At 46.0% G+C, this 125,835-nt stretch overlaps 5 protein-coding genes across 6 annotated transcripts; 4 read left to right on the top strand and 1 right to left on the bottom strand.

The window, feature by feature from the left end:
* Window positions 1-27,985: 27,985 nt before the first annotated feature.
* Window positions 27,986-28,987, top strand: LOC120844204. The gene has a single exon (XM_040215853.3). The coding sequence runs from the start codon at window positions 27,986-27,988 to the stop codon at window positions 28,985-28,987; it is 1,002 nt and encodes a 333-aa protein (XP_040071787.3).
* Window positions 28,988-31,388: 2,401 nt separating this feature from the next.
* Window positions 31,389-32,390, top strand: LOC115328704. The gene has a single exon (XM_040215856.2). It carries the CDS (start codon window positions 31,530-31,532, stop codon window positions 32,388-32,390), a length of 861 nt encoding a protein of 286 aa, XP_040071790.1. The 5' UTR covers window positions 31,389-31,529.
* A 3,018-nt stretch (window positions 32,391-35,408) lies between these two features.
* On the top strand, window positions 35,409-36,641 carry LOC120844203. Its single transcript, XM_040215851.1, has 2 exons — window positions 35,409-35,498; window positions 35,571-36,641. The coding sequence occupies exons 1-2, from the start codon at window positions 35,409-35,411 to the stop codon at window positions 36,639-36,641; spliced, it is 1,161 nt and encodes a 386-aa protein (XP_040071785.1).
* Window positions 36,642-53,509: 16,868 nt separating this feature from the next.
* On the bottom strand, window positions 53,510-80,359 carry LOC8031956 (tyrosine-protein kinase SRK3). Its single transcript, XM_029989058.4, is given in 12 exon segments — window positions 53,510-56,744; window positions 57,399-57,530; window positions 59,944-60,357; window positions 61,144-61,308; window positions 63,218-63,367; window positions 64,789-64,892; window positions 66,186-66,284; window positions 67,094-67,187; window positions 69,414-69,570; window positions 69,572-69,736; window positions 76,498-76,698; window positions 80,171-80,359. Coding segments are annotated over 10 exon segments (1,656 nt in total). The 5' UTR covers window positions 69,698-69,736; window positions 76,498-76,698; window positions 80,171-80,359; the 3' UTR covers window positions 53,510-56,529.
* Window positions 80,360-81,017: 658 nt separating this feature from the next.
* LOC8031957 (histone deacetylase 1) lies at window positions 81,018-124,095 on the top strand. Of its 2 annotated transcripts, XM_029989057.4 has the most exons (13): window positions 81,018-81,108; window positions 86,801-86,913; window positions 87,411-87,528; window positions 89,625-89,699; window positions 104,532-104,670; window positions 106,440-106,581; window positions 107,566-107,658; window positions 108,511-108,760; window positions 110,271-110,379; window positions 110,728-110,786; window positions 112,604-112,963; window positions 120,989-121,054; window positions 123,202-124,095. In XM_029989057.4, the coding sequence occupies exons 1-12, from the start codon at window positions 81,060-81,062 to the stop codon at window positions 121,042-121,044; spliced, it is 1,563 nt and encodes a 520-aa protein (XP_029844917.2). In that variant the 5' UTR covers window positions 81,018-81,059; the 3' UTR covers window positions 121,045-121,054; window positions 123,202-124,095. The 2 variants fall into 2 exon arrangements, with proteins under 2 accessions (XP_029844917.2, XP_040071784.1); XM_040215850.1 differs by lacking the exons at window positions 120,989-121,054; window positions 123,202-124,095 and having other exon boundaries at window positions 112,604-113,151.
* The last annotated feature ends 1,740 nt before the right edge of the window (window positions 124,096-125,835 follow it).

Raw genomic sequence — 125,835 nt, 5'->3', positions numbered from 1 at the left:
TCTCTGGCATATCGGGCCTTAACCCTGTTTTGTTGTGGAGAATGTTTGCTGTAAAGAAAACAATGGTCTAAAATCGAGAGTTCGCAAATGTTTGCTTCTTTTCACTTGTTTTCATCGTGCAGTTTTTCATGATCTTGCACACGCGGCAAACAAACACATGCGATATTGTCCGTATATATGTGTATACCTGCAAAAATATACAAAATAAATCACGGATCTTATCTTGAACAAAGTGTGATTGCTTCAAACGTGTTCAACTAAGTGTCCAAAGACCTCGAAAGCTATTGTGTCGAGGTTGTAGACTTGAGTTTTTGTTTCCTTGTTGTCTTTCAGCAACCGCACGACGATTCCGTCATGCTTTCCCAAGTCGAAATTTTTGCAAGTGGTACAATTTGCTAGTGGTTTATTGAACTCGTACCACTAGCAAGTGGTACCACTTGATAGTGCTACCACTTCCCAGTGGTACCTGTTCAATAAACCACTTGGAAGTGGCACCACTCGTGGTACCACTTGCTAGTGGTACCACTTGCTAGTGGTACCACTTGCTAGTGGTACCACTTGCTAGTGATACCACTTGCTAGTGATACCACTTGCTAGTGGTACCACTTGATAGTGATACCACTTGCTAGCGGTACCACTTGCTAGCGGTACCACTTGCTAGCGGTACCACTTTCTGGTGGTACCGCTTGGTAGTGGTACTACTTACAAAGAGTAGCATTCTCATATAGATACACAAAAACAAAGCCAGATGTTAGTCTTTCTTATTTTTATTTTTCAGTTGAGAGTGGTAGTAAGAAGTACCTGGGTTGAAGATTAAAAATCCTCAAAACCCAGGCGCCTCAGAGCTTTTCGGGTGTCCTGGACCTGTTGCGACAGGACTGTCGTCATGTTAGTGATGACTTGCTGAACAGGCTCCTTGTTCTGGTGCCCCCAATGTTGAACTGTTTCTGCAGACAACAGAAAAATACTAATCTAATAACAGCTCTTGAGGATACAGTCATATCATTGAACAGATTGAACTCAACTAAAGTGGCGAAGCGGGCGAGTTGGTTCATGACAAAATGTAAAAGCGCTAACAAAGACCAGGACGAAAAAGGAAGGCGAACAGTACGAGCGCTTACTCTCAACTGAACATTTATTTAAAAACAGCTAAAGCAAACAACCTCCGATAAAAATACACTGAATCACTCAGTAGCGTCACTCCCCATCACCACGCGTCAATAAAATCACTCTTTTTTTGGTGCAGAAAATTGACGGCTGACTGACGCAGCCTTCAGTGCCCTATTTCTTTAGAGCATGCGCCTCAAGCCCTTCCCTAGCAGCTTTTTCACAGGCCCTCCCCACGATCGTGGTATTTTGAAAGTTGGGCTGGCACAGACAGTCTCTGCAATGAAGAGGCAAGTGTCCTCCAGGTGTTGAGCGTGAAGCCATGCTCGCGCATCCTCTCATTTACGCACCGTCCCGTCTGGCCGATGTACACCCTACCGCATGTCAGCGGTATTCTGTACACCACGCCCACGTTACAATCTACAAATCTTTTGGCATGATTGATGGTGCATAAGCGCGCGTCGTTCTTTTTTCTTGAATCCGCGGGCATAATTGGGCCGACTTACATGGCGCCGAAAATACAAGCGGCCCATCAAATCTTTTTGCCACCTTTTTTAAGTTATGTGAAATTTTGTGCAAGTAGGGAACGACCTAAAATCTCGTTCTTTTTTGTTTTTATTTTTTTATTTTGACATTTGCCCTTTATCTTTTTTAGCAGCGTCTCTGCAACTCCAAGGAGAAGTGAAGTTGGATAACCGGCATCTCTAAGTCGATTAACCTGCAGGCTGAAGCTGCCACGCACAACATGGTAGCATGACTTCTGAAGCGCCGCCTGGAGACAAGACGAAGCAATACCCCTTTTTTACTAATTTGAAATGTGCCGAATCGTAGGCGATGATTCCCTTTTTGGAGCGCGGGTGGTAACTCCAATACACGTGGTTTCCCGTGAACTGCAGTCTCAAGTCTAGAAACTGGAGAAACTGGACGTCCGGGAGTTCGTGAGTAAACTTTAAGCCATTTGAGTTGTCATTAAACACTTTTAACACGCTCTCAACAACCTGGCGCGTAAAAAAATTGTCAGTATGTTACCATATGCACCAGATAGTCGCCCACATACCGAACAACCTTACGCACTGGTTTCCCTTCCAAGCCAATCTGAACAGATCGGTCGAACTTGGCTAAGAAAATGTCCCGAAGGACAGGGCGACGCAAGATCCTATACAAATACCTTCTTTTTGCACATATTAAGCGCCCTCGAAAAGAATGAGGGTGGGCTGCAGGTAAAACTTCCCTGTCACCCCTGTCTTTTGTGACATTTTCTTAGCCAAGTTCGACCGATCTGTTCAAACATTGACGCAATGTCCCATTTAACGACCATAAAACGTCGAGTATACGTCTAAACTGAACGGGATGCCAATGGAGAACGTCATATTAACGATATCGTAAAATTTCGATCGCACGTCTGTGATAACGTTATGTCAATGTTGAAATAACGTCCTATTTAACGACCATAAAACGTCGAGCATACATCGAGACTGAACGGGATGTTCAGTCTCGATGTATGCTCGATGTATGCTCTCGTCCTGGGTCACCGTGGAACAATGGAGTCAACCGGATCTGGCTTCGGTGCTCGAAGGTATGTTCGCGAAACATGTACAGGATGTCGCAAAAAAAAAAATTACAGGGTTTTCTTTTTACCGCTAAAATAAACTAGGCATCGCCGAACGCTCATTCTTCGCCCAAAGGTAGCGCTAGAGGTCACCACCAGATGCCAAAGTTTCAGCACGATCCGATACCTTATTCAAAAGTTGTGATTTCTGAAACTTTCAATGAGAAAATGGAGCCCATTTTTGCCCGTTTTCGGTTTCTGGCGATCATAGAGCCCCATGTATTCGAAAACTCCGTCGGCCGCCATTTTCCCATCGGAATTTTCAGGAAATCACTTATAACTTTTGAATAAGGTATCGGATCGGGCTGAAACTTCGGCATCTGGTTCTGACCTCTAGCGTTACCTTGGGGCGGAGAATGAGCCTTCAGTGATGCCTAGTTCATTTTTGAGGTAAAAAAATTCCTGCAACCAACGAGACAAACGGCGAGATAAAAAGAAAGTTTTGGTTGGCGTTTTTGAGGAGCCGCTCGGTGTGAAAGTAAGCACAGTTGAAAGAATCACAGACTTGGAAAGAGACGCGAAAATAAGATTCGTCCAGTCATCCTGAAGCTTTTTGACTACAACGAAAAAATAGAGATATTCAAAAATTGTAAAAAATTGATTTCTCTGAAGCTACATTACGAAAACGAAAACTTTTGTGGGAGAGTGCAAAAATAGAAAAAGACGGGGGCTCGAGGGTAAGGCTTGTGCACGACAAGATTCTGGTTAATGACGCAACATTTGTCTGGGACGACGAGAGTGCATGCAGAGTTAGACTTGACAAGGAAAAGGTAAACGAAAATGAAATCGTATGACAATGCGAACAAAGAACTAGGGACTTTGATCAATATGAATGCACGCAGTCTTGTAAAAAAAGGTAGCTCAATTTGAACATCTTATCTACCACAATCCTGATGTAGTTATCGTTACGGAAACTTGGTTGCGGCCGAAGATAGAAGATTCTGAGATAATTCCTCCTGCTTACAAAATTATCCGTAAAGACAGCGATGCACGTGGGGGCGGTGTTGCGATTGTTATTAAAGAGGGAATAGAGTTTGTAGCCATGGCTGATAACCCTGTTAATGAAAGTGTTTGGTGTAGAATGCAATTGTGTTGTGCATCTTGTGTGATAGGAGCAGTTTATAGACCCCCTAACGCCCCTTTGTCCTTTTTAGAGTCAATTCAAGATTACCCGTGTAATACTATCACTGCAAACACGCGTGCCATTGTAGCAGAAGATTTTAACATGCCTGGTATACAATGGGAAAAGCTAGAAATAGGAACAACTGATGTTAGGCATTGCGAGACACTATTAGATATTGCATTTAGTCATGACCTCACGCAAATTGTGACTGAAGTAACCAGGATCGGACCATCGACACAATCAATATTAGATCTCGTATTCATTGACAACAAAATCACCCAGTACGATGTTTCCGTACTTGATGGAATTTCCGATCACAAACTCGTTTTGCTTTGTATAAAGCAGGGCTTGCCACCAAAGCGTGAAAAAAGACAAACTATTCTTGTCAGAGAGTTTCATAAGGCTCATGGTGTAAGCATTTTAGACCATTTGGAATTGCCTTTGTACTTGTTTGATGGAGCAACTGACGTTGACATACTCTGGAATAAATTTAAATTCATAATTAACTTTCGCCTAGAAAACTTTGTTCCACAGCGGGTCAAAACAGTAAAAAAGCGAAACCCCTGGGTAAACCGCGAAATAATCAAGCTAAAACGAAAAATAAAACGTAGAAGAAAGAACAAAACAAAAAATAAAACGGAGATTTCTCGACTTTCGTTGACCCTTAGGGAAAAACTGGCCGCCGCTACGGAAGCTTATTATTCAAAGACACTTACCCAATTAATGGACTCCCCCCAGCGGTTTTGGCGCTATCTTGCTCCATCACACGAGAGGAGTAAGTATGTAGTCATTGATGAACAAATAATTACCGACACACAGAGGTCGCTCAAAAGTATAGCGATTATTTGCACTCTGTGTTTGTTCCTCCGGATCTTCTTTTTCTTACCCCAGCATGGTGAGCGTTGATGAGCTACCAGCCAGATATTATTCTGTCGGGACAGGGAATTTTTTTCCTCCTTCTTAGTATCGACACAAAAAAGTCAGCCGGTCCCGATGGCATCCCAAATGAATTCCTGAAGCGCTACACAGAGTGGATGTCAAAATATATGCTGATTATTTTTAACGCGTCACTTCAACAGCACAGTTTACCTGTGGTGCCTATCTACAAATCGGGAAACAAACACAGTGTTGAAAATTATAGGCCCGTTTCAATTACTTGCGGGTATTGTAAGATGCTAGAGCACATACTATCAAAAAGCTTGTCCACCTTCTTTGAGAATTCCAATATATTTAATCCTAACCAACATGGTTTTAGGCGACAGCTGTCTACAGTAACTAAGCTTGTTCAATCCATCCATGACTTTGCAAAAATTCTAAATGAAAGAGGACAGGTTGATGCAGTATGCTTGGACCTATCGAAAGCATTTGACCGCGTCCCACACGCAGAGCTTCTTAGAAAGCTACTCCAACTAGGTGTTAATCTAAACGTTATCAAATGGATTAAATCCTACCTGAAAAATAGAACACAGTTTGTATAAGTGAATGGCGCAAAATCAGGGACTCTAAGTGTAACATCTGGCGTTCCTGAAGGATCTGTGCTGAATCCCATTTTGTTTTTGAGCTACGTAAATGGCATAGCAGATAAGCTCGATCCTTCCCTTACTGTCCGCCTGTTTGCGGACGATTGTTTAATTTATTCAAGAATCTCAAGTCAAGAGGACCAGGTCAAACTAAACTTAGCATTAAAAGTTATCAATGATTGGTGCACGAAGTGGAAAATGAAGATAAACTACAAAAAACAGCGTATGCAAGGCCAACAAACACGCCTAAAAACATTTTGTTGTTCGATTATGAATTTGATGGCACGCCCTTGGCGCGCGTCAGTACCTACAAGTACCTGGCGGTTACTATAACTGAAAACCTGAACTGGAGTATGCACGTAAATAATATATGTTGCTCTGCTGAAAGAAGACTGTGGTCACTACGACGTAAACTAAAGGGCGCCTCATGGGAAGCTAAATTAGCAGCATATTTAACCCTAGTGCGCCCCGTACTAGAATATGCAAGCGTAGTATGGGGGACCCGTTCAGAAGCTACAAAATATACAGGACTGAAAGAATTCAGAGAAGGGCAGCCAGGTTTATATTGTCAAAATACAGGACGACGGACTCAGTCACTGATATGCTAAAACAGCTAAACCTACAGCGTCTCGAACAACGCTAAAAAATAGCTAGACTGAAATGCATTTATTCAATGCACCGGAACTTATTCAACTTTGACGTCCAACGGTACATAAAACCAAGATCATCTCGCTCAGTTCGAAGCACCCATCCGGATCAGATAACTTCAATAATGGCACGTATAGATGTATTCAAATATTCATTTTTTCCTCGAACCATAGAAGATTGGATCTCTCTTCCTCATGAAATAGTGAACCCGGACTCATTGAATAGTTTTCAAAATAACGTACTCGCTTATCTTGCGTCCCCCAGTGGTAGTTGGTCATAATATACCGACTCTTATTATTTTGTTACATATTACGCCTGTGTGTTTTTGTATACGGGCGTGTGCAGTGGCCAGGACATCGGCCACATATGATATTCTTTTGTACCACCCTGTATCGGCCTTCGGGCTAAAAGTATAAATAAATAAATAAAGAGGTGCGACATTGCCGCACCGGCGTGCGGTCGTGTATCACTACTGCTTGGAGCACGTTAAAGACCCCCGACTAGCGGTTGTACTGCTCTGACAAAATTGCTTATCTACAGCGAGTGACTCGTCGCAACTTTGAAATGGCTGATTAACTACACGCTGTATAAATATCCACACAACCCCAATTAATAACTACGGCATTGCGCAGCAGGTAATGTAACGTTATTGCCTAAGTTTGTAGAGTGATATCTTGAATGTTTGGTTGACAACAACGTAACCTCTTGTGTTTTTGTTAATTCGGTCGATAAACATTTTTGAGTGCCGATTAGTCAATCGCCTTTTGAGATATTGGACGTCTGTGCCTTCCCCACCCGCTAACGGGTGGGGAAAGCAATGGCGCCACTTTCCCAGGATCTAGTGACTTTAGTCATAGCTACTGCCTTTCCTGGTTGGTTCGCGGAGCGATTCGGTGCCGTGGCTGGTAAATGGTCCTGTTTATTAGGCGCATTTTCAACTTGTATCAAACTACAATGTATTATCAGTTTAGATCAACAGTGCGAATTATCTGACCTTTCGCCATGAGCCCAGGTGAAAGTATGAAGTGGTATTTCAAGTGGTACCACTTGCAAGTCAAGTGGTGCCACCTTCAAGCCAAGTGGCGCCACTTGCAAGCCAAGTGGTACCACTTGGGCCTCAAGTACGTGGTACCTCTTGGGTTACAAATAGTGCCACATGAGCTTCAAGTGGTACCACTTGGGTTGCAAATGGCACCAGTTTGGAAAATCACATATATCACTAATAAAATAAGTGAAAGCTGTTGCTCCAAGTTCAACCTACAAAAAGTTTCAAGTGTCTTAAAGGGTCACTGACAGGGTGCTTATACTCGCCGAGGTTTTTCGTTGTACATGACATATGAGAGCCCCACTTCCCAGAACAGAATTGGCGGCTCAAAATTCAGTCTCTTTCCGCCCGAAAACCACAGATCGAGAACTGGCCGGTTTGAGTCGCGCTCACTCTCTTCTCCGTGGTCACGGGCCGTTTTCTAAGGTTTAGACACAACCACCAAATTTAATCAAAGTCGCAGGTCATCGAAGGCGCACACACAATATTAAAAATAGAAAAGAAATACGATACCTATTTTTTGTGGCTTATAAAACGCTGCAAATGCGCTGTTTTGGGAAGAAAAAAGTATCACCGGCACGTGACTTTTGCCACCTTTCTCCTCCTTTATATTTCTTCTTCCTCTCCAGCCCAGTTTCGATTTTAATTTCAAACTGTTGCGTTTTTGTTTGTTTGTTTTTTTTCTTCTTTTTTTTTTTTACTGTTTAGAGTACCGTCCGACGGCGCTCTTGCAGAGCGTTCAAGTGCCATCCGACGGTACTCCACTCACACGTTCAAGTGCCGTCCGAAAGTCTCGTATAAAACGCATTGTCAAAACATGATTTTCGAAGCGGTAGGGTAGCTTTGGAGGAAAAAGAAGCGACCATAAGTGGACGTTCTATTCTGACTGCCTGCTGCGGAGAAGGCGGGGATTTTTCAAGTAAGATGAGCTCAAAGGAGGGTAGTATGACGGTCATTGGTGACCGGGTTAATGTTCAGGAAGACGAAAACTCCAAGGTGTACAAGGACTACAGGATCATTTTGCCTCGACTACCCGACAGGTATGCTGGTTTCCAACTAACTCTTTTTGCACGCGAATATCGCCGGAAGACCGTACAAGTCAACAGACTTCAAAGAAGCTCTTTTTTCGATAACTGAGCGTGAAGATCTGATCGCACTGGGCCCGTACCCGATGAGCCATGTAAGGATGGCAGCCTTCGCCAACGGAGCAGCCAAGGGCAAAATCAAAGCGTTTGAAGAGCTCGTAATCAAGCAAAAAAGATGTGTCGTGATCGATCCCACCAAGGACGAGATCAAACTTGAACTTCTACGGTTACCACCCCAGCTACCAGACAGCGAAGTTAAGAAGGTCCTAGAGCCGCCTGGAATGGTAAAGGAAATCATAAGAGGCAAGTGAATATTCCCAGATTTCGAGGAAACAGCCACCTCGACCAGGGTTGTGACACTTGTCCTCAAGGACCACCTCTTTGTTGACAGTACCCCACATGTTCAACATCTATAAAGTGAATACTCTGGTGGTCATTTCCGGTCAACCTCCCGTCTGCCTACGCTGCAAAGCAGTAGGCCACATCCGTAGGCACTGCTCTACCCCACGTTGCACTCAGTGCTGGCGGTTCGGCCATTCCATTGAGGAATGTGTTGTGACCTACGCCTCAAAGCTTCAGGGTAATGCTTCACCTAGCGTTGATGTAAGCGAACATATCATGGACGTTGAGGAAATGTTCCCCAAAAATCAGGAACAACCAGAAGATTCCCAGGATCCTAAGGGCTCTGTCGACCAAACAAATATGAAGTCTCCAGAACATCAGGAGAGTGGACGGACGCCCAGTCTGGTCAGTGCAGAAATACAAGGTTCCCAAGGGAACACTACCTGCAAACGTTAGGGAACTAAGAAAGTCACCCGCCCAGACAACTTCACCTGCAACGGCTGATGATAAAGAAGAGAGGCTGCGCAAGAAAGCAAAGGTGGACAGAACTCAAACCTACACCACAGCGGAACCCTACTTGTTTAAACACGACGACGCTGTGAGAGACGAACAGCAGCGAAGTCCCGACCTCCAAGAATAGAATAGAATAGAATAGAATAGAAAAGTTTTATTTTCCAATACACACATTTTCAAAAAGTACAATGACGAGCCGGTGTAAGCCTCAGGGGCTTGTGTACCTGGCTCGGCGCAGTAGGTGACAAATTCAGTATGTGTAACATCAGTATAATATGCTCATCCAGCATCGAAGTACTTATTCAAGGAAAAAAACATTTTAAGCAGGGACCAAGAAAAATGAGCGAAAGACGGCATCACACTGCAGAACAATACGCACGGTCCTGAAAAAAAAACAATCAAAGTGAAAAGAGGAAACCACCGTCTAGCACTCGTTCACTGGTCTAAATTCCACAGTGCTTTTTTTAAGTTTTTGTCTTGATGTGGCGACAAACAGGGACTCTGGCGTGCTGTTGAATACATGGGGCACATAATAAATACGCGTACATTCCCCATATTTAGTTCGAATTCGCGGCATGTTAAATCGAAGTGATTGTCTCATTGGTCGGCCTGGAGTGTACGGAGTTATAAAATTTGAGTTCCAAAAGTGAAGAAGGTTCCAACGAGGAAGGTCAAAGTTCAAGGATAGACAGAAAACAAGCCTAGCCCGATCCGGCTCTCACAATTGTGATATAGTCGCATTACAAGAGATCAAAGTGTCAGGAGACACGGCTTTGCTTTCAGCAAACACGACCTGGGCGAACTTGTGCGATATATACCACTGCCCAGCAAGAGACTATTCTACTGGATGCGCCCTGTTGTTTAAAAAACGTTTGCAGTACCGCATGTGCAGTTTACTTGAAAGAATGGCCGCAGGTAGGTTCCTTGCGGCTAATGTCCTTATACAAGACAACCCCTGGCGCATAGTCGTTGTTTACGCGTACAACAACACCATATATAAAGGGAAAGTCTGTTCAACCAAGTGAGAATAGATGCAGACACCAGACTGGACGTTATTGTCCTTGGTGATTTCAATTGTGTATTGCATTTGCATGCAAATGACAAAATTCCGAGCAAGAAATTCGCTGATTCCAGTGTAGACATCCTTCGTGCCTTTATCCATGATTGTGACCTGGTCGATGCATCTACTACAACGAACGCTCTTCTATACACGCATTTTCAAGGATCGTCTCATGCTCGCTTGGACCGTATATACGTTTCTGGCTCATCTGGTAGTATGCTTTGTGACTATAACGTGATCCCTGCATTCTTTTCAGACCATTATATGGTCACTGTTAGTGTAGGGCCTAGTCGTGAGAAAACGAGAAAAAAAGCCACAGTCATGGGAAAGCTGGAAAATGAACGAAAACCTGCTCGAAAACGTTGACTTTAAGACTGTAGTAGAACGTTTAATCGATGACCTTGGACAGCTTAAAACTGCGTGGTGCCAGAAGTGGGAACTGTTTAAGATAAAAATACGAGAACTTGCGATCGAGGCATCTTAAGTAAAGAGGTATTACGGAAACATAGAAGAGAAACGCCTAAACAAAGACCTCTTACACCTCTACAATCTCGAAAGCCAACAACCGGGGGTGTATAAGAAATAAATAAAAAATATAAATACACAAATAGAAGAACACGACAAGAGACGTTATGAGGGAGCTGCTGTGAGGACATGCACCCTACAACTAATTGAGGGAGCATAGCCGACAAAAACACATCTTTACGCTGAACGTAAATACGTGAAGAAAACGTTGGTGCCACTAATACGAAAAAACGGCTAAGAATTGACAGCCGACAACGGTATTGAACAGGCATTTGTGTCACTACACTGACATCTTTGCATCGAGTACCAATGCCCCCCCTCCCCCCGACTGCGTGAAATAATAACAAGATTGCCATAATTACAAAAAGAAACGATGGAAAAATTGAACGCCTCTTTTGATGTACTCGAAATTACACATAATATCACCGAAATGAAAAGCCATAAAGCTCCCGGACCGAATGGTCTACTTGAAAGTTTTTACAAGAAATGGAAAGAAAAACTAGCCCCTATTTTTTGTCACGTGTTCAAAGACCCTCATACAGAGGGTACACTGCCACCGTCGTTTCGTAAGGCTCACACAATACTCATTCCGAAATCAAAAGACCCTGAGAAGATACAACAGGTTGAAGGCTATAGACCGTTTAGCCTACTCAACAGCGATTACAAAATACTCGCTCGAATGATAGCGGCTAGACTCCAGACCGTGATAAGTCAAATCGTTGGAGATCACCAAACCTGTTCCATCAAAGGCAGAAATATACAGACCAATCTCCAAATCGTTCGATCAATATTGAATATTTGCCAACCTACGCATGAATCAGCTGCTGTATTACAACTCGATCTTGCGAAAGCTTTCGATAGGGTGGACCATCCTTTCCTATTTGCCCTTTTGAAGCACGTAAACACCGGCGATTTCTTTGAAGACGGCATCAAGTATGTTACAAGAACATATCAACAAAGCTACTCATCAACGGATCTCTTTCTACATCCATCAAGGTTCAACGATCGGTACGCCAAGGCTGCCCAATGTCACCGCTACTATTCAATATTTACCAAAAACCTCTTTGCAGGGACATCATCAATGATACTAACGTACAAGGTTTTCGTCTTCATGCATGGGAAGTAAAGCTCTCGGCGTATGCAGACGATTTGGTCCTCATTTGCAAGCCAAGCATCGCTACAGCGATGTCACGTGTTGCAGACTACTGCTCTGTGTCCGGTGCCTCCGTGAATAAAAAGAAGAGCAGTGGATCTTAGTGCGGGACTTGGGGAGCAACTCCAACCATGTACGAGGACATCCAATGGTCAACGAACAAATTGCAACCCTTAGGCGTTCCACTGAGCGCTATGGACAATCCCAGGTCCATGTGGGATTCTGTCAGAACTGATGTTAAGTCAGCTGCTCGCATTGGATGCTAAGGTACAGTGTACCCCAAACTTAACGCCGCCACTGGGTTCCCAAACATTGAGCTCCTGTCAGCTGCTTACAGTTAAATTTGTCACCAAAACGTTCGGGATGCCTTCGCAGGATAGGACAGAAATCGAAACCCCAAACATTCCTCGGATAGTTCAATCGGCCGCCGCAGGGACTGTCAGGAGCGGCAAATGCCGTGGCGGCGCTAAGTTTTAGGTGCACTGTACTTTTCGATATTTTGGAAAGCCACTGTCTGTAATATTCTCCTTTTGTCTATACTTACATATCTCCTCCAGGTCATGCATTGTTCCAAAGTAACCGTTAATAAATTCAACAGAATTTTTGCGACATTTATTTTGAATTCGTCGTATGAGCCAATGAGGAGGTCTAATCTTTTTCGACGAACTGAAGATCGCGGCCTCGGCCTTGGCAATATCTTTGTGAGGCAACTAATTGCGAGATGAAAATCTTTTAGAACCTTACAGCACCCGTTTCTAGAAAGGTGCAAAGCGTTTCTCTTGGCGTGGTACACAGGGTCCACTGTAGCCCAAAAGTTTTCGAGCGATACAACCTCTGTAACCAAAATCTCTCATCAACTCTTTGTTTCTCGAACAACTGTGTCGCTTAAGAGCGTTTGCGGCTCCTCAAAATTGCAAGCAGGATGTTCTGAAACGAGTTAAACGTTGTTAACACAGAGGTTCGGGCGAGTTAGTTGCTCATGATGTACACATCGCGACACTGTTAGCGCGAACACGACATCGGCGCCTTTCCGCATTTTATTAGGAAAGAGTATCAGTGAGCACACAATTTTTCCCTTTATATTCAAGCCCTAAATGAGCTCTTTCTAAAACAATAATATCTTCGATGACAACCTTCCGGTTCTACGAGAAAAACACAGAAAACTGGCGATGGCTTGTTCGCGCTAACAGTGTCGCGCTCTGTACAGGGTGTCACAAAAGAAAATTTACACGGTCTTTTTTACCGCAAACATAAACTAGGCATCGCCGGACGCTCATTCTCCGCCCAAAGGTAGCGCTAGAGGTCACAAACAGATGCCAAAGTTTCAGCCCGATCTGATAACTTAACCAAAAGTTATAAGCGATTTTCTGAAAATTTCAATGGGAAAATGGCGGCCGACGGAGTTTTCAAACACATGGGGCTCTATGGCACCAGAAACCGAAAACAGGCAAAAATGGGCTCCATTTTCCCATTGAACTTTTCAGAAAATCACTTATAACTTTTGATTAAGTTATCGGATCGGGCTGAAACTTTGGCATCTGGTTGTGACCTCTAGCTCTACCTTTGGGCGGAGAATGAGCGCTCGGCGATGCCTAGTTTATTTTTGCGGTAAAAAAGACCGTGTAAATTTTCTTTTGTGACACCCTGTACAGGGGGAACAGCGCACCCGGATAACAGTCATTTAAGTCAACATACAACCAAGAGAAAAAGACACTCAGCGCTGACTGACAACTCTTTGTATACTTACACTTTCTCTTTTTCTATTTGGGCTATGTGCAAGGGCCAGGGAGAATAACTGGTATTTTTTCTTTTCTTTCGATATGATGCTTAATAGTGAACTAAATTGAAATTAATGTAAGGCTAGGTAGTCTCATTCTTTTTGTGACAAGGTTAAAGATGGAGTGCTAACACATATGCCGTTATGTTTCGCAATGTTCTCTGCCTCGATAATTTCTCTTGTGAGCTGTTTGTGGTGCTTGCCAAGCACGCCGCAGTTACTCAACAGCACTGAGCAGCCACAGTCTCGACAGTGAATGCCTCGATGACCGGAGCTTTTGTTGGTGAATGTGTTGTTATGCTCGCGAAGGCGATCGTTCAGAGACCTTCTAGTCTGACCTATGTACAGCTTTCCAAAAGAGAGGGTTTGTACGCAGCTGCGTACAAACCCGACAAATCTCTTCAGCAGAAGGGCCAGGCGAGAAATCGCCTCCCTCACAGAGAGAACGACCGACCATCTGTGGAGACTCACTTTGTGGCATCTCCGTAAGAACAGACCAAGGGAAGAACAGGCGTTGAATAACCCCGTATGCACAATAGGAGACATCCACATACCAAACGCAGTACAGCAAGTTCTCAGTCTGGGCCCTAAGTTTGCGGTGGAACCTAAGAAGACGGCACCGGAGTTACTTTCCGCTGTGAGGGAAGTCTCGAGACGAGCTCCGGAGACCGAAATGGATCGCTGCACCTCTGAAGGTGTAGACATGCTTATGCGGTACAAACCACCATCTACTCCTCTGCCCATCAAGAGAGTAGAAACGTACCTGAAAGAGAATTCAGTATATCTTCTGCCCGCTGACAAAGAAGGAGGTTTTGTCCTCATGCATACGGACACGTTTGGAGAAAAAGCATTAACAGCAGTCTAATCCGTTTTCAGCAAGCACTCTGAGATCTCCCTGGAAAAAGTTAAAAGGGAAGCAAAACAATTTTGTCACTTGAACGATTTAAAACAACTCTGCTTCTACTCATGTCGTATTACACCTGAGACTGCGGTGGAAGAAATCGGAAGAACTTTCAGTAGAAGGAACAGACAAAGAGAACGTCTCAATTGAGACGTTCTCTGTGTCTGTTCCTTCTACTGAAAGTTCTTCCGATTTCTTCCACCGCAGTCTCAGGTGTAATACGACATGATTAGCTACCACCAGATCGCCTGCACTCTCACCGTCTTTTCTGCTTCTACATCGATCGCAGTAAAAATCTGAGTCTAGAATTATTTTTCAGCGCCAAAACTCACAAAGCGGATTGCCCCCTCCGGGTTATCGTTTCTGAAAGGGGAACACGGCAAAAGTCTGTTGCCTTATTTCTGCAAACACGGCTAAACCTACTTAACATTGATGATCCATACCTGATCCGCAGCTCCTCTGAAGTTTTCAACTTTTTAGAAGAGCATCGTGACCAAGACCTAAAGGTGTTCTCCATCGACATTAAGGATCTGTACTATTCCTTGCCCCACGACCGCCTCCTAAGGTACATAGAGGACAGCATAGACACCTTCGGTGCTATTGGCTTTCAAAATGCGTCGGGCTTATCCCAAAGCAAGTTTTTGACCTTGATTAACATCTACCTCAGGTCGACCTTTGCTACCTGGGATTGCCAACCATACCTACAGAAGAGAGGTGTCTGCATCGGATCCTGCATTGCCCCTGTCCTTAGCGATCTCTATCTAGCGTACAACGACAGGAAGCTAAAAGAATCATTAGACACCTCCAAAGTTATAAGAGTGTTCCGGTACGTCGACGATTATTTAATTGTTCTAGCTTCCGACGATCGCAACTTCACCAGCATGGTTGCTGACGTCCTCGACAGTTTTAAATTGTGCATGAGTCCTTTAGAAATCACCCATGAACTTCCAAATGAGCGCTCTTTACGATTCCTGGATCTCAGACTCTTCATGTTACCCTACCATTTATGCTGGTCGTATGAGCCCAGGGGGAAAAAACCGCTCTTACCATTCAACTCGGCCCATTCAAAACTTGTTAAAAGAAGCATCGTGCGGTTATGCCTCAAAAACTCACTCATAAAATCCTGCTCGCATTCCATTCCAGCGAGCTTTGACGGGCAAGTCTCAAGACTAAAGCGTGCAGGATACCCAAACTCGTTATTAACATCGGTGGCCGAAAAGCTCATCAACGAAAGCAGGCAAGACCTATGCACTCAACAAAAGCAAAGAGACAAAACAAAGAAGCCCATCATTGTGCCATATATTCATAACTTTTCTCACGGACTGAAGAAAATAGCTAACCGAGTAAACTTGGAAGTCATCTTCTCAGCTCCTAAAAAACTTCACAGCTTATGTAAGAAGGTAAATACTCCACCAATAACAACAGTTGGCTGCAAAAAGAAGCACAAGAACACCTTTGTCCCTTGTACAGAGAAGGTAGTGTACTCCTTTCCCCTCTCTTGTGGAAAGCTGTACATAGGTCAGACCGGAAGGTGTCTGAACGATCGCCTTCGCGAGCATAACAACACATTCACCAACAAAATTTCCGGCTATCTAGGCATTCACTGTCGAGACTGTGCATGCTCAGTGCTGTTGAGTAACTGCGGCGTCCTTGGCAAGCACCACAACTAGCTCACAAGAGAAATTTTCGAGGCAGAGAACATTGCGGAACATAACGGCACATGTGTTAGTACTCCGTCTTTAACCTTGTCACAAAAAGAATTAGACTACTAGCCTTACATTAATGTCAATTTAGTTCACTATTTAGCATCATATCGAAAGAAAAGAAAAAATACCAGTTAATCTTCCTGGCCCTTGCATATAGCCCAAATAGAAGAAGAGAAAGTGTAAATATACAGACTTGTCAGTCAGCGCTGAGTAAGTGTCTCTTTCTTTTGTGTGTATGTTGACTTGAATGACTGTTCTCCGGGTGCGCTGTTCCCCCTGTACATCATGAGTTAAACGTATGCCAATACCACAGTGCAAGACGTTCTTTTTCCGCTACCACTCTCGAACGATACCTGTGAAGGAATGGTGTGAATCCCGTGGGTTTGACGTATTTTGGAGCACGGACTGTAGGCTGTGCAAGACAACTGAGACATTCACTCATGCTTTTGTGCTTTGTGTTGATGCTGTATTTTTCTGGGACGTTTTTAAGAGGATACTGAAAAATGACTTTGAAGTTGAAGAGTGCATTCTTCGTTACTTGCATTTTGGAAGCAAACTGGATTCAGTTCTAGAGACACTCGTCGTGTTAGGTTTATATAGCCTATGGAAAACTCGAAAAGTGGATACGGACGGTGGTGTGGCCAAACCTTCTTGGGTAAACTTAAAAAAAACATAGCCATGTTCGTAGGCCAAAGCATGCTCGAAATTTATGAAGGATGTGATGAATGGAAAGAAGTTGTACAAAGCCTCAGTCGATCACGTAACATCATTTAGGGTTATATTCAAAACATCTAGCTTATATAATAACAAAAATCTTTTTATGATAAAAAGAAATTAAGTTTTAGTTGAGGGGGACTGGAATTGGTTTCAATGAAAAATAACTACTTTGGAAAAATTGCGCCCCAACATCTTGAGTGTAGAGTGTGCTACATGTGTAACCGGTTTTTTGTACAATTTATGTCTATATTGTAGAATAGTGTCAATAGTGAATATAATCATGTAAATAAACCTTTTGCCCAGAAAAATATCGCAGCGTAGTTTAGTGGTAAGATGTCTGCATCATACGCAAGCGGTCCCGGGTTCGATCTACAATGCGGACTTACTTTTTTTTTTCTTTTTTTTTTATTTCATTTCCTTTTTTCATTTCTTTTGTATCACATTTCTTTTACGATTAACACTAAAAAAAAGAATGTTGTCGACGAGACTTTGCTGAACAAAATGGTATGGGACTTCCTTTCCGGAGGTGCATGGGGGATGGCGGGGCTTCGGTTGCCGGCTGGACGCCGCGAAGCGGCGTGTAGCATGGGGCCAAGTGGATTAATAGTTATGTAATTAGCAGCCGCATACTGTCGCCACGAAGGGGCGTGAACGCAGGCGAGGGGTGGTTAACGAGTTTCCCAGTGATACACGCGTCGTTCGACTCTCTTACGGACGGCACTTGTAGGCGCGAGGGGAGCGCTGTCGAACGGCACTGTAGACACAGCTTTATTAAAAACATACGTGACGCTGTAGCGAAACATTGATTGGGTTGTCTTCTGACACCATAATGAATCGCATGGCAAGAATTAAAAAAAAAAACTTTTGGGGGGTGTCAGTGTACCTTTAATCATGTTGCTTTTAGTTACAAAAAGCCAAGATCAGAGACAATGAATGTAAAAAAATTTCCACAAAAATTGATACATCCAGTATTCTAGTACACTGTAGTGCAGCGCTGAGCAAGATTTCAGACGCCACTAATTTCCCAGAAGTTGCACGCGGCACGTGCCTCGAGCATTTCTACAACAATGAATGGCGCCACTAGAGTGGGCGCCACTTTTCCCAGGATAAAGGGGCTTTATGCTCTCCGAGCCTGACGCAAGTGAAGCCACCGGAAGTCTGATGCTTGTCCCGGAAGTTGGGCGTGTGCTGGGCTTTGTAGTGCATTCAGCCGATATTTTGGTCCATGCTTTTTTTTTTTTTTTTTTGTCTTTTATTGGATTTTATGGTCCCGTTCTGAATTAAATCCCGAGAATAAGGCATTTGAACATGGGACATACACACACTTGATGAACTCGAATCTCAAAATTTCGACATCGAGTGGCTTCCCGGGAGACTTCTCGGGTTCGCATGCACTGTTACTCCGCAACAAGCAGGCTTTCCTGGGATGACAAGAAAAAATCCAGCACCCTAGGCGCTGTTTGATCTAGACCTCAGAAGAGTTGAAAAGCCTGTCAAGCGCTCACTTCCGAAACAAGCCGCTTACTTCCGGTGGCTTCATACCTGTCTGCTCAATGCGCCATCCAGCCCACTATAATGGAGATCAGTGGTATTCCCTGGCTGTCGCAGTGGAAGATAACACAAAAAGGGTAAGCATCCTGAACAGGCAAATAAAGCAAAATCTTTCAAGAAAAGCCGGCGAAATCGAATGCACAATGCAGGTGGGGAGTTGCCCTGACCGGGTTTCCACAGCTCAAGGTGGGTGGCAGAAATTTCTAGCTGATAGGGGTCTCTCGAGTCGTAAAATGGCGGCGACCAGAGCTTTTTTTTTCTTTTTGCAAAGGTCTATTCATAGTTATATTATTTTTGGTGTATCCTAACCTTTACATATACGAGCTTTCCAGATGAAATTTGGAAACCCCAGCTGGAATCATTGCAAGTCCAACTGGATCCATTGCTTATCTAGCTGGAACGATTGCTACTCCAACTGAATCCATTACTTGTCCAGCTGGAATTTTTTACTCCTCCTAGAAATATTGTTCAGCTGGAAACATTCCGATTACAATTGGAGCAAACTGATTCCAACTTAAACATATTGGTTCCAGCTGGAACCAGCTGGTACCATGCAGTTGGAACCATAAGGGCGTTTTCAGATAAGATCGAACAACCATGTCCGGTAACCATTTTTGATTCTGATGAATAAAAATATATATTGCTGGCTTTATGCCCAGAAGAATAAAACCAATCCTTGTTTTCGAAAAAAAAAATTGTCTTTAAGAGAAAAAAAAAGTAAGCACCCTCTCAGTCATGTGCGCGTTTTGCGTATCGCGCGATGTTGTCATCTCGGGCGGCTTTCCCCAAAAAAACTGTTCTGGCCAGGGTGTCAAATAGATAGGTGGTGAAACGAGAGCCAAATGAGCGACCAAATTGTGTCCCCCTCGGTTTTCTCTTTTTCTGTGGCGCCATCTATGTGGAGCACCGCGAACTCTCACTCCAGGTGGGCGAACGCTGGCGACCGGTTAAACTGACGGAGAAGGTTCCTCATGGATTTCCAATGGAGGACTCTCGTGCTCTCAGTTTATTTTGCGCACTCTCCCATAGAGTTCCATGCAAATTCGATTCCAATTTTTTTCTTCTCGCCGCAGCGCCATCTGCCGCAAATCGGGGATACCCGCAAGCCACCCGCAAGCAGACGAGTACACAATCCGGTCACGGCGCTGCGGTAGGTTTCTATGGGCCGTTTCCCCACCTGTCTATCTTACACCCTGGTTCTGGCCATGAGTCTAGAAATATTCAATGACAAATTAGACATAGGGAGGATTGGCAAAAGGCATTATTCACCGAGTATTAGGGTAGTTAGTTTGAGAAAAAAAATCGCAAACACGGCACATCGCCTAGTAACGCTCTGGATTGGAGTATTTTTCTCCACATGTATAAAAGCTAAGGTCTACAAAACAAAACAGTGTGTTGTCCTGTATATAGTTTACCTTTGCGTGAAATATTGTTGTCCTGGTTAGTGGGAGAAATTTACAATAACTGCTCACACAGGGGCATTTAAAGAGCAACTCCGGTCCATACTTTTGATTTTGGGATTATGACTGTTTTTAGTGCAGTCAGCGTCCCTGAATTGCAAGGTGTAATTTTTTCTCGTTATTGTGCGTAGTTTTAAAGATATCGAGGCCTCAAATTTTTGTTTGGGGCGCGGCCAACAAAACCGAAACTAGCCGCTCGAGGCCCCGGCAACACTGGGAATCAGCCGCTATGGGAACGTGACGTCAGGATCGTTCTCGTTCAACGAGTACGCAGGCCGAGAGGCACTTTCCTCTGTTGCGCTAGCCGTCTAAAGGTAGGAGGTAAGTTGATTTTGTTTTAATTCTGTATACGTGTTAGTTATCCAGCATATATAGCAGGGGTGGCCAAACCGCGGCTCGCGAGCCGCATGCGGCTCTTTGCTGGTTCAAGTGCGGCTCGCGGATCCCTCGTAAGGGGACCCCCTCCCCCCCCTTCGCCCCTTTCCGCGTTTCCCCAGGAACAAAAAAGAAAGGATTTCAGAATAAAGCACACTGCAGCTTACAGTTTGGCAGCCTTCTACCCCCGTACGTACAGTCGTAAAGCCTTGTGCCCCCATACGTACTGTCAGACTCTAAACATAAGTTAAGTTTGCCCCCCCCCCCCCCCCCCCCCCGCGGCTCTTAGAAGCTCCGTGGTTTTGTTTGCGGCTCTTAGGCCAGGCCAGCCTGGCCACCCCTGATATATAGCAAGAGTTAGTGCGTATATCCAAAAACTAGCGACTGGAAAATCCGTGAACTCGTACGGTGCCGTACACGGCGGCCGCCGCCGTGCGTGCGCTATGCCGTACTCGTCGCTTGTATACCCACAAGCTAGCAACTCGAAAACAAGTGAATTCGTTCGGTGCCGTACTCGGCGGCTGTCGCCGTGTGTGCGGTCTTCCGTGCTCGTCGCTAGGCCTAAATTGTCATCGGGGCTCCTTGGATGGAGCGGCGTTGCTCTACGCTGCGGGTCAGTCCCAGACACGAAGCTTTGAGGCTCTCCGGCGCGGGCTACGGCGCCCGAACACACGTGTGCTATGCTGTACAAGTCTGTTTTTTCGTTCTTTTTTTCCTCGGGCGCGTAAAAGCCGAAGCCCACAGTCCACTCGTCGAACAGCGTTCACCCACACCTTCTTCAATTTCCGGTCCGTTGGAAACTTGTGAAAAAGCACCTCCGGGTTGCGCAGCGGGTTGTTTGAGCTGCCCACAGCGCTACAAGTTGCACTTGCAATCTTTCGAGGAACAGCTGGGCAGTCTTGGGCGGTGTGCCCAAGACTGCCCAGAGTTGCTTGCTAAAACAAGTCTTGGAGTCCTCACAAGCAAATAAAAAAAAGGCTAAGCTACACGGGCTACAGATAAAAGCAACGGCTAAACACGCCAATCACAACCCGAAGTAGCGGTGGTAGCGGCTAAAGAAGCGCACTCCGCGCAACGCCCGGACCGGAGGAAAAAAAGAGAACGATACTGACGTCACGGCCCAATGTTGCTTTAGCGATCGGCAACCCGCTGTCCGCCCGCTAAGGAGCAGCGGCTCGCGGAGGGTCGCATTTTTATCATCGGCGTTAGTTAAGAATGCGGCATCCCACGGATGTAATTTTTTGGCTGGGGTGGTATTTTGTGTCACTACAGCGATACCAGTAATTTATTACATTTTGAGTTTTGGCCAGAGTTGCCCTTTAACTAAAATGCATTATTTTGAAAATTACTTAAAAAAAGGCCATCTTTAATTTTCTTTAAAGTCTCTTAAATTAACGTTTATAATATGTACTGACAGAGTCTGCAAAAACATGATACAATATTTGTGTGGCTCTTAAGTTATAAAGCGAGAAACATGGCCAAATTGACGCTAACGCGGTTGCCATAAATGGGGCGTGAACATACCCGTTCTTCACAATTTCAATATTATTATAAAGCGTAAAAATGCGATGGGGTGGTCAGCAAAAGACAAATTGACAGCACTAAGGTGGACGGTAATTTTGAAGGGAAGCTTCCTAATACATTTTGTACAACCGACCCGAAAATGCCCAAGGGCCGGAGCGATCGAGGTGCACCACTCTGTAACATGCTTCGCGGTGCCTGTTTCAACAGCTGGGGTATAGCGTCTCCGTCTACGCAACGTAAAGGAAGCAACCGGAACGACTTTGCAAACAGGTCAGCCTACAACCCTGGGGCGCGGCAGAACCTGAACTTGCTCCGCCCGTAAATAGGGATGCCGCGAACTTTTTTTAAACCAAAGGTTCGATGACCGAATCCAGCGGTTCGAAAGATTTCGTATTTTCGAAATTTCCATATCGAAAAATTCGACGGAAGTCGAATTTTCGAACTTGTCAATCTAAGGTGTTCCACGCTTTTCGAAATATCGAACTTATTACGCTGCAAAATTCGATGCTTGTCGAACTTTCGAACTTGATAAACTGAAAAGATCGATGATTTTCGAACTTTCGAACTTCTTGCACTAAAACGTTCGAAGCTTTTTAAACTTTCGACCTTCCTACGCTAAAAAATTCGATAATTTTCGAACTTTTGAACTTATTAATCAAAAGAATTCGAAAATTAAATTATCGAACTTTCGATTCCTGAAAAGTCAAAAGTTCGACGAACTTCGACTTTTTAGGGTAAAAGTTCGAGGTTCGTCGACCTTCGAAAGACCGGCGGGCGGTTTCATTTGGATTCAAGCAGTAAAGTACATTCCTAATTTTTTTTTTTTTTTTCATTTTTTTTTTAATGCGGTGCCGCATTTTTTGCGAAAGACCAATGCCGTTTATTTCAATAAATAAATTCCCGAAGGAGCGAGGAAGGGCGACGGGTTTTTGGAAATTGTCGTTTGTGCCATATCTGAAGCGCGCTATAGCCGAAGCTGTTTATGGTAGAGATGTTAAACTTTTCAAGAATGATCTATGTATAGCCTACATAAGTGTCGTTTTAAGATCTGATTATTGTTGTTCAAGACGAGTGTCGAAGAAAGTCCAAACATGTATCTACGCGCAATTTTATACGCTAAACTTGGTAATTTTTTTCGTCTAACTTGTTTGAGGTATCGCAATAAAATTAACACCAGAGACGGTACATATCATTACCATCTGCAGAATACAAAATAATGTATTTATTGTTGCTTTTTCACGTTTATGGAATAAATCAACTCACGGGGGAAATTTCATAAAAAGAAACATTTTTAATTTTGTTTTTATTTCACGTTCCTGGGACGTGTTTCTTTTAGCCTGTACTCATTTTGGTAGGAGAAACTTGTTTCGTAGTTCTGGGCCTCTGAATATGCGAAAATACTACACTTCCTGCGGGTTCTTCATAGTTCTTTTTTCTCCAGCTTTTCATTTTTTCATTTATTGTTATGTTTATTTCTTTATTATTTTTTTACCAATGGTACAGTTATTTAGGTCGAAATTACATACCTTTGAACTTCCGAACCGCCAAGCAAGTGACGAGTAGTGCCTTCTGACAACGAGTTTCTAATAATGACCATCTACGCGATCTTTTATGCAGTGAAGACCGACAGTAGCTATACATATGCATAAATAATTTCAGATTAAAATAAGCTCGACCATGTCCCCTCTCCCCGTATTGCTTTCTTTAATGCTCCGAAATATGTGAGGGGGGGAAGGGACTGCAGGCCCCCCCCCCCCCCCCCCTCCCCCCGTTTTTCCTCTTCCGACGCCACTGGTAAGGTAGAACGCTCCTCGACCTCAAATTCTAACGGCTTCTGTGCTTTTTGCTCGGCGCTTCTTCCGTCCCGGAAAATAAACCTCGAAAGCAATTACAAACTAAAAAATTGTCAAGGTGCAGGTGAGCTGGTGTATGTCGATCATGATGCAAAATCCTGAGACTGGGAATGAAATTCGAAAGAAATGGTGTAAGAAGAAATAAAAAAAAAGGGGGACAGGACAACGTCTCAATTTCAGCTGGGTTGAGTTTGAGACGTTGTCCTGAGCCGAGTTTTCAGCTGAGCTGAGTTTGAGATGTTGTCCTGTCCCCTTTTTTCTGTCGTCTTACACTTTTTCTTTCAAATTTCATTCCCAGAGCTGAGTTTGAGACGTTGTCCTGTCCCCTTTTTTCTTTCTTCTTACACTATTTCTTTCGAATTTCATTCCCAGTCTCAGGATTTTGCATCATGTACAAACTAAACTTACTATATGCCAGCGTCACTCGGGCGGCGTTTCATCGGATTACTACCGGCGTGCAAGGGGGTAGAGAGGCAGTTTGCCATGGGTCGCTTCAAGATTTTTCTGAGCTTCAACCACCTGCCTGCCCCTGACCGTTTCAAACTGGATGAGTAGGGTTAAACAGTGCGTTCGTGTGATCACTACTGCGTGATGCAGGTTAAACCCCCCCCCCGGGCTGGCAGTCACAATTACTGATCTATGGTCACACGTCACTCTGCACTGGCAAATATTCCAGCACATCCGAGACACTCGTCGTCTCATTTAATTGCCTGACCAACTTCGCGCAGTCTAAATATCACACCCGAACTTTTCTAAACCTGATTTCGTGAAAACCAGCGAGGCGTGAAAACGTTATTTGAAGCTGAAACTGTGGCGGAACATGAAAACCGGACTTCAAACTTTGAAAACTTTGACTTTTTCGAATTCAGCCCTAAAAGAGAATCGAAACCTTCGACCTTTTCGAACTTTGTGTGGAAAGAAATCGAAATCTTCGATTTTATCGAACTTTATGTCGATAAAAATCCGAAACGTTCGAATTTTTCGAATTTCAGATTTAAAGAAATTCGAAGCATTCGAATCTCTCGAATTTAAATTTTCGAATTACTCGAGCCTCAAGTAAAACAATATTCGAAACTATCAAACCCGAACTTTTAGAAACCGTGAAAGCTTCGAACTTTTTGAAATCGAAACTCGACGGTTTTTGAAAGTTGCGAATTTTTTTATTTCGAACCCCTGCATGGTAGAAAATATCACAATCTTTCGATTTCGAACACTCATTCGGTTAAAAATATCGAAACCTTCCGAAATCGACCTAGGGTGGTTCGCGGCATCTTTACCCGTGAGCGTCGATAGATCCGCCGCCGTGCAGGGCCGCACAACGCGTAAAAAATAAAAGATACTTAAAAAAAATGAAAAAAGAAATGAAAGACGTCGACAACACCCTGTAACGCCGAATTAGAGCGCAGCTCTTGAGGAGGAGGATGGAAGCGTACTGAGGGATAGGTGACTCCTTGAGGTCACGTGACCTCAGAGTGGGGGGGAGGGGCGTGTGACGTCAGGGGGGTCACGTGACCTCAGGGGAGTCACGTGACTTCAGGCGGCCACGTGACCTCGGGGGGGGGGTCACGTGACCCCCTGCATTTCATTTCATCGTCCCTGCATGGTGAACATGCAGGGGTGATGAAACCGTGCACTTGCGGCCCGGTGACATGGTGAGAGGCCAGCTCGCCGTCCTTCTCCTCCCTTCTTCCTTCTCATCCCTCCTCCGTCTCTCTCCTCCCTCCTCTTCCCCTCCCCTCCCCGTCCTCCTTCCCTCCCCTACCCTCCTCCTCCTTCTTCTCCCCACGCGTTGCACCATGGGACATTTCCCATAATGCACCGCGCGGTTACGCCGACGGCGTCGCCAACGGCGACGCCGCTCAAGCCGGATACGGGCGCCTAAGACCTGCGCTTTGAAAAATTGCGATTGAATGAGATTGTCTGTAACTTAATTTATAAGACAACGGTTTGTAGAATCGCGAAATCCAATTTGGGTATGCTCGTGTGACCTACGTAAGTGATGGTGCAGCAAGCCACTTTAAGAACAAGTACCAACTACACGAGCTGCAGAGCCACAAATACACGTTAGCGAGGTGTATTTTCTCCGCAACTTGGCATGGCAGGAGTGCGTGTGATTGAATCGGGGGTCGTGTCAAGCACCGAACAAAGTTGTACAGCCTCCAACGGCCCACCAAGTCGGTGGTAAGTCGGCGTCAGAGATGGTTGCCCCACTGAACACTAAACTGCCGAACGTGAAACTAATCCACCTCCCGAAAGCTGACATCAAAGCGTCCAGGGACACGAAAGCAAAGAACTGGGACTCTGTTTCCGTTGTGCGTGGAATTCAGTCCTGTCACTTGTGGCAGTGTACGCGGTCCGACACTTCGCAACAACAGCTGTTTTAGCAAGAACAGTAGCCGCAGAAAAGATATATCTTTAAAAGTAAAGTCTCCTAATGGCCGCGAAAAGCAGATCGAGGTCGCGAGCTTGCGGTGCCACTGAGAAGAAACGAACAGTGATCGCTACAGCTAAAACGGGGAAAAAAATGTTCCTCCTCGGAGTGCCAGGAGAATGTTGTGACCGACTCAGGTCAGCGTCCAGCAGAAAGAATTCGCGCGATAAGCTGTGAATGTGCGCACAGGATCTTGATTCATAACCTGTGTTCTTTTTATCACTATTTAAACCTGGTCGTCACCAGCCCAGACTCCCCACGAAAGGTAGGCTCCGAAATTCACTGATCTGAGAAATTTGTAATTGTTGACTTGTGCTTCAAACTCACCTGTAATCTTTTGTGTGAATTCTTATTTTTCACGAACTCCTGTCACAGTGCTTTCTCTTCATATACTTCCTACATTTTTCGACCCCTTGCTTGATCTTGTTTGAAATCGGCAACATCCTGTCTTTCTCTACTCCCGTTACGGCAATTCTGTATATTTAAAACCCTGTAAAATAAAACAATAAAAAAATATTGCTAAGCATTTTTAAAGGGCCTGATAGGACAGATTATGAGCCTTGATATGTGAAAAGTAGGAGAAAAATTACGATAACCCTCATTTTAAACTGATTTTCCAATTATTGCAAAATCGGTAACCTGTCTACATTTAAGTGTATTTCTTTAAAACGGTTATCGTTTTCAATTTGAATGACAATTTATGCAAACATAAAACAGACGCGTCCAAATAATTTTAAAAAATTTTAATTTCCAGTCTTTTAAGATCTGGATCCATAAAGCTCTGAACTGCTTCGTAATCGATAATGCATGTTTACCTCCTTTTATTTTATGTAGAGTCTCTGCAAAACACATATTAAACTTAAAGGGGCACTGACAGGGTATTTATGCTCGCCGAGGTTGTTAGTTGTACGTGACATATGAGGGCTCAACTACCCAGAACAGAATTTGCGGCTCGAAATTCGGTTTCTTTCCGCCCGAAAGCCGCCGATCAAGAATTGGCCGGTTCGAGTCTCGCTCACTCTCTTTTTCGCGGTCACGGGCCGTTTTCTAAGGTATCGATGCGACCACCAAATTTAATCAAAGTCGTGGGTCACTGAAGGCACACACTCAATATTAAAAATAGAAAAAAAATATGAAACCCATTTTTTGTGGCTCCTAAAAAGCTGTAAATACGTTGATTAAAAAAAAAAAGTTCCACAGACAACCGGAAGCATTCTGTGCGTTCGTCGTTTCGCGTATCGTGGGACTCGCGGGGACGGCGATGGCAGCGACGACGGGCGTGGAACCTCTATTTCAGAACTGTCGTTCGCGGTACCGGCGAATTCTGTCTACCGTTAAAAGAGAAATTGGGGACTGATCAAAAGAATTGGTATTCATCCCGTACGACACGCCCGGCCACCAAGACGTCGCCGAGCCGTCGCTCCCTTCTCGTGGCTGAAGACAACGCTCGCGCAAACGTCAAGCACGACGTGTCTACTTCGAGTTCAATATGCACGCGTACGATTTCTTTACTAGGTGCGAATGTCCCCAAAGCGTGGTGCTTCCCGACTTCGACCCGGGAGTGCTTTTGCTAGAGAAAAATTGACAGCAAACTTTCAAACTTACAGTTTACCGGCTGAATTATTACTAAAAAAAAAAAAAGATCCACCAGAAACGAGATGCCCCAGTAGCTCAGGGAGAAAGAAGAAGACGCCGTTCCGAACGGACGCGCTTTATGTTCTCCAAGGAAAATACACCGGCCACTGGCCGGGGAAATGCTGAGGCTTCGGCCAGTTCTTCGGAAACCATGACAACTGAATACCGGACCGTCTTACCTCGTCTACCCACAGGTAATTTGAGCCTAAACTCTGTTTTCCTGCATGGAGATCTTGCCGCGAGACCCTACCGCGCACCTGACTTCCGTGATGCCTTACGAGGAGTGGTTGAGGCTCAAGATATCATCGGAATCGGCCAATTCCAAATGAGCCACGTATGGATGGTAACTTGTACTAACGCTTTGGCGAAAGCTAAGCTCGTCAACAAGGCCGAGCTCTGTGTGAAGGGACACAGATGCATAGTCATCGACCCAGACACCAGAGACGTTAAACTCAAGTTGTTGTGGCTGCCGGTCCACATGGAGAACAAGCGAATCGAAGAGGCGCTAGCGCCCTACGGTACGGTTCGTTCAATCGTTCGCGAGAAGTGGAGTTGCCCAGGGATGGAGCAAATGGAGACTTTAAACAAGGAGGTAACGTTAACACTCCGTGAAGGGATGAACAGCACCCAAATCCCGCACCAACTCACGGTTTTCGGCTGCCGAAGCCTCGTGATCGTTCCTGGTCGCCCTCCGCTGTGCCTCCGATGCAACCGAATCGGGCACATACGTCGAGAGTGCAGAACTCCTCGGTGCGGCGAATGCCGCCGCTATGGACACTCTACAGACGAATGTGTATCGACATACGCCGACAAGCTCCGACAGGTGAGAACCCCTCTTGATGACGTTGTTCAAGATCACCTAATGGACATCAGTGAGATGGTTGACGCTACAGGAGAAGTCATCGATTCCATAGCACCAAGGATAGAACGGGAAACTGCTTCCCAAGAAGCACAAACGACCAATCCCGTCTCGCATGATGTCTCATCTGTGCCAATCAAAGAAGACTCTACGATAACAACTACAGCAACCATGCGAAACTGGTCGGAAGACGAGTACCCCCTCTTGGAGGTAACAGAGGAGCCGTCCTGCAGCCAACAGCCACTGCCTCGCCGGGAGCGTCCCACCACATCCAATGGAGCATCCGTCAAGAGACCCGCTCCTAAGGCTGAGTCGTCCCAGCCCTCTGGAATGGGTTCCAAGAAGGAGAGCAAGAATGGCGAGGGAGGAGAGGCAAAGCGCAAGCCAGCAGCGCTCCGAGAAGACCCTTACAGCCTGGCTCCACAGCCGGACAACGAGATGAAAGACAATGATGTTTTACCTACATAACAACTAGTAGCCCATGGCACGCCCCCCACTCAGCTTTGCTACCCTCAACGTCAGAGGACTGTGTTCACGTGCGCGACAGTCCCAAGTATATAGGCTCCTCTTAAAAGAACAGAGAGACTTTGTTGCCATTCAGGAAACAAAGATATCGTCTGATGAGGACACCGCTCGAGCACTGGACCCTTTCCTCTTGACATACGAGGTATGTGTCAGTCATGCTGATGGCTTGTCGGGAGGGTGCTTTTTGTTTCTGAAAAAAAGCCTGGGTTATTCTTCATTGTCACATGTCGTTGGCGACAAAGGAAGGTTTATATGCTGTGATTTTCTGTTACGGGGCATTTTTTTTTGTTTACTGTGTATTTACGCTTATAACGGCGAGCGAGAGAGACGTTTTTTCTTTGAAAATCTTGCCCCATTTCTTGATACAGACAAGCAGATTGTTTTGTTCGGAGACTTTAACTGTGTGTGTAACGTTAGCGACAGATCAGTTCCTTCTACAAGGCGTGATAGCAGTGCCGAAATTTTGAACAGTCTCACATCCGATTACTACCTTTTTGACGTTAGGGCTTCGCAAAACGTTTCTAATCGATTTACCCATCTTCATGCAACATGCAATGCGAGACTGGATCGCATTTATGTATCAAGTCCCCTTTTTGCACAAGTGAGTGCCTACGACGTAAAGCCAGTTTCCTTTTCGGATCATTGCCTTGTAAGGGCGTGCATCGGTAGAGACGTACAACGTAAATCACCACCAAATTGGGCTTTATGGAAATTTAATTCGAGACTATTAGAAGACAAAGAGTTTAGCAAGCGAGTTCGAGAAAATTTTAATAAGGCGAGTACGAACCACCTATTCGACATTTTTGCCCAGTGGGACACGTTTAAACAAGAAATTAAGAACGAAGCAATTGAATGCTCGTGCATAACATCATTCCATGCAAAAAAAGACAAAAATCTTCTTTTACGCAACCTACAGACCCTCCACGAGCTAGAGCGTGAGACGCCTGGTTTGTTTCATGAAGAAATACTACGAGTGAAGTGTCAGATACAAAGTCACGAACAAAAACGGTTCCATGGAGCACTAGTACGGTCTCGTTGTAGACGATTTCTATCCTCAGAGACACCCACTCGACGAGCACTTGACGATGAGACTCGAAATAGACAGTCAAAAAGAATACAACTTCTGAATTGTAACGGGGCATTATCATCTAACGAACTCGACATCATGAATGCTTTTGAAACACACTACCAAAGCCTCTTCGGGCAAACACAATCGATAAATAGAGAAAAAACTAAATATCTAGTCTCCTTGATGCCCCAGGTTAGCCAGCTTAAGAGCGATCTCCTTGGTAGACCAATCACATTGGAAGAAGTACAATGCGCGATAGATGAATTACCAAATTCAAAAACACCAGGGCCCGATGGACTCCCAGCAGAGTTTTATAAAGAATACAAGGACCTCCTAAGCCCGTTTTTACTTAAAGTATTTCTGGAAGCGTATGAGCAGGAAACACTACCACCTTCTTTTTATAAGAGCCATACAGTTTTAATCCCAAAAAGTAAAGAGGCAGATAAACTCCTAAATTTTGAAGGGTACCGCCCTATTACACTCTGCAATGTGGACTACAAAATCTTTGCAAAAATTCTGACAAAACGACTTCAATACATCACATCCAGCGTTGTTGGCAATCACCAGACTTGTGGAATTAAGGGCAGAACGATACAGACAAACATACATGTAGCTCGTACAATAATAGAGAGCTGTTGTGCTCATGCAGATCAAGTGGCTATGGTTCAAGTGGATTTAGCAAAAGCTTTTGATCGCGTCTCCCATATTTTTCTATTCGACATACTCCGCCACGTAAACTTAGGACCAACACTTTTTAAAGGAATAAATATATGCTACCGCAGTTGTACCACTAGGCTTATAGTTAATGGCTCTTTGTCGGGACCAATTCGTCTAGAGTCATCTGTCAAACAGGGATGCCCCTTGTCCCCCCTTTTGTTTGCACTATACTTAAAGCCCCTATGTCTAAGCGTACTAAATAGCCCAAATGTAGAAGGATACCGTTTCTACTCCACAGAGGTAAAAGTGTTGGCCTATGCGGATGACATTGCGTTCTTCTGTAAGGACAAACGAAGCGTAGACAATGTGTTCGCTTTAGCTCAAAACTTCTGTTCCACGACTGGGGCGCTCATCAACAAGGCAAAGTGTACTGGCTTCTGGTGCGGGCAATGGGCCACAACACCTTCAAAGTACGCTGGCATTTCATGGAACTGCATTGCCCCTCAGTACTTAGGAGCTCCCCTTAATTGCGTTAGGAACAATGGACATTATTGGACAGAAAGGGTTAAAAAGATGAAAACTCAAGCGGCAATAATGAAAGTAAATCAGTGGTCTATCTTTGGACGGGCGAAAGCCTGTAATATCTTCTTAGCAGCAAAACTTTGGTACGCACTTCAGGTGATTTGCTGTACTAGAGGCCACATTCAGAAGTTTCACAGAGTGTTTGCAACTTTTGTATGGGGTTCCACTTGGGAGCCCATGAGACGAGATAACCTGTTTCGTTCCGTTGAGCAAGGCGGTCTCGGGCTTTTACACGTCTTTTTAAAACAAATTATATCACGCTTCTTGTTCTTCCGAACTGTGTCTCATGACTTCCTTCGAACTTACATGCAGGCAGCGCTTTCAAGTGCGTTGCCGTATTTAGTAGTAACAACAGTGCCTGCGAGCACATCTCGTCCATTGGGATACCTCGGAGAGGTTGTGAGCTCAATAGAGTTCCTTAAAGCACGTTTTTCCTTGGAATACTTATTTAAAGTGTCGCGGAAAGCTTTATATGTTGATCTCATCGATGCATTATTTCCTATACCCCTGTACCAAAGTATGTTCAGTAATGGCCCGGGACAAGACGTCCTGAAACGTGTGTGTAAGCTACATGTCTCACCGACAGCGAAGTCATTCTTTTATAAGCTCCACACTTCAACGTTGCCGGTAAAGCCTTGGCTGCGCGAAAAAGGTATATTTGTTCCTTGGTCAGTGAACTGCCGTTTGTGCAACCAGCCTGAAACAATAGAACATTGCTTTATTTTTTGCACCGACGCCTATTTGTTTTGGGATGTCCTACAAAGGACATTGAAGAAAGACCTGAATATCTGTGCATATACGATACGTTTTTTGCCTTTAAACCAAAATGATACTTTTCCTTATGACCTGTTCACATTGATGGGTCTGCATAGCCTTTGGAAAACAAGGATGATTGATAGAAATGCTGATCCTCCACGGTCTACAAAGTCCAATTTCATAGAAACTGTATCACATGTACGTAATGTGTACGACCACCTCAAGAAACGCCCAGAATGGTATACCCTTCTTGACAAATGTGTTCATCTTCCCGACTTTTAGAGATGTGACCCCATTCGAAATATGTTAGTATAGCCCCCTTTCTTCGTATTTCCATGTGACCATTATCAGTCAGTTTGAATGTAAATAAGGGATATCTCTGTTAGAATGTGTCTTGATTGTTTTTACTGTCCTTTTTTCATGTAATAATAAAAAAAAAAAAAAAAAAAAGCCCCAGTAGCTTAGTGGGAAAGACGTCCGCTCCACACGCCGTAGGACCGGGTTCGATCCCCCGTGATTTTTTTTTTTTTTTTTTTTTTTTTTTTTGCAAGCAATTTTTGATGTTCACATATCTTTTTCTTTTTTTTTTTTTTACAATCATCACTGAAGAAACAAACAAAAAATAACAAACAAATGTTGTGGACGATACTTCGCTGAATTAAACGGTATGGGATTTCCGTTTTGACACCTGCGAACTCAATGTAATCACTTTCCACAAAATGCAAGGAGCATATAAATCAGGTAGCGTCCGCTTTCCGAGGTGCCCGTAAATGTTCTACAGGAATTGCAGCCAGCCATTGGTCCCGATTCCGTTGATCTTTCGACAATGCCACTTTTTTTCGGATGCAGGACATGTGAGCCAGCTCTTCACGCAACATCTTGGGTTTATTCTTTTCGGAGCCGATCATGGAAATTCACCACGGGCACTCACTACTCATCTCTAACTCCTCAATGTACAAAACAACTCATCTTCGAGTACATAACAACGAGCGGAACAAACATAACTGCAAAAGAATCGCACGGTAAGCAGTTCCCGCACGCCGCATCACACGCCGCATCGCACGCCGCATGTCGTGTCGTCTGCTACCGGAGAGGAGAAAAAAAAACGCACGGTCGGGTGTAGCCACGTGACTTCCGCCAGTCACTCTCTTCTCTCCACTTCTCCGACCTCCGTCGGGTTTCGGTTTCGGTTTCGAGCAGTTGCGTCTTTTGGCTTTATTAAAGAAATACGCTACTCTATTGCAAAATATTAATTGGGTAGTCCTCCGACACCATAATAAAGCGCCTGGCAAAAAATAAAAAAAAATTTTTGGGGGGTGTCAGTGTCCCTTTAAGATGACAACAGTTTTTCTTCAATAAATACCCAAAAGGACGGTTCCACGCGTCGCAAAAACGTGCCCGTATACCGATAGTGACTTTGTGATTTCTTTTTCCTCAAGAAAATTTTGTTTCCGCAAGAAATGTTTGAATATATGTATTTTTGCGCTTATACAACAAATAAAACATATTTTGGTAAAAAAAATGAAAGCCGTTTACAACTCCCTGTAACACCGAATTAGAGCGCAGCTCTTGAGGAGGAGGAGGGAAGGGTACTGAGGGTCACCTCTTCTCGGGGGGAGGGGGGGGGGGATCACGTGACCTGGGGTGTGGTCACGTGACCTCGGCGGGGGTGGGGGGGGTCACGTGATTTTGCGGGTCACGTGACTTCGGGGGGGGGGGTCACGTGACCTGGGGTGTCACGTGACCCCCCAAAGAAATTTCCCGCGAAATCTAGCGGAAAAATTACCCGCTAAATTTAGCGGGGAAAATTTTCTGCTAGATTTAGCGGGAAAAATTTCCCGCTAGATCTAGCGGGGAAATATTTTCGCTAGATTTAGCGGGGAAATTCTTCCGCTAGATTCAGCGGGGAAATTTTTCCGCTAGATTTAGTGGGAAAATTTTTCCGCTAGATTTAGCGGGGAAATTTTCCGCTAAATTTAACGGGGAAAATTTTCCACTAAATCTAGCGGCGAAAATTTACGCTAAATTTAGCGGGGAAATTTTTCCGCTAGATTTAGCCGGGAAATTTTTCCGCTAGATTTAGCGGGGAAATTTTTCCGCTAGATTTAGCGGAAAATTTTTCCGCCATATTTAGCGGGGAAATTTTTCTGCTAGATTTAGCGGGGAAATTTTTCCGCTAGATTCAGCGGGGAAATTTACCTATAATGCACCGCTCGGTTACGCCGACGCCGCTCAAGCCGGAAAAGGGCGCCTAAGAGCTGCGTTCTAAAATGTCGACCGGACATGGTCGTTTGATCATATCTAAAAACGCCCAATACAAACAATCTCAGGCAACCGGATTTTTTTTTTTTAAGTGTCTTTAATTTTTTATGCGTTGTGCGGCCCTCCATGGCGGCGGATCTATTAACGCTCACAGGCGGCGCAGGTTCAGGTTCTGCCGCACCCTACTTTGTTACCGCCAAGGTTGTAGACTGATCTGTTTGCAAAGTTTGCAAAGTCGCTCCGGTTGCTTCCTTCACGTCACGTAGACGGAGGCGCTATACGCCGGCTGTTGAAATTTGAAACAGGCACTCCGTTTCACCTTATGTTGTACCGCAACGAAGGCTAGAAGCGCGAGCTCACAGCCAGTTGCGGATACAGGAATTTCCTGAGGGGGGGTGGGGGGGGGGGGGGGGAGGGTCAGGACATCCGGGCCCCCCTCTAAATCCGCCCGTGCTCACAGCGTAGGCAGCTGCCCCTACTACACGAGAGCTTGTGCCGCCGAGGAGCTCGCGCTTGTAGCCTTTCCTGCGGTACATCATAAGGTGAAACAATTTTTTTATGGAGGGGCACATTGCAATATTGGTGAAGCCTAGTCATAAAACGTTTAAACGATGTTGTGGCCAACGTGACCGTAGATCTCTCCCGCGTGTCACGTGTGAGATGGATGGTTAATTCTAGAAAGATTCCTTGCAGGCTTGCGCGCGCTCTGTCCTTTAGGTTTTATTAGATCGAAAGCTAGACTGTCGTGTATTCTATACCCGTTTTCACCTTAAGAAAAAAGTGGGTGTGTCCCTCTCGTCGCATGCTTATTGGTCGCATGCCGTCGCACATATTATTCCGTTCTGCGAAGTAGTTCCGACAAAAGTTTGCTCTCTGGAATGCTAGCGTTATTTAAGCTTAGATAAATGTGTTATTCTCATTAGGATAAATAATACACCTCCTTAGTATACGCGTGTATTCACGTAATTCAACGCCTCACAAGATCTGAGGATCGATGTTCGTAGCCAGCCGGCCAGCCGCTGTTGCTCGCCTTCCAAAATGGCGACTCCAACAGCTCTGGCTGATCGGTGTGTGATGTCAGCACTCCTTCCTGAAGACGTTTCCCCTCGGGTGTACTACAAACGTCACGCAAGTGGAAATGTCCTGTCGAGCTAGACAAGGCAGTGTGTTTTGAACGTTTATTCTTGGATACGGCGGCAGTACCAAGAAAAAAATGTGGTGGAAGTCATCAACCTGACTGCCTCCGCAACGGGGATCAGCGTTAGCTCGGTCTACGAGATCAAGCGTGGCTTCAAACGTGCCAACGGAGCTGTGAAATCTCCTTCAAAGAAGCGCCCGAAATTCGCCGAGAAAAGGAAGAGGATTTCAAATCACGACGCGTGCACTTTGACGGCCGTGAGAAGCTGCCTGCACAATTTCTTCTGTCGGGGGGAGATCCTAACGTTGAAGAAAATCGCCGCTCGTTTCCAAGAAGACGAAGTGCTGCCGTCCTGTTCCGGGTCTACCCTGTATCGCCTGCTGAAGGACATGGGTTTCGAGAAACAGAAACGGAATCGCAACTCCTTCCTGATTGAGAGAGAGGACATCGCCGAGTGGAGGCGGCGGTATTTGAGGGAAATCAGAAAGCACAGAGCCCAGAACCGCAAGATCTACTTCCAGGACGAGACTTGGGTGAACGCCGGCCTTACGGTTGACAAGGTGTGGACTGACAGCACCATAAAGTCAGCAAGGCAAGCCTTCATGTCTGGACTGACGACCGGGCTAAAGGTTTCTTCTGGAAAAGGTGAAAGAGTGATTGTCACCCACGCAGGTAGTGACACTGGCTTCGTGTCCGGCTGCCTGGACGTGTTCCGTGGGAAGAAGGGGGACTACCACGATGAAATGGACTCGAACAGGTTCGAAGCATGGTTTCTTCATCTGCTGGACCACATCAAGTCTAACAGCGTAATTGTTATAGACAACGCGCCATACCACAGCAGAAAGGCTGAAGCTGTTCCCACAACTGCAACAAAGAAGGGTGAGATCCAGCAGTGGCTCTCTTCCGGGAACCTAGACTGGACTGCCACAATGAAGAAAGAAGACCTTCTGAGCATTGTGGCAACGGTTAAGGATATCGCTACACAAAGTACAAAGTTGACGTCATGGCTACGGACGCCGGACACAGTGTTGAGGCTCCCACCGTACCACTGCGAACTAAATCCCATAGAGTTGATATGGGCACGAGTCAAGCGGGAGGTCGCCTCCAAGAACATCACATTCAAGCAACAATGACGCCGAGCGGCTCTTGAGGGAAGCAGTGGACAACGTAACAGCTGTCCATTGGCATGACTGTGTAGAGCATGTGAAAAAAATGGAGGCGAAGTTTCGAGAATGTGATGTCCCAGAGTCGAACCTCGAGCCAGTCATCTAACCCCTCGATGCAAGCGACATGGAGGACGAGAGTGGAGACGACGACGAAACTGACGACGAGGATGAGGCTGAAGAGATCTCCGGTGTTCAGCCTTTATAATGGAATTGACCGTGAACTAATGTCCCCCTAGGACATGTTCTCATCTGAAAGTGGCTAGAACTTTGGACTCTGTTTGCCATACCCCAGAAACAGAGCGGCCCTTTAAGGACCATTCACATACTGCAAAATCGGATTCCCGACTTCATACACGCTTAAAGGTGTACTCCGCCGATTTTTGAGCTACCTCAACTAACTATATTTTCTGACTCCCAGGCCTTTACCCTTTCTGGAATGCTATTTAATATCGTGAAATTCATAATAGTTATTGCGAAATCGGCAAATGAAAATGATGCAAAAACAGACATTCAAATATACCCGCCCTTTTCAGGGCCGTGACGTCAGTGGAAGTTCAGCTTGCCAGTCGGGCGAGTAGTCTAAAAAATAGAATATGCCAATTATTTGTTCCGTGCTGGAGCGCGGGGACTGGAGCGAGCTTCCAAGGCATTCATTTGACACCATGAAACTGCTTCAAATCAGTTGGGAACAAATTCTACAGTCCAAAGAGTGAACCCCTGCACTTCCAATGACGTCACTTTTTCATTGTTGCCAGTAGAGACTTTCAGTTTGAAAAACACGGTGAGGACCAAAATTGTAAATTCAATAACTTCGTCAAAAAAATTATTTTGACCTAATATTTGGGATACTATTTTGGCGATGTTGTTTGGCGAGTTTAGCAAAATTTAAAGCAAATCGGGGACCATGAAGAAATCGGCGGAGTACACCTTTAACCTCCAGTGTCATGTTGTTGTCGTGATTCTACCTTTCATTGCGTAATAGCCTTGTTCATGGCTTCTCGAGGTCTTTGAAATCAGCTGTATGTATCCCACTGTGTACAAAAATTCACACTACAAAACAAAAATTGCAGTTGTACTGCACTCGCTAATTTGCCCATTACAGCAGAGGTGTCAGGCGCCATTTTGCCCTTTTGCATTCTAAACACATATGCATACAATTACACTTTAAGGGTCGTTTTCATTCAAGAAGACGTAGTGCTGGCGGCATGCCGAAAGTCGACCATTGTTCTGAAATGAGCTTAACATTTTACTTGCTCACCTCATGCATATTCAGTGTCGCTTACACCTCATTTTGAGGTCTAAACATCATGTTCAGCCCAGTCTTTCATTGAGATAGCTCCTTTATTGCAGTGATCAGTTCCCCAGGCGGTTTGTGGGAAAGTAAGCTCACAAACTGCCATCCACATGCCTTGGGGTCGCTCTGGCAATAAACGTATCTCTCATCCACCGTGCTGTTTCAGATTATAATCGGGATTCTTATCGCCATCCTCACACAGGGCCACCCTGGCAACAAGCAGAAGCTTTGATGGGATCCTGGAAGAACGTATCTCACATCAACCACGCTGTTTCTGCTTATAATCAGGATTTGTACCACCATCCCCACACCACGGAACTTAAAGGGCAACTCCGCTTCATTTTCGATGCTGAAAAAACAACGCAGTTCTCTTTAGTATCACCTAGAAAGACTACACGTCAAGTTTTACGACGTAATTAAACCTAAAAGTTTGTTAAACTGGTAAACAAAGTTTGAGATGCCTCAAGTCTCCGAAATCTGCTAATTCTAGCGGCCGATGTGCGGCGCAGAGAACAGCGCAGTCAATACCGCGTGTTGGCGCAGCCAACACTGCGCCGTACGTCATAGTAAGGTACTCAAGGCAGTCGACTATGACAAGCGGGTCTACTTTGCAACTAAACCCGGGGCCCAGCTGAAAGAAACGATGGCTCGGGCGGAAAGGGATCACAGAATATGGCAAGCAGGAACAGGAATGGTTGTCATCCATGCAGGGAGTATGGATATGCGGGGAGAAGTGACAGCACAGAGTGCCATAAATGAACTGGAAGAACAACTGAAGAGGTGGGTTCAGATGTCACCGGAACATCAGTATGTGGTATGTGCAGTTCCAGTAGAAAGTAATGTAGGCCCAACAAAAGAAAAAAGCATACAAATGAACACGCTCACGAAAGAAATGACACAGCGGTTGGGCCCTAGAGTGGAGTTTGTGGATGTCAACATACCTGCTGGTGAGGACCAGGGAGACACTCACAATGGTGAGGGAGCAGAAGAGATGGGACGAAGCCTAGGCATCAAGATTGAGGCTTTTTTAGGCTCAATGCCAGTCAACAAGGGTATGGCATCACAAACAAGGACGCAGGGAAGAAACATCAGGAAACAAGGATGGCACCACAGGTTGCAGAAGATCGAGGAACAGCTCCAACGGATGCACCAGCAACAGGGGAGACAATATTGAGAGGGCACAGGGGAAAAGCGAAGGGCATGGCAGTGAGAGGAGAAAAGCTACAAGAGGCACACAGACAAAACCCAAGACGAACCATGCGGGAAAAAAGAAAACACAACGACTCGGAGAATACGTCCCCCATATTACAAGAGGAAAAAAAGTTAGCTTGTGAGGAGTTGACAGATGCGGACAGCTGGATGGACGGGGCGGGGGTGGAAAATCCACAACCAAAGGAAACGGTAGAGATAAGGATGCAGCCAAAAAAGGCAAGAAAGAGAACACGCAGGGGACAGAGGAGAACGCGACAAACTCTGGCTTTCCTGAACATGCAAGGAGGGAGAAAAGCAGCGAAATGGGAGGAGCTGTACGCTTCAATGGAAGAGGAGAGTCTTGTGGGGGTGGGACTGGTGGAAACCCACCTGAGGAATTCGGAAGTACCACCAGCACATGAGAAATTCACTTGGCAGGGCCAGAACAGAAGAGGTGGGGAGCGAAAAGGGGGAGGTGTGGGCTTTCTGGGGACGGCTAAAGGCGAATGGGAAAGGCAAAGGGAAAGCTGTGTGGAGCACCTGTGGATGACAGGGAAGATAGGGAAGAAGAAGGTGGCAATCGGAATAGTGTACCTCTGGACTGGAAACAAATCCGAGGAAGCAAACAAGGCACAACTGGCCTGTCTACAGAAGGACGTGGAAGAACTGAACTTACCCATCATCATACTTGGAGACTTCAACGCGCATATAGAGGAACTGGATGAGAGGACAGATAAGATGGGTCGGGAACTCCTATGCTGGATGGAAAAAATGGGACTAGTGATGGTGAACGGGACAGAAAAAAGTAAAGGGAAGATCACATGGGCAGTTCGAGAACGTTCCTCATGCATAGACTACTGTCTCATGTCTCCAACTTTATATGAAAACCTAAGAGAGATGACAATAGACGAGACTGGCGGAGCGAGTCTTGGAAGTGATCACCGCCGACTGACATTGGAGTTTGGGGCAACCAAATTAAGACAGTCACCGATGCCAAGGACACCCAAGGGGCTAACCAGTAGGGAAATGGAGAGAGTGGTGGAGGAGCTGGAAAAGGAGGCGGAGGATGAACCCATACGACAGTACACAGACGTGGTGAGTTGGATGTGCAAGTGGATTACAAAGGTCAAGGGAATAAGGAGTGGACACCGAAAACGGAGACAAAAGAGAAAGAGATGGTGGGACACAGAAGTGGAAGAGGCAAGAAACCGGAGGAGAGCAGCATCCAGGAAGCACGGTGAAGCAGTCAAAATGAGGGCACAGAGAGAGGATATTCTCAAAGCATGGGAAGAATACCAGGAAAAAAAGATTGAGTTCTCGACTATGGTGCAAAGAAAGATGAAGAAGGTGGACAGACAACTGCTTGAGGAATTGCGAAGCAGTGGCAGAGATGCCCCAAGAAAGTTCTGGCAACATGTCAGGGGCGAAGAGAGATGGGCAGAGCCTAACCCGACAACAATAAGGGATGCCACAAGCGGAGTAGTCCTGACTGGACAGGAATGTATCCGGCACATCGCTCTGGCAATGACGGAGAGCTTCGAACAACCAGATGCAGTAAGACAGAGTGACCCCCTGAGGGACAGCACGAGAAGTACCCAACAGCGCCGAGCTATATCCCAGGGCGAGTTGAACAGGGCCATGCAACGCATGGATGGTCATACGGCAACGGGTCTAGATGACATTCCAGCAGGCCTTCTGAAGAAAATGGGAGGAAAGTCCAGGGAACGGCTCCAAGAGGGTCTCTCCTGTGTGATGGAAACAGGTGACATACCGGAGGACTGGAAAAGATCCCGGATCAGGATGCTATACAAGGGGAAAGGAGACAAGCTCATCCTGAAAAACCACCGTCCGATAACAGTGACCTCGGTGCTCTACCGGATTTTCATGCATGTACTGAAGGAGCGCCTACAGAGCTGGGCTGAGCATGAGGGCATACTCGGGGAACTCCAAAACGGATTTCGCAAGGGAAGGAGGCTGGAGGACAACCTGTTCATAATCACTCAGGCTATGGAGATCGCCAACCACGAGCAGAGGCCCCTATACCTCGGTTTCTTGGACATCTCCAAGGCTTATGACTCTGTGAACCATTCGCTGCTCTGGAGGGTATTGGAGGAGTTGGGAATACCGGTGGAATGGAGGGACCTGCTCCAACAGATATACAGAGACAACAGCGTAGTGGTTCAGTGGGGGGCAGAGTTCACCGAGCCCATAAAGGCCACAAAAGGACTAAGACAGGGGTGCCCGCTTTCACCACTTCTGTTTATGTTGTACATTGCAGGACTGGAGAGAGCACTGGAGGACAGTCGCTTGGGTTTCAGGATGTGCTACGGTGAAGAGGGGAGGCAAGTGGATCAGAGGATCCCTGCCTTGATTTATGCAGATGACGTGGTACTTATGGCGGGGTCCTTGGAGGAACTTCAGGAATTACTGGACATCTGTGGAAGAGAGGGAACCACCCTGGGGCTAACGTTCAACCCCAGCAAGTCTGGAGTCCTTGGGGCGGGGGTGGAGCAACAGGAAACAGAGGATGCCTCTACGCAGCTGTCGCAGAGAGTGAACATCCAGGGCCAAGAGATAGAGTGGAGGACCGAATATAAGTACCTGGGAGTGACGCTGCAGTCGGGACAAAAGTACCTCGAACAACATGAGGCCGAGCTGCGGACCACGGCGAACAAACGCAAGGGCTACCTGGGATGCAGGGGAATGTGGAGCTTCAGCCGATACGAGACGGTGCGGGCACTCTGGAAAATGGTGGCGGTGCCGGGTTTGACCTTTGCCAATGCCGTACTGTGCCTGTCGGCACGTACACGAGAACATCTGGAAGTGAGGCAGCGAGAGGTGGGTCGCCTGGCGCTGGGAACACACCGAAACACCACCAGTGAGTACGTCCAGGGCGACATGGGTTGGTCCTGCTTTGAGGCCCGTGAGGCCAGCAGCAAACTGATTTTCGAGCGGCGGCTTTGCACTTTGCCGGAACAACGATGGGCTCGCCAGGTGTTCAAGTACATCCACCTTCGAAGCATCAACACCCGGTGGGTAAGGAGAGTGAACAAGCTCACGGAGCGATATGACGTGCCACGGGTGCTGCTGTGCGAGGTCGAATCTCCGGGGACGGCGAAACAGGTGCGGGAACGCGTGAAGGAGACAGAAACGACCAGATGGGTCGCCGCGGTAGGCGCGCGGCCGTCCCTCGCCGTGTACGGTGCGGAAAAGAAGAGCATTGTGGGCGTGGATTTCGTCGACAACTCGAGGGGCAGTGGGCTGCTGTGCGAGGCGCGAAGTGGAGTGTTGAGGACACGCCACCTGAGGTCCAAGTACACGCCGGGGATGGACGGTACATGCCAGCTATGTGGTCAGCAGGAGGAGGCAGCTGAACATATCATAATGGAGTGCCGAGAGCTGAGACCGCTGATGCCACCAGATCAGGTGGATTATGCGGTTGCACTGGGTCTGAAAAGGTTGGACTTGGGACCGACACCATCGACAGGGCAGGGGCAGACGACGCAGACGACGTGCATCAATGAAGTGGGAAGTCGAGACCATGGTGGCCAGCGCAGTCAGCGGGGGGATGTCGGCGGCCTCGGGGTGGTTGAAATCGCAAAGCGAAGACTGGAGGACTTGTGTGGGAAAACTGTGAGGAGGGCGGGGCAATGGCAATCAAATTTAGGTTGTTTTTTTTTTTTTCTTTTTGGCTAGATCCAGTTTTGTTAAAACTGTGATCGCCCGATACAAAGGGTTAAGCCACCATATCTATATCCATATCCATGTCTGGGACCGCTTTTTTTCTTGTTTTTTACTTTATTGAGGCGCAGCCTACAGGCGGCGCCAGCAGCGTGCATACCGATGTCCACGTGATCCAAAACGCGCATGCGCTGATGACCGTCTGAGCGAGCGCTCCGCGTCGTCGTCGGGAAGACCGAAGCTGCTGCATCTCGGAGCAACGTTTTGTGCTGCGATGCCTGGCATATTACGAGTGGTTTACTTAACTTCAACTACTAATGGTTCCAAAACATAACTTTAAAACAACTTGCCTTTTTCTGCGTCAAAACACTCTGCTGCCGCGGTAGCGCACACGTCGTTGGATAGCAGAGACCGTGGAGCAGACGACACGGCGCGACGACGCTTGCTCCGCCGATCCGTCCGTCCGCGCGGTCGGCGAGGTCGTGCGGTGACGTTCGTACCACGTGGGTTGTCCCAGACTATGACGACGCGGGACCAATGTTGCCAGGCGCAAGCGCAGTTTCGGTTTCGGTTCGTGATCAGGAGTAAAGAAGGATTACGAGAATTATATTTCCTTTTTTGAGAAACAAACGACGTCGAGCCGTTTATTAGTATACCTTGATGTATAATCACCAAAAAACCCGAAATTCCTGGAATTGAGCGGAGTTGTCCTTTAAAGGGACACTGACACCCCAAAGGTCGTATTTATTTTTATTGTCTAAAACGATGCAAGTTGCAGTCATAGACACGCAAAAAAAAAAATAACCGCATTGCAAAAAAAAAAAATTTTCCCGCGCGCGCGCGCGCCTTTTTATTTTTGGCGTTTGATTTTCCCGCCTCTCGCCTCCTCGCTTCTTTTGATCGGTGACGTCAAGAACCATGAAATTTAGAAGCTTTGTAGGCGACATCTCTATAACATTTAATTACGGCAATCCTAAAACATGTTTTTTAACGCAATGGACTTCTTCCAAAACCGACGCGCCCCATCGCGGCGAAATACCACGCAGTGCACTCTGGGAACTAGTTGGCCACTCAGTTTCGGTTTCGACTGAGCAGATTCATCTCATGCTATCACGCCGCGAACGAATGCGCTGCTTGCGTTTTCGATTATCTGACTTTTTTACGAATGTGCAATACGCTCATTCTCGAGCGATACAAAACGAAGGCCGGGGCACTTTCCTTGGTTCCCGAAACACCGGATATTATGAGTGCGTATGCAAACGTAGTAAGACGTGGCTTAGTCACCTCACCTTTTTGTTCAATTTCAATAATCCAGTCTGGTACCAGTGAACTACAAGTGAAATTCGGTCACCCGGAGCACCTGGAGCATTACACGTATTTTGTTTGCCAAACATCCGCTTCTTGTTACTTCATTGGGCGAAAAGCAAGCCGCATCCTCACAGGAGTATCAAAGTTGAGCCCAGCGTTGACGCATGAACGTTTAAGGAAACGCAATAAATTCGACCGCACTACTGTACCAAAGTTACTGTGATGTCTACCTCGTGTCATCATATATCTCCCACTCAAATTTTATGCTGATAGAAGATTAAGTTTTCGCAAACGCTGAGATCGGCTAGCTACGACGGAGGCCCTAACAAGCCCCCTACTCCTCGCTAAGCCTTTTTGGACGAGCTTTTACTGACGCCCAAGATCTGTGCCTTAACGGTGTGTCTGAAATTATCTCGGCATACTCAGGCAGGAAGAAAGCAAACGCATAACAAATATTATGGCCATTAGCAACCGTCAAATGCACTTTGAATAATTTCGTTCGCTTGGCGCATGCCGCATAGGAGTTCATGCCCGTCCGGCGTACTTCTGGCGAATGGTGCAACATTTTTCACACAAGTGCTCGACTTTTGCTTTCTTAAAACGGTTTGTATGAGCGAATGTCCCTATACGATTGCAGGATAAGTCTACGCGCATACGCGATGTTGAATATTAGTAAAATGCAAGTGGGTGGGGACTTCGCTTCGTGCAGTGCTGCGGGTCAGTACAGGTAAGAGATAAGAAGTGTGTTGTAATTGGCATTTCAATGGCGCCTCCGAGTTTTACCTCGCGTACTCGGGCGTATTAAGAAAACAGTAATTGCAAAAAGTAATATTTCGTCTATGGACGCACGAAACAAACAAAGCTCCTGATTAACAACACTAATGTAAAGGCGCGATCTCGATGTATGAATACTTATTGGTTGCTACACCTTGTTGATTCGTAAATAAGCAAGATCCCCAAGCTTCGCAGCGTCGACATTACCAGCACTGGCTCGTCCACATACCTCGAAACGCTAACAGAAATGCTCAAGTACAAAAATACAACAAACATGTGTTAAGACAAGCTATACGTCTCGGGCTTGTGCTAAAGCTTCGAGGTCTGGCCATTTAGGTTAGTTTAGAGACCACAAATGACGCTCTCGGGACCAGAAAACAATCTCTTGTCGACGTGTCGATCGAAACCGAAACCATGCCACCCTCCTCCCTGGCCAACTAGTTCCCAGAGTGCAACGCGCGCCGTGTTGCATGCAGAGCTTTATGGAAGTAGTCTATTGCGAACGCACTGCGGCCCTTCTTTTTGAAATACCAAAAATCGGGAGTTCGTTGTGGTGCCGTCTCCTGGATGTATCCTCCAACGGAAAACAGGCGACACCGCTCAAAACCGGTCCGCCGCAACGCGGGCGCTCGCTCCTTTCCTCCTCGCTTTGGGTCGCCATGGCAACAGCAGGGAGTGGTGAAAGAAAGTGGACTCTCAGGAATCCGCAATTTTTGACGTCAAGGCACCGGCGCCGATCGCGCGGGAACTTCGAATTCGGCATTTGGAAATTGTTTTTTTACTTCACGAATACTGAATTCCCAAATTTCAAATTTTGAGGGTAATGTCCCGGCATCGTTTTCAATCGTTTCGGATAATAAAAAAAAATATGATTTTGATGTGTCAGTGCCCCTTTAAGAAAACGGAATTAAAGAATAAAAATTGAAATTCATCGCGACACAGAAGGAAACCGATTGCCCACTCAATACATACACATTAACGTCAACGCAATAACGTAAACGAATGTATATTAGGACAGAATAAACTATGCAAACATAGGTTCGTGGCTGGTAGCAGGTCTGATCAATCCCAGTTTATCAAGTTTGCGGCGATGTCGATGATGTCAGCTGATCTTTTTGATTTAGCGCTCCATGGTTGCCGTTAAAAACTGTAAATGCGCTAAAACTGGCCCATACTGATTTTTTTTTCTCATAGTGTTTTCAGAAAGCCGACGGTATAAACAATGTTAGATATACAAAGATATGTTTATTGAAGACAGTTTAAAGAAGCGATGCAAAATTGTGCAGAGCATAAGCATGTTTATCAGAAACAAACACTATTTAACGAGGTATGTTCTAGCTTTTTGCCACTAGAGGATGCTGCAGTGCTAAATTCGTTTTGATTTCGGTCTCTAATTGTGGATCCCACCACCTCCCGACGGAGAGTGGTTAAGTCTACGCGATATCGCGGCATTTCATTGGTGGAAACCCAGAACACTCCGCCACCAGCCGGGCTTGTTTTACTTCGGTTCTTAAGGTGAAAACGAGTATAGTACCCCATAGCTAGACGAAGGCTAGCTACGGTCACGTGATGTGGTCACGTTGGCCTGGTACCTGGTAAGTGAGGAGAATAAGGAGGAAAATGAGAAAGAGGCGAGGCGTCAAGGGAGCATGGCTTGTGGAGGCTACGCGGCTAGCGTCATGCCCTCTCCTACCCTTCTATCCTCCTTGACCGCGAACCTCGATCGCTCCTGCCCATGGGCATTTTTAGGTCGGTTGTACGAAAATGTATCAGGAATTTTCCCTTCAAAACTACCGTCCACCTCTGTGCTGTCAATTTGTCTATTCCTGAACATCCCGTAGCATTTTTACGCTTTATAATAATATTGAAATTCTGAAGAACGGATATGTGCACGCCCCATTTATGGCAACCGCGTTAGCGTCAACTTGGCCATGTTTCTCGCTTTATAATTTAGAAGCCACACAAATATTGCATCATGTTTTCGCAGACTGTTAGTATATATTATAAATGCTAATTTCAGAGTTTAAAGAATATTAAAGATTGCCTTTTTTTAAAATGATTTTCAAAGTAATGCATTTTAGTTAAATGCCCCCGTGTGAGAAATTCTTGTAAATTTCTCTCGCTAACCGGGACAACAATATTTTACGCAAAGATTAACTATATGCAGGGCAACACACTGGCAAAGTTTGAAGACCTTAACTTTTATAGATGTGGAGAAAAATATTCTTTAAAGGGATTCTGAACTAAAGAATTTAGTTCCCATAATAAGTGGCGCACGTTCTTTCCACGAGCCAGCAGCCGTCGGTGTGCGCGAGCACACGCAACGAAAATGACGTCAAAGACCTCCATTCGTGCTTAAAGGGGCCCTGCAATCAGATTTAAGCGTCTACCTTTTTTGCTGTTTCCACGTTTCTGGGGGTTGGGGCAAGCCAGCGGGCACGGAGAGAGTAACTAAATATCAGTGCGTCATATTTTAACCGGACGACGCGGAAACCTCCTACACCGACGAGGGCGACCCGCGGTACCGAAAGCGCGCAAAATGTGACGTCTTTGGTCCTGGGCTTGCCACTGGTCAAAGCCGCTAAGAGCTTTTTTTTAGTCGAGATACAAAATATAAGTGTCGCGAACCGTTTGAATTATGTATGAAAGTAATTTTTGTTCACTACTTTAGATCAGAAAAGAAACAAATGCAGTTTAGAAAGTACGGAAACGAGAAATGACCCGTCGACATACCCGCCACCAAGCGGCGGAAAAAAACGGCGCATACTAGAAAAGGCTAGTGGGAGGAGGCTACGACAAACGAGGAGCGCAGAAAGGTCCCGGATGTACGCGGCGGCGCTGTAGTCGTATACCGGCTCAAGAATCCGACCGGTTCCGAGCGTTCCGAAGGCCTTCGGCGCGGGCCCTGCTGGCGATTTGGCCATTTGGCGGCGCGTCAGCGCGAAGTGGCTCCCGTTCTGAACTGATCTTTACCCCGTGTTTGCAGTAGTTTGTGGCCAATGAAATGTTATGCCGAATTACTGTTTAGTCGCGCTGCAAATGAAATGCGAGCTGCCCTGGCCGCCCGCTTCATACAGCCTATCCAACACGTGCTTTAGTGGCGCCCTCTCGAGCCGTCGACACGGAGTGCGGCGGCCGTGTGCGCCGATGTGCTCACTACTCCTCCTCTAGTTCAAGGCCACGCAAGGCAGGACCTAAGACGTCATGGAGTAGGTTATTTTTTGCTTGTTTTTGTAATTCTAATTTGCCTATAACTTTTAAAATAAAGCGAAATTTGAGAAAAGAAAAGTTGGATTAGGTTACTACGTTCAGTACGCTCATGTTCAGTGCAAATTAAAAACCAGTCAAAAAGTCATTGCAGGGCCCCTTTAAAGGGACACTGACACCCCCCAAAAATTTTTTTAATTTTTTGCCAGGCGCTTCATTATGGTGTCGGAGGACTACCCAATTAATATTTTGCAAAAGAGTAGCGTATTTTTTTAATAAAACCAAAAGACGCAACTCCTCGAAACCGAAACCGAAACCCGACGGAGGTCGGAGAAGTGGAGAGAAGAGAGTGAGTGGCGGAAGTCACGTGGCTACACCCAACCGTGCGTTATTTTTTTTTTTTTTCTCCTCTCCGGTAGCAGACGACAGGACATGCGGCGTGCGATGCGGCGTGCGGGAACGCTCGCCGTGCGATTTTTTTGCAGTTATGTTTGTTCCGCTCGTTGTTCTGTACTCCAAGATGAGTTTTTTTGTACATTGAGGAGTTGGAGATGAGTAGTTAGTGCCCGTGGTGAATTTCCATGATTGGCTCCGAAAAGAATACACCCAAGATGTTGCGTGAACAGCTGGCTCACATTTCCTGCATCCGAAAAAAAGTTGCATTGTGCGACAGAGTTTCCGAAAGATCAACGGGATCGGGACCAACGGCTGGCTGCAATTCCTGTAGAACATATACGGGCACCTCGGAAAGCGGACGTTACCTGATTTATATGCTCCTTGCATTTTGTGGAAAGTGATTACATTGAGCTCGCAGGTGTCAAAACGGAAATCCCATACCATTTAATTCAGCGAAGTATCGTCCACAACATTAGTTTGTTATTTTTTGTTTGTTTCTTCAGTGATGATTGTAAAAATATATATATATATATGTAAACATCGGAAAATGTTTGAACAAAATAAAAAGTTGCACGGGGGATCGAACCCGGTCCTACCGCGTGTGAACAGGACGTCTTTCCGACTGAGCTACTGGGGCATCGCTTTTCCGGTGGATCTCTTTCCTTAGTAATAATTCGGCCGGTAAACTGTAAGTTGGAAAGTTTGCTGTCGATTTTTCTCTCGCAAAAGCACTCCCGGGTCGAAGTTGGGAAGCACCACGCTTTGGGGACATTCGCACCCAGTAAAGAAATCGTACGCGTGCATATTGAACTCGAAGTAGACACGTCGTGCTTGACGTTTGCGGGAGCGATGTCTTCAGCCACGAGAAGGGAGCGACGGCTCGGCGACGTCTTCGTGCAAATCGGCTTGGTGGCCGGGTGTGTCGTACGGGATGAATACCAATTCTTTTGATCAGTCCCAAATTTCTCTTTTAACGGTAGACAGAATTCGCCGGTACCGCGAACGACAGTTCTGAAATAGAGGTCCCACGCCCGTCGTCCGCTGCCATCGCCGTCCCCGCGAGTCCCGCGATACGCGAAACGACGAACGCACAGAATGCTTCCGGTTGTCTGTGGAACTTTTTTTTTCAATCAACGTATTTACAGCTTTTTAGAAGCCACAAAAAATGGGTTTCATATTTTTTTCTATTTTTAATATTGAGTGTGTGCCTTCAGTGACCCACGACTTCGATTAAATTTGGTGGTCGCATCGATACCTTAGAAAATGGCCCGTGACCGCGAAAAAGAGAGTGAGCGAGACTTGAACCGGCCAGTTCTTGATCGGCGGTTTTCGGGCGGAAAGAAACCGAATTTCGAGCCGCAAATTCTGTTCTGGGTAGTTGAGCTCTCATATGTCACGTACAACTAAAAACCTCAGCGAGCATAAATACCCTGTCAGTGTCCCTTTAAGAGGACAGCGAAATACATGAGCGTCGGCCCAAAGGAGAATAAAGACAGGCTTTTCATCTCTACAAGTGAAAGCTACGTGCTTGTTAGACCAATTAATCGCTTACCTTTTACACCAGACACCACAATGTAGATGAAAAAGTTGTCTTTATTCTCCTTTGGCCCGAAGTCCATACATTTCATTGTCATCTTAACCGCGAATGGAGGCTTTTGACGTCATTTTTGTTGCGTGTGCTCGCGCACACCGTCGGCTGCTGGCCCGTGGAAAGAACGTGCGCCACTATTATGGACACTAAATTGACCCTTTCCGGAATTCAGTGCCATCTGGTGACTCAAATGGCAGTTTACCTTTTACTATATTAATGGCGGCGATGAACCTGTTGTCTGCAGTATTTAATGGGGCATTGTCACTTAAAGGTCAACGGTAAACGAGAATGTGCACTTCACTAAGATTATTTTTCAGTCTCTTATAGTGTCGATGGCAAAACAAACGCAGCCAGTCGAAACGAAGCGCCAACCCACATAGGCGCCTTGATAGAGTCCTATACATCAAGGGGCTTTGAAGCCGAGTGAGTGCTACTAACAGATTGACTGGGACTGAGTTAGAAATGAACGCTTACGCAGCTCTTGCGTCCAATTCCTGCTTCACGTCGCGCTAACATCAAGAATTTATAGGCCTCGAATCATCTGCTTAGGAGCATCTTCAACTTTTTCCTTCATCAGTAAACAGAAGGCCGCCATTAGTGTAGGACATATGGCGTTTTCAGATGATGATGATAGTGATCAAAGTGGTCAGACTGAATTCCGGAAAGGGTCTATTCCTTGGTTCAGTATCCCTTTAACCCAGAGCGTTATTGCGCAATGTGCCGTGTTTGCGATTTTTTCCTAAAAATAACTACCCAACGTTACTAAAACACTCAGTTGGGAAACTCGCCGTCGATACCTGGGCCGCTGGCGTCCACCGAGACCGAGCTAAATGCGACAACAGCGCCACTCTTTTTCGTTTGTCTGTACTATGGTCACCTCGAGCTTTTTGAAAGCCTGTTTTTTGCGTAAAAACAAACGGAAAATACTCTTTTTGTATGAAATTTATTGGAGTTTAGTACCAAATGATGGGCGCGTGATGTTATTATCATCTTTAGTTTGCAAGGTTTTGCGGAACAATTAATATTGTTTTTATAAAACCATGCCTCAGCGGGCCTTTCAGGTAGCGCGTCCCGACCTAGGTGCATTTTAACTTCAGCAGTTCAACGCGGCGCGTCCGCCGGGGAGACGGGGGTTCACCCCTGTCAAAGCCAAAATAGTAGTCACGTGCAGTTCCTCGAGTGGCCGCTGGGGGAGAAATGGTGGCGTTGTGTTCGTCATTTGTTCGGTGCTCGGAGACAGATTGGGGCCATATCTTTTAGGGCTGTCTCTATGGGAGTTTCCCAACTGAGTGTTTTAGTAACGTTGTAACTACCCTAAAGCTCGGTGATTAATACTTTTTTTTTTCAATCTTTCCTACGCCTAATCTGTCAGTGGATATTTCTAGACCCGTAGCCAGAACAGTTCATCATCGCGCAATACGCAAACCGCGCTCGTGACTGAGAGGGTGCTTCCAAACGTTTTTCGCAGACAATTTTTTTTTTTCGAAAACAAGGATTGGTTTTGTTTTTTTGGGCATAAAGCCAGCAAAATATATTTTTTTCGTCGAAATTAAAATGGTCACCGGACATGGTTGTTCGATCTTATCTGAAGACTGAAAACGCCCATAAGTTGAATTTTTGCCTGGGACTTGTTCGCATTTAAAGGGCAACTCCGCTTCATTTTTGATATTTAGAAAACTATGTAGCCCTCTTCAGTATCATATAGGAAGACCCCATGTCAAATATTACGATCTAATTCCGTTTATATATTTAATAAACCGGCCAGCAAACCTTCAAGCGAGCTAATGTGGCGATGCAGGCGAGTTGGTTTCAAGCGAGCCAAGTCGCCGAAATCTGCCAACTCTAGCGTGCGGCGCGAGGCGCACGCTAGAGTTGGCAGATTGTTTGTAGTGGCTCAACGTTGCCCGCTCCAACTCCGTCGCATTAGGGAGTTGTAGTAGATCGTTTTCCTCCTCCGCTACGGTATCCCCGAAGAAAACGCCGCAGCTGCGCCTGCGCGCCGTCAGCCTTCTCTGCATAGTTCAAGGTCTTGTCGCGGATTACGGAGCGCTATCCGGGTGCTTAGCGGGCTGCGGAAACGGTCTACTACAATTCCCTAATGCGACGGAGTTGGAGCGGCCAACGTTGAGCCACTACGTCAGAGGCATGATACGTCATTCTCACGTTTTTGCTTGTTTTTACTTCTCAGAGCGAAATTGAACGATGACGTCATGAGTTTCTCCTCCCGGTGTTGGCTGACCGGGCGCTCTCGTGATCACCGTAACACGCACGGATGCGCTAGTTTGCGCTGCCCTGCGCGCTTATCGGTCTGTTTCTCCGCTCCCCTTTTCCTCTTTCGTCTCCTCCCCTTCCCCCTCTCCCCCGGGCCATCACCGTCGACGCCATGCGAAGCGAAATGCCCGCATCCAATAAAAAAAAGGAAGACCTGCCCGCGTCGCGTGTCCCGCTTCTCGCTCCCTCCCAAACGTCACAGGACCACGTGATTCGACGTGAAGTGCCATGACTGACGACCAGAGACCAATGTTGCCTGACGCCACCGAAGTTTCGGTATCTGCCAACGTTACTAAAACACTCAGTTGGGAAACTCCCATAGAGACAGCCCTAAAAATATGGCCCCAATCTGTCTCCGAGCACCGAGCTAATGACGAACACAACGCCACCATTTCTCCCGCAGCGGCCACTCGAGAAACTGCACGTGACTTCTATTTTTGGCTTTGACAGGGGTGACCCCCGTCTCCCTGGCGGACGCGCCGCGTTGAACTACTGAAGTTAAAATGCACCTAGGGCGGGACGCGCTACCTGAAAGGCCCGCTGAGGCATGGTTTTATAAAAACAATATTAATTGTTCCGCAAAACCTTGCGAACTAAAGATGATAAAAACATCACGCGCCCATCATTTGGTACTAAACTCCAATAAATTTCATACAAAAAGAGTCTTTTCCGTTTGCTTTTACGCAAAAACAGGCTTTCAAAAAGCTCAAGGTGATTACAGTACAGACAAACGAAAAAGAGTGGCGCTGTTGTCGCATTTAGCTCGGTCTCGGTGGACGCCAGCGGCCCAGGTTTCGACGGCGAGTTTCCCAACTGAGTGTTTTAGTAACGTTGGTATCTGCTAGGATTACACAAATAATATTCCACATTTCGAGAATCCGAAGACGTAGAGTTGTTTAGTAGTTCTTTGTGAAGTGGAATCACATGGAAGCCTAAATTTTTCGGAATTGAGCGGAGTTGCCCTTTATGTCACTTCCTAACCAGGCAGGGGGCTGCCAAGCCTTTACCTTCAATGCAAATTTCTTGCCGATAGCAAAAACACCAAATCCGTGTGCTTCAAATACCTTTTCAGACACATCTAGCACATGCACCGACGCCCGTCAAAAAACGACACTAAAAATCATTAGAAAATTTTTCTTTATTGTACACCAGCTTCCGCTACTTGTAAAAACTGGAATGTGATTACAGCAGCAGAAGGAAACTTCTGTACCACCGTAAAGAGAAAGTACAGCCTTGCAACATTCGTCCCCCCAACCTTGTGCATCGAGGAAGTCAGAACGAACACGCTTGGTCAAAGGATAAGTATTTGGGATCACTGCTATTGCTATCTTTTTAATGGTAAGCAAAAAAAAAAAAAAAAGGATCATGGAGAGCAAACTAAGGTTACCGAGAACATTTATCTTATCTTACACACGGCCAAAAATTATATACACGGATTCGTTGCAACGCAGGAAAATAAATATAGCACGGGTATACACTAAGCGGGCAATACAATCACACTGATTACTTCTCTGCGTACATATCTAAAAGGCTGTCTCTTTAAAAGGCTGCATTTTGAACAATTCAATGCAAGCAAACTTGCAACTAAATGCACTTAAAGCAACGCATGCCACATTAATGTTACGATTCTAGCCACTAAGCAAAATAATTTCATCATAATCATGTTATGAACCTTGGAAATGCATTTAAATACCTAGTTTAACCGATCCAATAAAGTTCAATGTAGAATATGAAGAGTATTGGTTATCTAATCACAGTTCGCGACGGCGGTTCACAAGGTACCCCCCCGTGTGGCGAGACCAAAACGGAAATGTTGCCTGACACCAGCGATGATATGAGTTGTAGAGTCCAGATGTAAACTTGCGTAGCTATAAATATGAGCCCCCAGAGGGGGCAAAACTGAAATAGCAAGGCTAATTAATGTAGGCACACCAAGAGTGGAAAAGGGCTGCGTTACACACACGTTTACCAAGTACAATAAGAATTAAACATTCTTTTCTTTTCTTGATACAGATTCACAAACAGCGAGACTTTGAGCCACTAGAAAGTCGAAACTACTAGGTAACCTACGGCGGCAGTGCCGGTTGCCACGTACAAAAAACACGTATGAAAATAGACGGATGGATAATGAACCGTCATCACAGCACCTCCGGTGCAAACAGGTCATGGTATCACCTGGCGACACCGAACGAGACGGTGCAACGCGGCAGCGGTCAAGACCCCGATTCGCACCAACAAACCCGAAACGGCTCGTTTAAACTCCCACATGTGTCAGTTTAAAATGTTATATTATAATTAGAATGATGTAGAGACATCCTCACGACCCATGCGGGTGGTGAAAAGTCGTGTACAGATACTATCGCGAGTCGCGTTTTGAAGATCTTGATTTCGGCGCATCATCTATGACCTGAATGCATCTAGGAAATGTAGAATGCAGCTAGTTGGAGTTGCCGATCCCAGATGGAGTCTTCCGCTACACTTAACGCAGGTGGTGCCATCTGCGTGCAGCACCTCTAAGTCGCCATTCCCTGTACCACAGCTGTACGCTCCAAATTTCCGCTCGCAACTTTCACAAACGAGACTATTTACGCACGATGACAAAACCGGTAGAGCATGCCTTGTGGCAGTCGCAGACCAAAACACCGCTGTCACCTTTCTTTGGAGATTGCCGTAACAGAGCGACTTTCCGAACGGGACGTGCAACAGCATATTGCTTAAACCTTCAACGTGGCCAACTGGCTATTGAGCAGTCAGTTAGCAACAGTAATCGGCACGGGGCAGTATTTCGTTGAGCCTCATCAGTAAGTTGTGTTTTCTATTCGGGTATACACTTGGCTTCTAGTATAAATAATACTCGGTTACATATCTGAGCATGTGTGACTCAATTTCTATTGCAGGATTCGTATGTTAGTACTTTCATGGTCCTACTGATATGTTAGTTTGAAGGGTACGCAAGGTAGCCACGAAGCACAGCTACTGCAGTAGTTCCGGGCTGCATAACTCCTCGATATGAATGATTTACATTTTTTCGCACGATGGTAGATGTATAACTTTGGGATATGATATCGTAAGTGGCACAACCTTCCGTGTATCTAAGAACAAACACAGACAAAAGGTGGGGGGAATGTAGAAAATTCTCAAAAAACTGTAAAAGTTTCCGAACAACAATGAAGCCCCAAAATACTGCTCTTTGAAATGCCACTTTTCAGCATATACCATGGTAAACGAGCCCTCGGGAAAATCGAAACCCAAAAACGCAGCTGGGTAAATACACTCAGTTGCTTCCTGGGCTACGTTATACTTTGTGACCATTTTTTTTCCCACACCATTTCTAGAAGGCCGTACTGCCAAAACGTTAAAACCGCCCAATTGCAAAATCATAACCACCATGGTCCAGCGTAATGAAACAATGTCGCAGCACCATGTTGCCTCTCAGGCACGTAGCCATGGGGCCCGGGCCCCCTCCCCCGAAATCTTCCAATTTACTGGGGCCTCCTCTCCTCCTCACCCTCATACAGCATTTTGTCATGGGTGGCCCCAACCCTGCCCCCCCCCCCCCCCCCCCACAGCCCCCGAATCAGAATCCTGGCTACGTGCCCATCTCCTCGGCCTAGAGGCAAAATTCCATGCACCACAAATGTGTTCAACAAGCCCCTTAGAAGTTCTACTTTTTCTCCTACTTCCCTGAAATGCAATCAACTTGACAGCCATCACTGAAAAAAAAATGGTAACCCCCCTTCCCCTGAAAAAAGGAAAATAACAAACACCATGCACGAAATGAAAAAGCAGAGAGCTTAATTTTTTCGTGGAAGCTCAAAATGTGCGTCCGCCTTGCCTGTTCTCCTCGACGGCTGTAGCGTTCCTTCCCAGAAAAACCGGACCACGCACCAGTCTTAAATGTGGTCCAAGGACCAAGAGGGACATACGTGACCAAACGTGACGCACAGAAAAAAAGGGTCCAAATCACCCGAACCACCCCCAAGGTCACAAGGCCATCCCAAGATCACCTCAAGGTCGCCCCAAACCACCTTTGGCGCCGCAGAAACGAGCCGACCGGCTCCACCAGAGTTCCGCCGCCGCAGCCACTAACATGCCGGTCGTTAACCGAGTGGAAAATTGGAAGACTGTTCCTTTTGTCCTCTTCAGAAGTCTTCGGCGTCCCGGTAGCTGGGTTCGGTGGATACGAAATAGTCGTCGAAGAACCCGAAGAGGAACTCGAACGTGGGCCTCTTCTCCGGGTCGGCGTCCCAGCAGTTGAGCATGATCCCGTACACCGAGTCCGGGCACTCGCAGTTGGTCGGCTTGGGCATCCGATAGCCCCGGTCCACATACTCTATCACCTGCCGGTTCGGCATCGCTGGAAGACAAAGAAAGTGTTAGCGAGTGACTCGTCAATTCCCAAGTTGAACCGTCTTCAGAGCAACACCCGGTCAACGATAAAACCTTTCCAGTGGTGCTCTACGAAACAGCAAAGAGTGTCCTAAGCAAAGGCATACCTCGTGCGATTCGTCCCTATCGAGAGGAGCGGAAAAGATGCTGCCCTTACATTTTCCGTGAAATGAAAATAAATCGTGTTAGACCTGCCATTTTCGGTTTTGGCACGCACAGAGCATGTTTTCTTAAGACTGTAGCCACATTGAATTCTGACATGGATGAGTTGTGCGACGAGAGATAAAGAGCCAGCAGTGGGAGCAATTCTAGCCCTTACTGCCAAACCAAGTGATTTGGTATCTTCCCCCAAACCCAGCTACGCCAGAATTCAACATGGCGACTATCGTGCAAAAACAATATATAAATTACGGCAGAACTTCTCTATAGTAACGCAAGTTTTTTAGGAAAACTCTCCGCCACATTGGTACCTCCCTTGCATCAGTCCCTGAGATGCCCGTACAAGCATCCCTAACACATTTTTTGTTTTGTTTTGTTTTCTGGCTTCAGCCACAGAACACCAACATCGGAAAAACAAAATAAAAGCCGTGGCCAGGGGGCCCACTTGAGAGGGCAGACAGACCTGGGTAGGGGATCTGCCCGTGGGTGATGAGTTCGTAAAGCAAGATGCCGTAGGACCACACGTCGGACTTGATGGAGAACTTGCCGTACAGGGCTGCCTCGGGGGCCGTCCACTTGATGGGGAACTTGGCACCTGCGACACCGCACACACAAACGCACGTTGGGCAGTGGCCACAACAAGCAGTGGTGGCAGAGCAGACAGACCCTGCTATGGAACCAATGTTTTCTACATCAGGGGTTCTAAAACATCTCGATCTCGAGGAACGCCCACTTCTATCAATAGAGAGCCAAGGAACCCTTCCTGGTCTACACGTCGATGCAGCAAAAACAGTGCAGACGCCTATAGACCTCGTAAACAGTAATGCACATACTAGGAAACGTTTCACACATAGCATACTTGTGCTTTAATAGATGGCTCGGGTCTTCTACGATACTGCTCAAAATGGAAGAAAGGTTTACCGTAAAATATTGGAGGAGCGCCCACTCCACTTACACTGAAAATTGAGTTGATCTAGACATGGGTGCTTGTCCGGTCAAATCGCGCACTTAACGTATGATTTGCAGAATTCCCAAGTTTGGGAAATGTTAATAGTGGGCTCTTGAACAAAGTGGGCGCTTTTGGGGTATTTTACGGCACTCAGGGGTAAAGATAGCCTAGGAAACTTGAGTGCTGGAGGAAGGCCCAGGGTACCCTAGAAAACTCCTGGGTTCCTAAGAACTCAGTTTTTGAAAACCCATGTCCTGGATAACAAGGTTGTAGTGCTGGGTTTTCTATGCCATCTACTAGATGCCAGCACAGCGCGCGGATTAGACACGATTGCTGCGTCGGCGTTCGGCCGGTCCTCGCATCCAGTCGCTGAGAATGCGAGCCCCAGCCGAACGCTGTAAAAGAAAAAAAGAAGTAGCAAACCGACAGATGACAAACGAAGAGGAAACAAACCAGCAGACAGAAAAAGGCAACAAACCGGCAGACGATGCACGAAGAGACAGCACACTATGGTCGGCGACATGTTAATAATGAAGTGGAAGCTCCTCCCACCTCTTTCCACTTTAGCAGAGAGAACGCTGGTGAGGAGGCGACCTCCTCTCCAGCGTCCGCTCTGCTGATGTCGAAAGAGATGGGGTAGACCTTCCCCTGAACTCGTAACCTGTCACCGACTACAGTAGACTCTCATTAATACAAACTCCACAAACTCCAGGAAGCCAAAGACTTGGTATGAAATATCAGAAATTCATCTAAATATGACGAGAGGCAGAGTAGCCATTTGCTATAGGAATAGCTACACATAACCAAGCAGATTTTCTACACTTTCCTCTACACAGGCCTATTTATGAGCAGGCACAAATATAACATATTGCTGAAGTTCGAAGCGAATAGTGGTTTGGGCAGAATATTTTCTAATCAAATATCAAATAGTTTCTCCAAGCCTTTTCCCACCGTTGTGCCATGCTTAAAAGAAAATTCAGCTGGGGCTGCGATTGGTCAGCGCTGCGCCGCTGACCAATCGCAGCAGACGGCACTGTCCCGGTCCCTTGGCCCCCCCTTGGACCTGCCGCGTAGCATGGGGCCCCTCAACTCGTGAAGGTTGTCTCCAACCTTCCACTTGTCCACTTCTAAGCTCAGTTAGTTTTACTATTTGCTCTTTCTCGCACGACTTGAAATGTGGTGGCGTAAGTGTGCAAACAGCACCCAACCACTTCCAGTTCAGAACTAGACAACAAGCTTCACAGTATTTACAAAATCAAATAAACATGCTATCTTCTGGAAATGGCCACTAATAGCACTGTCAGACTTAATTCACTCTTAGGATAAAAGAATGATGAGTAAACAAATTAGAAAATATATGTGAACTGGAAGTGTGTCAAGACTACCCACCGAGTTTGTTGCATAAACAAAAAAGGGTGAATAACTATACGACCCGTGGCCTCAGAAAGTCCAATGCCTATGTCGAGTTGGCATGTAAATTACAGATTTTACACAAAATTAGACCGAAAGAGACGCCCAGCTATCCTAATCGAGGAAATTTGTAAATCTGCTTGCTATATGCAAATCCTTGTCTTAAATTGCGAATTTAACCTCCTCAAAAAAAATGTATAAAACAAGCATGAATAATGAAAGCAGATTGTAAGGACAGTTCTGCTTGCATAATCGGGGTGGGTTAGTTCTATCGAGCACACTTCTCGTGGAGCACCCGCATACTGCGGAAAAGCAAAGACCACAAGCTTTATGGGTATTGCTTTCCTGCAGTAGACAGGTGCTCGGTGAGAAGCACACTCAACGAGGTCAACGCTCCGCTATGAACAAATAGTATAAATTAAGCAAAAACGCTGTTTGCTTTAAGCAGCTTCTAAATGCATTGAAAAAAATACCAGGACAACCAAAATTTTTTTAATTAGTTCAAATTAACCAAAAGTACTAAATATCTGAGTTCGAATTATTGGGAGTCCACTGCACAGCAGACGATGGACAAAGAGGAAACAAACCGGAAAACAACCAAACGAGAGACAACAAACACGAGCGGGAAACAGACCAAGGCAGCACCCACCTTGCCTTGCGGTGTACTCGGAGTCTTCGATGATCCTTGCGAGTCCAAAGTCTGCCACCTTGACGACATTGTTCTCGCCGACCAGGATGTTGCGGGCAGCCAGGTCCCGGTGTATGAGCTGCTTGCTCTCCAGGTAGGCCATGCCGCTGGCAATCTGGGCGGCCATGTCGATGAGGGCGGGCAGCTTGAGGGCCCGGCCGTCCTTGTTGCGCAGGTGCTCCAGCAGCGAGCCGTGGGCCATGTACTCCGTCACAATGTAGATGGGCTCCTCCTTGGAGCAGACGGCATACAGGGACACCAACTTCTCGTGCCGGAATTTCTTCATAATGGCCGCCTCCTGGAGGAAGGCCCCAGGGTCCATCGTGCCGGGCTTCAGCGTCTTGATGGCCACCTCCGTGCTGCCCTTCCACAATCCTGAGACGAGAAAAAAACAAAAAACAATTAAGCGAGAATTTAGCCATTTGGGTAAGTCTACCGAGACAAAAAAAAACAAAGGACCCATTGGTAGCCTCCACTGCGCAGTCTCTCGAGCTACACGTGCAATGCAACAAGTTTAGTCCTACGAACGTATCACCTACAATTTCAGGTCAAATAAGGAAGGCAGTGAATCTAGTCATTTGTGCAGAACTGTCAGAAAGCAGAAGAAAGCAACAACTCTTTAGTACCGTTCATTGGCTAACTTCTAAGCAACGACTCTTTAGTACCGTTCATTGGCTAATTTCTTGCGCTAAACATGCGTCACACCACATTTCAGTCCTACGAACACGTTGTGTGCAGTCGCTATTTCTAATGGCGGCTGTGCCTTCTGAGACATTCGGCCGCCAGCATTCCTCGGGCACTCGCAACCGGATCACCTAAAATAATATTGCTGCAACCCGTAGACCTCATATCATACCCTCAACTTCGACGAAGTCAGAAGTGTGGAGGGACATACCCCCAGTAATGACCAAAACCAAGAGACACCATTGAACGAAAGGGAGAACAGATTTGGCGCCAAAAGCTTTCGGTCATCGTTGGTGCGTGTCCCTCCACACTTCTGGTTTCACCTCTGGCGGCATCTAATCACCTCCAGAAGCTTCCTACCTCCATGCCGTAAAGTTTACGACTCGAAAACCACACATTCGGAGTTGGGACTGTCCCGCCCAGACAAAAACGGCAAGGGAGCCAGTTGCGACGGAGAGAAGGCGCAAACATACTCACCGTACCAGACCTCGCCAAAGTTCCCACTGCCCAGCTTGCGTATGAGCTGCACAGAGCTGCGGGGTATCTCCCACTCGTCCCGTGTCTCTGGCGACAGGTCCCAGACGACCGGCTTGGGCTTGGGGCAGGCAATGGTCAGCTTGTGGCACAAGCCATTTGCACCTTCTGCACACAGGGCCGTAGACAGAGACAGAGTGTTACGGGCCTACGTTAAGATGCGACTGGTTTTGGACTAAACGAACAGGTAAAAAAATTACCCAAATTGATTAGCTCCTGCAGCAAGACCTCCTAGCAACCCAAGGGTCTAACAGAGAGCACAGGGGTGCCCTGTGGGTGAAGCACCAAGGTTCTGGAATACGCTCGCTCTACTTTCCCCCATCATGCCAAAAATTAAGAAAATATATATGGATATATATATTTTTTTTTTTTTAATTAAGGAAATTAGATTTGATTTAAATCAGATGAATTTGATTTAAATTACTGTAGCTAGAAAATAGTGATTTTTTTATCACTACAGGGTGTCACAAAAATAATTTACACGGTCTTTTTTACCGCAAAAATAAACTAGGCATCGCCGAACACTCATTCTCCGCCCAAAGGTAGAGCTAGAGGTCACAACCAGATGCCAAAGTTTCAGCCCGATCCGATAACTTAATCAAAAGTTATAAATGATTTTCTGAAAATTTGAATTGGAAAATGGCGGCCGACGGAGTTTTCGAATGCATGGGGCTCTATGGCACCAGAAACCGAAAACAGGCAAAATTGGGCTCCATTTTCCCATTGAAATTTTCAGAAAATCACTTTTAACTTTTGATTAAATCGGATCGGGCTGAAACTTTGGCACCTGGTTGTGACCTCTAGCTCTACCTTTGGGTAGAGAATGAGCTTTCGGCGATGCCTAGTTTATTTTTGCGATAAAAAAGACCATGTAAATTTTCATTTGTGACAGCCTGTACATGTATTTCTAAACATGGCAGATTAATTGATCAATTCATCCAATCACTAATACCAATGTGCAAGAAAGAATTAGTGTAAAGTTAAAATAGATTTTTTTTTTGTATGTAAACCAGTCAAACTAGCACAAAAACCGCTCAAATGTTTTTTTAGTTAAAAAATAGCTTTATTTGCTTTCCTTTCAAGTTCTATTGTATAAGACCTTATTTTTCTAGTTATTGTTTCTCTCATGTTTTGATTTGCTTGCATGCAATAGGACGTTACGTATAACTGACGACCAAAGCGGAAGGTAGAAAGAAAGCTCGATGCTCAGATTTGCTCGGAAGAGAACTACTTTCTGCCCATGTTGAGCCCGATACAAATCCATTTTGCTCGATGATCGTTTCGATTTCAGCACAAAACAAATGCCCACGGAAAGCACCAAATCACAGACAAATGGCAGATATAAACCACTTTCGAGAATGTGTTTGCGGGAAAGATTCGACTTAAACCATCGTAGTCAAACTGGTCCGATATAAATCGCAATTTAAATCATCTCGACTTTTATTCCCCACCCTGATCAGGCCGTAGGGCCGCACGAGCGGTTCGACAGCAGTGTATCGCGTCATGTCTGGGAGAGGCAGCCATCATTTCTGCCCACTCTCGCCACTCTGCCCCCATTTGTGGGACGCACGGAACTTCCCTCTGGCAAATGTAGCCTCCCGAGTCCGAGGCTGAAGCCTCGGACTACGGAGTCGGAGCCCACTGTTCCATGGGACTGTTGCTTGGGACACGAAACTGTTCAGACGTGCGGCCGAGCATTCTGCCGACCACGTCCGACCAGGCTCTCGGGGGAAGCGCAACAAGGTAAGCTCTGTTCACCCTTGCCACTAGTATCATTTTAATGCGTGTAATAGAGCAACCTAGTATTAGTGGGGTTAAATGTGCTTAATTCGGGTGCCTAACAGATGTGGAAAAACTTTCTCGAGTTCTGCCCGAACGTGCGCAAGTAGAACCCAAAAGTATCACCAATGTCGTGTTTAGGCTAGTAGCCTTGTCGCCCAGTGGACCTCATATTACGGGTCTGTCCCGGGATCAATGGTGTAAACTGTCGCCTGGGAAAGTTCCCCCCTCCACTCACCCATGTAATAGGACACGAGTTCTTGGAGGGTGGCAAAGGTCTTCTTGGTGGTGACGAAGAAGCCGCCGTTGTCCATGGCCTTCACCTTGTAGTGCTTCACGTGCTCCCCCTTGGTCGGCTCAAAGTCGCGGATGGAGAGCGAGAAGGCACCTGCAAGGGCACACGTCGCGGGCGGCAGGGTCAGAGGTACATTGGCCAGCTGGCGGCACAGTTACTAACTGCAACTTTCGCATGTTCCTGGTCGTACCACGTCGGTTAAGCTGACAGCCTTCTGCGACAAAATTGGCTCCCGTACAGTCACTTTCATGGCAGTTCACGATCAAGCGAATGGTAACAGTGTGTTAAGTACACAAATGCTTGCGGCTTTCCTTTTCGGTAGTTGCATGCCGATGACATTGAAGTGCACCTAATCCTTGTTGGTTTGCATGTGCCTTGCACCAGCGTTAAGTGTGAGCATTTCGTTGTTCACTTCTTGGGTGTAAAATGTGTATCCCTTCCATTTTGGATCAAGACAAAAAAAATCATAATTTGCGATGGTGAAAAGCAGGGCATGCCCCTCCGACAGACCCCTCCAATCTTTCTGCTTCAGCAGAGTAAACACTGGAGAGGAGGACACCACCGATCACGGACAACAGAGAGCTTTGTGGGAGGGACTAGCCCTACTCTTGTTAAGGACTACTCAGGAAGGTGAAGTTTTAAACCGTTATCCTTATTTGTATGAAACTTGCAGGAACAATAATCATAGCCGGGAAAAAGGATGACATGCGAGGTTTTAAATATGAACACTGTGCCCACCTGAGGAAAACTATCCTTTAGAAAAGGTAGTAATAATGACCTATTCTTTTGGTGAAACGTACAGTATTCCTAATACCCGTGTCACCCAACTATGGAAAGAAATTACAAAAATTATACCATTTTTAATCAAAAATAAAAATTTGAAAAAAAGCTTTTATTTTTTTTGCATTTTTGGGGTGACGATACTGCAACTTTTCATTAAAAAAAAGTACCATAGAAGTGCAGGAAGTAAGATAGCAGCCACGTTTCTTACAAAATGTAAGTGCGGAAACTTTAAAAACCGGCTTCATACGTCAATTCATTATCAAATGATAGATCTCCTGAAACGAGATTTGATGCCGAAAAGTGAAACTGAGATAAACATGTTTTGAAGATGCAGAGAGCTGCACTTAGACGGACGGTGCCGGCATGTCAAAAAACAATAAAAATATTTTAGTTACAGGAGTGAAACTTTCCGACTGACTCCATCAGGATACTTGCAAGCTGATAAAATGACTTCTTCAAACAGTGACGTTTTTAAAAAAAATTCAATTTTAAAAGATAGTGTCCTGCTTTAACCCATAACAGGTTTTGATAATGTTAATAAATAAGTAGACACTAAACAAAAAAGAGCAGAAACAATTGTCTAAAAGAGAGAGGCATTTGCCCCCTGACAACGTTTTCACACATTTCAAGAGTTCTCCGGCGTGTTTTCGAGGTAGCCAATGATCTGGGTGAAAAGAAAAACTGATACGGTCATTCATTATTCCCGAGTTTCGCTCAAAGTGGGACCGTACCTGTCGTCTGCTCGCTGTTCCGTATGAGGAAGGTGCCCCGGGGATTCGAGGCCAGGAGGAGCATCTTCTCCGCGTCCTTTCTCGACACCTTGCCGAAGAACCAGCTGCGCGACGAAACGCACGCTCCGGTTCGAAACGGTGCAGAGAATGCAAGAGCGCAACTTTCTCCTTGCGCTGTACTGCAGCGAAGGCTAGAAGCGCGAGCTCGTGGCGTCGGCAGGTGCTCTTAATGCACGAGACATTGCGCCACCGAGATGTGCCCCAGAGCAAGAAGCCCGTGCTTGTATGCCTTGCTGCGGAACATCGTAAGGGGAAATAGAACACATGTCCAGGTGTATAGGTTCAATGACAGAACGAAAACGGCAGGGTGTGTGTCTTCAGAAATAAACGGCTTCTGGCCCATGCTCAGTGCGTCTCGCCATGCTTTGGCTGCAAGAGCATGCTCAAGGTGCACGAGATGTCGAAGAGTGGTCGAAGGCTGGAAGCTTGCGCGACGACCAATGCATCTTCCTGCCGTCCTCACCTTCTCCGCAAATATAGTTTGCATGCCAGTCACTGAGAAGGCATAACTGAAGGATCGCCTTTTTCAGTGATCCTTACAACCAGATTTTACAGAATGTATAACCCAGGAAATAAAGACCTATCGATGACCAGAAAACCACATACATGGCCTCGAGCTAGCTTGCTGCTGCTGCTGCTGTCTTACATCAAATTATAAGGCTTTTTTTTAATTTTTAATGTACAATTTTATTTGACATGAAAATATGCATAGGACTTTCTGACCCTGCCTTTCTGTGCACTATTTTTTTTTTATTGTATTCACATGGAAATGAGCTGGCCCACAAAAGCAAAAATGCTTGTATGTGGAACCAGGCAGCCAACAAAACTCTATACATCATTACACAATACTGTAAGTAAAAAAGAATATGAGTAAAACAAATCATGATATAAAAGAATGACTATACTAAAGTAACCTAATAATTAGTGTGAGAATATACGACACTTTTTGGGTATATTCTTTTTGACTCCTTCAATGGATAACAAATTAAACAGACTCTGGTAAAACATATAATAAGGAAAGTACATAGTGTAGTTGATTGTTTTCACCGTAATTAGTTAACATCTTAGGAATTATTAACCTTTCTGTACACTGCCGGTCTCTCTGCTTTACTTCAAATTAAAAAATTATTTCTATAGTAGTTGTTAGTTAATGTTACTAATAAAATTGAATGATAGTGTATCTAGAGCAATCATCTCTCTTTCAAGTTCCAAGCCTCAAGGTTTGTGCAGGTAGAGGTATGCAGCAACACAAAAAGTGCCGTCGCACTCAAAACACGAACACAAGCGCATTAGTGTGCACCAAAACGGCGACACCGACGAACAAGGCGCAAACTCACTCCTCGCTCTCCACGGTCTTCTCAAAGGCCACATAGTTGCGTGGAATGTAGCCCGTCTGTTGGCCGTTGACCTGCTTTGCGTGCCACCAGTCGGGGTCGCTGCAAAGGTACAAATTGAAGTGCCGTGAGAACAGACAAACAAGAGGGGTCTCATCAACCTTCAACACCGTACAGAAACCAGAGACCAAAGAAACGCGGGAAAGAAACAAAGCACGCAAGATTGCGCGTGGAACACCCAAAAGGTGTTCCGACACCCTTGAGTGTTCAACATCCTCGAGCATTGGGCACCCTCGAGTTTTCGACAGCCCCAAGCATTAAACGCAACTTGGCAAGAGTGTCAACACTCTTCGGACACCTTCGGTTGTTTTAGTCCCTCTAAAACTCCTCAAATTAACCGAGTGAGTATGAAAGAAACAAGGTAGAATGTACAACGTACTTTGCCTTCCAGCCCGGCCCTGGTCCGACATATAAGTCAAGGATGCTTGCTTGCTCTTTTTGTTTTTGTCTCGTTTCGTTTCTCAAGCAGAAAAAATGCTATACGCCACTTCTCGTGACCATTCTTTGCCCTGCTGCTTCCCTTTCTCATCTGCTTAGTTGTGTTAAGAGAAAAAGGCAGATGGGAAAGAAAAAAAGTTGGCTCCTGTAACCAAGCAAGTTTATTCCGATTATGAGCTTATTCACTAAGACACGACACAATGAAAGGATTTTGGGAACCTGAAAATAACTGAACTCCCAAATACGCAGAAATTTCTTCATAAAGGGAACCTGCAGGGTAATGCAACTTCCCAATGCCGAGTTTTTGCAGCCGTGTGTACAAACATACCAACCCTTTAATAACAATGAAGCTTGTTCCCAGAAGCTGGCTACAGGCAATTCAGAAAGGGAGGCACAGGCCACAGACCCCTCACCTGTCGTTCAGTATCTGAAGCCTGTCCCCCTTCCTGAAGCTGAGATCTCCGTCGTCCCTTGCATTGTAGGTGTAAAGGGCCACTACCATTTTGCCTGCACAGGGAGTTAGAAAGTGATGTGCACAATCAACTACAACATCCAAGCACTGTTACTATTTCCATCAAAGACCACATTGGTATGAACAGCCTTCTGGACATGTGTGCTGCAGAAAGTACATAATAAAGGCTGGTTCGGCCATCCGCGTTTTGAGTATGACCGACTGCGTGCTGCTGCATACTACCATGGCAACCGAGGACCGTGTAATGCGTCACAATGGAACATAACAGTCACATGGTACAACGGTCACTAAAAATGTTGGAATCAGCTACTTTAACGAAATTCCCTGAACTGTCGCGATGTTTCGGCCAAGTTCCAAAAACCTTCCCAAAGCTTAATGAAGATTTTAATAAAGAGAAAACTTCAGGAGTGGTCACGAGAGCACTGTTACGACTACCATGTCTGACCCTGTCATGTTTACCCTTTTACAGCTCCCGCTGGCTTGCCGTTTCTTCGGCCGCTTTTCCCCTTCAAGTACCGTCAACAATACCGCAGATCGCTGCGCAACCATCTAATCTCCACTAAGACATCAACAGGTGCCGTCTCTACCAGCACCAGTCCTGTCAAGCTATCTGCCATCCCGCAGCGTCACACATCCTGGAGCGGATGAATTGTCACCAGGCTGCGCTCGGTATATAACTACAACTTCTGTCGCAGGGACGTCAGTAGGCGTAAGAGCTCTGTTATGACCACCCCGCCTGACCCTGCCATGTTGTTCACCCTTTTACAGCTTCGTAAATGCTATTCCTTGCATTATAAGAATTCTAACAACCTGTGTCCTGTAGTGCTCCCATGCCCCAGAGTGCTTTATTGCATAATGCGTGTTTCAACTATTGTAATTCATGCTTTGTTACTACCATCTGGTGACGTTGAGTAAAATCCAGGCCCCGATGAGGAACCTCAATTAAAGGACTTGCTAATACCTCTACAAAAACTCTATGCTATTTCTTCCATACTTGAGCAAGGTCAGAAAGCAATCAAGTTCAACATTAAAACTCTCCTTGATAAACAAACCCAGCTAGAAAGCTGCTTCTCTGCCATGAACCAGATAATTGCAGCGATTGAAACAGCTTCAATCACTTTCCGAGACAAAGGCCGAGGTGTGTAGAATAAGAAAGGCATTTACGGAATAGGCCACAGTAACTGCCTCATTGGCGTATAGAGGTGACGAAGAGTGCTTAAATTCATGGAAGAGTGTCTTGATATAACCTTAGCAAGTTCTGATATTGAGCGAGCACATAGAATTGGTACATTTAAAAGGGAAGAAATCGGCCTATTGTAAGTTTCTTTTTCTCTTTCAAGACTAAAAACCAGTTAGTTCCTCCAGAGTAGTTTTTGCCTCAAGAGAAGTTGCGTACCGTCCTCCTGGCGCTTCACCTGGTTTTAATAATCTTCTTCGTGATGACTTGTCCATGCTGGCAGTGCATCACACTGGTAAACCTATTTTTCTTTTTGGTGATTTTAACCTACCAGGCATAGACTGGAAAACATTGGCTGCCACTCGTTTGGGCGGCACGATTAGCAGCAATTTCGTAGACCTGTGTTTTTCTTTCCATCTAACCCAGTTATTTCTTTCCCTACCAGAGTCACCAACATTAGCTCTAATGCTCTTGACTTGGAACATAAACTACTGACCCATCTTTAATTAATTCTTTGTCTTCTCTAAATGGCATAAGCAACCACAAAGCACTTCATTGCTTTATTGATATTAGGCCACCAAAACCAGTGCACATTACTATGACATTACAATGCAGCGGTTCTCAAAACTAGTCCGTTGACCCCCGGGGGGTCAGGAGCAACATGGGTGGGGGTCCACACTGAATTGAGGATCACTCCTCAGAGGACAGGTAAGGGGGTCTGCTAATAACCGATCAGACAGCTGGGAGGTTCCGGAGCAATGTAAATTTTAAGAATCGCCGTTCTAGGCGTCCCCTGCCGTACACAGAGAGGAAACGATTACTGCTACAATGGGAACCAATGGGCAGCAGATGATCCAACGATCCCTGCTGGAGAAAGAGAAAAGTGCCCTCCTTTACAAATGGCCTCTAAGATAGTCGGGAGGTCAGTTGAAAGCGACACAAAGTTTGAAAAGTGCCACTCTAAGCACTCCCTGTCACATGCCAAACGGGAACACTCCCCACTTATGACAAGAGCGGACAGGGAACAGGTGCCCCAACAATTCTCGGCAGGAACACGGAAAGAAAGACAAGAGTCCCCGCTCACCCGATCCGGAACCGGGGGGCCCCGGCCTGACGGCGAGTACTTCGTGGTGGGGCCCGTTGGCCGGGGGCGGGGCCTGTGCCCCTCCTCCCGTGGGGGCCTTGGTGTAGCGCGTGTCCAGGGGCTGCCGCAGGCCCCCGTTGCTGTGGTCCCCCCCCGCCCTGGGCGGGGCCCCCCGCACCCCCGTGGTGGTGGTGGTGGTGGTCGTGCCCGGCCTTGTCCCCCCCGTCGTCCCCCCTGGCGGCCCCCTCGGGCGACCCCTGAGACAGGCAGTTCAGGTTGCCCATGGCTTCCCCCCGCCCTCGCCGCCTCAGCTGGTGCCGCTGCTGCAAAGCGAAACGGAGCAGAAATGTCTGTCAAAGCAAACCCAGCTACGAGGAAGTTTCACGAAACGCAGCTTTGCGAAACGAGTTTCCACTTTCAGTGAGCCGTGTGCGGCCAAGTTTATGAGCAGCTTCTGCCATCTTCCCCGTTGGTTTGCACGTAGAAGATTCTGCATTAGCGTCACGCTCAGTGTTGGTAAGTCCCAGAACCACAACAAGCCGCTCCGCTGACAACAAAACTCAAGACGGGGACGTCTTTAGGCAGCACAAACTTACGCTTACATCGCCTTTTTTTTCCTTCGGAGTCACTCCGGCAGCGTCTGCCAGGGCCGTTTCCGTCGCCGACGAGCCGACTTCCCGAGCGTCTGCTCATCCTAACTTCGAAGAAAGGCCATTACGTCTAAGAACTGAGCACCAACCGACGCCTCCTTTATGGCGCCAACTACTCCGGCAGGCGCAGTCCATCACGGTGCAAGGAAATTCGGGCACATTGGAAAACACTGCCTTCTCATAAAAGATTGCAAAGGGCAGAGTATCTCAGCATGATCTCTGGTGAGATTTTAAGCCGGAAATATGTGTCCTGAAATCACGCTACACGGTGGATATGTTTATCCGTTCCTTTCAAAGTGGTACAGTGATATCACGGTGCCAAGTTCCGATTGAAGGACGTAGTGGGTAAACATCAAAGCGGAAATGTTTGTGTCTACCCACTGCATCCTCCAATCAGAGCAAGCAAGTTCGTCTGCTTCTTGCGAAGAGGGTGAAGTGGCGTCAGCCATTGGGGCGCCGTGCTTTGGTGTCGTCTGCTTGTCATAGCAATGGTTACCTTTCCTTTCCTATGGCTTTTGGGAGTCTACCGGCTTTTTATGAAAGACAACTTGGCCTTTGAGAAAGGGGTAATGAAATAGGATGAAGGGTAGGTTGTTTTTACAGGCAACGACCAAATGAGCTACAAGAAATGAAGAGCTCATGGCTGAGATGTTGTTTGCTGCCCAACGAAGAGAATAACGTCTGCTAGGGCGGTAATTTGTCGCACCCATGGTTACTCCCTCTCAGTTTTTTGTGCCTCCTTTCTCATGCGTGGAGAGATTCCTTGCTTTTAGGCTCCTCCCATATTACACGCGAAGGGACGCATGGTCAACTTGCTTGCCGTATACTCACTCTCCTAAAATGAAAGACCGCCTCAGTGGCACTAGTGGTTTATTTCAGCGTCCGGAGCACAAAGCATGGGGTTCGAACCGCGGGTGGTCTCTTCCCCGAGGAGTCTTTGAGAATTCCTCATAGCCAAGGTTGCCTTACGACTTAAAGGCCCAATATTTCCTTTACCTCAAGAAAAAAAAGAGAAGCTAGTTTTGATCATTGTTTATACACTACACAAAGGAGTTCCTACAGGAATTGTTTGTAAACCGTTCGGGCACAAACATATTTCAAATAGCACTGCTCTGCAGTCAACAGACTGACATTCTATGTTTTTGCTTCATAAAAGTGAGGACGGAAAACGAAAACTCTCTACTTAAATTCCTAAATTATTCAATGGGCCATTTTCGTAAGTCGCCGGCTGGTCCATCAGGGTCTGGTGTGACGATGTGCGAGCACGTGCTCAAAGGAGCGCTCCCTAGAGTAATGAAGCTAGATCCTGCTGGCTTCTTGGGTTGCAGTGACTGGGCTCCCCAAAAGTCCTTTTTTGTGCCTATTGTGGCTTTTTTTTCTTTTTTTGCCCCCAAGCTCGTTTTAGGATGTTTATTCCCTCTCCTTCCTAATGTGTACATTAGCTTTGTTAGAATCATCTGGTGGGCTAATTGGCTATACATCTTGGTAAAATTAGCGCAAAGACAAGGGAGAAGAGACAGGAAAGAGTGTGTCCGTGGATGTACCAACTGGAGGGGCAAGGGGGGCACTTGCCCCCCCAGCTTTCAGAGTGAGGGGACAAGGCATGTGTTTTGCTCCCCTCCCCCCCCCCCCCCCCCCCCCCCCCCCAGAAACAGCTGCCACTGGACAGGGCAAACATTGGCTGGCGGCACCCAAGGGATACCAAAGGCACCGCCCCCCCGGCCTGGGGGGGGGGGGGGGGGGGTCTGGTTTGTCCCCCCTTCTCAAAACCAAGTTGGTACGCCACTGTGAGTGTCTTTCTCTTTTAAATGTCAGTACTACTTCTTTGTCTTTCTCTCCCAGTATTAAACGTCAGCTGTAAGTAGCGCACTCTTTCCTGTCTCTATGCTCTTCCTCCCTTGTCTTTACGCTAATTTTACCAAGTAGCTTTGTAAGAGTTATCTGCACCTCCTGCACCAGTGTAGAAAAGTGTAGGGCAGCATACTTCCGGCATGTGTATCGAGATACGACCAGAAATACACTGCCCTACACCTTAGTGCAGTGGTGCAGGAGGTGGAGATAACTCTAACAAAGCTATCGTTGCACACTAGGAATTCAATCCTCCACCCCGTTTTCCACCAAGTGGCACAAGTTCTTTCTAAGATGGCAGGTTCCCAGTTTTAAGTGAACCCACCGAAAAATAAAACTCTTAGTCCTTAAAACTTTTATGACGCAAAGTATCTTGAATGCCACTTACTCCTTTTACAGCAAAAAAAAATTGAAAGAAAACACAATATTCATTACAAACTTATGAGACTTGAAAATTTCCCATAAAGAATGCACTAAATGCACTGAGAACTTCTCTGTTTTTACTCTGGCAAGTTTATACTCAGAATAAACTCCTCATGTGTAAAAGCATAAAACTGGTAGCAGCAGGTTCGCTGTACAAACACTGACTTGAAAAACAAAACAAAAAAACAGATACGAGACTTGAGTTTCTTTTTATCTCTCAACCACCCTTCTTGTAATATTAAAACATTGTTGAATGAACCAAGGGGTTGCCTCATGTCTATAAATAATTAGCTCAGTTGAACTCACAAGGCACGAAACACTGTGTGACTTATTACAAGCCTCAGAAGTAACCAAATAGAAAAAAACCCTGCAGCCAGTGACCACATGAGAACAGTATACATTACATAAGGGTTCTGCAACACCCCGATGAGATAACGCCACAAATGCCAATTAATGAGGCGACAAAAACTGAAGCAAACTAAACATTTAATGGGGCTAACTTGTGCACCAAACGAAATAGAAAAAGGCTAGCTTGGCAGGCGTCGATGGCAGCGTAACAGCAAGATCGAGCGGTGGGGCAAGACTGATTACGGCTTGCCACGCGGAGCCCCTTAGGTACAAGTGTGGGTTTCTGGAACAATTGGCGTAGAAGGTTCGGTGCTTGTTCAAGGTCTGACATTGAACAAGCAACAAGGTTCTCAAATTTACCAGAATGCAACATTTACAGAAATAATTCAAAACGGTATGCTCGCTCCCAAGAATCGAACTGCGGCCCTTTGCGTGGGTGCCAAGTACGATAACCATTTGGCCAAGCAGGCGCTTGCACGGAGAAGCGCATCAATTATCGCATGAGAGAGAGAAGGATTATCTTATTCTCCATAGCCAGGCTCTGCTTCCTGGTCCATTTCACAAAACGTTCTTAGAACTCAAGAGAGCTCCCATCTGCAATATGAATTGCAGGTGCTTGTTTAGTTCACTTCCCAGGACGATTCATCGACACAGCGTACCATTGCAAGGGTTTGCCAGAAAGCAAACAAAATAAAGAGCACCAATAAACCAATGGGCTGCTGAAATCAGTCGTTTATTTTATAGTTCAACTTCCCACATAAAGTGCTGCACGGCGCAAACAACATCCCTTTACCACTGATAGGTTATCGCGGACCCACGAACAGACAAAACAAGTAAGGGCCGGAAAGTCAACGGGGGCAAGGACTTGGTGACTCAGAGCGGTGTTCTCAATGTTGCTATAGTGCTATCCTATCATATTACCTAAAAGAGAGTGAGGACTTGTGATTTGTCAGGTATGCCAAATGAGCTTTGAAAACTCCTTCGCTCTTGAGACAGATAACAATAAAAAAAAAAGTCAGGAGCACCTTATCTGCCCTTCTCTACAGAGTTATCTTATCCACAACCCCTGCCACAAACCTTAACAAAGGGGTGGAAAAGAGACGTCTGGTCTGCTGTTGTCGCTGTCGATAGTCTGCAAAACTAAATTTTTCAGGCCTAAACGTTTCAAAGCATATCTAAGCCCAGAGCCGACAACAGAACTGTAGTTTGCATCCCATGGAGATATAGACCTCTCTAGCCTCGATTCCTACAATATGAGACTGCTTTTCCGAAACAGATTTTAAATAAAACATAATTACACCTTGTGCCAAAATGTTGAGAAATCATCAGGAATTCACGGTCGCAACTGGCCCACTCGCACAAATGCAAATGAACATGCCACCCGATTGTTCAAGCAATCTGTATTGCAGTTAAAAGAGATTCTTTCCGTAAAAATGTTTTAGCAATAATTCTTCAAAAATGTCTTAGCAAAAAGTCTTCATACCGACTTCAAGCATCTATTTTAGCATCATCAATTTTAAAAAACCTTGCTCAAAATCTTACTGATTTAAGCTGGTCTCATTGAAAGTGTGGGGCAGACGCCCTCAATAAATGGAACTCGCAGAATACGGACAGAGGGTTCGTACACAACAGACACACGAATGTGGTGTTTCTATTCAAGGTGCTACTGGTGAGAGTAGCCTACTATACCTGTTTTCACCTCAAGAAAAAAGCAAGTTTTGCGCATTGTTCATACGCGGCGCGAAGTAGTTCTTACGAGATTTGGTTATCGAAGAAAAAAGCTATGCTTTTGGCGTTTGCAATGTGTACGTGTTGATAAGATAACATATATATCAGGGGTCGTGCGGCCCGCGACTCGCTGGGATGCGGACCGCAAGCAACCGGCTACGGGTCCTGGTTCCCATGTCTTGATCACTAGAAATGACATGTGCCATATTGATCTCATCTTGCCCATTCATTTCCGCTCGAAAAGTATAACTCTGCTCATTTACATGTTCACATAGTCTAGTGCTTCTCAACCACTGATGTTTGCGGACCCCTTGTGGATCGGAGGAGATGATGGAGGGCCCCGTTCGTGGTAAGAGGAAGGAAAAGTGATTGGTGAATTATGAAAGTGATTTATTAAATGGATATAGCTAAGGGCTAGTGCGAACTAGACTTCTCCAATTGACATATACGCTAGAAAACTACCCGAAAATTGGAACGATTACTCTCAATCTGATAAAAGACAACTTTAATGGCCGGGATGCAGGGCTTCGCGAACCCCTGGGATGCCTTTGCAGACCCCCATTTGAGAACCACTGACATAGTCTATACTTATCTGTGTTTATTTGACTTTTGTTTTGCTTTATTTCATGCCCTGCTTTCTTTCACGTTAAACACCTGTACAACAATTCCGCTACTAGGCTGCAAGCGCGAGCTCTTCTGTAAAGGATGCATCTCAGCTGCGCGAACTCTCGATCAGCAGGAGCAGCTGCCCAAGATAAAGCTACGAGCTCTGGATTCGCCTTGCCTTCACAAAAATATAATTATTAAAAGACAAGTATTTTTGCAGTATTGCAATAAAAATCGTCAGGAAAGCAAGAACTGTCAAATTAACTGATTGTTTTTTTTAGAGACATGCTAAGCTTGGTTACTTCCTGAGTAAATTGAGCAATGAGAACAACAGTGCACTTCCTCTCTAGATCTACTAAAAGGCAGTGTCATTTGAATTTTTTTATATCACAATGAATGCAAGGTCGAAAATTAGTCATATAAACAAAACGAATGCAAAACTGGCACTGGCAAAACTGAGTTTACAAAAAGCAGAGAGCACGAGGCCTCTTCTCTTGTAAATCTTTTACACTCTCTCTCTCGTCCCTCCCCTCCCAAAAGAAGAGAACAAGGCCTCTTCTCTTACAAATATTTTACACTCACTCTCTCTCTCTCTTCCCTCCCCTCCCAAAAGCAGAGCACGAGGCCTATTTCCTTGTAAATCTTTTACACACCCACTCTCTTCCCTTCCCCTTCCTTTCCTCCTCCTCCTCCTCCTCCTCCTCCTCCTCCTCCTCCTCCCCCCCCCCCCCCCCCCCCCCCCGTTTTATGCTGGCCCTCGACATTTCCAGGGTGGACTACATCTGGCCTCAACACTCAAATGAGTGAGACCCCTGATATATATAATCTATAAATCACCTGCATAGTATATCTGAATTATCCACATAAAGAAGGGAATTAGAAATGCTCCATGAGGAGCCACACTTGTTTTACTGCGGTTCTTGAGGTGAAAATGGATATAGACATTGTTTCGTAGCAGGTCTTTATCTTCGCCGCAGTTAAAAACACGGATGGGTCAACGAATTGCAGCCAGACTCCCTGAATTGGGCAACAAATTGCGCCATTTAGCCAGCATGGCTGCCTAAGCCCGTCCATTGCTTCAACGAGTCTCGCAAAACTTGTAAATATTTGGTTCCATTGTATTTCGAAACAGACCCGAAAACTGTATGGTTAACTCTGTACGTTCCATATTTGCCGGGCATTCTGTTGTTACTCGAAGCGTCGTCGAAGGTTGGAAGCTTGCACTGGAGACGGGACAACTTGAGCTGCTCCCTACCATTCTCAGCTTGTAAGTGACTAATACAAACCCTTTTCAACTCATAAAAGGTAGTAGACCACAACTCCACAAATTAGCAGGAAGCACGTACGTAAACAGTTTGCATGTCAGACACCGGCAAAACCAACACGTGCGGCAGACGTCAGACGCACATCCTGAAAAAGTGGCGGCTACCCAGTCGTGGTGGGATCACTTTAACTCAAGTGATACCCCGGTGGACACTCACTCTGCCGTCGTCGTTGCGGCGCGGTGGTCAAGACGTTTGGCGGGGACCGCTGGGCAGTCCTTGTCCATTCCTCTCCCTTGGCTTGCAAGTTCTTTTAGGGACCACTTCTTCGATGCGGTTCTCGGCAATCTGGCGCAAGAGGCAGGCAAGCCCGGCGTCGGCACGAGGAAGTCCCACGCGAGGGGGGAAGTCGGCGGCTTCCTGTCAGGGGCAGGGCGAAAAAAAAAGAATGGAGTTCGAGAGCGGATGTTGCGCTGAGCTGGGAATTAACTTCCCCTTTCCGAGCGCCGTCGCTTTGCTCGGAAGAGAAAGCATCTAAACTTGGTTCGTGGCGAGACACGCGGGCTTCCCACACCCTTTTAGCCCCTTCTGGTCGTCCGAAGGCTACCTCACACGTTCCCGTCCGAGCATGACCGAGTGCATTGCTACCGCTCACGACTGCTTAGGACAAACAAACGTACGGGCAAACAGGCGCAATCTATTGGGCTACCCTTGAAACACTTTCGATCAGTCTATAACGAGATTGAATCAGTAATTGTAGATCAAATAATTGGTAACAGCAATCAGTATTCGCGAGATCAAATTTACGCCGCGCGGCAAACTGACTTAATAAAAAACAAAGCTACGCACTACCTATGAGAAATGGTCACTTGCAACGCTGTCATATTTAAAGACTATGGTAAAAAATATAGAAAAGAAATTATGGAAATATGTACACAGCTAAAAAGTGTTTCCAGGGTAACCCAACAGGTGGCGCAAAAGTGCCGGCGAGTTTTCTCGTTGCAAGCGGTTGTAACGAAACCTAATGGACTCGAGCACACTCAAGCGCAAAGCAAACTGGTGAGCATGCCATCACGATGAGCGCCAAATGAAGCGAGCACTCAGACGAGCAGCCTCGGGAAACGCAAGCCACGATCACAACGGAGGTAATTGCAAACAGCCTAGGGCATACACAAGAGCCTTGTTTAGGGCTGCCGGGGTGTTCTAGGCAAGCGCACCTATCACAGTGTTGTACGGAGAGGGCGACAGCACTCGCGCAGGCGTGGCAGCAATAAGCTTGGCGTCGGAGGCTTCGACAACGCTGTACAGAGCTCCGTGCCTCAAAGTGTGAAATGACCATGCGAGCTTAAAGAAACTAATTTGAAGGGTCTTCGACGATGTGGCGAGACATCTCCAAGTCCTCCAACTGTCCCACTTCCAGCGCGAGTTTCCTAGTTTTGACAACGGTCCAGCCTCTCGTGATGCGCAGCCAAAGTCTGACAAAAGGCAACCAGCATGCACTGGAGGCCGGGCTTATAAAAAAAGATGTCTCGCCTGCTCATCGTGTCAGTGAATGTAAAAGAGAAGAAGAAAAAATCATACCAAGTATGAGTAAAAACGCGGGCAAGCTAGCACATGACTTAGTTCATGTACCCAGACCGGGAAAGTAAAGAGTCGGACGAGCACCTTGGTTGTGCTTGTCAGTTTTTCGTCATTTTTGCAGTCTCTGGCAAATTAGGGACGGGACACCGAAACCTGACTCGTAGCCAGGCCAATCAAGCCAGTGGCACAACTCATCCTACTCCAGCCGCGTGTGAATCGGGAGTTTACAGTTAGTCACTTGGAAAAACGAGGCATGTGTCTCGTTTACACAAGACAGATGACTCCCCTGTCGCGTTTGGGTATCATTTGACTCGGCTCTTTGTTTTTTTTTACTCTCGCCTTGTTTGCAGTTGTACTTAACAGTGGCCCACAGTTTGTAAAGCTTGTATTGTCTCCCCTAGGTAAACCTTCAATATATTAATTAAAGTGAAGCCTGGGCTACTGCTGAGCAGCATAGATATAGCTACAGGTTAGGACAAAAGTCAAATTTCACTTTGGACGTTGAAGTAGCAGTAAGGTTATCTGCCTTAAAAGGGTTCCGACATCCCCATTTGAAAGAGGCAACTTTTCCAGTGCAATGTGACTGCGAAACTGTGGTCGTTCGCATGCATCACAACGCATACCTGAATGCATGATGGTGCAACACTTGTTCATACCTGAACCGGTCACAGCGACATGCTACAAGCAAAGTCCATTCAACTTTTAGCGTTTGGGGGAAATGCATGTCGCTTTCATACTGGGAAAAGCAATGTCAGTTTTAATGAGTCCGTTCATACAATTTTATGCTTGTAAAGGCACAAGAAATGTCCTCGCCATATCCGTGTATGAACAATCTGTGTTTGCTGCAATGCTCAGTGCCAACAGCGTCGCTTGTCACTTCCAAAGATCTCGCAGTTCCGACTGCTCGAAGAGAGCTGTATGACAGCGGAGTTATGGTTTTCTAAACTTGCAAAGTTTCTCTCTGAATGTTGCTTTGCAATACTCTTTGCATGTACCATTCGATGATGCACCCAACCCTCCAGCTGGAACCCAGCTGGACTGTCTCATTTCCAGCTGGGACCAGTTCCATGATCCAGCTGTACATGGGCTGATTTTCGCCTAGGTTCACTGAGGATTTCAGTCTAAGCTATCACAGTTCCATGAAAGCTTCTTATAAAGACTTCCGAGACACCCAAAAAAGTAGGTAGAAAGTAGGTAGGGAGGACCTCCTTTTTTTTTTTTTTTTTATGGCGCAAATTCCTCGGTACAAAAACATCACTTCCTAAGCCGCGAATCGCCGGCTTCCTCCGCGTGTGTGAACTCTGCTTTCGCCGACGTCCTGTCAAAACATTTTGAAACTGATAAGGAGAAAAAAAGAGAAACTCCAGATTTTTTAGCAAAACAGCAACGCCAAGATATGTACGCGCGAGCCGATTATAAAAGAGATGTTTGTCTCCAACAAAAACAAACAGAAACGACAGACGAGTCGAGAGACCTCGCCGACCCAGCTGACTCGAAGCGTGCATCCGACGCCAAAACAATCCTGTCTACCTCGAACCCTCGCCACAAAGAGGAACTTCTCGCACGGAGGTTTCACGATTTAACAATGCCCTTGCGCAACGCGCGCCAAGTCGACTGGAAAAAATTTTGGCGATCGAAGTGCAAGCCACTGTTGCGTGTCATCTTCTCCGTCCAGCCTCTAATCCTGCTTCGATTTCGCGCTTCGGTTATTTCAGTTCTGCGGCGACGACAAACGGACGCGCATATCTCGATCCTCACACACAACCCGTTCTCAAGGCGCTGTGGCGTTCGTCATGGGGAAGAGCCTCATTTAAAGTAGCGCCTCCTCTAAAAGACGCTGCGTCCATTGTCTTTTGTGCGCTATAAAACAGCCAGAAAAACGGAACACGCAAACAATCCGCGGTGTACGCATCTAAGAATAGTCGCGTCCTACGGTCGTAGCAACGTGCTTCGTCGAAAACGTACAATGTCTGCATTTTTTTTTTTTTTTTTTCTCACCAACACAGTACACACTCGGGTGGGGGAGGGATGAGGGGCACGGAAAAAGGATGACACCAATCCCCGCTTTGCACAAAGTTTAAAAGGCTAGCGATTCCGATCGAGAGAATCTGCTCATTGAGATTAGGGGTAGGAAGGTTGAAATGAGCTTCGAAAATGATGGAAGTATTTTAGCAAAAAGAAGAAAAGAACGAATACAGCGGCGTGACCTAGTCCCTCGATGTCACGAATCCTAACGGGCGCACGGTGGGGTAGATTACGATTGCGAACGCTTCCGACGAGTCGAGGGAGGTAGAATGGAGCTGCTTCTTACCCGAGGTGACGATCAGCTCATATTCCGGTGTAGTTAGGTCGAAACCGACGCGAGTTTTGCCGACTTGGGGGTGGCCCGGGAGTGGCGAAGTTTCTTGTCTTGGGTGAGCGCTACATGCTAGTACTTTATTGAAGTTGAGAGGGAGACATCTTGACAGGGCATCGACACACGCGACCCACTCTTAAAGCGAGTGACCTGTCGTTGAGTAGAAAATACAGCGGGCGATTTTTCTGTCGGGTTTCTGTACAGGTGGCGCGTTAGTCGGAATGTGCTTCGGGGAAATTTTTAGTGAAAGCGTAAAATAGTACTGGTACTACACGCCCAAACAAACTAAACGTTATCGCTAACGATGGTTAGCGCCGGTTAGCGTTGTCAAATGGATAATAGCGCAATACGGGAGTTTGGTTGTCAAATGGATGCTACAGAGGCTACAGATGACCCACCCGTTTGTGTAGTCCGATTCCATCAACAGCTTACTGATAAGATATTATTGCCTTAAATTAAAATTTTTGATTAAATAAAGTTATTCGCAAACAAAGTTTAGGTCTTTATTACGGGGATCTGCGGTGGCCTGGTGGTGGCTCCGCCAGTGGGTCTTATTTACTAACTCTGGCGCCATCTTCTCTTTGATGGCCGAACTAAACTGCAACCATTGAAAGCGCCAAGATAGCCAGGGCAGTTTAGGCGCGCAAGTTTACCGTAAATCATGTGATTAAAACCGGCGTGGAAAAAACACAAGTTAATTGTATATGCTACATAATATAACAAATTTATATGCGTATAAATAATTAATAGGTAAACACTTAAAATTGACATATAAAGTATTTTCTCGCGCGACTTTCTGGGCTTGTGGGCTCGAGAGTATCTATCACGTGACCCTTTCGTAAGTATGGCCGCCACAATGCATTCAAAAAAGCGGGTTTGTTATTACTACGATGGTAAGTTGCAGTCATTACTTATCTTTTCCCCCAATTACAACGCTGCATGAGAGTCTGTACTAGCGCTCTTTCTAGATCTATGTCCGCAAACTGTACTCGACGCGATCCTATTTTTTTACTTGCCGCGCGGAAGTTCGGCGACGACGCCGAGAGTTGGCGCTGGCAATGTTTTTTCTTCACTTCATTGTTCCTGCTAATGCTAGTGAACGTAGTTTATTTAAGACGATCTCAAGAAGCTGTGTCCCCATAGCGCTTTGCTGGTGTTGTTTCAGAGTTACTTCGATCGCAAGCGGGAAGTTTAACACTTCAAATGTCGATTTTTTTTTTTTTTTTTTTTTTTTTTGTGGTGGTTGCTTTGTTTTTGCATGGTGGGGTGCCGGTTCAGTCAAGCCGATCTTCGCACATTTGTGCGTCATGGCCCATTTCGGACTTATTTGATTTTTTCGTAATATTGTTCAGTGACTGAAGCTGACCTGGTGCTTCGGTTAGTCCAGGTAAATGCGTTAAGACAGTTGATTACGTAAGATGGTCCTTTCTAAACTTAATTCTTTTAATTTTTTTTCTATGTTAGATTTAAAGGGGCCGTGCAAGGACTTTCTTACTGGTTTTTAGTTTGCATTGAACCTGAGCGCACTGAACGTAGTAACGGCGATCCTATTCATTTCAGAAAAGGATCGCCGTTACAGGTACAAATCGCCCCCACTTAAAGGCACTTTTTTTTTTTTTTCGAATTTTGCTTTATTTTAAAAGTTAAAGGCAAATTAAAATTACAAAAAAACAAGCAAAAAATAACCTCCTTCATGGCATCCTTGGTTGCTTGAGTGGCCGTGAACTAGAGGAAGGGTAGTGAGCTCAGCGAGCATTCACGGTTGCCGCACTCTGTGTCGATGGCTCAAGAGGACGCCACTAAAGCATGTTCTGAATAGGCTGTATGAAGCGGGCAGCCAGGGCAACTCGCATTCGATTTGCTGCGTGATTAAACACCAATTCGGCATGACATTTCATTGGCCACAAACGACAGCAAACACGAGCTAATGATCGGCTAAACCGCAAGCCGAAGCTGCTCGTCGAAGGCCTTGGGAACACCCGGAACCGGTTGGATCCTCCAGTCGATGCGACCGCAGCGCCGCCGCGTACATCCGGGACCTTTCTACGTTCGCTGTTCGTTGCCGCCTGGTCCCTCTACACCTTTCTAGTATGCGCCGCCTTTTCCACCACCTGGTGGCGGGTGTGTCAACGAGTCACTTCTTGTTTCCGTATTTTCTAAACGGAATTTGTTTCTTTTCTGATCTAAAATAGTGAACAAAATCTACTTTTATATATAACTGAAACGGTTCGCTCCCTTATATTTTGTATTTCGACTAAAAACAACCGTTAGCGGCTCTGACCAGTTGTAAGCCCAGGACCAAAGACGTCACACATCGCGCGCTTGCGGCACCGCGGGTCACCCCTGTAGGGGGAGGAGGTTTCCACGTCGTCCGGTTAAAATATGACGCACTGATATTTAGTTACTCTCTCTGTGCCCGCTGGCTTGCCCGAACCCTGAGGGACGTAGAAACCGCAAAAGACGTAGACGCTTAAATATGATTGCAGGGCCCCTTTAAGGCTCACGAAGTTTCAAAATTTCGCATCTGTTACACTGTTATCCCATCTACTTAAGCCCCTAGCTACTCATGTTCCTCTGTGCTGCTAAGCACAATTGTATTGTGCTCGTCTAAGACACAAGCTGAAGTGCAATGAAACCTGATCTGAGCTGCTCCTTGCCTGCTCCAGAATGTAGTTTTAGCTGCTCCCAATCTGCCCCAAAACAGCTGTTTCAGCTGCTTCTGTGGCTGCTCCCAAGTACATTTCATGAGCTCCACCCCTGCGCATGTGATTAAGCTCTGCTCCAACAGGCGGCATTCTCTTTAGTGGGTAAACATCTCCAGGCTGTGTGTTCTCTATTTATTTTAGCACCTCTAGCAGTTAGTGAAGAGAAATAGTCCATCCTTTGAGGCAATTCCCCCCCCCCCCCCCTTCAACCCCCTCTTGAAGATAGCATCCTTATTCGCAAAACGCTGGCAAATTCTCAACAGCAGAAAGGCAAGGCAGCCATTGCGGCTAGTAGCAGACACCGTCACTTTTGTATACCAACAATGCAGCCTTACTGTAACCCTCTGCTTGAAGTGCGAGAGGACTCACTCTCTGGTGTTTGGCTTTTCCTCAAAACTACCAGCGGCACAAGAGCCACGCTCGGGCAACAACGTTTCATGAAAGCCATCATTTGCTGATTATGAAAAGTTGGGGTGTTGTGCCAAGGAAGATCTTGTACTGACTTAGTCTTAATTTTTTTTTTTTTTTTTTGTCCTAATTAGAGTTATTGAATGAGCTACACTGAGAGTAACAACCCTTCGACCATTTTGTTGCTTAAAATCATTGCTGCCAGTCATCTGAAGTTCTATCTGAAATTGCAGGAAACACTTTTCCGTCCTTTGGAAACAGTCTGCAACAGAGCGAAATGACATCGCTTGAGCTTCCCGACATAATTCCTAAAGCACAGGAAGTCACATTTTCGAATCCTGACTAGGGATGCCGCAAACTTTTTTCGAATCGAAGTTTTGATGATCGAATCAAGCGGTTCGAGAGGTTCGAAAGATTTTGATTTTTCGAATTGTCTATATTGTGAACTTCGACGAAGGTCGAATTTTCGAACTTGTTAAGCTAAGAAGTTCGACGCTTTTCGAACCGTCAAACTTATTACGCTAAGAAATTCGATATTTTTCGAACTTTCGAACTTATTGCGCTGCAAGGTTCGATGCGTGTCGAACTTTCGAACTTGACTGACCAAAAAATTCGATAAATTTCGAACTTTCAAACTTATTTACCAAGAGAACTTTCGAATTCAGAAAAGTCAGAAGGTCGACGAACTTCGAACTTTTAGGGTAAAAGTTCGACGTTCGTCGAACTTCAAAAGACTGGCGGACGGTTTCATTTGATTTCAAGTAGTGGGGTACATTTGTAATTTTTTTCTCAAACTTTTACACGCGGTGTTGCGTTCCTTACGAAAGGCAATGTCGTTTATTTCAATTTTCTGGCATGCTTAGGTTTAAAGAAATAAATCCCCGAAGGGGCGTGGAAGGACGACGGGTTTTTGACGATTATCGTTTGTGCCAGATTTGAAGCATGCTGCAGCCGGAGCTATTTATGGTAGACATGTTATACTTTTTTAAGAATGATCTATGTATAGCTTAGGCAAGTGCTGTCTTAAGATGTGATTATTGTTATTCAACGTGAGTTTCGAAGAAATGTCCAAACATTTATCTGCATGCAATTTCGACCTAAACTTGATATTTATTTTCGTCTAAATTGTTTGAGGTATCGCATTTAAATTAACACCACAGACAGTACATATTATTGCCATCTGCAGAATACAAAATAATATATTTTTTGTTTTTTTCACGTTAAGGAATAAATTAACTCATGGGAGAAGATTTCTAATAGTGTTCAAGTTCAGCAAAGAAAACTTTTTTTTTTTTTTTTTTTTCGCTTCACGTTCCTGGGACGTGTTTCTTTTAGCCTGTACACATCTTGGTAAAAGAAACTTGTTTCGAAGTTCTAAACCTCTGAATATGCAAGAATAGAACACTTCCGACGAATTCTTGATAGTTTTTTTTTCTCCTGCTTTTTATTCCCGCATTTATTCTTTCTTTTTTTTTTTTTTTTGTTACTATCGGCACAGGTATTTAAGTTGAAAAGACAGCTTTGAACTTCCGAACCACTAAGCATGTGACGAGTAGTGCCTTCCGACAACGAGTTTCTAACAATAACCATCTACGCAACCTCTTATGCAGTGAAGAGCGACAGTATCTATAGCTATACATATGCATAAATAATTTCAGATTAAAATAAGCTCGACCACGCCCTCTTTCCCCGTATTGCTTTCTTTAACAGTCCGAAATACCTGCAAGGTAGAGAAGGAGGCACCCGCTACCCTCTTTCCCCCCGTTTTTCCTCTTCCGACGCCACTTGTATGGCAGAACGCTCCTCGACCTCGAGTTGTGTCGACTTTCATGCTTTTTGCAAGGCGATTCCTCCGTCCCAGAAAATAAACCTCCAGGACAATTATAAACTTCACCGGATCGGATTACTACCAGCGTGCAAGGGGTGGCGAGCAGGTTTGCCAGGTCGCTTCAGGGTTTTTCTGAGCCTCAACCTCCTGCTCGCCCCTGGCCGTTTCGAACTGGATGAGTCTCGTAAAACAGTGTGTTCGTGTAATCACAACTGCGTGATGCAGGTTAACCCCTCCCCCCCCCCCCCCCCCGGGGCTAGCGGCCACAATTCTGCACTGACAAATATTCCAGCACATCCGGGACACTCGTCGTCTCATTTATTTGCCTGACCAACTTCGCAGAATCTAGATATCACACCCTAACTTTTCTAAACTTGATTTTGTAAAAACCAGTGAGTCGTGAAAACGTTATTTGAAACTGAAACTGTGGAAAAACTTGAAAATCGGACTTCGAACTTTGAAAAGTTGGATTAAAAAGAAATTCAAAATCTTCAAAGTTTTTTTTTTTTTTTTTTTAATTTAGCGTTAAAAGAGAATCGAAACTTTCGAACTTTATGCAGAAAGAAATTCGAATTGTTCGAACTTCATGTCTATAAAAATTCGAAGCGTTCGAAGTTTTCGAATTTTTTTTTCAAAGAATTTCGAAATCTTCGAATTTATCGAACCTGAAGGAAAACAATATTCGAAATATTCGAATTCGAAATTTTAGAAACCGTGAAAGCTTCGAAATTTTCGAAGTCGAAACTCCGCTGTGGTCAAAAGTTGTGAATTTTTCGAATTCAAACCCCGGTCGGTACGAAAATATCAAAATTTTTCGAAATCGAACCTCAGTTCGCTTCGCAAATATCGAAACCTTTCGAAATCGAACCTAGGGTGGTTCGCGACATCCCTAATCCTGACCATCGCCAGCTGTGCTCGCACTGCACCGGGAAACAACATGGCGGTACCCATGAGACAGTTCGGAAATTGATTGTCGACACTCTAGATTGTAGCCTATTCTGTGGCTCTGGTACCAGTTTAGCCTAAGTTTGGCACAATAGTCAGGGTAGGGACCCAGGTTGGACAAGGATTCTAAGAGTGGATGTAGCGGCAGAGTAGATTATTGGGCTAGTTGCTATATTTTGATGTGTAGAAAAAGCGCCGGAAGAAACAAGGATGATACGAGGTCCGTTTAACTTGTCACATTGTCGTCTTCTGCATCATTTTTACACGTTGGGGCTGTGGCAAACACATTACCTTTGACTCTAGTGCCATACTTGGAGGGAATAGGCCTCACTGTGTGGCGGGAGTATTCCAAACCGTACTGGATTTTGCGGTATGTATATAATTTTCATCCAGAGTCCTGCCCTATCCTAGTCGGGACAGCATTTTGCCCCGGAGTGGCAAAATATGGGGTTAAGTTAAATATTTCCAGTTTGGGTGCGCCATCCCTTGGTAAATCTAAGTACTTCAGTTGGAGCTGACTGCGCCGCAGCCCCTTTCCCCTCCCCTCCAACAGAGAGTTTTGTTGTCATCATCACATTATTATTTTATGACAGCAGAATGTTACTTAACCCCCTTTCCTGACCTCCTTTACTCGAGAGTTCATAACCCTAGGCGTGTCACCGCTCTGCCTTTCCACTCACAATGTATCCTTCCTTGCAGGGGACATTGGGAACTACTACTACGGGCAGGGCCACCCCATGAAGCCCCATCGCATGCGCATGACCCACAACCTGATTCTCAACTATGGGCTGTACCGGAAGATGGAGATCTACGTGAGTGTTTGCATGAGACTTTTCATTACCTGACAAAAGCTCCTTTTTTTTTTCTTTCTTTACCATGATTGTTATTGGCAGGGTTTCCCAGCAGACCCCGGGGTGTCTATGTGCAGCTATCGTGGCAGTAATTGCAACATCATGCAACACAATGTCTCATGACATTGTGTCTTCCCTCTATATTTGGTGGAGGAATGCCTTTGCCAAACTTTAGCTGGAAAGTTTCCCCATGTCACTGTGACGAGACCTCGAAGTGTCATGTGACATCACAGTGTCACGTCAACACCGTCTGCTAGATGTAAACACAGCAGTGTTTACATGTGTAGCAGATTATATAGTGCCTCGGTCATTTCTAGAATTCACTTGCAGGATGTGGCACAATTTTTTCGTTGCTTTTTTCCAAAAAAAATTAAAATTTGAACGGTTATTGGTTTTTTTCTAAATGCTCTGCATGTGTTGGCATTGAGGCACGCCGCTTACAAGGTAAAACATTGCAGAGACCGCACAAGGCGACCCAGGAAGAGATGACCAAGTACCACAGCGACGACTACATTCGCTTCCTGCGCAGCATCCGGCCGGACAACATGTCGGAGTACAACAAACAGATGCAGAGATGTGAGCCTGCTTTACTTTCGAGCCTTTCTTAGCAACCTTTCCAACTCCCTCGTGAGAGCTTTTATACTGCCTCTCGACCCCCTTTTAGGGAGTTGCCTCCGCTGCCAATCCTGAAGGCAAGGTGACACGGATGTTATGAAGCTCCCGCGGTCGCTGTAGTTGTTGGGTGTCTCTGTTGATTTTTTGTTTGTTTTTTAAATCGAAGGCAGGAGAAACAACCTTTCTTTTTTTATTTTAGTCCTTGAAAAAATCGAGCTTCATTATAAATAATCCCTCTTGGTTTATAGGTGGGCCATAGATTTTCCTGTGTACATCTATAAAAAAAATTAACGGATGTTTTTAATTTTTTATTTATTTTTTATATATTGGTGTATTTCGGTGATCTCATTCGGACAGATGCTAAAAACCTTGATTATCGCTGAAAAAATCGAAAAAAAATATAAGAGCTCAAGTCAAAGAGGGGACGGTTTCAACAAAAACAGTCCTAGCTAAATTTTCAGAAATCTTTTTTTTTTTCATGTGTTTTTTACATTAATGAATGTTTATTTGCATTTTTAAGTTTTACTGTAAAATACCGAGCAAGTGCCCACTCAAAATTGAGATATAATCGCGAAAAATTGGGGGATGGGCGCTTGTCCGATCATCAGTTTTATATATAAATGTACTGTGCACATTTTTTCATATCTTAGAAATTTGGATATGGGCGCTTAATGTGGAATGGGCAGATGCGCGGTATTCTACAGTAACTTATTTTATATTGTTGACACCGACTGATGTTTGTCGGTGGTTTTCACTTAAAACCAGAAAGTCTATGGCCTATATGTAGGTGCATCAATTGCTCAGAAAAAAACAAAAAAAACTGATGGTCGGAGTGTCAGCTGGTTCAGAATATTATCAGCTCTGTTCAGTCCTGAAATTAAAATGGCACCCAAAACTTAAAAAAAAACAAAAAAAAACTGCAGCAATAGACAAAAGTTGATTTGGCATTATGGGAATCAGGGATGGGCAAAATACATGCAAATATGTGTCGAAATACAAATACAAAATAATTCGTCACAAATGTATTTAATTACAAATCTAATTACATTTCCAAAAAAGCATTTAAGTACAAGATACAAATACAACCAAATGTATTTGGTCTCGTCCAAATACTTTTCCAAATACATTCCTCAAAATTTGCGTCAGCGACTTCAGGGCACCTGCAACGGATTTCTGGGTATCTCATTTTAATTTTGCATCGCGCACTCAGGAGTTAGTGTGGGAGGCTCTAGTAACATACTAAAAATATAATCACAAAAAAAAAAAAAATGTAATCAGCTTGGACGTAATAGGTGAAAAAAGTACAGAGCTTCAGGCAGCTTTTTTTTTTTTTTTTCGATTACATTTTGGTTTAGACCAACAAAGAACCGAGACGACCAAGACGCCCAGCACTAGCTAGAGAATTTTTTATTGTTGCAACTCGCACCAGTTACGAAAATCTGGACGACCCGCTCATTTAGAATGTTCCAGGCAAAAATATGGGTGGAAATCAGGCTGGAAAGCATCACAAGTTGTCACAGGCACTTATTTAGCCAGTCTGCCTGTGAACGTCGATTTCGTCACTATTCTTGCCCTAGACTAGCACCGTAATCACAAAGTCACTAAACGCTTGTGCTTGATTGAGAGACACTGCATTCGGTGCAGAACATAGTTTTCTTCCTGGTCTGGACAGTGACAATAAATTTGAGGGATGTATTTTCGCCCACAAAATTGTATTTAATTGCAATTGTATTTGAAATACCCACGTTTTAGTATTTAAATACACACATCAAATACATTACCTAATTTGTAATTAAATACAAATGCAAAATACACAAAGTATTTAAAATACATATTTCAAATACCTGTATTTGAAATACATAGGCACAACTGTAAAAAGATTTCAAAAGGGTCACACAGAAGTATGGCACATACCACGAACAGGGCAAATTCAACTGCTTCGTTTGTGGCTGTTGAGCATTGGAATTGACAAACAGCTGCTGTTTCGTTGCCACAATATGGCTTATTGGTTCTTTATGTGTACATAAAGACATACTTATGATGAGAGTTCTCCACAGTCAACGTCGGCGAGGACTGCCCCGTCTTCGACGGCCTTTACGAGTTCTGTCAGCTGTCCACCGGCGGGTCCGTGGGTGAGTGCACTTCTTTCTGTCCTTTCATTCTCTGAGTTTTTGTTTAGTACGAACCTTCTTCGACGGTGTTTAACCGCGGGACTAAATTTGGGACTATCAGACATACTCTTTGCTACGCAGCTCAACACTTGGTGCAGGAATGCCGCATTAAAGTTTTTTTGTGTCTCACTCATACAGTCAAACGCCTTTCATACATTCTCTGCAGGCAAAAACTTTTTTTTGTGACTCGCTTTGATGTGAGCACGGAAAATCGAATAGGCGAAATCATGCGTGAGCCGTCACGTAACGACTCACCTGCGCGACAGTTGCATGCAGCATTTCCCAAGGTACAGGGGCGAGGGTGTGACCCAACCAGTTGGAGATGAGTACAAGGAGGAACTTTGTTTTTACCTGCCTAGCACTCAAAATTCGTACAAAAGCGACCTTTCCGAAAAGTGCTCTCTGGCCGGCGCCATTTTGCGACCCTCGCGACCCGTATCGGCCAGAAATTTCTGTCACCCTACTCGGCTGTGGAAACCCAGTCTGCGTGACTCTCCACCTACATTGTACGTTTGGAGTTCGCCATTCTTTTTTGTTACATTTTCACTTTATTTTCCTATTTAGGACGCTATTTAGGACGTAGCCTGCTCCGCTGTTGCGGAAAACAAACGCAGAAAGCAAATGTTGAACGGCCCGCAACACAGGGTTTTCGAGGATTATCTTCACCAAGATAATCTCAAGAAATCCCTTGCGGTCTTTGCGAAAAATAGCTCGTCGGGGTGCGGGGTAGGGGCCAGTTCAGACACTTCCGTTCCTTCGCTTCAATGCTGTGCAAAAACAAGCTCTCTTCAAAACATGCCCTGCATCAAGTCTGGATTCCATCCGTTTGTCATGAAGTGACTGTCGTCAATTCATAGGTTGGATGTGCCGTGTTATTTGAGATCTTTAGTCTTGTGTGAATAGTAGATTCTGAGTTCGATGCGAATTCGAAGTGAATAGTGGTTTTGCCCGAATATTTTTGATTCAAATATTGAATAGTTTTTCCACGCCTTTCACTACCATTGCATAATACTTAGACGAAAACCCAGCTAAATTTGTGAAGGTTGTTTCACTTCTTTATTTATAAACTAAGTTTAATCTATCTATATTTTTGAATTGTGACCTCAGAAGGTCTGGTGTCTTGGGATGGCAAGTAAACGACAGATTTGACATAAAATGAATCCTGTAGAGATGGCCAACTATATCCAAAGGAGTGAATTTACAGATCTTGCTGTATAAAATATTCTTTCTTTAATCTAGAGTTAAATAAGAATGAATCGTGCATGATGAAAGCAGGTTGTAAGGGCATCTCTGCCTAACATAGTATACTCTTGCATAACAGTTTAATTTTGAAACTGTTATGTATCGAGGTGCGGAGCACGGTGTGAATAAAGACGACGACGAGGGTGCTCGGGCAGTCCGAGCCGAGGCTGATAGCCAGCCATACATCACTTCGCGTTCGGTCTCTTAATTATGATCTTTTCTTAGAAATATCACATTGGCGACGAGCAAAACATAGCAAACTACGCGGGCAAAGACACTAAGAAGGACGGAGAGGCACCAGATTTCTTGGCAAGGCGTCTTTCTGGATTTTCTCCGATTACGATGCCTAAGCTCAAACCCTTTCTTGGAGAAAGCAAGGATGAATGGGAGGAGTATGAGGAAGTACTAGAGCAATATTTTATTGCAAATGACATAGCAGAGGAAAACAAGCGCGCAGTATTTTCGTCAAACTGTGGCAAACGCACATATTCGCCTCTCAGAAATCTTCTGGCTCCAGAAAGGCCTAGAGATGTTGCCTATGACGACATTATCACGAAACTGAACGGGCATTACGCTCCCAAGCCTTCCGTAATTGTAGAGCAACCGAAGTTCCACACAAGGATTCGTCAACAAGGAGAAACCGTGAGCGACTTTATTGCATCTCTGCGGAAGTTGGCGTACTCTTGCGACTTCAAGACGGTGCTGAACGACATGCTTCGAGATCGGCTAGTCTGCGGCATCAATAACGACCTCATGCAGACTTGACTTTTGGAAGATGCAGAACTGACTTTTGAGAAAGCGGTCAAGGTCGTCTTAGCCATGGAAGCCGCGACGAAAGATTCCCAAGCAATCGCGTGCCGGGCTGGGACGACTTCAGCTGTCGAAACCAACCGCCTATCAGAGCAGTCATCTAGACAGTCTCGGTGTCGTCACTGCGGAAAGTCACACGGCTCAGCAGCATGTCGTTATGCTAATATGACATGCCACAACTGCAAAAAGGTTGGCCACCTCTCAGCGGTCTGCACAGCAAGATCCTATGACGAGTCAAGCAGCGTCAAGAAAGATGGGAAAGCTGCGCGAGGCTATCAGAATTCGCCAGGACGACGGTCGAAAAAGGCGCCATCGGCGGTTACAGTTCACAGCCTCGACGACCCCAACGTACATGTGGCAACTGAAAGCATCTCAGGTTCCTCCAATTATTATAACTGTCATTATTCAAGGCAAACCACTTGACATGGAACTCGACACTGGGGCAGGCGTCTCCGTAATGGAAGAAAGACGTTTACGAGAATTGTTGCCAGATGTGAAGGTTGTCCCCTCCAATGTCGTTCTTAGAGGGTACTCAGGAGAGTTGACACCGGTTCAAGGTTACGCCGAGATCCTGGTGAAGTACAACGATCGAGAAGTTGTTCTTCCTCTGTTCGTCGTTGGCGGAACTTCCCCAACTCTGCTGGGACGATACTGGATACAAGCTCTGGGTCTACCTCTTGCCGACGTCGTAAATCTACATAATACATCAACAGAGCGTCTTTTCAGCAAATTTCCAGAGGTGTTTTCTGGTGGGCCAGGCCTGCTGAAGAACATGGAAGCCAAGATTTGCGTGCCAGATGGATCAAGACCCCGGTTCTTCAAGCCACGACCAGTACCCTTTTCATTGCAAGATCTGGTCGCTCAGGAGCTTCAACGGCTAGAACGGGAAGGAATTTTGAAGCAAGTCAGGACTTCTGACTGGGCAGCCTAGATTGTCCCGGTACTAAAAAGAGATGGTCCAGTGCGAATCTGTGGAGACTTTAAGGTCACCATAAATGCAGCAGCCCAAGTGGAAACGTACCCGATACCGAGAGTCGAAGAGCTCTGGACGAAGCTCTCCGGAGGCATCAAGTTCTCTAAGTTGGACCTCAAAGATGCTCACCAGCCAGCAGGTGGTACTCTCTCCGGCCTCAAGGAAGTATGTCACTATCAATACCCACAAAGGATTGTTTGAGTACAAAAGGCTACCTTTTGGTGTTTCATCAGCGCCAGCAATTTTCCAGCGAGAAATGGAAAACCTGCTTTGTGACCTCAGGCACGTTGTCGCCTACTTTGATGACATCTTAGTAACTGGAGTGGATGACTCGGACTACATGAGAAATCTCGAAAAAGTACTTCAGCAGCTAACAAATGCAGGATTGAAGCTGAATTTTGAAAAGCGTGAGCTTTTTGCATCAAAGGAGTATTTGGGACACCTGATCGACCACACAGGTCTTCACCCTTCACCAAGTAAAGTGGAAGCAATTGTAAGGGCACCAAATCCAAAAGACACAAAGCAACTACAAAGTTTTTTGGGCCTGCTTAATTTTTACAGAAGATTTCTACCCAATTTGTCAAGTGTCCTGGAGCCGTTACATCGGCTGCTGGAAAAAGGATCACGCTGTGAGTGGTCAGGAGAGCAAGAATGCGCGTTCGAGCGAAGCAAAGAGCTGGTAACTTCTGCTGGTGTCCTTGCACATTACGACCCCACGAAGCACCTTGTGCTAAGCTGCGACGCTTCACCCTACGGAATCGGAGCTGTACTGGCGCACAGGAGTGCCATGGGCGAGGAGAAGCCTATTGCATTCGCATCACGTCGTCTCATGGCAGCAGAACAGAACTACAGGCACCTGGACAAAGAGGCTCTTGCACTCATGTTTGAAATAACAAAATTTCATCAATATCTCTGGGGTCGACCTTTTGAGGCAGTCACTGACCTCAAGCCCCTGCTGGGACTATTAGGCGCTTACAAAGGCATTCCCCCACAGTGTTCACCAAGAATCCAAAGGTGGGCCTTGAAACTAGCTAGCTACGGCTACGCCTTGGTCTATCGTCCTGGAAAAACTCTTGGTCATGCTGATGCGCTGAGTCGCCTACCACTGGTGACTAAGAAATTCACAGTGCCAAAGCCCGCAGATGTTTTCATGTTGGAACGTGACTACAAAATTCTCTCCCCAGAAGCTATTGCGACAGCTAAGGGACGATATCTGGTGTTGTCGAAAATACGTGAGGTGCTATGGGCCGGTTCAACTTTTCCCGCTACACCAGAGTGGCAACCCTACGCTACAAAAACGCTGGAGCTCAGCGTGCAAGACAATTCCGTGCTATGGGGTACGAGAGTACCCCATACCATCTGGTAACCAGTTGCCAGAATTGCCATTAGTGGACGTTACATTACCCGGATCTTCTGCGCCGACATCCCCGAGAAATCCAATAGCGTCGTCTGTACCTCCAGTGCCACCGCCTGTACCTGTGGTGCCAGCATCCCCGCAACATTCCGCACCCGAGCTTCAAGCTCCATTGGCCAGCCCTAGCCAAAGGGAAGCTTCCCTTATCGGATCGACCAGTTCTAACGTTGAAGCAAGCTCAAAAGTGAGAAGATCCACGAGAGTCAAGAAGCCAGTGTCGCGCTATGAGCCATAGCGAACCAGGGGTAAAGGTGTGTTATGTATCAAGGTGCGGAGCACGGTGTGAATAAAGACGACGACGAGGGCGCTCAAGCAGTCCGAGCCGAGGCTGATAGCCAGCCATACATCACTTCGCGTTCAGTCTCTTAATTATGATATTTTCTTAGAAATATCACAGAAACTTTTACTACAATGTAGATACACACATTCACAAACTTTTCATTTATTTTCGAATACAGTCGGCTCAGGTGCACCATCCCGCTTTGAATGTATGCTTTACTTCCAAGCACACAAGTACAATACAGTATACGCCTCGCAAGTGGGCTCAGTTTCGTCTTCTGCGCATAAGAAAGGAAGTAGCGGTGACGTCAGAACGCCGAACTCTGATTGGCTGATCGCGACCCCCTATCTCAGCGTCGTCTGCTCCTTTGCAACGTCGTCTGCTCGCAACGTCGTCTGCGTCTGTCTTACCTTTCCTGCAACTTTCGGAGCGAACTCGACCTCGCATTTAAGAGAGGGCAGACAAAATAACTCGAGCGGTACGTTGTTTTTGTCTAACAACTAGCAGACGCGCATCAAGGAAAGAAGTCAAAGGACTCACTGGCGAGGTGTCCCGGGGCGCCGAGGTTTTTTTGCTTAGAACCGAGGCAAGTTCCCTCCCAAATACTTTTTCCCTCCATTCGTGTGCGGCGAGTCCCCTCACTCTTTAACGGCGTCGGCGGGTTGGCGCAGTTAACGTCGTCTGCTTTACGTCTGCTAGTCAAAGCGGTCAAAGCGATGGCTGCTTTACCTTTGCTGCGTCTGTCGGAGATTCACCGCTTTTTCATCGGCGAGAGTCACCGTTGCCTCGGGAAACAAGGAGATAACAAGAGGAGGAAATTGACCCCTTAATCTAAAATTGAGGTCAGCAATCAAAATATTATACGGGAAGGGTTCACAAGGGTCGCGCGGGCATATTCCACTTAGCACGCCAGCCGGTCGTGGGCAGACGGTCGCCGAGTCGCGGAGAGCCTGCTAGGCCTAACTGCCCAGCTCGTTTGGTCGCGTTCGGTGGGATCGTGGCGGTGGGAGCTTTTCCCGGGTGTTTGTGGATCCAGCGTTCTTGTTCGTCGTGGTCTGTTTCAAGTACTTTTTACTTTTTTTTTGCTGCTTGAAGTCGGGACGCGTCAGAACCGCACGTAAAAAAATAAACGTCCGTGGGTCGTCGCGACCGCGACGTTGTCGGCCATGGTGATTTGATCGTAAGAAGTGCGTAAGACAGCTTCGGAGCTGTCGTAGGATTTTGTAGTAACCTGCGCAAAACTTACGAACATTTCGTTTCGTGAATACGAATTTGTTTTTAAGTTTTGTCTTATGCACATTTTTGGCGTAAGATCGTTTCGTGAATCTGGCCTCTGCGCTTCCGAAAGTCGAAGTAAAGGTAAGACAGACGCAGACGACGTTGCGAGCAGACGACGTTGCAAAGGAGCAGACGACGCTCAGATAGGGGGGCGCGATCAGCCAATCAGGGCTCGGCGTTCTGACGTCACCGCTACCCCCTGCGCGAGAAGCAGACGAACTTGCCCTCCGCATAGACCACTTACAACGTAACCGCTTATAGTGCAGGACCGGGTATAACGCGGTTTTTTTAAACCACCGGTTCACCTCCCATAGAACTCCATGTAATTACATACCGCTTAAAATGAAGGCGCGCGAAGGGAAATACCGGTTATAGTGCGGTTTTTGGCACAGCCTGCCAACCGCGCCGACGACCGGAGCAGCGAGCTCGCTTCCCTGTGCTACACTAGATAACGGAGCTGATGGCGCGAGCCGCAAGCTGCACTCGCGGGGCAAGGAGGTTGCTCGAAAACGCGGGGAGAAGCGAAGAGAGAGGCTTCAGTTGCCATAGCGACGGAGGGACGCACGCACGTGTCGTTCACATGCGTGCGTCCCTCCGCTGCGTTGGAAACAAAGAAACAAACAACCGCAACGACAGACCAATCGCAGGTCGAGAAGAAGTGTTCGCGCGCGTTGCATGCCTCCTCTCCGGTCGCGGGCCGGCTGCTTTTATCCGCAAACATGGCGTCGGTTGTGATCGTCGTCGTAGACGGCGTTCATCTCATCGTTCTGCGTAAAAGCGCTATCCTTGACTGTGAATTTTCGTTGTGTGTCGCTGTGATAACCCAGCACGTAGTACTAGAAGGGAAGATCCACCTACTCGTGTGGCGATGTCGTGGCGGCGCTCTCAAGACGGCAGAAACGCCCGTGTCGTCGTGTTTGTTTACTTCGACTACAGTGGTGATTTCTAAGCATTTGTGTCCTCAAACATCGCCCGGATTTCTTATTTGGCGCATTTCACGCGTGTGCTCAAGTTCAAGGTATTACTGGCGCGTACGTATGAAGGATGCGAATTTTCACGCGTTTTCATCTCCGGAGAAAAGTGATTAGGGTTAGCAATCCTGAACGCTCGCAACGTCCGTCCGCAACTCGCGACGCCATTAAAAGGCTGCGCCAGGCAAAAGCTGCTCATTTCTTTCAAAATGTGTGACACACTTGAGAGAGAAGTGTACTAGTCTGGTGAAATAAAGACTTTCCTCAAACTAAGCTTTACTTTTCATCTAACATAAAAATAAATTCTTTTACAAAGGTAAGTTGTTTCATGGCATGTATTTTGGCCTGAAAAATTGATGTTTTGGTTATAGCGCGGTACCGCTTATAGTGCGGATTTTTGCGACTCCCGAGACATACGTTATATGCGGTCTACACTGTATTCATACTTTTCAAAGTGTTTATTGCGGCGGGTTACCCCATTGAGTGCGCTTCTTACCAAGCACCGGTGCGCTGCGGAGAAGCAACACCCGCGGAGCTCGCTTCCGCGGGTATTGCTTCTCCGCAGCGCACCAGTGCTTGGTGAGAAGCGCACTCAACGGGGCTAACCCGCCGCAATCAACACTTCGAAAAACCGGAATAGTGCTGTTCTTCTCGAAGCGAATATCGAACAGTGTATTATTCGGTACTGCTATTCGAAATATTGAATATTCGCACTACCCTAGAGATCTTTCACAAATGAGCCTTGTTCAAATAATGCGGCACCGTGGGGTACGCACAATATGTTGTTCGATTGATGAGACTTGTTGGATTTCATGTTGTGAGCAGGGAATACCCACGCCTTTCGGCCATCTGAGTGATCGGATATTTTCGACAGTTAGGACCTTTGCGGATTGACACGGCTGAGTGTTTGGCGGCGTGAAAAGTCTGCGTAAAATTATACAAAGTTTCCAGTTGCATCTGTTTTGTCCTGCAGACTCACTAAAAGAAGCTTTCATTTGTTTTTTATTTGCTCCCAGAGATGGTAAAATGCTTTCTCAAAAACCTTGCAAAATCTCGCTTGCTAAAAAAAAAAAAATGATAAAACGCAGCAAATCAGGAATTGCACCTACGCAGGCCGCCACAGCTAAGTGATGAGAAAACCCACAGCCCAGTGCAGTCGGGCAACACTGATGTACACTCTCAAAACCAGGGACGTGCTCTGTAAATTGCCTGGTTCGAGGCTGCCGCTCGAAAGGTCTATAGGTGGTGTTTTTGTGCGATTTCGTTGGTCTCGTTTATTAATTTGGCGTTGCAGGAAAAAAGTTACAGCTCAATCAAGAATGTGCTTGTCATGGTGCAGACCATAGATATAGACCAGGGGCGGCCAAACTGTGGCTCGCGAGTCGCATATGTCTTCTCGTGGGTTCATGTGCGGGTCTGGCTCCCTGGTAAGCGTTACCTCCCCCCCCCCCCCCCCCCCCTTTTCCGCCAGGTCATTAAGAAAGAAATCTAAAATAAAAGACTGCTTTCGCTTTGGCAGCCTTGTGCCAGCCGGATGAAGGGCATCATCGCCCTTCATCCGGTTGCCATTTTGCGCCATTCTGTGGCAGAGGCAATTTCCTGCGCCATCCTGATCAAAACTGCCATATTGTGCCACATTGCACCAGATTGCGTGGTGGGCCAAAGTAGGCAGGTACTCACGCCACCCATCCTAGCCACATGCATTCTGAGCCGTGGCAAAGTGAAGGACACCTGGCGGCTGTGCTGTCAACTGGGGCAGGTGCTTCTTTGTGAGGCAGAAGCAAACCTTTCCGAGAACATGACTGCCATATCATCCGGGTTATATATAGAACCCTTGTATAAGTTGCACTCAATATTGAGCCATTTTCGCAAGAAAGCTGGTATATAAGTCGCACCTTTGTATAAATCACACCTCTTTGCACGGTTCACGCGATGAGATTTTCGTTTTACGTGCATTGGTATCGCGAAATTGGAGTTACGCACAATCGGCTAGATCACACATACCGTATTTGCATGAATATAACGAGAGTTTTTTTCTGAAATTACGTGCTCCAAAACGCACCTCGCGTTATATTCGGAATCGAGTTCAGCCACGAGGCGCGCGAGTCTGGAGAAAGCCAGAGGAGAAGGCCATCCCTCCGGCTCAACGCAAAATATCCGGTGTGAAAAGAAGTGGGGGTGTGGAAGGGAATTTATTAGCTACTGCGCCATGTGAAGGGGCGAATAGAAAACACAAAAAAGCATTTTTATCGCTTTTGTGTTCGTACAATGCGCGCACGCCACAGAAACTCAGCACGCTTGCGTGCCATGTGGGAATGCGGCCGGGCCAAGCCAAGCCAACACAAGCCAAGCCAAGACCACCAATCGCGTTTACGCAATCGAGCAACACGAGGCATTTGTTTATGCAGGGGGACCAGAACAAGAAGTGTGATCATGTATCGGATTCAGCAGTCTTTTTTCTGCCTACGCATTGTTTAGTTTCTGCTCCAGAGTGATCTGGTGTTTGTGTGTTGGTGCTTCTGCTTCGTGCCTTGTTTCGATTCTGAACTGCCGAGGAGCTCGCAAGGAAGAAAAGGGAACTACCAGACAAGCAGGTGCCGTGCTGCTGCTTATCTGCATCTGCGTAGTCGCCAAGTGGATTGTAAACGGAAGGACCTGAGCAGTGAGGATGAGTGCAGTCAAAACATAAACTGATATTTCTTCTATTTCCATTGACTTTTCACATTTGCTATGCCCCCAAGTGCGAGAAATTGACGCGGCCTTGGTTCGTGTTATAATAGTAATAATTTTTTTTTTTTTTTTTAAGGGCATCAAAACTTGCCCTCGCGTTATATTCATGGTCACGTTATATTCGTGCAAATACGGTACCATTTGACGCACAACTTTGACGTTTCAACTCGCGAGAAATTCCCATAACACAGCACTGTCTGTCAAGGGCAATCGAGTGTTTCACAGCGAAAGAACTCTGTAAGCTGAAGAGATTTTTGAAAAAAAAATTAGTTAATGGTTGACTTTGATGTGTTTGTGCCTGCTGAGTCCAAATATCACAACCGTTTGACCCGAAATATCACTAAAAGCGAAGAAAACAGAAGCGATCACTGCAGCGGCACACCATTGGCTAGTCACCTGGAACGCGCTACCACACCATCAGAGGACCAGCTCGATTCTCGCTTGCTCCATCCCTTGTGGAAGTAGCCGGGCGTCGAGGCTTGTGATGCTGTAAATCGGGTTCGGCTTTTGATTTTTCAAAATCTTTTGGTGGATCCGAAAGAACATGTCCAGAAGACTCTTGGCGTGACAAGGTACACGTTCCAGCCCTTGACAAAGCAGAAAAATGACCCCCCACAGTAATAGGGGCAGACACAACGAGGAACCGCTTGCGCAGACGCAACGTGGCCGCCTTCATACGTTCAGGAACGTACTGACTGCTGCTTATTGTAACGTAAAACGTTGACAATAAACAAAGTGGTGTTGACGGGACGCGTCAGGCCGGATTAGCGTGAACCTGCCCAAAACGGTCGTCAGAGGACAAGAATTCGACACACATCGGTCTTCACGCTTGGCAGCTGCTGGACACGTGAGCGCGCAGGCTGCACTGTTCACCAAGGCTGAAGTGGTTTGAAGAAGCTATAATCGACTTCGGGTGATGGGAGAGCTTCTCCTGAGATTAGACAGGTGATGAGACAGGGTTGCCATTCTGCCACCCCCATGTCCTTGCGCACTGCATGAATGACTGTATTGAAGGTCCATCCTTGTGGTAGCGGTACCCTCTGCTGTGTTTCATTTGTTTACCACCAATTATTACGCAATTCCAGCTTTAGAAAAAGTGGAGATGTGTGCCCGGTAGTCCTCAATTTGATGTTGAATTCACGAAAGCTTTCTGGGCTTCTATAGTCACATACTTCTCCCAAGATTTGGTGACTGCATTAGACCACCACCAAGCATTATCATACTCCAATCGCATTTCTACGGCACAAAGAACCATTTCATGACACGCAAACCTTAAAGGGATACCACAACGAAATTTCGGCGCTCATTTTTTGGTCTATATGGTTCAAAGAAGCAGTATCACATCGAACATACCAATATCTTGTTAAAAAAGTCACGAAAAGGAATTTTAAAACGAATTAAACGATTAGCAAAGAGCACCTGGTGGATGTCACTAACGCCTCGCTTGTAATGCCCGTCTAAAAACCTTGACAGCTAGTGACTGAGGTCGTCTCACTTCCGGCCACGACGAGAGAAGAGGGGAAGGAGGAACTCCCTTCTTCCCGAGAATGCCTTTTGTGTGTCGCAGAAGTCGCTATTGTCCCCCTACAAGATTACAGAAGATTAACCCGTCACTCAAAATTCGTACAAAAGCAGCCGCTTCGGTGGCTGGAACGACTAGGTCATCCTCTCGACGTCAGCCTCGCCATAGCTTTGATCGTCTTGAGACGACCTACGTCACGATTGCGTTGGATTTCACGTGGTCTCCGCTGGGCCTTCTCCGAGCGCTTGCCAGAGTGGGCCGTTTATAACAAAAAATATAGCCACCAGGCTCAAAATACAAACGTGCGATTGTCATTTACGGATTTTGTGGATCATATTGAACCTATTTTTGAACACGACGGGAATATTTCAAGCCCTTTAAGGCCTGACGACACTAGCGTGAACGGTGCCGCCGTCGTCTGGCATCGCCGTCCGGCGTCTCAACGCGAGGAGTTCACGTTGGCCACCGTTTTGCAGGCGTCACGTGACAGCACTGGCAATCGCGCCTCCCGTCGAATTTCCCGCTCTTTCGTCGTCTGCTCTTTGTTACATTCTTCCGTTCCGCACTCGCTGCCTACATGGTAGGAGGGTAGGAGTCCGTAATGACTTGCTGATCAGCGTGAATGTGATTATCCTAGCCTGCTCATTGATCTTGCGACGTCGCCGCACTCTGAAGGGAAGGAGGCGCTGGTTTTGGGTCCGGCCAAGTTGGTTCTACCGAAACACCGAAAAAACAGAACAGTTCTGGCGCGCCGCCGGGGCTTTGGTGCCCCGGCGGCGCGCCAGAAAAGTGTCGCCAAATCAACACGACATCCGTCACAACACAGACGACATGCAGCAAGTGCCACGGAGAAACTCACTTGTAATTCCGAATTCCTCTCCTATAATTTCCCAGCGGTTTTTCTTAGCTTCCTTATCTAGGTAGTCTGGCTGCGTCTTGTCATATAAAAAGGGAAACAGTCGCACAGTTTCAAGGAACCGCTCTGTTGCGGAAGGCGTTGGGGGAAAATAGGGAGAGCAGACGACACGAAACACGTCCTTCGGAACGTGAAAGATGTGCAAGGACCGGCTTGAGCGTTGCCATGGCATCGCGACGTCACTATCTACGCCACATCCCATTGGCTCCTCTCTTATGCGGCGTGCGGCGCCGAGCTCTGAACCGCGCACGGAGCGGTTGACTCTGCAGCACCGTACGCCGCGCCGTTGAAGCCGAAAATTGGTTTGGGTCGGCAAACTGCAGCGCCGACCGTCGCGCCGCAGGCCTCCGCGACGCCAATGTGGTCGTGCCTTTATACAGAAAACACTGCGTAACTTGTAAAGAAATCACTCAATTCGCAACAGAATGTCACATACTTTGTATCTCTAAAAAGCACTCCTAAAGAGAATATGTACCTATCTGAGGAAAATTTAACAAAATTTATGTTTACATTTAAAAAATATGTTACCTCAATAGTATCAGCAACTGTAAAAAAAAAAAAAAAAAGTCCATGCTAAAACAAGTTGCGTTGTGAAAGTTGCATGATGAATACACCCTTTTCTAGGCTCCCAGTTCGACGGTCTCTCAAGTGGAAAATGTGTGGGCGGAATATTCACGTGCGCTAGTGCCACGCCCACACATGTTCCACTCAAGAAACCCCCGAACTGGGAGTCCGGAAAAGGGTCCATTGCATGGCCACTCATTTCAACAAGCCGTCCTCTCCCAAGTGACTCGGTAGCGGAGTAGATTAAAAACAAAAGAAAACAATTTTGGGTAGCGGAGTCAGTCTGGGAATTATGATCACTTCAACGATATAAGAAACCAAAACTAAAACACTAATTTAAGGCCGTAAGCTAAGTGCCAGTGGAAACCTGCTATTAGGCTACATGATTGCGGCTTTTCCACTACACTGCACACAACTAATAATGTAATAGCTTTTTTCTAGAACAGTAGACCTAAAATTCCTACCTAGTTTTGTCTCCTCTTTGCGTGTGCCTTTTAATGCATTCAATTGCCTTCTTACCGTCAAAGATGGTCGGCAGAGTGTTGGATTCAGCTGAACCTTCTTCAGTTCCAAAACCATATTACATTGTTTTCATATGTGCCATCCCGAAATATGTTCCGAGCAAAAAACAGTGGTATTGCTCAAACACGTCTGTTTACATAGCAGGAACATATCCCTTTAAAATCTCGGTGTGGGAGTGAAAAGAACGGTAAGCGGGAAGAACAACTGCGATGCGCGCTGTTCGTGCAAGCCGACGGCTACATATGAGTACGGCGTCGTGCAACAGCACGAGTCAGTTGCTTCGGTGCCACAAGAATACCGCAAACCCATGAACAGACAAGAACAATCATCACGTCAGGCAATTAAGTCAATAGCATGGCCAGTCAATGGATAAAAGCAAGCGCTATGCAGCGGCAGAACGACGACGGCTCGAAAAGTCAGTAGAGCAACCTACAAGGGAAGCGCGGCCAGCCACGGCAAAGTCCCCCAGCCGGACATCTTGCGACGTCGCTGACGAGCTTCCTCCTCTCTTCCTATTCCCTCTGCTTCGGAGGGGCGCGGCTTCAGCGCTACTTTGAAGGAGCTTTCCTGTTAATCTGCGCATAAAATGACCGCTTCTGCTTCCCTTCAGAACGCGCAAAATTAGAAGGCAGTCGGCTTCATTCGGACGTACACATGCCGAGCGTACGAAAGTTTAACGTGCCAGACACTCGTGAATTACGCTTTGGACCACTAGGCCAAGTCCCGCAAGCATCGATGCACTGGCAGATAGATGAATCTTGACACACTTCATTGGGTACGGCTAAAAGATCGGCTAGCCGCAATCCTTCCTTTTACATGTAGCAACACGGCTCGAGCATGGCGGAAACTTACGCGAGAAAAGTTTCTGCAATGCGTGTATACCAGCCCACTTACCTTTCAGTGTTTCTGTACTAAAGCAAAAGAATACGGAACCATGGCTAAATTAGGCTACATACATAACATGCTGTAAAAGCTTTATTCTCACTGCCTTGCGTTTCCACGTTGAGCCGCCTCGAGGAAACCATAAGATTTCTCGCTTTCCGAGTCAGTTATGAAAAGTGTAGAGGAGTGCAGTGACAACAGTGCCTCCTGGAAGGGGCAACACCACGTATGGCTACGTAGTTACAATGCTCTACATTCGATTCGGTTTCAGAAATCACTGTTCCCATACCCCTAGAAGGTATCTTTACATTCTCCAAGGGGCTTCAAATTTCATGTTTAAGTACTCCGAAGGCCATTTTGAGTGCTTCAAAGTGCTTAAAATTTTGTTTTCAAGTGCTCCAAAAATTGCTTCATATCACTATTTTGCAGTGGCATCTCTGGGGTCGGTCGCATGAGCAATAAATGAATAAAAAAGAAACTGCCACACCTCCTTTTTAGTGCAGCTCTTCACTTAGAACAGTCATTTTTATTGTGGCTCTTTGCATACGTCCGTGCGGCCACCCCCGATCTGGACCCTCGCTGGCCTTTTTCCTCTACAATATCTGGCCGCTTTCCCGCGCATGTGGAGATGACTTTGCCGAACAGCTGTTGATGCGCGACGTATCTGTCTCCCTCCTCCCCTCTCTCAGCGGGTGCAGTGAAGCTGAACAAGCAGGCAACGGACATTGCGGTGAACTGGGCCGGCGGGCTGCATCACGCCAAGAAGTCGGAGGCCTCCGGGTTCTGCTACGTCAACGACATCGTCCTCGCCATCCTGGAGCTGCTCAAGTGAGGATACTCGGCGACCGTACTCCGTTCCGCCTCGAGTTCGACCGCGGTCGACACCACGGTCCGACAGAGTCAACCGAGCGACCCCGAAAGGGCGTCGTCACGGCACTCGTCTACTTTGTGCGTTTGCTGTCACCGACCAATCCTATCGTGCACGGCGAATGCGCCACGGTCCTTCGCTTTTTACCGTGCGCGATTCGTCTGGCCGGGGACGGGAAACCCGCAAGGACAATGGGTGCCGTGACAGCGCGATCGGTTCCACCGAATCGTAGCAACTTGCGGTGCGACGGGCTACAGACGGAGTGTCTTGAGGGGAATGCTCGCCGAGATTCGCGCGGCAAGAGCCTCTGAAGTAGAGACGGAACGTTTCCAGGAACCCCCTTTTCTCAACTCGCTCGGGGTTCATTTGCAAATCACATTGAACACCTCGCTGATAATGATCGCCTCGGCACGGAGAAAAGGAGCGCAATGCACAAACAACAGTTTGCAACTCCAGCAAACATATTTTATGTGCGCTGGTCAGACAAAATGGCGGAGGAAAGGAGTTTGTTTTCGTCGTTCAGCTTGCGGACCACTATAAATGTCTTGCGCTGCACCGTGAAATCGGCGTTATTTATGGAGGCAAAGCGATTTCTCGACTGTAGAAACCTTCTTCTAGTCAGTGCATAGGAATGGCACGGCAGAAGCATAAAAATAATTACTGGAAACAATGTTTGTTTCTATGCTGCCTACGAGAAACAAACAGCAATAGCAGACGACAGAGTCGAAATTACGTCCTCTCTCGAGCTATGCTGCGTCGATTATACTGAAGTTGCCAGTAGTTGACGATGCGGAGATAAAAAAAGAAATTTACACCAGCTTGATCGTGCCAACAAAGTTTGGGGAGCACACAGTGTGTTGTGAACGAGCTGGGCATGTGTCGCATTGTGTTTATGACTTCTTGAAGTCGCATGACGTCGGTACTTCACACGACGTCGTGGCGATATGGGACGCTGTAAAGGCTGGTTCACACGCTTGCAACTGCTTACGGCCGTGTACCTTAAAACTTCTTAAAAATCTCAACCATTACCCTTGGCTCTAAAAACTTTTGGGAATGTTATGAACGACCATTGTTCGTAGATAGTGGGTACAGTTGATCTCGTAACTGCCACAAAACCTGACTCTAGTGAAATGCAGTTCAAGGATTACCTCATAGATGGCGCCATCGCATTCGCTCGCCGTAAAACGTCTCAAGAGCACGGTCCTATGGGCGTCCTAAGCAAACGCAAGTGTGCGAACGGGCCTTAAGGGTGTGCGGCTGTGTGACGTGTCATGTGATGTCGCACGACCAAGCTCCTACAGTCCTTCGAGACAGTTTTCTCGTAGAATTCTGCCGATAAAACGCGCTCTGCATTAATAAATAACACGCTTGTTTGAGTGATCACATAGTTTGCACACAGCACGAAGGGCTTCGTTGCATTAAGCCCTCGGAGAAAAAGTGGGATTAAGAATGCACTCGACAGAGGAACATTGAGATAGTAGTGTGAGAACCTTACCTGCAAAGACGTACTGCGTTGTGTTTGCGACTTCACGAAGTCGTATGACGTTGGGACTTCACACGACGTCGTGGCGTTATGGTACACTATAAAGGCTGGTTCACATGGGTACAATCTGCATGGGAGTGTTACACTTCCTGGCTGGAGGGATCCCCGTACCCTACCGCGAACCACAGTGTGGAAGCGGCTGCTTGGGGTGGCAGAGCTAATGATGCGTGCGTGCGCGTGGGGCAGGTACCACCAGCGGGTGCTGTACATCGACGTAGACATCCACCATGGCGACGGGGTGGAGGAGGCCTTCTACACAACGGACCGCGTCATGACCTGCTCCTTCCACAAGTACGGCGAGTACTTCCCCGGCACGGGAGACCTCAGGGTGAGTGCCTTCAAGCCACTGGTTGGGGGGCACCAGCGTGGGCATTTGCTCTCAACAAGGTCGGTGACGCGAGACGTAAATGTATAGAGCATTTGCGAGTGGAGGCGCACTTCCTTCAGCCGTACTATTGTGCGTCGTAGCGGTGGTAGGCACTAAATGGCATCTTCACTTCTTGGACTAACAAACAATTTGTTTGGAAGAAGAAAGCCTCTTTTTGTTTTTTTCTGTTTCGAAACGAAATTAGGCAACTTAGTTTCAGCTCGACATGTGAAGAACTGCTGCCATAGTTTGCATCTGAAAAGAAGCTATCTGTTTCCTTTTCTTAAGAGCACTGCACAGCATGCAAAACAATTCTTGCCCCTTTTTTTTTTTTAATTTTCGGGACGTGGTTGAGGTTTTTTTGGATTCTCTCGTTTCGAAACTACGACAGGAGCTTTGAGGTTTTGAAGCAGAAGAAAGTATTGTGGTGCCATTACGTTTTTCGGGTGGAAAACTCGCAGTCTAATGTTAAAACCCGAGTGGCATTTACCGTTACATGTATTGTATGCAGACATAGTTCCCATACCTTTTGCATTTACAAATACTCTTGTTGAGACGTTTTCATTTTATTTTTTTATTTCGGACGTCACCCACGGAAGGCCGAATAAACCATTAACATGTACATAGCACCCATGCAGATCCATTTTGGGTTGCAGAAAAAACTTCAGAGTTTGCCAGTATTTGAACATATCCTACCTCGCTACAAGGCATTATTGTGCTACCCTTGGCACCGCACCATTTTCTTTCCTAAGAAGGTGCATTTGTTTTCTAATTGCATCGCTGCACGGCGGATCCCTTTCGACGTAGAGTGTTTGACGCTTCGCCCTCAAATCAGAGAACGAAGCAACTCGTACGACTAACCCTTTCTTACGTCTCTCGATAGCTGTTTGAAGACCGTCTGACTGTAGCTGCCATGTTTTCTTTTCTTTCCTTTGTGTTGCGCAGGACATTGGTGCTGGCAAGGGAAAATATTACGCCGTCAACTTCCCACTGCGAGACGGTATCGATGACGAATCGTACGAGAGCATCTTCCAGCCAGTGAGTTTTGACAGACTCAAATTTCCTCACGTTTGGTTATACTCCGTTTCACCTTACGGCGAACCGCAGACGACACCATGAGCCGTCGAAGTCCTTCCAATGTCTGAGAGTGTCACGTGACTTTTGGAGAGTAGTGGGGACATGTGTGGTGCACAGCCTTTAATTAGCTGGGCTGGCTCATAGCATCCGTTGCAGTCTGTCATAGGGTGAGAAGGATGGTAGTACCTTCTTTACGATTCTCTCCCCTCCATATGCTCACAGATACCAAAAGAGAAAAAAAAAATTGTTGGTATGTTAGGACGATTCTTTTGCGACTTTCGGTCCCTGAATGATGCTATCAATGTCGGGCCTGCCAACAGGCTTTGCGGAGCACAGCACACAAACATAGCAATCGAGAAAAACCACTCGCTGTAAGTGCGAGCGAAGCTGATGCCACAAGTACGAACTTGTTACCTCGAAGGACTTTTTTGCTTTATGGTCGGCGACTGTAATATTCACGCGCCTCTATTCCAAGCGTGACTAATACCGTCTAAAAGACGAGGCTCGTGCATTACATTGTCATTAGTTGTTCACCGGCATTCCCGAGCAGCAAACACGCTGAGGCTCGGCGAGGATAGTGTGCAGCAAAGCAGCAGACGCACACATTCTGGCGTCATCGTCTGCAAGCATCGCGCTCGTCGTGAGATGCCGCAAGACGCGCGTGCGGTGAAATGGATACGAGCCAAGCGGCCCTGCATGGATCCGCTAGTGATCACGCTAGAGGAGACACGCTGACCTTGTGTTCTAGCTGGCATCGGCGAGTTCGGTTCGTCGTGCGTGTCATGACGACGATCGGTGCGTCGCGCATTGCAGCTCATCTCGAAGGTGATGGAGATGTACCAGCCGAGCGCGGTGGTGCTCCAGTGCGGGGCGGACTCACTGTCCGGGGACCGCCTGGGCTGCTTCAACCTGACCCTGAAGGGCCACGGCAAGTGCGCCGAGTTTGTGCGCAAGTACAACCTGCCCCTCCTGCAGCTGGGCGGAGGGGGCTACACCATCCGCAACGTGGCACGCTGCTGGACCTACGAGACGGCCGTGGCGCTCGGCGTGGACATCGCCAACGGTGAGCCCCTCTCTGCCCGCCCGCTCGCTTCCCCTCGTGGCGACTTCGGCCGAGGGTGGTTTTTATTGTGGCGTCAGCTCTGCCGGGTGAGCGTCGTGTTGCGTGATCGTCTGTGCAATTTTTTATATATCTCATTCCCATTGGGGCCAGAGGCATTACTGAGGGGAGTGGGTTACATAAAGTGAAACGTAGCAAAAGAAAAAAAAAGACAGCAAAACATTGTTGCGATGTAGCGAATCGCAGGTGGCACGAGCCAGCAATTAAAATGCATTGAAATTGATTAGACCTCGGCCGCCACGAAAAATTAAACCCAGATTTGTAACAATAAGCATAAAAAATATATTATACAGTAGTTAGGGCTCTTTCCAAGGAAAGGTTAGTAATGGCAGTTTAAAAATGTCTATTATTGAGAATTTCGGCGATTGCTGGGGGAGAATGGTTCCACCTTGATGTAAAAAATGAAAGACTGGTAAAAATGGTTTGTGCGGCAAGACGGGGTGGCGACTTTATGACAATGATTGATGCGTGCTAAAAAGTAAGAAGGTTTTGTTAGTAGCATTCTTTTTTAAGAATCTAATTGTTATGATATCGCTTGTGAAATAAAGATTGACGAAATATTTTTCTATGTTGCGAAAGAAGAAGGCTGATTTCACTGCAGTTACACTTGAGGTATTAAGTGACTGTGGTTTTGTGCAGCTTCTAATTCTGAGATGAGTGATTCTTGACCACAATCCCAAACAAAAGCTGCATACTCCAATTTAGTATGAACCATTGTTTTAGAGAGAAGTTTAGAAAGAATATTTCTCCAAAGGCAGCCAAGCATGCAGTTAGAGGTTAACTTTGCTTGGCTCCTAGCATTCCAGGATCATGGGCAATTTTACATTGAAGCACGTTAATGAACGGCCCTACAGCATTTGATTCACAAAAACTAAAAGAGTCTTGTTTTTGCAATCTTGCTTTAGGCACGACGAGAAACCGAAGCAAAACTTGGGCTCTGGCGGGTAACATGTTGGTTCTGCATTGTCAGGGTCGTTGCACATTTACACTAGGTTAGTAAGTTTGTAAGACATTTATTCAACCCCAGTGAGTTTGGCACTACGAAGACGTTTCCGTGTGATATCGGCATTATGGGGCCCACTCACCTGCCGTCACGTCAAAAACTCTGAGACCCATCAAAATAATTTGCACTCGCATGACAGGGGACATCACTATCCAAACGCGGCTTTTTTTTATATCACGTTTACATTGAAAACTTGCCACGGTCAAGCTTGCAATGTTGTGAAGCCTGTGGTGTCAACAAGGTGGTGTATTTGCCATTTTAACTGGTGGGTCCCAAAAGAGCTGTTTCAATGGGAGATGTCAAAGTGACAAAATAGCTTTTCTTATGCCTTCCAGTAGTTGCATCGCGGGCGCTAAAAGAACACCTCCATCTTTTGAAATAGGTAGTCGCCCCCTATGAATGAAGGGTACTTACCTGCTGTCTCTACGGCCCGTCTTCTTTTTCCCCCAGAGCTGCCGTACAACGACTACTTTGAGTACTTTGGGCCAGACTTCAAGCTGCACATCAGCCCGTCCAACATGGCCAACCAGAACACACCAGAGTACCTCGAGAAGATCAGGTGGGGGGACATTGCGTGTCACCTGTTCGTCCCGAAAGTCCCGGGACTTTGCGATCACATTGTTTCTGCATTTATTTACCAGAGGATTTGGTCGTACGGCCCCAAAGTCCGCAGAGTTTGCGCATGTGTTGTTTATAAATTCGTGTACACAAGAATGTTGTTGTAAGGTTCCTGCATTTATTTACCAGAGGATTTGGTCGTACGGTCCCCAAGTCTGCAGAGTTTGCACATGTGTTGTTTATAAATTCGTGTACACAAAAATGTTGTTGTAAGGTTCCTGTGTCGTGGTCGTTGGCTATCCTTCACTTTTTTGTGTGTGTTTATTTGTTTGTTTGTCTTTCTTTCCAGAACTCGGCTTTTCGAGAATCTCAGAATGCTTCCGCATGCTCCTGGAGTCCAGATGCAACGTAAGTGTCCCCTATGGCCTCTTTATTATTTTGGATCGAGCAATACTCTTGGGGGGTGTCAGGGTCGGTTTTGGTCATTTTAATTTGCATAACTCGTAGAGTTATTATAATGCATGCTAGAGGTCCTGCTAACGCTAGTGTGCTGATGCAAATTGAAGCAGACAGCAACCAGTCCGAAATTGACTTCCGGCAATGCACTTCTATGGGAAAAAACAAGTGCATTTTCTCTCCGCGCTTGATTATAAGAGCAAAAATCACGAATAATTTCTACGTACTAGGCACATTAAAACATTTCTCAGTCACGCGGACAAAATAATTGGTCAGCCAAGGTGTTTTTGTTTTGAAATAAGGGCGGACAAAAGCCTAAATTTCAAATTTTTTTGAAAAAAATTCATTTTTCAATTATAAGGTTTTTGGTTTTAGAAACTAGTTATACACCCTTACACCGAATTTGATAACCGTATGCCAAAGAGTTATGTTGATATAAAATATTTTCTACACATTTTGAGGCAGTAACAAGGTAAAGGAGTGCTATTTTTGAGTGCATTTTCCTCAGTTCCACTTTTTGCTGCAAATTTCATAGGAAGGAATCTTTTGTTTGAAGATAAAATTATTCCGATACCACTCAAGATGTTTCTGAACTGACATTTACTGGGGAATCGAGCTATCTACTTGATTTTGTTTTAAATTGAAGTCCTCATTGAAAAAATACTATGTTTTCAAAAATTTACATAGGACAAATATGCATCTCATATTTTGAGGTAATAACCCTTCCTGAAATATTTACATTTGATTAAAAAAAAAAAAAACTAGACAGCCCGAAGTCCCATATCCCCCACTTTATATTCTCGCAGTCAAAATTATGGTTTATAGCTTCATTTGCAAATCATAGATTTCTTAATGAGGAGTGACACATCTTCTTATGCAGGTACATAAATATTCCTAACGAGCGTGTTGGTACGATGTACTAGATAACAGAAAGTATAAAACAGAGAGAGGACGAAACACAGATGAAAGAATGTACTCGTCTGTGTTTCGTCCTCTCTCTGTTTTATACTTTCTGTTATCTAGTACAAGGTACATAAAGTTGTTCTGGAAAGCTGAAAGTTTGGAGTACACCTACATCTGACTTTAAATCTCCTCTGCGAATGGTGTTCGGATCACTTGAGTGGTTCAGAAGTTAAATCTCTAGCCAGTGTCCCCCCTTATTTCGATTAACTCGAATTGATGCTCAAAACTGTTCCATCAGGTCTACCTTCTTTGGTCTTGATTTTAGGTTGATGTCTGATTTTGAAAAAAGCCGAAAAAAGCAGCGAACTTTGGCTTCACTCTGTTTCCAACGCGCTAAAGAACACTCAGTTTTGAAGCACAAGTGCATGTTTTCATAATATTTGTGGGTGTTTGTTTGTGAAGTTTATAATATTAGAGCAGGGGTTTTAAAATTGGGTTCTGCAGAACACAGGGGTTCCGCGAGCTGATCTCATGGGTTCCGCAAGCACCCAAATTGCAGTTTCCTCGATGCATCGCTGCAGCGGTGGCATAGCCGAACACTAGTAAGATGAATCATTATTGGTATATTTGAAAATGTAGAATATTTTGAACAGTACAAGTGTGCCACAAATCGAATTCAACGGCAAATGCTATTTGGGAACTATTCGAAGTTTGGAACATTCGCACACTCGCGACCGCCACAACGACTTCCCGTTTTACGAGCATTCCCGTTTATTCCCCCAACGCGACAACGAGCGAGTCTCGCACACTTTACATTCTTTTTTAATGCGCTGACTTAAAATTCATCCGTCGGATGGACACCGCAGCGATTCCGGAGGACGCGATGGACCAGGAGAGCGAGGACGAGGACAAGGTGAACTCGGACGAGCGCATCAGCATCCGGGCCTCGGAGAAGCGGGTGGCGTGCGACGAAGAGTTCTCCGACTCGGAGGACGAGGGGGAGGGAGGCAGACGGGACAACCGGTCGCACCGGCCCAAGAAGCACCGCAAGGGCACCTCCATCACGGCCGGAGCGGGCGGAGGGGGCGGGGCCCCCACCGGAGGGAATGCACCCCAGGCGGCACCCACCCAGTCGCCGGCCGAGGAGGAGCCCAAGGCGGCGCCGCCCGGGGACGCCAAGGCGACGGCGCCCGCCGAGGGACAGCCCGCCAAGAAGGACGTCGACGGTGAGGGTGCAGTCGGCTTGTCGGGGCGACGTGGGGTCCCTCGTGACCGGCCCTCGTACGGGTTGCTCGAAAAAAGTAAATGATTGCAATTGCTCTTTGTTAGAAAGTATTCAGTTAGATTATTTGGCAATAATGGCAATTGACCGTCATTTTTCCGATTCATTAAAATTTTCAAAACGACAAATTTATATGACATTTTGTTTACTTTTTTTTTTCTTCGTTCTGTTCTTTATTGTTAGAATCGCCACGTTACAAACTACCCATCTTCTCAGTTCACTAATTTCAATAGACCATCCCCTTGTCGGGGACTTGGTTCAAGGAGTCCTTCGTACAAGGGTGATTTCAGATAAGATCGACCAAAGGGTGGCTGGTCGACATGTTTAAATCAGCTGATGGTTTTATATGCATCTGGTATAAACGAATCCACACATACTTTGACCGGAAAAAATATCTTGGGGGCAGGAAAAATCGTAAGGCATAAAGAGGTGGACAGTTACATTAACGCGCACTGATGGAGGGGGCACATTTGAGAGTGAATAACTAAAACAATAACATTAGGAGAATGCTTATCCTTTTAGACGCAAACTATGGGTACAGCTTGCTTGTAATGTAAAGTAATAATATTTATTTAAATTTTATTTATTTTTCTAACAATTTCCTAGCATGCCTGCTTGAACGACAAGTGTCAAAATTTGGGAGCCTCTATCTCATGAAATAATTTGATCATTATTGTATAATTCGCAGATAGTATTCTACTATTATTTAAAGATAAATAAGGTATCTGAGTGATACGATAGTCGGGATATACCGTATTTATTCGAATATAGGTCGACCTTTTTTTTTCGGAAATGTTGTCAAAAATTAAGGGTCGACCTATAATCGTGACCAAAGAATTTCGACCTAATTCGCAACCAAAATTTGAAACCCTATCGAGGGTATGGAGCTATCAATCACCTAGTCGGCGTCGCGGTAGAGCCGCGCGGCTTCTTGTTTCAAAAAGCTTTTGATGCACAAAAACAACCGAACAGCAGCAGCCGACAGCCCGTGTCCGCCCGCTACGGCTCTCGCGCACATTCCCTCGGCGTCGAGTTTCGCCATCACGCCATCACGCCTGTAGCGTTCCCCTCGCTGGGCAAGGGGGAAGGGGAGGGAGAGGAACGCGATGCGCCATGCACTTTTACTTTGCTCCACTCCTCTCTCCCTTGCAAACGTGCAAAAAAAAAAAAAAAAAACGGAGGAACTTTAGTTTGTTCTTTTCGGCGGGTCGCGTGTAGCTCACAGGGCTCGCAGCGTTGCTCGTGTCTTTATGTTTGATCTTTCGTCGCTCGCCCGTCTCCACCTTCTTTCGTTTCTTCTTGTCGTCATTCATTTTACAACGGTGTCAGTGAGGTATTGTTGCCAATTTGCGAGGATGTCTACCAAGCTGACGAAGCTGTTTTGACATCGCCCTGTGATTTAGCTGAGTGCTGTAAATAAAGGTTTGTTTCTTTTGCCCTAACTTTCCCCAGTTCCTTAAAAAAAGAAAAAAAGAAAGGTCGACCTATATTTGAATTATTTTTTTTTATTCTCGGTGGGCTCAATAAATAGGGGTCGACCTATTTTCGTGGTTGACCTATTTTCGGGTAAATACGGTATTTAGGCAAACATGATAAAAAAATCAAACAACGAAAATCTCCGATACTAATAAAATTGAAAACACCGCCTTCAATTTTGTTTAAATTTGGGTACCCTGTTATACTCTATATCGGCATTCATTTCTATTAAAAACATGTAGCGTTATTTTATCGAGAAAGAAGAAACAACTCTCCAAAGTAGTGTCCTTTTTCAAAGCCTACACTTAGCAGTGCCCTATACCAGAAGTGACTCTGAGCTCTAGTTTCATGAAACTAACACACATATTTTATAAATTTTTATTCAGATGAGGCCATTGATAACTATAGAAATCATTCAGACATTAAAATTGAGGAGAAACTACTGTGTACAAAGAGCTCTCATATCACGGACTAGTGATCTGAGAAAAGATCCTGCAGCCATCAGCCATTGGGAACTTTGTTTACTTTATTTTCCTACGACACTATATGCTCCTCTCTTTTACCCTCTATCTCTCTCTCTCTTATATATATATCCCTAACTTATATCTAGAAAAACATATTCAAGCATTCCCTTTCTGCGTGATAGTGTTCTGTGGCTAGCAACAATCATTTCCTCGCGAAGATCACGATTATGGCACAATCGTTGACGGAAGTGGCAGGCGACACTCATCGCTAGTTCTGGCAAAACGGCCGATATAATCTTTTTTCCGCATTTCCCCGCTCACTGTCAAGGATGAGGGGGTTCGCTTCAACCAGCAAAATATGGCCGTGGATGCCAGTTCACTGAGCAGTCGTGCCTGTCATCATTAGACTCGCTGGCTTCGAGGGCAATAATATCAGGCACAAAGAGGCACACCGACAGAGAGCAGAACCCCCAAATACTCGAGCCCCGCCTAAATACAATAGAGTGTAAGCACTGTTGCCATGTTAACCTAGGAAAGGTTAACGTGACGACAGTGTTTACGTTTTAGGTAAGGAAAAGCATGGCGTGTGGTATGAGACGGATCCTTACACGAGGTGCAAGGTGAGCCATGAGAACCTGTCTGCTGCCCTAGAGTACTTCACGAAAAACGAGCTACAATGTTCGCACCAATGTCCCAACCAAAAGGATGTGATCTCTGTCATGCTCAACGGGGAGAAAACATTTGTGCCAAAGCGCTTCCTGACACGCTTAATCCGAGAGGCCTTTTCTGTATTTAAAGACAAGCATACTGGTTCGAGCATTGGGCTAACAAAATTTTATTCCTTGCTCCCTAGATGGGTCAAATGTATTCGACACCAGGAAGTGTGCGTTTGTGTGCGCTGCGCCAATTGTTACCTTTGTATTGCCGCTGTAGAGAACGTTACAGGCTCAACATTCAACACTGGTGCAATGAACTCAGCATTTCTGTGCGACCCACCAACAAGTCTTTGTCTTTAAGGAGACTGTGATCACTGCCCAAAATCTTACACTCGAGGAACTTCATATCCCAGAGGATGAAGAGATTGTGCTTACAACATGGGAGCCCGAAGTCGTTCAAATAACGATTGATAGTTGGATATTTCGCAACCATACCTGACATACACCAGATACAGCTATTCTGCGATGAAAAGCAGCTGCATGCAATGCGGGAGCTTTGTCTTTTATTTTGATTTTGCTGAAAACTGGACCATTGTGCTTCCTGACAAAGTTAAAGCGTTCCACTGAAGAAAAAAAAGTTACGATATTTACATGTGTAGTGACAACAAGAAAATCTACAAACAGCGTTGCTATCATCAGTGAGGACCTGCGTGACGACGTCGCTCTCACATGCTTGGCTCTGGAAAAAGTGAAAGAATGGGTTGAAGGCAATGTTGCGGTATACTCGCACGTGACGTACGTAAGTGACGGGGCCGCCAGTCATTTCAAGAATCGCTACCAGCTTCACCAGTTTGCGCAGAACGATTGCCCACAATCCCAATGGTTATTTTCTGCATCTGGACATGTGAAAATGCATGTGACGGAGTTGGCGGACTCGTGAAGCACCAGGCCACGCTGAACAACCAGAGAGGAAGTTCAATAAACACCATTCAGACGGCCAGGACAATGGTGAGCGTTCTATCCGTGAAACTGAAAGGCGTGCACCTTGAGTATCTGGACAAAAATAAAGTTTGGTATCGTGAAAAAAAAAAAAAGAGTGGCTGACGGTGCGCAACTTCCATGGCATTCAGTCTTGGCACGCGCGGCGGCCGTGTAATCAACAGAAGGAACCTTTGACATATATGTAGCACGGACAGTCGGATCCAATTAGAAGAAACTTTAATAAATGGGTACATCGAGGAAAGCCTTGGTGTAAAGTGCTGAATTTGATGCCCCAAGGACTGCTCATTTTGAATGCAGGGACATCTTATTTATCACAGTTTTCTTCGTGGGGTATTTAACCTACTATTTTACTTGGTGATAGCTTATAAACTTTATCTGATCACCATATGAGAATCGCGAAACATTATCCTCAAGCAGGATAAAATATCTCGGCTTGCACGATCCATCCGTACACCGAGAGTATCGAAGCTCTCACAGTCCGGCAGGGTGGCACCCTTACCTGAAATGGTTTGTCCCCGGAAATACATAAGTAACCTTAACAATTTTAGTATTCTATCTTTATTATTGTGCATGGAAATAAAGTTGTTTCTTTTATTTTAAATATAAATTATACCGGAGAGTAAAACTTCACACTGCATCATCTTTTCTCGAATCACTAGTCTTTAATTTGATACCCCTTTGTACGCTCTATGTAAAATGCTGTATATAGTTTCTCCTCACTTTTACTGTGTGAATGATTGCTCTAGGTGTCAATGAACTCATCTGAATAAAAATAAATGAAAGATGTGTTAGTTTCCTGAAACTGGAACTCGGAGTCACTTCTCATATAGGGCACTGCTACGTGTAGGCTTTGAAAAAGGACCCTACTTTGGGGAGTTGTTTTTTTCTCAATAAAATAATGCAACATGATTTTAATAGAAATGAATGCAGAGATAGAGTATGAAAGGGTACCCAAATTTAAACAAAATCGAAGGTGGTGGTGATGTTTTTATTCACATCGGAATTTTTTGTTGTTTGATTTTTTTCCCATGTTTTCTTAAATATATCCCAACTATCGTCTCACTCAGACACCTTATTTATTTATTTTTTTATAATATCCATATATAAGTAGAATACTACCTCCAAATTATATCATAATGATTCAATTATTTCATGAGATACAGTCCTCCAAATTTTACCTTTTGTCGTTCGAGCAGGCATGTTTGGCGATTTGTAGAAAAATAAATAAAATTTAAATAAACATTATTACCTTATATTACAAGCACGCTGTACCCATAGTTTGCATCTAAAAAGTATTGGTATTCTCATAATGTTAATGTTTTAGTTATTCACTCTCAAACATGCCTCCTCCATTAGTGCACTTTAATGCAACTGCCCACCTCTTCATGCCTTAAGATTTTTCCTGTCCCCAAATAATTTTTCTGGCCAAAACTAAGTGTGGATTTGTTTATACCAGACTCAAGACAATAGCATATAAAGACATCAGTTAATTTAAAAATGTCGACCAGCCACCGTTTGGTCGATCTTATCTGAAATCACCCAGAAGACTTTAGAAGCAAACGGTGCCGAGGGGAGGGAGAAATGGCAACGGTTACAAGGAATCATGGCACTTTAAAAAGTAATTGAACTACGCTCGCAATCACTTCCTAATAAATGTAATGAAATGATACCAAAATTACTCCTAAAGGCAATCGATTGCAAGTAATTACTTGTAATGAGTAGCGCACAAATCTGCTCGTGACGAACCATGTTCCAAACTCCCTGTTGGCCGCTGCATTTTTATTCCCTTTTATTTTTTAGTTTGCGATTTCGTTATTGCTACAAGTTTACAAGAAAATGTCCCGAAAAATAAAATAGAAAGTGTAATTTTTCCGCTAAATTTAGCGAGGAAATCAAATCGGTGTATATTCATACACCAATTCAGGTTCTCGTTCTAAACTTATGTCACATTCGTCTGGGGCGCACACGGCACCGAGAGAATGTCGCCGCCCAGGCCATGCCACTGTGTAGGTGCACCACATGACGCACTACCAGGCGAACGCGAAGCGTCTTGCCGTGCGACGCGCTCGGTGCGGTCACTGCAAGGGAAAAACATGAACGGGTGGACGGTAAAAAATATCCGCAAAAGTGGGGCGACAACACGACAAAACCATTAGAACGAAATGCGAGCACGCGTTACTCCAACACACACTCATGAACATTCGGGCAGCGGGGCCACGAAAAAAACAAGACAGCACTCAATTCCCGACACAATGCGAAACAACTCCCTGCTCGCGACACAAGCTGCAGCCGTGAAACAAGTTCGCCGGTGCAAAGAAGACGAAAGTTCCGAAAAGGAAAGTCCCCACTGTGGACCCAAAGTCCAGGGAAAAGTTCAAACAAAGTCCGAAGACTCACCAATGTCTTGAATCCGACGAACGACGAAAGCTTCACGTGCCCGGCGTGGTGGACTGGTTGCTCGGCGGCCGACGCAACGCAGCACCACACGCACACACACTTCCCAAAAAGGGAAAAACCGACGCCCGTCGTCACTGCTGGAATCGTAGCCAGAGCAGGGGGCTTGAGGGAAAGAAGATAGCAGCGCCGACATCACATTCTCTCGAGCTGCGGGCCGCCATGTTTCGCGAGACGAGGAAGGAAGACCGGGAAGACAGACGACGAGGTGAGAGAGAGAAAGGAGGTGCGGAAGGAAGCGGAGAGCGTTAACTCAAGGTCGCAGTGCGCGGACCTGCATAGTCTCCTTCCGACGGTGCAGCTGGTGCAGCAACGCACCGGTGCCGCGCACCGCATGAAATCCCAGGCAAACGTAGTGCAGCCGCACCGACACGACCAGGCGAACGTGACGCGTCCGTCGGTGCTGCGCAGCGCGGTGCGCCCCAGACGAATGTGACATTACTGGGTGATTCAAAGAGACGGCAGGCTCTTTAAATTGTCCGGAAAATTCGGTTTCCTAACCTATCGCGCTACAACTTAGTGCAGCGTTGCCCACAGATGCTGCATTTTTTTGTAAAATTTGCAAAGAGAACTTACCTGAAGAAAAAAGTAAAGAAAGAAAAAGGCTTAGCTCTTAGCTCCTTTGGAAATGCAGCAATGCCACCGGTCTTCAAACAACACGGCGCCGTTTTGCACGGGACACAAGAGATGGCACAACGAACGCCGCCAACGAACGAGCATACGGCACTGAAAGCCAGCGTCTTTAGCAGACAATCTTTTCGACTCAAAAGCGGAGCGCGTTCTGCGGGCGGCGACAGTCGCAGAAACAAAAACAGGCGCGGTAACAAGGAACTGCAGTTCCTTGTCTGCTAAATACGCCGGCTCTCGGCGTCGTCTGCTCGTTTATAAGCGGCAGTTGGCATCGCGACCGCTTGCGCCATCTCTTGTCTCCCGTGCGAAACGACGCCGTGTTGTTTGCAGACCAGAGGCGTCGCTGCGTTGCCATAGGAGCTAAGCCTTTTTCTTTCTTTGCTTTTTCCTCAGGTAAGTTCGCTCTTTGCAAATTTTACAAAAAAAAATGCACCATCTGTGGGCAACGCTGCACAAAGTCGTAGCGCGATAGGTTAAGAAACCGAATTTTCCGGTCGATTTAAGGAGCCTGCCGTCTCCTTGAATCACCCGGTAGTGGGGAACCACCTGTTGCTTAATTTAGAGCTTATATAACGAAATAGACAAATTTCATACGAAGGAATATTTTGTTCAAACGTAGAAGTATTCTGATACCACAGTCAAGATGTTTCTGAACTGAAATTTACACGGGACTCTATGCTTTCATAAATTGACATAGGACAGATATGCATCTGATATTTTGAGGTAATAACTCTTCCTAAAATATTTACATTTGAATTACAAAACTTGATAGCCCAAAGTCCAATACCCCCCCCCCGCTTTATATTCAAGCAGTCAAAATGATGCTTAATATCTTCATTTGCATATCATAGATTTCTTAACCAAGTGTGACACATCTTATGCAGGGATGTAAAATTGTCCTAGAGAGCTCAAAGTTTGCACAATACACCTATATCTCATGTTAAATCTCCCCTGCAAATTTTATTCCGGTGATTTGAGTAGTTCAGAAGTTAAATCTCTAGCCAGTGTCCCCCATTAATGGCAGTACCGTACCACCATTACATCTTTTGGTTGTTCGCTTGTTGGTTAGGTATGTGATTTTACTAAAAGGTCTGCAGGGTGGCCCGTTGCCTTTCGTGCGACGAGGAAATTCTGACATTTTTTTTTTGGCTCAGATATTTCTGCTAGTTTATTTTTTTAAGTGCATAAGTTTGCCCAGGCCTATTTCTTAGATGGGGGCAAGTTGTTATAGGATGTGCACCTTTTCTGTGGAACAAGTACAAAGTGGGCTTTGGATGTTGCTTTCAGACAAGGATGACAAAAAGATGGACACGTCCACAACAGAGAAAGACGGCAAAGCCTGAGAGGAAAAACGTAAGCAACCCTCGGCCGTTTCGACAGTTGTACAGTTCGCATGGGCTCTCCATGACCCGCGCACACTTTTGAATTCTGTGGAGCCCCGTTCAAGATTCGCTTTATTCAACAAACCCGGTGTTTGTAGTGTGCTCAAGTATGTCGCATTTTCTTGTAACATTTGCGACGAGAATACACTGGCGCCGTCTATCAGGTCGCCCTGGAACACACCCAATATGCATATGTGTATATATATACAGATTTTTTTTTATCCAACATCTTATTATGATGAGTTTGAAATAATGCTGACATTGTCGTGAACAGAAATTTAAAAAGTCACATTTTTTTAAAGTTAATGAAGTCAGGTTTATTCTATTTAAATAAAGTTTGATTTGAATCAAAATGATTTGATTTAAATTGGGTGAATTTTTATATAAATTGGACTAATTTGACATACAGTAAAATTCCGAGCAGGCGCAACACCCCCCCCCCCCCCCCCCCCCCACATGCAAGTCAAAATTACCTGCAAAATGAGGGGGGCGCTATCCTGGAACGGCACTAAAATTCAAGATGGCGACGACAAAATATTTTTGCCTGAAGAAAAACCGCAGTGCACATGGATTTATAATACTTTATTTATCTCTGAGAACATGGACTTTACTAGGCAAAAGATTCGTCACTGCTATGTTAACGACTTTCAAAACCACCAAGAGACTCGTGAGTCGGTCGCTAGAAAAAGTTTGCAGCATTCTGCGATGTTTCCCAACTGCATCCCGTTGGCTATTTTGACAGCCTCTTCAGAAAGGAGCCAGTTGCTAATGGCTCATTCTGCACTTCTTTCGCTCTCCAGGTATTCAAAGAGCGCGTCGCCCACGTATTCACTGAACACCGGTGTGCCGTTACTTAGCGTTCGTCGGAGTTTGGCCTTCCCGTAGTTTAGCTGTAGAAAATTGTGAAAATTCTTGTCCCACTCCCGTATGGGCTCGAGCTTGATGTGTCGAAACGTTGGTGTATGTCTTTCCCGTTTTCACAATGCCATTAGACGACATTGATTTTCTTTGCCACTGTGTAAGAATGCAGAGCCAACCTGACAGCCCCAAAACAAAGCGACAATGGCACGTGGCGACCAGGCTGATCGGGCTGCAAAGTAGGATTGGATTGGATTCTTGGACTGAATTTCGCAGGCCAGTGTTGCCTGGGCGCGGTGCGTGATACAGGTGCGGAGCGGGGAGGGGGGCGCTTTCCTGGAACGGCACAGAAATGTGAAATTAGCATGACGTTGGGGGGGGGGGGGCTCTTGCTTGGGTGGGAGCACTTGATCGGAATTTTACGGTAAATCAGATTAATTTGATTTAAATCACTGTAGCTAGATTAAAAAGTGACTCTTCATTTTTAGATGTATCTTAAACGTGGTAGATTGATCGATCAATCCATCCAGTCACTGAAAACAGTGCGGAAGAAAAAATTACTGTACATTTAAACTTCTAATGTATGGTTTAAATGAAAAAAAAAATGATTTTTTTATGTAATCCCAATTATATTTTTTTTTAAAAAAGAAGCGGTTTGATTCGTTTAGTTTGTCAAAAAGCTTTATTTGCTTCTCTTTTTTTTTTTTTGCATTCTTTTTTGAGTGTCTTGCAATAGGACTTACGTAACTAACAAAGGAAATCGAAGGTAAAAAGAGAGCTCGGTGCTTTGATTCGCTCAGAAGGGCTTTTGTTTGTCTTCAGCCCGATATAAATCTTTCTTGTTTAATGATTCTTTGGTTTAGATACAAAACAAACGCATATAGAAAGTGTCGGATTGTAGATAAAGGGTAAATAATAAGTACTTTAGGGATAATTTTTGTGGGAAGGGTTTCATATAGATCCTAGTGAAACCAGTTTGATTTAAATCATTATGATTTTCGTTCTCCACCCTAAGTGTAAGCGCCTACAACTTGTCGTAGATAGTGCGTAGATTTGTTCTCACGAGTGCTGCAAAACCCTTCAGTCGGAAGGGTTCCAGGGTTACCCGACAGACGGCGTCGGCACGTTTTCGCGTTGCAAGCGTGGAAACGCAAAGCACTTGAGCACACTTAAACGCAAATGTGTCAACCAGCCATCCCTGTGAAAGGTCCGTTTCGCATGTACGTTTCTCACCTCTCTTTTTTTCCGCCTTTCTCGCAGACGCCGCACGTCGGAACACTTCGAAGATGCGAGACGATTAAGTGGACCCGCCCTCTTTTTCTAATCCGTTCGCACGACTCGCCCGCCATGTCGGATCGGCGGACGGCCGAAAAACGGAAGTGTGTATTTATGCGTAACAATTTTTGTTTGGCGTCTGTGACCTCTTCTTCCCTCTTCCCACGGTCATCGAAGTGTAACTGCGTCGTCGGGCCATCTCTTGAACGCCGGCATCCCATGTGTACAAAGCGTCAGCTCGTCATCCAAGCCCCCTTTTTAAAGAAACACGCGAGTGGACACACCATTCTTCGGGCCCACGACGTAGTCGTAGGTACCATTCGTTCCAGCTCGCAATGGACCGCGGCAGATGCTGCGAGCCAACCCAGCCAGTCCGATGCCGTTCGAGTGTCATGTGACATCCGAGGGGGGCACAGCACAGCGAGACACTCAGGTCGCGTGACTTTGTTCGCAGCGCTGGATTCGCTAGGATGGCTCGTAGCGTCTGCCGCGATTCATCGCGAAGTGAATCGAAGCATAGCGTCTCGATGCGTTGCTTCCTATCGCGCGGGGCCATCACTTTATACCGCATTTCTTCGTCCTGCTTCATATCTTTTTTTTACCCTTTTTGTTTTTTTTTTCATTTTGAGTCACCCAGAAATCTGAAATCAGCGGTTTTCATAGTTTTCTTTTTCCACTTTATGCATGCACGTCTTCGTAAGCATAAGGACACGAAACTGTCACCACCGGTGGCTCGTGGGAGCCACCCGTATCGGCGCCTACTTTTTGTTGTGGAATCTGCAGCACGCCGAGTTTGCGTGCATGTTTTGATGGTAGTGGCTTTGTGTTGCGGAACGCTGTAAATAAAGTCTGGCTCTAGACCTGGGATACACGCAAACACGGGTCTCTTTTTCTGGAGGAGGCCGTCTGTGCAAGCCCACACTGCAGCATGCTTGTAATCGAGCTGAAGGAGATTGACTTCGTCACCAAAAGGCTGTTTTTCTTTCTTATTTGCCACTGGAGAACCTTTTGGACCGGCCGACAATGAAGCTCTGGAACAACTTGGTGCCTTTTTTCGTGGACCTCAAAGACTAGCTGAGCATTTTACCAACTGAGCTAACCAGAAGCTAGCCATCGGTGGAGATCATCATGTATAATCGTTAGTCGGACCTTGCCCATTCTTTGGGTCGATCGAGACTGGTGGCAACTGTTGACGCCCGTTTGCTCTACTGGCGGCTAGCTCCTGGTTAGCACAGTTGGTAGAGCGCTCCGCTAGCCCTGTAGAGGTCCCAGGATCAATTCCCAGACCGTTTAGATGTTTTCAGCAGCCACCAGTTGCCTAGAGAGCACAAGCTGCACTTTAGGGTAGTGGTTGAAGGTTGATTTTGGCACTACCTTCATTTGCCATTTCCTCAATAGTTATTTGAAATGAAGAACATGTGGGGAAGAGCAGAAGCGTTGTAAGTTAGGCGAGTTGATACGATCAGTGCTTTAGTCTTCTGTAAGTTGATGGGGCTCCCTACAAGAAAAGGGCGGGGAGTGGGGTTCTGACGAGATTTATTAGATGCACATAAAGTAAACCCCACTGCTGACTCTACCCAGTGTACCTGCAACCCTGAAATCGCTAGTCCCCAAATATCACATCCCCTGAAAACAACCTATTTTGTTGTAAGATATTTTGATTTCACTAATGCTAGGGCTGTAGAGGAAGGTCTCAAACCATCCTTTGAAATCGGTGGGAGGTCCGCGACCCCCTGAGACCCCCCAGACTTTAAAGGGGTCCTGCGAGGACTTTTTTTACTGGTTTTTAATTTGCACCGAACCTGAGCGCACTGAAGTAGTAACTTAGTGAAACTTTTCTCGAAATTCGCTTTATTTTAAAAGTTATAGGCAAATTAGAATTACAAAACAAGCAAAAAATAACCTCCCTCATGACGTCCTTGGTTGCTTGAGAGTGGCCGTGAACGAGAGGAGGGATAGTGAGCTAAGCGAGCGCTCACGGCTGCCGCACTCTGTGTTGACGGCGCGAGAGGGCGCCACTAAAGCGTGTTTTAGATAGGCTGTATACAGCGGGTAGCCAGAGTGGCTCTCATTGCATTTGCTGCACGATTAAACACATTCGGCATGACACTTCATTGGCCTCAAACGACAGCAAACACGGGGTAAATATCAGTTCAGAATGGGAGCCACTTCGCGCTGCCATACCGCCAAACGGACAAACCGCAAGACAAAGCTTCTCGCCGAAGGCCTTCGGAACGCTCGGAGCCGGTCGAATCCTCCTGCCCATACGACCGCAGCGCCGCCGCGTACATCCGGGACCTTTCCGTGTCGGCGCCTGATCCCATTACTAATTTCTTGTTTGTGCCACCGCTTGGTGGCGGGTATGTCGACGGGTCATTTCTTGTTTCCATACTTTATAAACTGCATTTGTTACTTTTCTTATCTAAAATACTGAACAAAAAAACTACTTTTATAAATAACTGAAACGGTGCGCGCCACTTGTATTTTGTATTTCGACTAAAAAGAAGCTTTTAGCGGCTCTGACCAGTAGTAAGCCCAGGACCAAAGACGTCACAATTTGCGCGTTTTCGGTACCGCGGGTCGCCCTCGTCGGTGGAGGAGGTTTCCGCGTTGTCCGGT

Source organism: Ixodes scapularis, unplaced genomic scaffold (genome assembly GCF_016920785.2).
Source record: "Ixodes scapularis isolate PalLabHiFi unplaced genomic scaffold, ASM1692078v2 PGA_scaffold8__174_contigs__length_109621045, whole genome shotgun sequence".
Lineage (NCBI taxonomy): Eukaryota > Metazoa > Arthropoda > Arachnida > Ixodida > Ixodidae > Ixodes > Ixodes scapularis.
Note: the sequence above shows the minus strand (reverse complement) of the source record. Positions and strands in the feature narration are given on the sequence as shown.

What these genes read in the sequence shown, in the direction of transcription:
- LOC120844204 (XM_040215853.3), top strand. Translation starts at nt 27,986, where the DNA reads ATGAGCCACGTATGGATGGTAACTTGTACTAACGCTTTGGCGAAAGCT.
- LOC115328704 (XM_040215856.2), top strand. Translation starts at nt 31,530, where the DNA reads ATGAGACGAGATAACCTGTTTCGTTCCGTTGAGCAAGGCGGTCTCGGG.
- LOC120844203 (XM_040215851.1), top strand. Translation starts at nt 35,409, where the DNA reads ATGGCGACTCCAACAGCTCTGGCTGATCGGTGTGTGATGTCAGCACTC. An exon ending in GGGTGTACTACAAACGTCAC is followed by an intron (nt 35,499 to 35,570) that starts GCAAGTGGAAAT and finishes ATACGGCGGCAG; the next exon opens with TACCAAGAAAAAAATGTGGT.
- LOC8031957 (XM_040215850.1), top strand. Translation starts at nt 81,060, where the DNA reads ATGGCCGCCACAATGCATTCAAAAAAGCGGGTTTGTTATTACTACGAT. An exon ending in GTCCACCGGCGGGTCCGTGG is followed by an intron (nt 89,700 to 104,531) that starts GTGAGTGCACTT and finishes CCCCTCTCTCAG; the next exon opens with CGGGTGCAGTGAAGCTGAAC. An exon ending in GCCATCCTGGAGCTGCTCAA is followed by an intron (nt 104,671 to 106,439) that starts GTGAGGATACTC and finishes CGCGTGGGGCAG; the next exon opens with GTACCACCAGCGGGTGCTGT.